Below are 142,491 nucleotides of genomic sequence, written 5' to 3' on the forward strand. Positions count from 1 at the left end.
GTAACTTGAGCTCCAGGTGATCTTGTGAAGGTCTACACTTAACTTTACAGGCTCAGGAATGTGCCATGACAACTCGAACGGATACAGAGCGGTATCCTCCTGCAGACATCCTGTTTGTGGTTTATGGCCCTTGAAGATATCTAGACAATCCTGCTGAGCAGTCCAGATAATCCTGTTCAGCAAGTTGTGGTTCCCTGCCAAAAATCTAACCCAATGGTTTCAAATGTGGTTTCACGCCCAAAGTCTAGACCAATAGTTTCAAAAAAATCACCTTGCCCCATATCCCTTCAACCCAATCCCGAGTTGCCAATTCCTGGCTTGTGGTTTTTCCCTATAAAAACTCTCTACACCCGGGCTCATGGCCATTGCCACATTTCCCTCCATCTGCTGTGTGGTGGCCCAGATTGAACCTGAATAAAAGGACCCTTATGTGCTTGCATTGGAAACCGGCCCCTTGGTGGTCTCTGGGGGTTTCGTGAAATGGGTACAACAATCTCATGGCCTCTTCTGGCCTCCACGGGGCACTGCACACACATGGTGCACATACATGCATGCAGACACTCACACATACACATCAAATAAAAATTCAAGGGATGTGGTGGTGAGAGGGATTTGTTCGATTGGTTTCTGTGTATGGTCCAGGCAACTCAGTCCCTGGCTGACTCACACTAGAGAGGCTAAGAAGCTAGTAGTTGCTCAGTCCATGAGCCTGGGTATCTCAGATGTCCTAATCTCACCCTTGAGGATTCTGGGAGAGCTTCTGGTCTTCGCCCTGTGCCAAAAGCCTAAGGAAGCGTATTCTAACATCAGCAAAGGACTGTAGCAGTAACAGCAGTAGAGTAGATGAACTTGCCAGCAAGAGTGAAGACAAGCAGGCTAAAAGCCAAGCCTTTTCCTCCCATAACATTTTATCTAGACTGCCACCAGAAAGTTCCACCACATTTAGGGTGGGGTTTTCCACTTTAAATAATCTGACCAAGAAAGACCCTCATGAGAGTGTTGATTCTACTCAGGTTGACAACCAAGATTAGCCCTCACACTCTCAAAGCCAACATGGTTAGCTATATTGAGAACTCCCAATCTGTCAGTGTGGGATACCCTTCACCACTCCAGAATTCTGTGATGAAGGATGCCATCAACTGTAGTTCTTTACCCTTACACTAGAATCAGGGTCCCAAATGTATTTTCTTCAAAGTGTACTTAGCCTTGCTGGGCAGTGGTAGCATATGCCTTTAATCCCAGCAGTTTGGAGGTAGAGGCAGGCAGATCTCTGTGAGTTTGAGGCCAGCCTGATCTACATAGACAGCCAGGGCTACATAGAGAGACCTTGTCTCAAAAAAAAAAAAAAAATCTGTGGTATGATGTTATTAGCAACAGAAAGCAGGCAGAGTAATAAAAGATACAATATTTAACTGTTGTGGGATATTTGTACACTGTGTGAAGATGTGTTGCTGTCATTGATGTAATAAAAAGCCGAACAGCCAATGCCTAGGCAGGAGGTATAGGCGGGATTTCTGGGCAGGGAGGGATGCAGTGGATGTGGGGAGAAAGGAAATAGGAGATAAATCTAGGTGCCAGGAGGCATGGAAGAAGCAGGATGGGTGGTACATGACAGGGCATAGATGAAAAGAAACGGGTTAATTTAAGTTATAAGAGCTAGTTAAAAACAAGCCTAAGTTAAGCCGGGCGGTGGTGGTGCACGCCTTTAATCTCAGCACTCAGGAGGCAGAGGCAGGTGGATCTCTGTGAGTTCGAGGCCAGCCTGGTCTACAGAGTGAGTTCCAGGAAAGGCGCAAAACTACACAGAGAAACCCTGTCTCGAAAAACCAAAACCAAACAAACAAAAAAAAAAACAAGCCTAAGTTAAGGTCAACCTTTCATGATTAATAATGGGTCTCGGTGTCATTATTGGGAGCTGGATGGCAGGACAGAAAAGGACTCACTCTTGTTACAAACTGTGCCCATGACAGTCTGAAATAAAAGATACTTTTTCCAGCCCCTCTTGGAACTAGGGGTGACTATGGGAATTCATTCTGATCAATGGGTGGAGAATTGATGGTTGGCATGCTGTGGGTAATCAGCTGGTCCTTTCCTGTGGACTGGACTTTTGACTGGGTCTAGAGCAAGCCACTTGATATGGTTTAGATAGATGCCTGGAACCAGAGAACCTAAAAGATCTCAAGATCCTGATAGTCAGAGAATGGCTACTCACTCCAACCTGGGCTGAACATCCAGCCTTGTTTTCCATAAAAGCCACAGTTACATCATTTTGGGGGTGGAATTTTCTTTACTGACAGCTAAATATCCTAAGTCTATGTGGGAACCTGGGTGACCTCTGGATGGAGTAAGAACAAGGGACTCGAGAGTCAGAGGCAGCGCTTGCCAGAAGAGAGTCCTCCCCTCTCCCCTCTCCCATCTCATCTCTCTGTCTCTCTATCTCTGTCTCTCTCTGTCTCTGTGTGTCTCTCTCTCTCTGTGTCTCTATCTATCTATCTATCTATCTATCTATCTATCTATCTATCTGTCATCTATCTATCTATCTATCTATCTATCTATCTATCTATCTAATCTCTGAATGGAGCCTGCAGGCTCCTCCTCTTGGCTATCTCAGTCCTGGATGTGGAGTCCCGCTTGACTCCAGACTTGGAAAAGTTCTGTGTTCTCCAAGAGGTACAGCTATGCTCACAATCTCCCTTCCCTTCTAGAATGACCCAGACTAGCCCCAGGCAGGTCCAGGGCTGGGTCGAGCCACAGGCAACTGTCCTTATACTAGTTCTTGGGGAGGGGCGACCTCTGGCTGTTTTTGTTTCCTCAAGAGGGTTAGCTGTACCCTGTCTGCCTGCCTGTCCCACTTACTGACTGGAAGAACACGCAGTGAGGTGATCTCCCCCTGCCTGTACTGTGTGCAAGGGCAAAGGTGGAGAAAAGACAGACAGGAGTCTCCACAAAGCAGAAGACAGAGTGACCTGCGCACGGAATGCAGTCAGGACGCCCATGACCACACCTACACAGTAGGGAATGACAGTAGGCAGGCCCAGAGGCTGCAACGGCTGGGCAGGGAACATTGGGAAAGTTCTAGAAAGACAGACCTTCAGCCTCAACCTCTCCACCCTGCAATTTCTAAAGTTTCCAGGTAGAAGGGAACCTGAGGACCACCTTGGATCTCCTGTCCCAATCCCTACAACCTTGACTGTCAGACCTGCCCAGAAGGCTGGGCTTGGGATAAGGAGGGGACTGGGGAAATAGGTAGCCCCGCTAGGTGGATCTTTCTTCCCTAGGCACTAGCAGCCTATGGGATACACTTTCCAGGACAAGTGTGGTAAACACTGTGACCTTGTACCAGTGCTACACCTTCCTCGGCCTCAGTTTTCTTTCGGAACCACTGACTTGGGGGGCGTGGCTTTCCATAGTTGAGGGGGAGCCTGGAGGAGATCGGGGTGCGGGGGTGGGAGGCGGGCCCCACTGGTCGCAGCGAGCTGGCCAGGCGCACACACCGCGGGGCGCTCAGAGCTGGTGGCTCCGCTCCTGCGGTTCCTAAACCCGAGTGGCGCCTGCGGGGAGCGCAGCGTCGGGCACCTCTTGGCCCGGGACATTGGCGGCCCGTCTGGACCCCGGCCCCCAGAGACCCGGGCGGAAGACGGCGAGGACCCCGCCCGGTCCCTCCCGCGGGCAGGCGGGGCGGCCCCACATCGGACTCCTCCCCCGCAGCCCGGCAGGGATCCGTCGCCGCGCGCGGTTCCGCAGGTGGCAGCTATGGCCCAGTCCTGAGCGCCCCGCCATGGCCGGCGCCCCCAGCCTGCTGCGCCTGGCGCTCCTGCTGCTCGGGGCGGTGGGCAAGGCCGGCCCCCGCCCCCAGGTGAGCTCCGGGGACCCGGGCGACAAGCGGGAGGGGGATGCTGCGGTGTTCTGCGGGCGCTGGAGCTAGCGGAGGGGGCCCTTGGACTTGAGCGAAACTCCAGGACCCCAGCCAAGGGGAAGAAGTGCAAGGTTTTGGGGGAGAAGAGGACTGAAGAGTTGGGAGGTCCAGGTGGGGAATGGACACCAGGTGACTACCCTCGTCTTGACGAGATGCCTCACTTCTCGGCCACAGCTTCTCTGCCAGGGCACCAGCTGCCCCGCGGTTGCTTGCTCTGACTTCTGTGACGCATCTTTGTCCTTCTCTCCCACTTTTCCAACTCCTTTTTCCAAAATCCTTAGGCCCTCCTCTTTCCCCTGTACCCAGGACCCCTGTGGTGCCTCCCCCCTACACTCAGGTCCTCCGTTCTCTTGTGTGTGGGGTACCCAGGGATCTCGAGAGGGCTGAAAGGGCCTGGCTGTGGAAACCTAGCTCCTTCTCCCCTCCCTCCCCCCATTATCGGCCCCTCATTACAGTCTTTGACTCATAGCCCCAGGGACCCTGCCAGTGGCAGCTTGTTGTCCTTCCTGATGACCTCCCAGGTGGCACTGGATTGCCACCCCCACCCCAGCCTCTGCAGTAAGCATGCAGCAGGTTCTCTGCTCCTTCTGAATTAGCCAGGCCCTCCCAAAAGCTCGGACACCCATTCCAGTCCCCCTTTGAGGAATAACCCACCAGAAAGCATTATGGGGACACACAGGCACATCCTACCTCCTTGGTGTCGTCAAAGAATAGGTTGCAGTTGGACTCTTGTGGACTCTTCTCCTACTCTGTCTGTCCTGCCTGTGTGTCCTGCCCCAGGTTCCTGCCCCAGGCATGATGGTCAGCTGCCTTGTGGAGAGGGTGGTTGTCCAAATGTGCCAGGACCCCCCTGAGCAGAAGAGGTCCAGGCCTGGGCAGTGTCCTGTATAAGGGAAGACTTTGCCCATCATCTCCTGTGTCCACTCCCAGATCTAAAGGACTGAAACCTTTGGGGGAGTGGGCCTGCATAGGGTTGAACTTGGTCTGAAATAGGAGAGGGGCAGACTTCACCCCTGGCTGAGAATCCAGTTGTGGACAGAGGTGCCTCCCAAGGAAGGGACCAGCACTGTTTCAGCTCCCAAATTCTTTTCCAGATGAATCCTCTCCCTTTCCCTGTTCTCCAGGGCCAGCTGATCCCAAGAGACACCTCCCCCAGTCCCTGGCACCTTCCTCAGTGTTCCCCCATGGGCCATGGCTTTCCTGGTGACATTGGGATCTTTCCAGAGCCAGGACTGCAGATCCACTGCTGAGTTCCCTCTTGTGAGCCTGGAAGGTGGGGGTGTGAGCTTCCTGCTCCAAGGCTGCTGCCGGCCAAGTTTGGAGATCAGGTTGGGAATGAAGGATAGAGAAATCCAAAGCTTAGGGCCTCCCTGTCTTCTTCTCCAAGCCCAGAAGTATTAGCCTCCTTGAACCTCTTCACATCATCTTACTCTTTGGCCCTGGTCCATAACAGCACCTGGGTGGCAGAAATGCAGGCAGTGAAGAGACACCCGAGTTTTGGATGGGATGCCCTTGCTATGGGGGTACTGGCATCCCCATCTGCTGCAGAGAGCCGTGTGACAGGCAGCTTTGAGGTTAGATCGCAATAATTACGACACGACCTCATGAACACACAGAAGACTCGAAACTAAATTTTGTGGTTTGCTTTCTGTCTGTGAGGTTAGCAAAATTAGAATGTCTCCCTTCATGTCACTCACGGCGAGGTGAGTGCTGAGAAACGGGGTTCCCTAGGTGATGTGGTCCAGCAGCTTAGGAACAGGGTGTAAAGGAGCGTAGGCCCCAGCTCTTGGCTCACACCTTCCTCCTGGGGGCCACGAAGGCTGAGGGAGCGGGTCTGGCGAGGCTAGAAGTTACTTCTTTACAAGATGAGGAATCGCTGAACTGACCTCTGCAAAATGTGAACTAGGCTACTCCATCATGGTTTCTGGGAAGGACCATTCCTCTTTCCTGTTCATTTCTACCATGGACCCTCCATGGGGGAGCTGGGCTGCTGGGAAGATAGGCAGACCTTTGACACTTGAAGTTCCAGATGGAAATGGGTTCTGATGTCAGCTCTGATCTTAGCCTTCAGCACGACCCTTGATGATCCCGAACCCTAGTTTTCTTAGCAGTAAAACGGGGATTACAGGATCTGTCATGGGGGGATGAAGGGACACTGAGGGGAATAAAGCATTCGTTGGTTCCTCAAATGACAGCTTGAGACCTCTGGGAGAACTGTCCTTTGGAACCTGGTGTATCCCCAGGCTGCAGAATTGAGCCTGGAGCAGGACTGTTGGAAGCCCCCGGCCTCCGCACTCCAGCAAAGGGCAGTGCAGGCTAAGGCTCCGGCTTGTCCTGGGTGGACTTTGTCCCTGGCTGGGCTTCCTTCCAGACGTGGACCCAGCATAGGGCTGGCCAGGAGCAGCCAAGAAACCACATCCTGTCCTCCAGTGTCTGGTGCTGAGGAAAAACAGGTCCTTCACTTATTGCACCCATCCTTAGGCAAATCTCTCTCTCTCTCTCTCTCTCTCTCTCTCTCTCTCTCTCTCTCTCTCTCTCTCTCTCTCTCTCTTACAAAGAGATACATATGAGGTAGAGATAGAGTGGGAGATAGGTGTGCAAGGTACACAAGAGTTCCTATTTCTCAGTGTGTTTGTGTGACAATCTGGATGGGAATCACTGTGTTCACATATCCAACAGTGTGTGTGTGTGTGTGTGTGTGTGTGTGTGTGTGTGTGTTGGTATTCTGCCTATTATACTGTGCTTTGGGGAAGGTATGGGGTTGACAGCCTGATGGGATCTTCTGATATGTGTCCATGTAGGGGAGAGGTACTGTGCTTGGGACAGTGTTTAATGTGTGTGATTGTGTGGGTCAAGTGTGTGTGTGTGTGTGTGTGTGTGTGTGTGTGTGCTGGTCAGTGTTTCAGCATGTGCCTGTGTGCCTGGCAGTCTGTGTGTGATGGGGCGGGGACGAGAGACTCAATGTCAGGGTCTCAGTGCTGGGAACATCCCTGAGGGTGTGAGGGGTATTGCGCGTGACCGTGTATCTGTGAGAAGGTACCTGAGTCTGAGAGAAGGTGCCTGCAGCTTTCTTTGCCCTGTCCATCTGGTCAGTTACCTCAGGAAGGACCTTAAGAAAGCAAAACATGGATGCAAAAATATAGGACTCCGCAATGGGAAGCATGATCCAGGCTCTGAGCGGGGACCAGAAGAAAAGCGCAATGTTCCAGGAGGAAATGGCAGAGACTCTGCGGGGTTGAACCTAGTTGGGGTGAGGAGGGTGCTCTGTAAATTGTCTTTGGAGCCCTTCTGAGGGACCTCGCCTCCCTCCTTCCTCCCTCCTCAGTGGTCAAGTGAGACTGAGCACTCTTTTCTCCCACCCCTCAACCCAAATGGTTCCCAGAAAAGGAAAAGTCCTGGTGCACACGCCCCTGCTGAGCCTGCGGAGGATGCCCTGTGCCAGGGTGCAGGCTGTGGACAGAGCAGACAGCGGGCACCATCTGCAGGCCGTGAGCGCCTCCGTGTTCCACTCTGCATCTCCTGCTACTGCTCCTGGGGACATCCCCTCCTTACTGTCCCCTCCACCTGGGCATTGATCCTCCTTTTTTTCAAGCACACCGGAAGTGCTGGTCCTTGGAAATACTAGCCTATCCTGGTCCCTGAGACTCCCGATCTGTTGTCCTAACCAGCGTTGCTGCCCTGGGACAGCCATGTTAATTTCACTCTTCTGGGAGTTTATTGAAATTAGAAGGAAGACCCGCCCAGATTCAGGAAGCCAGGCTTGGGGTTCCAGCCTGTCTTCTAAACAGTGGGATCCCCAGAACCAGCCTCTTCCACGTGCCAGGGGCCATTGGAAGCAGAAGCTCAGTTGTCATGGTCCTTGACGCGTGGACTCTTGTGGCTCCTTTTCGTGAAAGCCAGCTGAAGCTAGCCGTTGAAATGCGCACCGGATCATGGACCTAATTTGCGGGAGACCTGCAGGATCAGTGCAGATCTGACCCCTAAACTAGGACTGCTCACTGTTCCCTTTGTCACCTGGATGCCAGGACCTCTGGCACCCAGTGGCCCCAGCTTCCACGAGGCTTATCCCAGATCCTATCTCTCCCACCTTTCTCTTTGGCCAGGAATTGCCCTGGACATCTCTGTGGACATCCACGTGTACATGTATGTGTTTTCATGTGGGGAGGTCCATGAGTTGTGGCCATGCACACATTCATGCTTATGTACGTGTGTGTACGTGTGTGTGTACGTGTGTGTGTGTGTGTGTGTGTGTGTGTGTGTGTAGGACAGAGGTCACACCTGAGTGGCGTTCCTCAAGAGCCATATGCTTTTTTTGTTTATTTTGTTTTGCTTCTGGGGTGGTGGTCTCTGTTTCTGGGACCTGGGGCTTGATTATCGTGCTAAGCAGTGTCCCTCAGGGCCCTTTCCTGCCCCCCCCTTCCCAGCTCTAGGATTAAAAGGATGTGCCACTGTACTGAACTTGGGTTCTGGGTGTGAAATTTAAGCTTTCATGGGCTTGCAGGATGCACTCTGTAGACGGGGCCACCTCCCCAGTCTGCTCACCTCGGCTCCTTTGTCCCTACTGTGCCTTCCTGTTGAAATGCCTATCTTCCTTGCTAGGCCAGCCTCCATTTCCCCTTCCTGTACCTCTCAGCCCCTAGATGACCCCTCAGGTCAGCGCTGAGATCTGCCCTGACCACTCCCTGAGGTCTTACACCCCATGCCTTCTACATCATTTGTCCTGCGAAGCATCTGGCCCCAGCCACAGACAGCCCCAAGACTCTCAGGACAGTGTCTGCCCACCGTCTCCTCTACTTGGCACCATCTAAAATTGACACTCTATGGCTTCAGGGGGCAGAGGGAAAGACAAGGCCGAATCCTAACAGAGCCCCAGTCTGATGGAGACAAAGTCCTGTTCTAACAGAGCCCCCAGTCTGAGGAAGACCAGGGCCCGTCCTTACAGAGCCCCAGTCTGAGGGAGACCAGGGCCCGTCCTTACAGAACCCCAGTCTGAAGTTAATTTCATGTCTTCACTGCTCTTAGTCACTGTCCAAGTCAAAGCCTCTTCGAAGCTCCCATGGTGGCTAGCCATCAAGGTCCCATCTCCAGCCTCCGACCCCTCCTCTCCATTGGGAGACACTGGTTTCTTGGGCCCCCTCTGTACTCCCTGGCTAGACACACCTGCCGCCCCAGTTCCCAGCAACGACCTTGCTTTCTGCCACTTCTCCTCCTAAGAGCAGACATTGTGAGGATTCCCCCCCTTGTCGCTGTCTGCCCTCACGGGCACCACTGCCTTCAGGGCAATGAGAATAGAGGAGGAGGAGGAGGAGGAGGAGGAGGAGGAGGAGGGAACTAGGAAAGGCAGTGGGGTGTGTGGCATCAGTCTGCCACGATTTAGTCCGATGAATCTGCCACCCCTCAGCAGTGGCTCCAATCACAACACCACCTTCGCCGTAGGCAATTGATTTCCCTTTTTATTCTTTTGCTTTTTTTATTCTCCAAGCAAATACTGCTGACCTTTGCTCTCAGAAGAACTTGTCCTTCAGGGCAGCCTCACCAGCACACTTACCCCAGAGATGTTGGTGGCATTCAGAGCAAGCTTGACACCCCCCCTCCCCCAGCTTCTGGAACTTTCCATGTCACCAGGAACAAGCACATGTCACTGTGTGTTGTTCTGTGGTGATGTCACATGAACTGGGACTCTGCGCAATCCAGGGCAGGCTCACCCAGAAATCAGATCTGTTGTGTGTGTGGGTGAGGTGGAGGTGTACTGGGACTTCGGGGTCGGGCATCTGAAAATCAGCCGCTTTATTTCAGCACCTGTGTGCATCTTGTGAACTTCTGGGCTGCAGAGGTGGCTCATTGGGTGTTTGCTGGCAATCCTGATGATATGAGTTCGATCCTCAGGACCCCATGTGGTTGGACGGAGAGAACCAACTCCCACAGGCTGCCCTCTGACCTCCACATGCCTGAGGCACACTGTGGCAACACATGTTCTCTCTTGTGTGCAACCATGCACATACATACACTCACATGCAAATTTAATTATCTCGACTTTAATGCACGGGACTTCCTGTTCATTTTGAGATCTATCACTTCTAAATGGGTAATATTTATAATCTGTAAGGATGTCTGTGAAAAAAGTTAGAAGGCACCACAGCTCAAGGCTGGCTAAAGGGAGCACTCAGCAATATGAAGAGGGACGTGCTCAGTAGAATGGGTCTGTTAAAGCCACATTAAACTCAAACACCAGTGCTGTTAAACTTACTTAGGCTCCTGTCCCTTTGTCACAGGTAAGAGGCCACCTGCCAGTGCAGGCACAGCTTCAGTGTTCTGGAACTTTTCTGTCTTCACCCTGCCCTTAGCACCCCTTATCCTCCTGAGGCTTAGCAACCAGCCTGCTAGCAGATCTGCCTTGTATTGGAAGAGACCCTGGGGCGCGGGAGGGTCTGTGGACCTCGCAGGGCCGCGGTTGAGTCCGGCAGGGGGAGTGGATGATAATTCTGGCTCTTTCTAAGACCTCACCGTGGCCACATCCTGCATCCCCGGGGGTCCTGCATCCTCTGGTGCTGCAGGTTAGCCACTGAGCTAGGCATGACTCTGTGTGCCAGCCTTAGCTCCGCTTCCTGAGATACTGTGTGCCTCGGATGGAGTCTTCTCTTGATTCTCCTAGAATGGCTGGAAGCAAGACAACTCCTGCGTGACTGATATGGGGCGGGGGTGGGGGGTGGGGTGGGAGGAGGAGCCCCAGGCTGTGATGCAGTCCTGTCCCTCAGGAAGTCTCCTTGCTGAGGGTAGATGAAGGGCAGATGGGACCATGAATGAGTCACATAGTCTCCCAGCTGCACTCCCTCCCTGAGCATCAATCCTTTAGACACTTGCTGGGTACTTTCCACACGTCAGCCTTGCACAGCCCCCTGGGCGGGATAACCACACAAACAGGTCCTGCCTGGGTCCCCAGAGTGGCAGTCACTGGCTCTCCTCCCCTCTCAGAAGTTCCTGGTGGGCTTTGGTTCCCGCCCCCCGAGATTGAGGAACCAACGGGATGGGAGGAGGCGGGTGGGAATGGAAGGGGCTGATGGAGCCATGGGGCCTCCGTTTCTGCTCTCCCTCTTAGGGCGCCACGGTGTCCCTCTCAGAGACAGTGCAGAAATGGCGAGAATATCGACGCCAGTGCCAGCGGTTCCTCGCGGAAGCACCACCTCTGGCCGCAGGTGAGTCCGGATGCGCCCTCACGCCTGTGCCCCACACAGCTCCAGGGAGGCTGTGAGGATCCAAGTCCATCGTCGTTGGTGTGTGGCTTGTCTCTCTGGAACGCTGTCTGCCTGGGCCTCTATCCCGGTGACTGACCACACTGCGTCTTCAATGACATGTCTTCTTGCTCCCTTCCCACCCGATTTCCTGCAGGCAGCTTTGTGGGTGCTACTTTGTCCCTGTCTTTACCTCTAGAGCAGGCCCCCACTTTCCATTCTGTGTTCTCCTCAGCCCTTCCTTAACTGTGTATAGATTGAAGGCCCAGTGTACACATTTATACAAACCTATCTTTTATTTCTTTCAGACAAGATCTCATGTAGGCCAGGCTAGCGTCCTACTCACTATGTACCATGAAGGATTTTTAACTTCTGATCCCCCTGCCTCTACCCTCTAAAACATTAGCATTCCATGCCTGTGTACCACCACACCTGACTTGTGCGAACCCAGGGCCTTAGGCATGCTAGACAACTGAACCAACAGGAGTAAATCTTTATAGAGTGTTTTAAAGGTCACGGCGTTGGAACCAGCTGGGCTTGGGTTCAAATCCTGTCTCTGATCATCACAGTGACCTGGGGAGGGTTTCTTCAGCCTCAGGAGCCAGCATTTCCCTCTTATCTCTGAAGAACAGCTCAAAAATGGCTAATAGGAGATGCCCATTGAGCCCTTCCTCCATTCCTTCTTCCACATAGCACGCTGTAACAACGCTCTGTGGGCCAGGGGATGCCTGCATTCCACAGAGGAGGACGTAGAGTTGTTAAGGAACTTGCTTAAGGTTCTGCCCTGATGAGTAACAGGGTCCTTCCTTGGTCCCTGCCCCACGGGGAGAGTGCTCAGCATCCAGTGATCCCCGTGGGGAGAGTGCATCCAGTGATCCCCATGGGGAGAGTGTTCAGCATCCAGTGATCCCCATGGGGAAAGTGCTCAGCATCCAGTGATCCCCATGGAGAGAGTGCTCAGCATCCAGTGATCCCCATGAGGAGAGTGCTCAGCATCCAGTGATCCCCATGAGGAGAGTGCTCAGCATCCAGTGGTCCAGTGATCCCCATGGGGAGAGTGCTCAGCAACCAGCGATCACTCAGCAGAGGCTGGGGAGTGCAGCTTCCGGGAGCTGGGGAAGAGATAGGAAGGAGGAATGAATGGCAGCCTGGGACTCAAGGACTGCTCCCCTGCCTCTGCAGGCCTCTTCTGCAACCGAACCTTTGATGACTACGCCTGCTGGCCAGATGGGCCCCCAGGTTCCTTCGTGAATGTCAGCTGCCCCTGGTACCTGCCCTGGGCCAGCAGTGGTGAGTGTCCCTTTCCATGTTCCAAGGACTCTGGGGCAGGATGGGACATGGGCTCCCTTCTTCTGGGGCCCAGTACAGGCGGCCCAGAACGTCCTCAGGCCCCCTGGAGGGTGAACCACCCTTTGATGGTGGTTAGATAGTCAGCAGTGGCAGGTGTCGGAACTGCCTGAGGTGTCCTAAATCTGATGCTTGTGCAGGCCGGGGTGGGACATCACTTAAGACAGAAATGAGACCCTCTGACCTAGTGGTCAGCGGAGCTAAGAGGGAGGAACCAATCATGGGGGACAGAAAGGAGATACCTAGGGAGTGTCATTGCGTTGTGTGTGTGTGTGTGTGTGCGCGTGCGCTCGTGTCCTAGAGTTGACACCTCAGCTCTTCCTGACTCTTTGAACGTTTCACAGGAAGTAGTACTCAAGGGCATGGTGGGCTGGCCCCTCAGACCTTGTCCAGCCCACCTCTGCCTGCAGGGGAGACTCAACACTGGGGAAAGTATGACCTGGTGGGAGATTCGCTTCCCGCAGAGCCATGTGGAGGTCCAGGGTGCCCATGACTGCAATGGTAATTTACAGGCCTATTGCTCCATCCCAGTTCCCATGCTGAGGCTCTGTGGGAGCTAATGGGGACCAGCATTCTTGCTGCAAGGAGTCCCAGTGTGTACAAGCAGGGAAAAGACGTGTGTGTGTGTGTGTGTGTGTGTGTGTGTGTGTGTGTGTGTGTGTGTTCATATGTGCAGAGGTGCATGTTTATGTACAGGAGTGGGTCCACCAGGACTGTCCTCCATGTAGAGACTAGAGGTCAACGTTGGGTTGTCCTCACAGACTGTCCGCCTCGTTAGCAAGCCCTGGGGATCTGCTGCCTCAGTGTCCCCAGCATTGAGAAGACAGGCTATCATGCCCTACTTCTTCTTACATGGATGCTGTGGGACTACAGTGAGGTCCTCATGTTGTACGGCCGGCATTTTACAGACTGAGCCATTCGCCCAGCCCAGCAGAGATATTTCATAAGCTAATGATGGCAGTACTTATTGAACATCTAACTGAGTCCAATTCTGTCCTAAGTGCTGCCTGAGGGATGCGCTTGCCTCGATGAGGAAACTGGGGTGCTGAGGGATTTTTAGTCTCTTGTTCCAAATGAGGGGGTGACTGGTGGAATCCTGAGAACCTAGTACTTTTCTTGGCCATTATCCTCAGGAGAAACCAGCCTGTGAGCAAGCATAGGAATTGAGGTCAGGCTTGAGGTCTTCTTGGAGGAGGTGGCCTGGCAGGCCGGACATGAACTTCTCTTTAGCATGAAGTATGGTCTGAGGGGGCTCAGGCAGGTCTTCTAGAGAGGCCCCACCCATCTCTCCTTGTGCTTCTCAAGACAAACCAGGATCTGAAGAAGGCAGGCTCCAAGTGGATCTGTGGCCCTCCACTCGGGATTCCTCAGCACATGTCGCCTGTTGACAGGCAAGACGCTCATTCAATCCTGCCCATAACTCTCCGAGGCAATTACTCCCATCTTGCCTCCCGCTGATGAGAGAGCCGAAGCACACAGAGATATGACCTGACTTTTCCAAGACACACAGCTAGCTTGCCTTGGCAGACCTGGGCGTCAGTCCAGGAGGTGGGGTTAGTCTCTGCATTTCATTGTGTCATTGTTGAGCCAGGCTTCCTGGGAGCCGGGCAGTGTGTGCCTGCACGTGTGTGCGGCCCTGGGCCTGGAGACAGGTGAGTGGTCCGAATGACCTCCATTGGCTGGGTACACATTAGTCAGGGCAACGAGATCCTGCCCTTGCCCTCTGAGCCAGGCCATCCTGTGGCCCTGCCTGTTGAGGATCCCAGGGGCTGTGTGTCAGGAGCGGTTCCTAGACCTCTCTGTGCGCTGGTTTCTGTGCTCACTCGGGAGCTGGGGTGGAGCCAAGTGATGTGGACGGGAAAGGATTGGAGACCCTTTGGGAGGGAAAACAAGTCTCCGTTCATTTTTCCCACCTGCCCTGCGTGCCCGGGCAACTTCCTGCATGGCGCACAGGTTCCCTGCCTCAGAGATTTGGGACCTCTGCCTGGGCATCCTGGCTGAGTCCCTGGACCCGAGGGAACCAGGCGCGGGACGGAGCCTATCACTCAGCACTAAGCGCCCCCAGCTCTGCCTGCGCTCGCGGCTCCATCCATCACCTTTAATTTTATTTGAGCAGGAAATAGGTCCTGGTGGTGCCCGTTTATGAGCGAACACGGTTTTATTGCTTTCTCCATGAAGATAACGGCCTCTGCACAGGCCCCCTGCCAGCAACCTCCCCTCCCTTCTCACCAGGCTAATTTACTCCCCCTCCTGGTTTTTTTTTTTTGGACACCCAGATCACCAGCTCTGCCTCCCCCCTCTCCTGAGCTGAGGACCCACAGAGACACCCACTGGACTCACACAGTGCAATCACCATACTAGAGGGGTTCCCTAGCCCCACCCAGGGCTGTGGGGGGGGATGAGGAAGGGGCCACCTCTGGAGCATTCTTAGCCTGCCTCAGGGAGCAGCTGGTGGAGATGCCTCACAGCGTGAGCTGGGGACAGGGAGATGACAGGCAGGCCTTGTCTCTGGCGGGTTCTCTGGAAAACATGCCCAGTGGAGAATAGGAAGGGAGTGTGATCGACACCCCCAAAGGCCAGAGAAGGAAGGAGTAGGCTTGGGGCTAGAGGTCCCCATGATGCCTGGAGTTAGGGTAAAGAGGCCACCAGCCGGGTGCCCACAGAGAGACAAAGCAGGGCAGGGTTGTGAGAGAGAGATGCCCAGATTATTTCTCTCTTATCCCGATATCTTCTGTTGGTGTCTTCCTGTTGACCAGTAAGAATTGTGTGGTGCAACCCTGAAGGAGTCTGCCTTCTGGGGTTCAGAGCAAGGCAGAGGAGTGGGTGGCCTCAGAGAGAGCTAAATTCAAACCAGCCAATGAGCATAGCTGAGCTAAGTCCCCTGTCTGGAGCCAGAGTCATGTCTGGGTGACATCTGCAGGGGAGCCGCGTGGAGCCAGAGGGTCAACCTCATGGCCCAAGCAGAGCCACGTGGGGGGAGTCGGAGATGTCTGTGTCCTGGGGGTGACATCATGACAGGTGACATTGGGACCCGGCTGGGAGAACAGGCATAGGCAGACAGGCGGAGGGCCGATGCTCAGGAGGCACCTTGGACACAGGGCCAAGACCCCAGGCCTCCGAGGTGCGCAGTGTCCCAAGGTAACCATTCTAGGCCTTGCATTCTGACCCTTGTCATCGTGGACTCGGGGCTCCAGAGGGTGTAGAAGGGGCAGAGGGAGAGAGTAGGAAGAGGACCATGATGGGAAGAGTCTGGTCCACACAGGACAGGAAGGCAGAGTCTTCGAAGGTCTGTGAGGCCTTCCAGCCTGTTGGCTGTCTCTGGGCCTTTTAAAGGCAGTCCCATTCACTCTCAACCAAGGACTCATGCCTTACACATCATCCCAGCCTCATTAGCCCCTCCTCTCCAGTTCCTACCTGTTTGTTAGCTTAGTTCTAATTATATGAGGGTCATAAAATGCTTTTAAAATCGCCTATCACTCACAATTCTTAGAAACTCTTGACAGGCTGCCTCCCCGGAGTAATGTTGAACCTGGGAGCTTTTAGAGCAAGCCAGGGTTACCAAGGGGAGACTGAGGCCCAAGTTGGGCCTCATAAAGCTGGGGGAGGTAGCAAGGCCTCTGTGTGACTGTGTGTCAGTCGAAGGCCTACCATGCACCAGGCTGTTCCTGCACATCCTCCTAGGAACGGTTCCCATTTTACAGATGAGGAAGCTGAGAGCCAGGGAAGTAATGCTCCCGAAGTGCCACCACTGATTAAGAGTGGAACCAGGATTGCACTCGATTCGGGACTCGGAACCTGGCCTCATCCTGAATCCCGATGCTCCAAGCTTCTCGGCCCCGGCCTTTGACCCTGCCCCCATCCTGTCACATTTGGGAGGGGTGCCAGCCTCGCTGACCCTCAGCATCTCCATCTGCGAAATGGGCCCCCCCCCAGCCCTTGCCAGCCACCTCTGTTGCCAGGGTGCAGGAGCTAATAGATTCATGAGCGGCTCTCGACAGCTTTGAGTGCCCGCCGTCCACGTGGAAGGGTGGCGGTTAGCTTGATTACAGACGCCGTGGCAGCTTCCGGGAGGCGAAGTGTTTAATTGGGGGTTTTATTTCCAGCACCAGGGGCTGACTTAATGAAATATGCCTGGGCCTCCTGGCATGTGGCCGCCTGGTTGTCTCCTCGTATTGACTACACCAAGCCAAGCCCGTGGCTGTGATTGGCCAGCTTCTCACGGGCCAGATAAAGGCTGGGCTGATAAGCAGGGCTTTGCCCAGACCACCCACCTCCAGCCAAGAAGGGCTTTTGGGGACCATGGGCTTAGCCAGTATCCAGCCGTGGCTTTTAATATTTGATGTTAACGAGGGCTAACTGACAGATGAACTTGCAGGCTGCGCTCCTCTGAGACACAGTGATCTCTTGACTCTAAGCCAAGGAGACACACATCCATGCACACACTACCTTCCCACCCCCAAGCTGGCCCTGAGCAGAGAGCCCAGAGCTTTGTAGGCTGTCTGGGGGCCGCAATGGCATGTGTGGAAACCCAAACCCAGGGAAGGACAGGAGAAAACGGCACCTGGCCACAGTGGACTCTTGGCACAACTCTGGCTGCTAAGTTTTGGCCCCTGGAGCTGGGAGTTAGAATCCTCTCTGTGCTTCTTCCTATTGGCCTGGTCTTGAGCAGACCACTTGGCTTCACAGAGGCTCAGTGTTTTCATCTGTAAAATGGTTAACCTGGTGAGGTGGCTATGATGTTCTAAGGTGCAAGCATACAGTAGTGTATTCAAAGCCCGATTCTGTGAGTAAGTAGCCTTGAGAGACAACATACGGGGTGCATGTAGGGAGGAAGCCTACAACAGTACAGTGCCTACTGTGTACACGGTACATGTAGGGTTCAGCACCTGAAGTGTGCACAGTGCATGTAGAGTTCAGAGCCTTGTGTGTGCACAGTGAATGCAGGGCACAGTACCTACTGTGTGCGCAGTGCATGCAGGGCATAGTGTCCACTCTCTGCTGGGGTTGTGCCAGCTGTGGGCAGAATCTAGCGCTGTGTTTCCTCCCTTCTCCTAGCTCCCAAGGTTCCTTCTCCCCACTTCCTCCCGTCCAGACTGCAGAGCAAGCGCTGTACCAATGTCATTCCCACAAAGTTGGCCCAGGTCCCTGTCACCATTCTTGGGGTGTATCTACAGCCAAAGACAGATTTGTTATCTACCAGAAGCCTGGACTCCCATTAAAGAATTTTTAAGCATCCATGCAGCAGATGAGAGAAGCATTTGGGGACCTGAGGATGGCCCTTCAAGATGCTAAAATGAGACCATGCACCTGTTCTCCCCTGCCTTTATATGTGCCCAACCGTTGGTAAGGCCTTAGAGATGCTTCCGGGGCTCAGCCCACTCACTGCTCACACTGGACGAGCCACCATCAGATTCTTGGGGTTTTGTTGAAGTCTCTGACAACGCAGGTTTCAGGCTGAGGAGACAGTTTAGTTGGTAAAGCGCTTGCCGCGCAAGCAAGAGGAGCTGAATTTAGATCACCAGCACCATGTAAAAAGCTGGCTGGGGTGTGGTGTGCCTGCCCAGGGGAGGGCCTGGCTGGCCCGCTAGTCCACCCAAGTCAGTGATCTCCAGGTCCAGTGAAAGCGCCTGTCCAAACCGCAAGCTGGTTGTGGGGGAGACACCTGGCATCCACCATCAATTTCTGGCCTCCATGTACAGGAGTGCTTGTGTGTTTGTGCACGCACACACAAACGTTCTCCCCCCCTCCCCACTTGCATGTGCACATGCATGCACTTGTGCAGACTCCTCTAACAGTAGAGATACTGCAAAGCTGTTTTACTTGGATAACGTCGCTCTCCTGAAGAGGGACCTGCCTCGGGGGCTGTTCCTGAAGGGGAAAGAGAAAGAAGGGGAGGAAGTGTGAGGACGGCCCACACTGGGTGCTGAGTGGCAGGGCTGGTGTTAAGAGTAAGGCCTGATTGACAGGTGCGTGACTGTGCTGGAAGAGGCTGTCACAGGACCAACAGTAAGTCTCCCCGCCACAGAACAATGGTCTCAGAAGCTGGGAGATTGGATTTCCGTACTGAAAGGCTGTCCCTGGGGTGGGCGTCCCTTGGGTATGGTCTCCCACGGGATGCAGCTGCCAGTCTGCCGTGTACATACATTAATTAGCCTCCTCCAATTGACAATCTCTCCACCTCAACACTGACCAGCCAGAGCCACCAAGGGCTCCTGGTGACTTCTGAACCCCCCCCCCCCCCCCCCCCCCCCCCCCCCCCCCCCCCCCCGCTCCTTTCCACACTGGCTGCCGCCCATAGCCGGTCCTTCAAGTCTTTTGGTCTTTAAACCACTTTCTTACATTTATTTGCTCATTCAGGGGAGGCACATGCCGAGGCACTCATGTGGAGATCAGAGCTTGTAGGAGCTGCTTCTTTCCTCCGATCATGTGATCGTGTGAGGCCCGGGCACAGAACTCAGGGCAGCCGTCATCTCTACCGGCGGGCGGCTGATCCATCTCGCTGATTCAAGTTGTCGAGTCTTACAGAATTTAAATCGTCTGCAGTCAGCCTTGACCTCGCTGCCCTCCTCACTCTCCTGTGCTAACCCCACCTCCTTCAACCTGTTTGTCCCCCCACCCCAACCCCTACCCTGTTCCTTGGCCCTGGTGGAAGATTTAAGTTCTCCTACAGGGAGGCAACAAGTGAGGCATTTCCTAGATAAATAGAGCGCTCTGCTGGCCTTACATGGAGTCTTGGGCTGGAAATCCACTCCTCTCCCTCATCTCCCTAGACGGGTCCACAGGTCCGCAGGAGAGCATGATGGGAACTGCCCCAGCCCCCCGGTGGTCGTCGAGTGGATGTGAAGACCACGTGTGGTTGCCCACTCCCAGCTCTGCTGAGACTGTGTCGGGTCCCCACTGATTTCCCTGTTCACTGCCCTCTTCTGGGAGCTCACGAGGGCAGGGACCGAGTTGTTGCTTTCTCTCAGAGGAGCAGGTCTCAGAGGAGTTTCCTTCTTGAACCTAGGACTAGGGTTGGTTGAAGGAGCAAGCTTTGTCTCCTGATTTGAAGGGAAATTTTCCAAGAGCAACAGTTATGACGGCGCCACAACACTTTGTGTTCCTTTTAGAGGCCTTTGAGAGGAAGTCTGAATCTCGTAAGACTGGGGCTCCCTGAGGACAGGTCATGTCTCTTCAGCCTGGGGTTCCCTGAGGACAGGCCATGTCTCCTTAGACTGGGGCTCCCTGAGGGACAGGTTGCTTTAGTTTTGTTCTTAGAAGTTCAGTACCAGATAGCTTAAGTTGTAGGGCTGTCTATCTCCCAAAGAATGCAGGAGGGGGAAGGACTCTCACTCCGGAATATCAGAAATCATAGAGGGTGACTGTGATTGGCAGGGTCCCCTCTGCTCAGCACCAGACCTTGTCAACAGTGCGATTTGAGGCTGGGGGATAAGACGGATCCAAACTAGATTTGTCTTGTCTAAAAGCTATGGATTCACCCAACTGTGTCCCTGGGTGGCTAGGAGGGACAGATGAAGGTGACTGGGTGATCCTTGCTGTGCGATCTCTTGTCATGTATCTGGACCATCATGGTGTGTGTGTGTGTGTGTGTGTGTGTGTGTGTGTGTGTGTGTGAACACAGAGGACATGCCTTTTACTAACTCAGAAGAGTCCGCTCTGATGGAGCGGGGTCCCCCAGGAGAGGAAAAGAAAAGGACAACATTGGGTGGGCTGCTCATTTCTAGCTGACCTCAGCTGCCATGTCTCCCTCCTCTAGTGCTCCAGGGCCATGTGTACCGGTTCTGCACGGCTGAGGGCCTCTGGCTGCAGAAGGACAACTCCAGCCTGCCCTGGAGGGACCTGTCCGAGTGTGAAGAGTCCAAGCGAGGGGAGAGAGTGAGCTGTCGGCTTCTGAGCCTGGGAAGGGGCCACGGGGTGTCTGCTTCATGGGAGCAGAGACTCTGGGCTGTGGGTGGGGCTGGCTGTTGTCACATCTGTCCCCGTGCTTCGGGTGACTCTGCACATCTGCCGTCTGGCCAAAGGTGATGTGTGCTCACCTTGGAGCCAGGTTGTAAACATTCCTGGACCACTTCCATAGGTCACGCTCTTCCTTGATCCTGGAATCCCAGGTGGGGCCCCAGGTCACCTCAGTCCCTGGACTCTGGAATGAAGGTAGGGGAGGAGGAGGCTTACAGGCTGTGCATACATCCTTGTGTCCCTCTATGCACGCAGAACTCCCCCGAGGAACAGCTCCTGTCTCTGTACATTATCTACACCGTGGGCTACGCACTTTCCTTCTCTGCCCTGGTCATCGCCTCAGCCATCCTTGTTGGCTTCAGGTAAGGGGAGCTCAAGACAGAGCAGGGAGGACTGTCTTGTGCCCATTTCCATAGTAGAGGAATCCCAAGCCAAAGCAGTCGGGGTCCTGCTTTCTGGAACTTTCTGGAAAACATGAGGTTGAAAACAGGTTGCAGCAGTGTGTGTTCAGTCTAATCTCCACCGTGTAACTGCACATGTGCACTCCAAAAAATTACATGAGTGTGCGCACACACACACACACGAATTGTAACAGTGGATGATAAGATGATGGGAAATTCCAAGAAGTCACATCCAGCATGCAGATGATAATCAATAGTTCAGCATGATTTCAGGAAAGTCTCAGTGGCCAGAGATCCTACTGGCTTGGAGATGTCTTGGAACGCCACTGGAAAGTTCTTTCTTGGGTCTAACCTAGCTGAGGGGCGGGGGGGCTGAGAAGCAGCTTCCTTAATATCTCTGGGGTAAGTGAGGGAAACTGAGTTTAAGGTCAGAGGAATTGTGGGTGTTAGAAACCTCGGGATCTTGACTATCAAGAATAGGAGAGGTGGGGCTGCAGAGATGGCTCTGCATTTAAGAACATATCCCACTCTTACAGAGGACCCTGGTTCAATTCCCAGTACCCATGCTGGGCAGCTCACAACCACCTGTAATTCCAGCTCTAGGGGATATGGTGCCCTCTTCTGGACCCTGTGGGACCTGCACTCATGTGTTCATTACCTCCCCACACACGTAGCATACACATATTTAAAAGAATAAACATAAATATTTAATAAAAACGAGGGATGCTTTTTTTCTCCTCTGGTCTCTAAAGCATCTGGGACAACACTGGACATACAGTCAGTGTTCAATAAATGCATTCATTGGATGAGGATTGTGTTAGCTACTTTTATGTGCCAGAGAGATACATGCAAGGACAGTTTCAGAGCGGAAGGCTTGGTTTTGACTTATGATTTTTGGTCTTTGGTCTTGGCTATTTGACCCCCATAGGATTGGGGAGAAAATCATGGCCATGAGAGTATGTGCCAGAGGGAGCTGTTCATCTCCTGATAGACAGGAGGCAGAGAGAGGAAGGGACTGAAGAGTGAGTATATTCTTCAAAGGCACACCCCTCATGACTTACTTCTTCCACTTAGGCTCCTAAGCTCCACCCCATAAAGCATTTAAGTGTCTTGGTGACACTTAAATAGTGTCACCATCCCAATCTACACATCCCAGTGAGATTTATATTCAAATCATATCAAATACTCTTATTGTGAACTAGTCCAGAGATTCAGACTATGTATAGTGAAAATGCATATAGAAATACACTCTTAGAACTAAGGCATTGTGAGTTGGGGAGAGAGCTCCACAGTTAAAGTACTTGCCACATAAATGTGAGGAGCAGAGTTCAGATCCTGAGAAAGTCACATAAACCAGGTGGGCTTGGTGGCCTACCTATAATTCCAGCCTTGGAAGGTTAAAACAGGATCGCCAGAACAAGCTTGCTAGCCAGGCTAGCCATCTCAGTGATCTCTGGGTTTGATTGAGAGCCCTTGCCTTGATGAAAAAGTTGAAAGAGCAATGGCGAAAGATTTCCAACATCATCCTCAGGCCTCCCTATGTGCACACACGTGCACATACAATCATGCACACACCTACAGGAAAAATGAAAAAAAAAAAAACCAAATTATTACAAGTCAGATTACGGGTAAATACCCATAATCCCAGCACTTAGATCAAGGCAGGAGGATTACCACAAGCTCAAGGCTGGTCTGGGTTACATAACAAGTTCCAGGCTAACCTGAGCTACAACACAAAGCAAAGCACATCCACAGGTCCCCACGTCCGCCCCTGAAGCTCTAATCCTTTTTTGTAAGGACCTGATTCCCCCTCCATCTCATTGCCTTGCACTCCTTTGCTGGGTGTCTATAAGAACACACAGCGTGGTTCGCTGATATTTTAAACAGCATTGTGACCATGTCCTGCTGCAGTTCCGAGGGCATGGGAGTCCAACACTGTGTTTTCATCAGGTTCATTCTGACACAGGCAGTCCTGTTTCATTAATTTGAGCTGTCCCTGTATTCCTGTGTCCACACGGGTCGTGGATCTTTGAAGCGTTTTGTTGATTTTTCCTTTCCGCATTACAAACCTTACAACCATGTTTTTTTTTTTTTTTTCCTGTGGTTTTTGCCTGTGTGTTTCCTGGGGCATATCCCCAGTTGCCACCAATAACCACCTGCCTGGTTTTTACTGTTTTGTCAGCTGGTGTTAGGTGGCTTGCCAGGCGCCTGGCTGCTGCCAGTCTGTGCTCTGGCCATCAGTGAAGAAGGTTCCCCTCGCTTCAGACCCTACCCACATTTAATATTTTCAGAATTAAGTGAAGCCGATCTATAAAGCGTGCAAAAGAACTTGTTATGATTTTAATTTGCTTATCTTTGGCCCCCAGAGAGATTTTTATTTCATATTTTAGTCTATGTATTGCTTGCTCATTGCTTTTTTTTAAATTTTTTTATTCTTAGTTTATTTGGCTTTCATGGCTTCTTTTAGGCATTTGTTACTATCTGGATAGTAACCCAAGATACACTTAATCTATGCCAATTTTTTTTTAACTCTATGGTGCCTTTTATACACAGGAGCTCTGCATTTAAATGAAATGAAATTGGCCAACTACCAATTTTTATTGATAAGTAAAAATGTGTCAATAGGAACTACTAATTAACAAAAGTTATTTTTATCAATTGATAGGCATTTATTAATTTTTTTCCTGAAGACTAGATTTCTTTTGGCTCTCCCTTGAGCAATCTTTTCTTATCTGATGGCTGCAAAGCCTCTCAGCTCTGTTCCTGTCCAGAAGCTGCAGGGTCCACTGGGATTAAGTGTGTGTCAGGTGAGGACCTGGGATTTTATCTCCCCCCCACCATGTGACCCTTGCCCTGTGCCTTTGCTGACAGTCTTGGTTTGCACAAGGGCCCCTGGATTCGTAGGTTTATTTCTGTTGTTTACATCCTGTTCTGTCAGCCTGTTTATCTATCCTATTCCCAAACCACAGCACTTTGTCTCCTAAAGATTTGTTAGAAACTTAAGGTCTCAGGCCAGTAAGTTAAGGCCAACCCTGATGACCTGAGTTTAATCCCTGGATCCACACAGCGTGAGAAAAGAACTGATTCCTCCAAATTCATTCCCAGACCTCTGGCCGCCACACAAGTGTCCTGGCATGTGTGGACCCAAACATACATGTATGCCATATATACATAAAATTAATTAATTAACACAATAACATTTTTTTAAGGGAGGAATAAAGATAAATCCCATCTCTCAGGCTGTGGAGATGGCTCAGTGAGTTAAACATCTGATACTCTTGAGTGTGAGAACCTGAGTTTGCATCCCCAGAACCCACAGAAAGCCAGATACTGTTGGTGGCATGTTTGTGGCCTGGCGCTCCTGCGGTGGCATGGAAGGCAGAGGTAAGAGTGCCCTAGGAAGTTCCTGGACCAGCCAGCCTGGTGTGAGGAGTATGAACCAGAGACTGTTAAGGTAGACGGTGAGGTTGTCATCCGACCTCTGCCCGCCCGTGTACTCCCACTCACACCCACGAACATGCACACATATGTGCAGGTATCACATACATAGACCCAGAGAAATCCTAGCTGTGTTACAGCAAAGATGCCTATGTTGTGATTTCTTTTGGGTATTGATTGTTTTGAGACAGGGTCTCATGTAATCTGGGCGGGCTTTGAACTTGCTTTGTGGCTGAGGCTGGCTTTGAACTCCTAATTCCCTTGCTTCCACCTTCCAAGTGGTGGGATTATAGGTGTGCAAATCATGCCCCTCTGGGGGCTTGCCTTGTTAAAACCGGGCCTTGCTTTGTAGCCTAGACTTGCCTCAAATTCCTGATCCTCCTGCTTCAGCCTATCATGTGCTGGGATTACAGGAAAGGGTTGATGGTTCTGTAATGACCACCCACACTACCCTTGATCTTTAGCTATTCTTTGTAAACTTTTTAAGTACCATGAAAAAAAGTTGACATTTTACCACAGCTGCTTTGAATTCGTTATTTGACATGGGACAGTGACAGTGGCATTTCTGTTGATAAGTACGGTGTGACTATGTATTTCCCACTAATTTAAGACTTCTCTGATAATCTTAAGCCAATTTTACTATGTTGCCCATAAGGATCTTACCCATCCTCTTGTTAGAGATATTTCCAGGAAATCAAATAGAACCTTCCGAATGGATCTTCAGTTTCTTTTTACTGCATGTTGCTAGGATGTGTCAGGGAAGCCATCCGCAATCTCGCCCAGCTCTTTAGTTGCTATAGTTCACCCGTACATTGTTTGGGGTTTCTCTGAAAAGACTCATCTATAAGCCATAACCAGTTCTGGTTCACCCCTTCCGTGACCCTGCTGAAGTGCTGGGGTCTGTAGAGTAGTCATTAGAGGTGATGGGAGCACACGTCGTCACCTGGCTGCTGGTTTTAACGGAAATAGTTGCCAGGTTCCTCTGTGAAGAATGAAGTTGCCTTTTGCTTAGAGATAGCCTTTGAGCAGATGAAGTGCCCTCAGACTTCCAGTTTGCCACACAGCGGTGTGTGTGTGTGTGTGTGTGTGTGTGTGTGTGTGTATGTGTGTGTTTGCTCACATGCTCGCATGCGCATGCTCTGCACATGGCTTGCATACCAAGCATATGGAAGCCAGAGAAGAACATCGGATGTCCCTCTCTGTTACTCTTACGTTATTTGCTTGAGAACGGGGACTCTTACTGAACCTGGAGCTAGGGGGGCAGCCAGCAAACCCCAGTCATCTTCTGGTCTCTCCGCCCCACTCCCCATCCCCCACCCCAGCACCGAGGTTACAGGTGTGCACACTTGGTTTTCCAGGTGAGCACTGGGGGTCCGAACTGAGTCCCTCATGCTTGCACGGCATATGCTCTTACCCGCTGAGCCATCTCCTTGGCCCTGCTACACATTTTTACCGGACAGTATGCTGACAAGGTACCCAAACCCTTAATTCCTACCGTACGCCTAGACACACACTGTCCCAGAGAACAGTCCAGGAGTGTCTTGTCCCGAAGAATCAAAGCCCCCCACTGGGAAGACTGATCCGGCACAGACCTTGCTTTGGTTCCCTGTAACTGTATGAGGGAAGGCTCCGCGGCAAGGACAGACGATGGGCAGGAAACAGGCAGCGACTGCCTGGCCGAGGGCCTCTTAGGCAGTGCGCGCTTCGGGGGGTTTTCAAAGGTTGTGAGGAAGAAAGACACTCTCGGAGGAAGGAAGACGTGAACATAGTCCCAGAGAGAGAGACACGCGCCTGACGTGTGTGGGGGCTGGCCGGGAGCCAGCATTGGCCATCGTGCCACGGAAGGGCCCCGCTTTCTCCCTCAGACACTTGCACTGCACCCGGAACTACATCCACCTGAACCTGTTTGCGTCCTTCATCCTCCGAGCCCTGTCCGTCTTCATCAAGGATGCCGCCCTCAAGTGGATGTACAGCACCGCCGCCCAGCAGCACCAGTGGGACGGACTCCTCTCGTATCAGGTGCATGGCGTGGCCCGGGGAGCCCGGGGAGGCGGGGAGCCAGGGGAGGGAAGGGCATGGGTGAAGGGGTCCGCTGCGTAAGTCTGGCATGGGTAAAAGCAAAAGTATCCCAGACGTGGCCTCAGAGAGTCCCTGTATGATGGGAGAGGCAGTCTACCATGTGGGAAACCCCTAGTCTGATGGGTGAGATAAGACACCCTAGGGAGCCCCTGGGGAGTCCCTAGTCTGATGGAGGAGGCTGTCCACCGTGGGAAACCCCTAGTCTGATGGGAGAGGTAAGACACCCTCGGGAGCCCCCGGTGTGATGAGAGAGGCAGTCTAACCTGGGGAGTCCGTAGTCTACTGTGAGAGAGGCCTAGTTTGATGAGAGAGGCAGTCCAACACAGAGAGCCCCCGGTCTGATGGAAGAGGAAGTCCACCATGGGAAGCCCCTAGTCTGATGGAGGAGACAGTTCACCCTGGGCAAGTGAGCCCAGGGTAAGAGACTCGGCCAAAGGGAGTTCAGTGGGACACAGAAAGAACTCTGGGTGCAGACCAGAGTTTGCATCCCAGCTCTGCCATGCACTAGCTGTATATAAATTCAGACACGTCGTATAACTTCTCCAGGACTCCGTTCTCTTCCCAGCATGGGGACAATAGCAGGGGCTTTTTTTCTCAGGTGTGGGAGGGTTCCAATGAACTAAAGCAGAGACAGTTCCCAGGAGTGGCCCTGGCCGTATGAAAACGCTTTCATCCTGTGTTAAGCATGGTAGGCCAGTGGCCAGGCCAGGCCAGTGAGGAGCGGCAGGTGCAGGCAGGGCCACTGTCCCGACGGGACCCTTCTTTGTCCCCAGGACTCTCTAAGCTGCCGACTGGTGTTCCTGCTCATGCAGTACTGCGTGGCGGCCAACTACTACTGGCTGCTGGTGGAGGGTGTGTACCTGTACACGCTGCTGGCCTTCTCAGTGTTCTCGGAGCAGCGCATCTTCAAGCTGTACCTGAGCATAGGCTGGGGTAAGGCCTACTGTCCTTTCCCTCCCCACCTCCATGGGAACCTGCAGCAAGGGGTGGCAGACCCTACCCTGTCTTTAAAAAAAAAAAAACAAAACAAATCTCCTTTCTTAATAGATGCTTCTGTTCTCATATGACCACACATCCCCCTACCCTGACCCTTAACCTTGCCACCACACCATAGAGGATACTGTCCTCAAAATACTAAGGTCCTGTGGGAAGAGCATTTCATACCAGTGAAGGTCACCAGGGGTCCTGTGGGAGGTACATCCTGGGCCTGACGGTAGGTGGGCCGGGGGTAGGATACTGTTGTAATGATAGAGGGGAGGATTCAGAGGAGAGCCAAGTTGGGAGAGGTGAGCATTGAGGAAAAGGGGTAGACTGCGGATGTGCCTGGAACCCAGCTAGAAATGTTCTAGCCAAAAAAAGTCTTCTGAGAACCATTGTGCTTTTTTTTTTTGCTGGAACATTTCTGGTTGTGTTTCTACCTCTCGCCGCATGAGAGTCACGTGGAGGGTAAGGAGGACTGCAGGTCAGTTGGGGTGGAGGTGGGGGGCTGGAGCCCTTTTTGATCTCCCCTTGGAGTTCCAGGGTTTTCTTCCTCGTGCCATGCCTTTAGTCCCGAGAGCTATTCTGGCCCTTCCCAGCCTTGGCTTCCGGAGACATCTCAGCTCAGTCAGAGCAGACTGCGTGCTCTCCCGTCCTCATCCTGCCCTTCCAAGATGCTGTTTGGTGCTGGGAGCATCCTCCTCCTCCTCGCACGGTTGCTTTCCAGCTCACTTTCCAGGAAGCTGCCTCAGGTTTCCAGCCCCTTAGGACCCTGGCCTCTGGCTCTCTCAGCCCCTCGGCACTCTCCTTGCACCCTGCTTATTTCTTCGGGTGCTCCTCGGCCACCTCAGGGATGAGGTGCTCCTCAGGAATGAGGAGCTCTAGTCGGGGCTTAGTGTAACCAAAGTATTAAGGTCCCTAAGACCCAGAGAGCAACAGGGCCTTAAAGACGAAGCATACCCTGAGTCACAAGAGGCAACTCACTTCCTGACTCTGGCCCTTGTTGTCCACTTGCCAAACACAGACCTTGGCTTCTGCTTTTCTCTTCAGTCCTCTGTTGGTTCTGCTGAGCAGGCTTAGGTCTCTGTACAGATAAAAGTGGCCCTAGCTTCAGCATGCAGAGATTCCCGACAGTCCCTTTTCTTCCTCCTCTTCCTCCTCCTCCTCCAAGACCCAGCCCACCCTACTAGATCTTTCCTTCCTTCCTAGGCCTCTTTATCCTGCCAGACAACCCCATCAGGTGGGACATCTGGAGAGTCTGATGCTCCCTAGGGGTGGGTGCAGGGACAGGCCATTGAGGAGAACTCAGGGAAGGGCTTCCTGTGTGGGGGACGGATAGCGTCTGTCCATTCTGGGAAATAACATCAGTGCTGTTTGTATCTGTCACCATAGCAACCCGAGGGCAGGACCAATCAAAGTCATGTGTTCAGGAAAGCAGGGAGTTGGTAAGGGTCAGTGGAGACATACGGTACTGTGAAGGTCTTTAAGTAGGATATGGGGGAAGGAAGGGTACCAGGTCTTTCTTGCTTATCCTAGCTCGGGGCTCAGGACCCTCAGGGACATCTTCCCCAACAAGGACATCTTTTTTGAGGAACTGGGGTGGGGAGAGGCAGGGTCAGAGAAAAAACAGGAGTCACAGAGACCTGCATGCTTTATGGCCATGTCAGGAGGCCTCGCCTGAGTCAGGATAGGCAGACAACTTCTAGCTTCCTGTGCAGCTGAAGTAAAAGTAAGACTGATGGAGTTGTGGAAAGCTCCTAAGAGGTACATCCATGAGCAGCTGGGCATCCCCAGAAGGGAGATAAGTGTTGATGGGAAGACATGACTTCCTAAGACCTGTTCTGTGCCTTTGGTTACCTTTTCTCCCCCGGCTTGTCTTGGAGAACTGTAGCCTTCAAGGGGAATGTCACCTTGGTGGGTGACAGATGTTAATGCATGGATGAAGCTCATCAGAGCTGGCTGGTGGCACGAGCAAGCTCATTCATTCTGGAGTGAGGTCTCAGAGAGAACAGCAACTGATGGAGGATTCACCACCTGAAGTTTCTGTGCATGTAGGGCCTAAGAAATTGCATGGTCTTGTCCAGAGAGCTTCCCTTCTCTCGTGGATATATTTATTCCATTCCTACAGGGCATATTCTATGGGGCAGGGTCTATGCCGTGTCCTAGGCCCCTCCTAGGCCACCCTGTTATTTGGTCAGTCCAAACAAATGCTTGTTTATAAAGCATCGTGGATGTTGGATGGCTGGTCTGTGCAGAAATAAAGAGAGCGGGGAGAGAGAGCGAGCTCGATGAAAAGTGCTTACTGAATAATCATGAGGACTGGAGTTTGGATCCCCAGAACCCATATAAAAGAGTTGTGGCACCTGCTTGTAAGTCCAGTACCAGGGAGACAGAAACCGATGGATGCCCAGGACTTACTGACTAATCAGTTTAACCTAGTTGGTAAACCCCAGGTTCCAGCAAGAGACCCTGACTCAAACAACAAGGTAGACAGATCCTTAGCAATGACATCTGAGGTTGTCCTCTGGCTCTTATGTTCATGGGTATATACACACTTTTGCACACACACCTTTGAGCATATATAGGGATGGACAGACAGACAGACAGACACACACACACACAAGGAATGTAATAAAACTTTTAAACAATAGTAATAGTAACATTAGTAAATGGACCAATAGGGAGACCTGATGGATGCTGGCCAGCTGTGCACTGTTAGATCCCCTCCTCTCCCATCCCCTCTCTGAATTATGGGTCAATACGGTGATCCAGACGCACAAGTTGCTCAGCAGCTGTGATTGTGTGGACACCAATGAGTTGAGGACACTGATGGTGGTGACTGGAAAGGTTCTGACTTGGTTCTGCCTTGGAAATGTACACCTGGGAGAGATGTCCCAAAGCCACCCTCCACCACGTGCACGAAACCTGTGTCCATATACCTTAATGTGCACACTGTGACCTACCTCAGACATCCACGCGACCAACTTGAGAAAGGCCTAGGTAGAGGCAGGTAATGAGATATTGATGCAGAAAGCCTCTGAGGATGGCTGGAGTGGGTGTAGGCTTACAGCCCCAGAATCTGCTTCTACATGTGTTCTTTCCTCCTGTCCATCTCCTCAGCTGCTGAGAGAGGCTGACCAGCCCACCTGCTCAGCAAGACTGAGCTCTGGGGAGTCTACCCTGTACACCTTAGGAACCAGCCAGACTCTTCACTACTTAGAGCCACAAACTACAACCTCACAGTTCCTGTGCTCAAAAGTCTTGAGTTCAACATGGCTGTGCATCCCTGACTCAGAATATCTAGCTGGATCTGCTAGTCAGAGTTACTGCCATCTAGGGCTTGGCTGGGGAATCGATCTCCAAGCTCACTCATGGAGTTGTGGGTAGGAGCCCTCCATGCCTTGCTGTAGGGAGCTCTCTGCACACTGTTAGGGAACACTCTTGGTGTGACAACTCCCCTCCCTCTACTTCCCCAAGTAAATGGAGACAGGGAGAGGGAGAGGAGAAGGGGGAGAGGGAGAGAGAGAAAGAAAGAGAGAGCAAGAGCACAAAAGTCTATAATCCTAGTACTCAGGAAGTGGATGGAGGAAGATCAGGAGTACAAGGTCATCTTTGACTTTATAGCAAAAAAAGCAAGTTTGAGGCCAGTCTGGACTACTTGAGACCCTGTCTCAACAACAACAACAACAACAAGTATGAATACCTAGAGGTAGTGATTACTGGGAACCATCTAAGTGGCTACCTCCAAGCTATATTCGTCAACTTTGCATTGCTATAATAAAATAAATATTGTTATCATAAAGAGAAAAGGGCTATTTATATGATCACCATTCTGCAGATTCAAGTCAAAGATTAGGCAGACTCCTTGCTTTGAGCCTCTTGTGGGGGTGCCACATTGCAGTGGTGGGGTACATATGAGTGAGCAAATAGTCCACCTCATGCCAAGAAGGAAAAATGAGAGACTGGACAGTCTGGGTGTCCCAAAATCTCCTCTGGGAAGGACCGCCCACAGACCCTATCTTCTGAAGGCTCCACCATCTAGTGTCACATGAACACATGTCTAAACCCTAGCGCTCACTGAGGAGTCTTGCTGCTGCAGTTAGTAATTGTGTAGGCCTCAATATAAATGGGACAGGCCTTGTCTCTTTTCTAGTCCTCAAACAGGTACATGGGGAAGGAACCAAACACCTGAAGGGGCTTCTGGGACCTAAGGTGTGGACTGAGATGGGTATCTGGGCTGAAAAGAGGGAGGATGGAGCATCAGAGAGTCTTCCTGGTCCCCTCCTCACCCAGCATGTCCTCCCCACCACGTTGTACTGATCTTGTGCCACTTGAGTGTCTGTCCTGGGAGCTCACAGCCAAGATTCTAGAGACAAATCCCGGCAGGGCACCTGGCACCCAGGAGGGGCTGGACCATGATGAACTCTGTGAGGAAGAATGTGGGACATGAGTGTGGAACCCTTCACCTCCATTCTCACAAGCACTGCTTTAGGGCCAGGAAGGTAGAGGGGCCGGAGATGTGAGGGGTCCAGGGTGTGAGCGGACCTGGGCACTGTGGCAGCAGCCCTGTCCTGCCAGCTTCTCTCCTCTTTGTCTTTCCTTCTCCCCACTAGGTGTTCCTCTGCTGTTTGTTATCCCCTGGGGCATTGTCAAATACCTCTATGAGGATGAGGGGTGAGTGTCTTGCTGCAGGAGTGTGGTGGGCTGGGGTCTCATCCTTATAGTCTGTGGGATTCTTGAACTCTGGAGCACAAGTTTTCTACTTGTTTGGGAGGATTCATAAGGCCAGCAGGAGTTTAGCATACGAATTCCGTCTCTAATCTCTACTCCCTGCACCTGCCCTGGGATGGTATGATGATCAATATTGCTGGCCTTTGCAGTGCACAATGCCTTCCTGATGGCTTTTATGAACATCTGAGTGAAGAGCCTGTTGTTTTGTGTATGATGCTGGGTGTGCGTATGACTGTTTGCAGAGGTCTGTGACAATGTGGGAGAGGTATGGGTCTCTCTGTGGGTGACCATGTATTGAGGACTCTGGGGTGGGGTATGTGATGCACTTACAGGATTCTACATGGATCTGTGGCTGAGTGTAGCACTTTGCTTGGCTTTGGGCACTTGTGCCTTTGTCCTGCACTAACCACTGAAGCCTCTGAGTGTCCAGTTGGATGCCTTGTGTGCCTCTCTCTTCCTCCCCAGCTGCTGGACCAGGAACTCCAACATGAACTACTGGCTCATCATTCGACTGCCCATTCTCTTTGCTATTGGGGTGAGTGACAGAGCTGGGAATTGAAATGGAAGCTGGTGGATCTGGCCTGGGACCAGGCTAACGACTGGGGGAAGGTGAATGGTCCTAGCCTCCTGCCCATGTGCTCTGTAGGTCAACTTTCTCATCTTCATCCGGGTCATCTGCATTGTGGTCTCCAAACTGAAGGCGAATCTCATGTGCAAAACTGACATCAAATGCAGGTACCTTAACCAAGAAGGCTGCAGGGGTGCCCTTGGCCTTCCCCTTCACCAGAGAGAGAATCTGGGGCACTCTGTTGGGAGCCCTGTGTATCCCTCTTTTCCTATCAGGTCTGCAACCCCGAAGCTTTTCAATCTATTTTAGACAGCCTCTGAGCTTCTAGAGTCTTGGCTTCTGCCCCCATCTCTCACACACACACCAAGGCAGCTCGTCCAGGGTATTTTCAGTGAAGAGTGTCCATGGTGGGCACAGAGAGAAAAGAGCGGTCTGCGTACAAGTAGCTGAATGACACAAGCCGTCTCACCCTCTCTCTCCAGACTTGCCAAGTCCACTCTGACGCTCATCCCCCTCCTGGGGACACATGAGGTCATCTTTGCCTTTGTGATGGACGAACATGCCCGGGGGACCCTCCGCTTCATCAAACTGTTCACAGAGCTCTCCTTCACTTCCTTCCAGGTGACTCACAGTTGGGGGGCACATGTCTGGGATGTCCCAAAGTGAGGGAGGGGCGGGCACCAGCTTGCGTCATGCAGATGGGGGAAGATGAATAAGATGAGACCCGAGAGAACAATCTGAGCCCCAGGTCACACGGTGGGAGCAGAGCCAGAGCGAGTATCCCCAGGTATTCGGACATAGAAGTCAGTCTTCTTTGTAAGTCCACAGGACAAGAAGCCTTCTCAGATGTGGACCTGGGCATCTGGGCATCTAGAGAGAGGCACCACCATCCACTACATCCTGCCAGGCAATTTTATACACACAATGTATTCAGTTCTCCCACGACCTACAGTTGCAAGATCGCCCCTACTTGACATACCTGGAAACTGAGGCCCAGAGATGTTAAAACAAGGTTCACAGGGGGTTGTGTGACCTTTTCCTAGGAAGACACGAACAGATAACTATTTTCTCCGCATAGAATACTGATGGTTGACCAAGGAAATGATGCCTCTGAAGTCCAGGTGGTGAGCCAATGAACTTGGGCTTGGATACAGGGCCATGGGTGACTCAAAGGCAGCTGCATCGTTGAAAGGTCCATCCCAGCATGGATGATGACTTACAGAAGTGGCATCCCGGAGGTCCCTGCATGATTTGCAGGCAGCTCCAAGGGGGAGGAGTTTCCTTGCCTTAGTTAGGGTTTCTATTGCTGTGAAGAGACACCATGACCATGGCAACTCTTGCAAAGGAAAACATTTCATTGTGGTCGCTCACTTATAGTTCAGAGGTTTAGTCTATTATGGTCATGGCAGGAAGCAAGGCAGTGTTCAGGAAAACGTGCTAGACATGTCCTTCTCTAGACAAGCTCTCAGAAGGAGCTGAGGGTTCTTACATCTTGACTCACAGGCAACAGGAAGTGATCTGAGTCACTGGGTGTGGCTTGAGCATATAGGAGACCTCAAAGCCCGCCTCCGCAGTGGCACACTTCCTCCAACAAGGCCACACCTACTCCAACAAAGCCTCCTAATAGTGCCACTCCCTTTGGGGGCCATTTTCTTTCAAACAACCACACTCCTCTTTCCCCCAAAACTGCCGACTGCTCATATAAACCCCATGGAGGAGTCTGTAACTTTCTGAACTTCCTGGGTCATACAAGCCCCATGCGTTTCCTAGGTCTTAGGAGCCTCTTTCTTCCTTCCAGGAAGGAATATCTCGATTCACAAGAACTAGCCACACAACACGGGACGGGGGTAGGAGGGTGGGGATGTGTCATATGGGTTCAAAGTGAGGAATCGGTCCTCCTCACTAGCATGAGATGGTGCAGCATGAGTGAAAAATGTAAGAAACTGGGCCTGGAGAGATGGCTCAGCAGTTAGGAGCACTTGCTGCTCTGGAAGCTTGGTTCCCAGCATCCATGTGCTATCGTATACAATTACCTATTACTCCAGTTCCAAGAGGCTCAGATGTCCTCTTCTGGCCTCCAAGGGCTCCTGCACACACATGGTGCATGTAAACACACACACACACACACACACTCTCTCTCTCTCTAACACACACACACACACACACACACACACACACACACACACACAAATTTATTTTGGAAAATTAAAAAAAAATTAACCCTTGTCTATTCCCAAGCCAGTCTGGGCTGCTTGATTTGAGGAGAGGAATCCCAGAGGCTAGTCACCCGGGTGCCTCCTCCTGAGTCCCTTCCTGCTAACACGCCTCTTGTTTCCAGGGCCTGATGGTGGCCATCTTGTACTGCTTTGTCAACAATGAGGTAAGGTCTGCAGAGGGATGGTAGGGACCCTGCTGGGGCTGCTGCCATTGGCTGGTGTGGGGCTATGCAGGGCGGTTCTCTTCAGTCTTTCTATACTCCCAGTCCCCTCACTGTGGATGAAGACTGAGGTGGCATCTTCTTGCCTTTATATTCTCTTCTGTGCTCCCCTCAACACACCACACACACACACACACACACACACACACACACACACACTCCTAATGAAATAAGCTTAGGGAAGACCCAGCCTCGTGCTAAAGGGTTAATGTTGACTATTTCAAGCCGGGGGTGTTCAACCTTGTGACCTTGCCGTATGTCACTGTCATCCACAAATGATCCGGGCCACATTTGTCGTTATCCTCATATTCATGCAGCCCTTAGGCTACAGGTTGGGCACACCTGATTTACTGCAGAGCGACCCAACACACATGTGCCCTGGCCACTCTTGTGGCCTCTGCCCACAAGAGCCGTTCTCCAGATCCAGGGTTGCCATGGCAATGCCAGGTACTTGTGACCTGAGAAGATGGCTTGAACATTGGTCTCATGTGGCTGTCAAGGCCTGCACCAGCTGCTGGTCGGTGAGGAGTGGGGCCGGGGGGGGGGGGGGCGGTGATGGATTTGCTGTGGCTTATGTCTGAGGGCCAAAGTAAAGTCGCTCAGGAGCCGTGAGTGCTCAGCCTCTTCTACACGGCTAAGCTGTGTGGCCTCCGGCTAGCGACCTTGTGACCTTTCCCTCTTTTACCCAGGGGTCAGTGGAGGTAAGAAAGATTTACCAAACCCTGAGCCTGACTCGGTTCTTAGTCGGGGGTTCCTGGGATGTGATGCTGGGCGTTAGTGCTCAGAGGGCAGGGAAGGGTAAACATCCGATGGCGCAGATGCCAGGACCGGCCATTTATTTATTTATTTATTTATTTATTTATTTATTTACTTTTTAATTATTCATCCATCGGGGTGCAGGCAGTGTGTATGTGCCACAGAGCGCAGGTGCAAGTCAGAGAACAACTTGGGGCAGGTTGATTCTCTCCCTCCTCCGTGTAGGTTCCGGTGAGCCAACTCAGGCCATCCGGCTTGGTGGCAAATGCCCACTGGGCCGTCTCACCAGCTCCAGGGTCATTCTCTGTTTCATTTCTCTGACTCATCAGTGGGAGGACCTCACCTCAGAGCATGGCTGCCTAGAGGAGGAAGACGTGGTCATGCCTCTCAAGTGCTCTGTGCTAAGTGGGGAGGAGACACAGCCAGAGACCGGCTGGGCTTCTAGAGCTGTGGCAGGCAGGAAGCCAGTGGTTAGATGAGGGTGCCGGAGTCGGACTAGACCTGGGTTCTAATCCTGGCTGAGCCCTGGGGAGATATTTATGAGTTCTGCTCCTTTGCTCGCCCCGCTTTTCCTGAGGAGTGATGGCTGCTTCCCAGGGCTAATGAGGAAGGAAATCAAAATGGCGTTTCTTTTTGGGTGTGTGGATACATGTGTGTGCACATGCGTGTAGAGGCCAGGGATCTTGCCAAGTGTCTTCCTCAGACATTTACTCCTCACCTTGTTTTTCAGACAATGCCTTTTGCTGAATCTGGAGTTCATAATTAGTTAAAGCCCCAGGGATCCACCTGCATATATATATATATATATATATATATATATATATATATATATATATATATATATATATATCCAGTGCTGGGTTTATAGATCTGAGCCAACATGCTCAACTTGTCTTTAAGATTTATTTTTGTTTTATGTGTATGAATGTTTTACCTGAATATATGTCTGTGTGCCCATGGAGGCCAGAAGAAGGCATTGGATCCCCTGGAAATGGAGTTAGAGATGGTCATGAGCCACATATGGTTGCTGGGAATTAAACTCAGGTCCTGTGGAAGAGTAGCCAGTGCTTTTAACTGCCGGAACATCTCTCCAGCTCCCCCTGACCAGCTTTTTATGTGTATTCCGGGGATCCGAACTCAGCTCCTCGGGTTTCTGACACAGGCAATGCCCTGACAGGACCACCCCCTGCCGCCCATAGATAATGGTTCTTGGGGACAGTTGTGATGCCTGGGGCCACCATGGAGGCTCAGAAAAAGTGCCTAGGGAGACAAGATCAAGAGATACCATGTGCCGTAAGTCCTGCTGGTTTGGTGTGCCTCAGTTTACCAGTTTTCCCCCTCTCTTCCCAGTGGAAGACTGAGAGATTTGCTTTCCTGCGGATGTGCAGACAGGGACCCTTGGGGTTCAGTGTCTCCACCCTGGCTATCAGCACTACACAAACCCAGCCATGCAAGGCAGCCATAGGTAGTGTCTGCTCCGCCTCCCTCCCTCACCGTCTAGGCCTGGGCTCCACGACACTGTCTGGGACACCAAGACGCCCTGGCAGGCAGGCTCTGGGTGATCGTCGTCACTCTACCCAGCACAGAAGTTCTTTTAAGGGATGGCATGTGGCCACACGGGGTGTCTGGCTGGGCTTAGCAAGATGGATGGCATGGAAAGAGTAGAGGAGGGGTGTTTGCTTAGGGGCAGGTGGGGGCAGTGGCGGGGAACCTCTTGTACACAGCTGCTGGCCGCTGGCCCTCCTGATGGCTACGGTCTGAAAGGAACACAGTCCCTAGACACTCGCGGATGGAAAGGCTGGGGGCAAGGGTAGAAAGAGCAGACAGTGAGAATAAGTCCCTGAAGTGTGATCTAGCCCTCAGGACATGCTGGGCAGCTTGTAAGGGCTCTCTCTCTCTCTCTGGAACCCGGTCACAGAGCCTCAATGGAGCCACAGTGTTACCACAGGCCCTGGAGGGATTCAGAGCCCTTCCACATTCTGGGTAACTTTCTGCCCCAGCAATCTGGTCCTCCAGCGTCTGTCCTTCGGAGAGGTCAGCACGCTGGGGAATCTGGTTGGCTGAGCTCCCCTGGCAGATTGCCCAGCCAAGCTCCCTTCAGCTTCTCGGGACGGGCCAGTCAAAGCCAGGCACAGAAGTCCTGGACCTTGGCTAGTCCTCCTTGCCTCCTTCACCCCTTCCCTGCCCTGAAAGGTTCAGGGACTGAGTGAAAACCTCAAGGGGGAATCTGGACTTGACAGTTCATGCTTGCGATTCGGGGGTGCGGGGGGTGGGTGGGTGGGGCTGAGATAGGAGGGTGAAGAGTTCGAATCCAGCCTGTGCTATATAGTGAGATGAATGGTGTCCGAAAACAAAAACAACAACAACCACCACCTCTGACCCAAACGAAACAAAGCTCCTAAGGGCGTTCAGACTGCCACACGGGTGTCACCGGGGTTAGGGGCGGACGTGCCTCCTCCTCCTCTCCACTGTCTAAGCCACACTGTGAGAGCACTTTATAAAGTGAGGCTCCATCTTCTCCCGATTCTCTCTCCCTCCCTGCGTCTCTCCCTCGCTCTCACTCTCTTCTGTTAAACAATAGTGTGATGGATTGTAGAAGGTACTTAGCTGAATCACCGAGTCTAGAGATGGAAAAGGGACAATTAGGTCGTCAAGCCCATCTCTCTCCCGAGGAGAGGCAGAGAATAGGAGACAACAATAAACAATTTTATTGGGATATTAATTTAGGCGCCTGAAGACCTTGACTTGTGTCTCTTAATATAATCCAGCGGATTTTTTCCCTTCCCTGCTAATGTAATAACAGGGCCATTTTGTGGGCAGTTGCTTTGCCTGATGGCTCTCGCTTCCCTCTCTCTCTTTTTTTTTTCTTTCTTTCGTTCCCACGGAAGGTCCAGATGGAGTTTCGGAAGAGCTGGGAGCGCTGGAGGCTGGAGCACTGGAACATCCAGAGGGACAGCAGCATGAAGCCCCTCAAGTGTCCTACCAGCAGCATAAGCAGCGGGGCCACCGTGGGCAGCAGCGTGTACGCAGCTACCTGCCAGGCTTCCTGCAGCTGAGCCCCAGCGCTGCCCCCCCCCCTCCCTGTGGTCCTTGCCGCTGGCTAGGTGGCCATCCCAGGTGGGACTGACCCTCCCAGGGACAGGGACGGGGAAGGACATAGGCACACCCACACCCTTAGCTTTCCTTCTCCAAACCTATCAGACGGGCAAGTGGACAGTGCCTCCCGGGACCGTAGACACATGTCCTCCAAGGAGAACAGCCTGCTAATTTAATCACCGTGGCAGGAAGAGAGGAAGAAATGATTGCTGCTAAAATGAGGAGGACTCCTTCCTGTTAGAGCCACAGGGCCCTTGGGGTTCCCTCGGAACAGAACAGCAAATCAACCCCGGACTCCTACTCAAGGGCAACTGTTGATTAGTGGGATTGGGGCTTGTGCGAGGGGGCAGTTCCGCGAGAGACCCGCCATTCTGACCTCAGCCAGCGCAGAGCTTGGCAAGGTGAACGGCTGTGCTCTGTGCCTGCCTGGGCTTGCTACCTGCGTCATCCTCCTCATGAAAGAAGAGAGGCCTTCTCTGTGCGTCTGGGCTGCTGGCACTCCCTCGTCTGCCCGTTCATCTCACCAAACTGTCTTTCCTTGTGGGGAGGGGGCGGTTGTTGGAGCTACGACCCGCGGCTCTTTCTGGAAGTGGCTGCGTGTGGTGCTGGGGATAAGTACCAAGGGGATGCTCAGAGGTCTCCGTTGCTGGTGCCCACTTCTCACTCAGCCTTTTAAGTCACTCGGCTCTCTCTCAGCTTCTGCTGTGCCTAGGGTACTAGGTCAAGTCCTACCGTGAGGAGCCCAGGCCTGGTGTAAAGAAGCTCAAATGCCCTCTAAGGCTCATCTGGAGACACTTCAGGAATGTCCCCCTAGGGGCACTGATGACGCTAATCTAGAGGAGCAAGGGATCCATGGCCTCCATACCTCCACCTTGTCTGTGACCAGGTTCCATGTCTTGCATGGGAATTGGGGGTACCTCCTCTGATGCTCCTGATGCTACCATGGTGGTGGGCTCCCCTGCCTTTGAAATCCTCCCACTTTGAACACACACACACACACACACACACACACACACACACACACACTTCATCCTTTTTCCTTTATTGCAGTGGCTGTTATGTCTATACAAACATATATATCTGATTTCTCCCACCCAATGGAAGAACTAAATTGTGGCTGTTGTTACGTTTGAGGGGAGTGGGGGAAGTGATTGATTTTATCCCCCCAGACTCCTTCCACACATGATGAGTAGAGATAGGGCAGGATGGGGACAATCCATCACTCCTACCCCGAGCCACAGGGCAGGATGGGGGATGATCTATCACTCCTACCCCCAGCCACAGGACAGGATGGGAGACTATCTATCACTCCTGCCCTCAGCCACCATGAGAAAGCCATCAAGGGACAGCTCTGCAGAGACCCAAATCCAAGGACAGCCTCCCTGGGAAAGTAGACAATGAGTTCACAGAGGCCAAGGAAGGTTCCAGGGCTGGAAAGAATCCTAGTAGTCCAGGCCTTCTTTGAAGTTGGGGTGGAGGTGGCTTCAGATGGATTCTCTCATGAGGCTGATCTCTCCTTCATCCTGTGGAAAGTGGGGGACCCTCCCCAATGCTTTCACTAGACACATTCTCCTGTGCCCCTCGGAGAGGCATGGGACATGTAAGGGAGATAATAATGGGCCATAAAACACACCAAGCAGAAAATTTCTTCTCCTTCTGTTTCACCCGAGTGTTGTGTCTGTGTTAACAGGGAAGTGGAAACTCAGGCTAGAGAAAGGAGCCATGTCACCCAGCTGCCCCCTTAACCAAGACAAAGGAGTCCGGTGGGGGAAGTAGGCCCAGGGTCCTCTGCTCCCTGAGAACCAGGGCAGGCTTCTCATTGGGCACCTTCCTTGTTTCTCCTGTGGGAACAGTGGAAAGATAAGCATGGGATAAACTGGGACCTTTTAAGACTCATTCATTACACACAAGCGAAAGGAAAAGACAGATTTAATCTGCCTGGAATAAATTTTCCAGGGGAGAGATGAGGAACAAGCCTAGGTAACTCACTAGGAGCTTTTATGTGGAATTCCTTCCCCTCTGGAACTCTGGATTCCCGGCTTCTCCACACCCCATATCCCAAGATTTTAATGCAGGTTTTTCTTCCCAGATTCCTGAACTGAAGAAAGGTTCGCCCTTCTCCAAGTCCCCGTACTATTAATGTTTGTTTGAATGGCACACCACCCCCTCTGGGCTCTTTCCAAACTTGCCTAAGCTAAATATAGCTCCCCTAGGTCTGGGAATTATCTGATGCTATGTACTCTGAAATTCCACTAGCTGTTTACATGCCTCATGACAAAAGTCTAAGCCTAGCGTTGCTGAGAACTCTCTGGCTGCCCCTGCTCCTGTCCTGGGGCTGCTCCTGCCAGCCTATAGGGCACATAAGCCGTGGCTTTGTGGGAATTACCCAGCCGGTGGGCTCACGTTGTTGTCAATGACTGCTGACTTCAGCACTCTGGCCAGCTCCTGGGAACATGGCAGGCACTGAAATCTCAATGACTCTTCTAGACCACTCACTCCAGTCTCCGCACAGCTAAATCACGGAACGTTACAAACCACTTACATTGCCTTCTCTTTCAAACGACTTTCTGGAAGGCAGGCGTGATTGCAATCGGCCCAGCGCTCAAGACAACATTAATGGGGTTCTGGGACACTCTGTGTGCAGGAAAGATCCTGACAATTCCTCCTGACGTGGATCTACAGAAGGGAGGAGGGAGGCTTGCAGGAAGGTTTGCCGGGGTCACAGTACTAGCTGGCCGGTGCGGCTGGTCCTCTGTCAGGCCAGGTGAGAGCATCAATGGTCATTCAAGATGTGCCAAGTGCAAGTCCTCATGTGACCTGGAATTTATATTGAAGAAATGGAACAGCAAAGGTGGACGCATCACACGGCAAAGGTGTCACCCCTGGCAAAAGGAATTGCTTTGGTATCTCATTCTCATCTTAAAATTAAGGGACGAGGGGGTGGAGAGATGGTTCAGTGGTTAAGAATGTGAACTGCTCTTGGAAAGGACCAGAGTTTGGTCCCCAGCACCCACATCAGAAGGCTCACAGTCCCCTGTAACTTCAGCTCCAGGCTATCCGACACCCTCTTTTGGCCTCCACTGGAACCCACACCCATGTGGCATACAACCAACTCCCACAAATCCACATCCACATATACACAAATAGTAAAAGATGAAATCCGCAAAAACGAAGAGATGGAACACATCTGAGCACCGGGGTGCTGCAGGACTGACAGTCTTTGAGAGAGCAGCCATGGCCTTCCCCATGGCTTGTCTTAAACGTTTTTCAGATTCACGAAGCTCTTGTTTTGAAATGCGCTGATGGGCACACAAGGCGACTGAATGAAACCGAATGGTGACCTGAACTTCATCTTTGCCTCTCTAGTGCCCCCTGAATTATGGAGAGCTCTAACAAACTGGACCACTAGGTGGTCCAGAGCTCCAAAGGACAGATAGAGTCAGTTTTCATTCATGCCTGAGCTGGCTGTGTTTCAGCAATTCAAGGGAAGGAACACTATGTGTGCCGGTGTGTGTCCTATGCATTCCAGCCCAAGGGGAGGAGATGCGGGAGCCAGATTCAGCCCTCCTCCACCGTGAAGGTCACAGGGCTGCACAACCCGGGGGTGGGGCTGGTTGGGAATCTGGCAGATGCAGCCCCTCCATGCACAGACAGGGCTCCCATTATCACTAATGCCTGCGACGTGCTCAGGGAAGGCGGAATATGTTTCAAAGCTTTATTTTCCATCTGCTGAATTGATTCTAATCTACAGGGCTGACTCTCCTTTTGGCTCTCCTAGGAGGCAAACTTTTTTTTTTAATCCTCAAATAATAAAACACGGGGATTGATTTTGCTAAGACAGCTATGCAAATGGCGTGTTAAATATTCAACAGAAAGCAAATTAGCATCAACTCTAACATGGTGAGGTGGGTCCCCCCCCTGGATCTTTTTCTGTAGCTCAAGTGAGTTTCCTTGAGAAAAGGGGTCCAGGTGAGAAACCTCTCCCAACATGGCCATGTCCCCAGGCTGTAGTCTGCAGCCTGAGCCTCTCTCTGGCTTTGGGGAAAATCATGTCAAGAATCAGGACCAGTGAGAGATGGCTTAGCAGGTAAAAGCCCTTGCCTCCAAGCCAGATGACCCGAGTTTGATCCTGGGTCCCACATGGTGGAGAGAACTGACTCCCAAAGTTGTCTTCTGGCCTCCACATGCATGAGTTGGCATGCACGCCCCCCCCCACACTTACACATACGCACATAATAAATAAATTGTGATAAAAATCTAAAAGAATGGTAACAGGCACATTGCTTTGGAAAATATTTTCTTAAATAAAGAGGATGTGGGTAAGCAGTGTGATTCTGAGAGCTTTCTTGAGTGCTATGATGTATCTAGAGTATAATTATTTCTGCTCTGCTGATGGGATGATTGGCAGGAAACAGATAGGGTTAATTGTAAATTTGAACAGTAAATAAGACACCTGGTTAGAAACCACAAAAATACTTCAACTTTTGTTGTTAAGGACCTCACTATATATTGCAGGCCAGCCTAGAACTTCCTTGTCTGAAGGTTAAAAAAAAAACTATTTAAAAAAAAACCAACAACAACACTATTTTAAAAGTAAAATTGAAAGGACTTCAAAGATATATTGGATGTTGTGGCAGTTGGAATAAAAATGATCCCCGTAAGTCCCTTGGGAGTGGCACTATTAGGAAGTATGGGCTTGTTGGAGTAGGTGTGGCTTTGTTGTAGGAAGTGCATCACTAGGGGGTGGGTTTTGAGATCTCAGAAGCTCAAACCAGGACTGCTGCCTGCTGACCAAGATGTAGAACTCTCAGCTCCTTCTCCAGCACCACGTCTGCCTGCATGCGGCCATGCTTCCCACCATGACGATAATGGACTAAACCTCTGAAACTGTAAGCCACCCCAATTAAATGTTTTTTTTTTTTTTAATAAGAGTTGCTGCAGTCATGGTGTCTCTTCAGAGCAATAGAACCCTAACAAGACAGATGTAGTATGGGAGACTCACTCCCACTTTTACCCCAGGGTAAAGAGGGAGAAGTGAGAAATATTTAGATTGAAGGATAGAGCAGGGAGAGACAGATAGAAACACAGGATAGCTCGAGAGGGCCTGGATTCTTTTTTTTTTTTTGGGGGGGGGGTTTTCGAGACAGGGTTTCTCTGCGTAGCTTTGTGCCTTTCCTGGGACTCACTTGGTAGTCCAGGCTGGCCTCGAACTCACAGAGATCCGCCTGGCTCTGCCTCCCGAGTGCTGGGATTAAAGGCGTGCACCACCACCGCCCGGCGGGCCTGGATTCTTATCCACTGCCCCCTTCTGTCTCTTCTAAAGGGCTTTTTAAAGGAATGCCAAGGGTCAGGGCAAAAGACTTCTCCTTGCTAGATCAAAGCGTACCGCACATCCAAGTGCAGACCCTTCCAAACACCTGGTAATCGTGCACGTGGTCAAGCAATCCTCTAATGCAGCTCTGCTGGGTAAAGCAAGCTCAGATCTCACTAGGAAACCTTTGTGGGCCTCCACAATGTACATAGGACAAAATACATAAATAGAAAAAGGAAAGAATGGACTGATGAACTGGCTCAGCAGTTAAGACCAGACTGGAGTTTGGGTCCCAGCACGTGCGTGGTGGCTCATAACCATCCATAACTTGAGTTCCAGGAGATCCAACAGGCATGCATGTGGTGCATACACAGACATCCAGTTGAAACATTGATAAAGTAAAATAAAGCTACAGAAAAGAAAAAAGACACAAAATCAAAACAGAAAACCAGGGGTGATGGCTGGCATCTGCAATCAGGCACTTGGGAGGCTAAAGGAAGAGGATTATCCAGTGTGGACTAAAGTGAAACCTGGCCTCAACAAAACAAATAAAACCCACAGAGTAAAGGAGATACTGAAGTTTCTTTGACTCCTGATGGCATGGCAATGCCATTCTCTTGAGACAGGAAAACAGTCCAAGAGGTTTTCAGGGAATCCGCTGGCCACACTGGCCAGGGGAGAAGGTAAGCTATCTCCACTCTCCTCTTCTCCAAATCCAATCCCCCAGTCTCATTCCCAGCTCTGAAACAGACTACCTGCTGTGGCCTCCTCTTCCTCTATGCCCCCATTCCCAGGAGACTATGCAGATCCTGGTGTACCCCCTGCTCTCCTTCCTCCTGTGACCCTCTCAGCTCCCTCCTTTTAGTCCATCTCCATTCCTAAATGTTAGTTCCCAATACTTAGAAATAAATTCTACCTGGAAACCACAATGGCCACACCTGGCAAGATCTCAGGAGCATTCCCTACCAGGCAACCCACAGCCACCACACTCACCAAAGAACCAGAGAGGGCAACGGACATCAATGAATGGAACCCACCCAACAAAGACAAGACCAGATATCAGCGCCTAGAATTGCAATCATTCCACACTCAGATGCCTAGATGCCAGTGTAAAAACAGAATCAGTAATAGCCAGGGCAATATGTCTCCACTAGAGCCCAGCAACCCTACCACAGCAGGCCCTGAGAAATGCAAGGTAGCTGAAGCACAAGGCAAGGATTTCAAAATAGACTTTATGAGCAGGAGCCTCAGAGGCAAGCATCAGCAACATAATACAAGAGGCAGAAGAGAGAATCTCAGGCATTGCCAACACGGTAGAAGAAATAGATACCTTCGTCAAAGAAAATATTAAATCTAAAAAAAAAAAAATCCAGACACAAAACATCCAGGAAATCTGGGACATTATGAAATGACCAAATCTATGAATAATAGGAAGAGAGGAAGGAGAAGAAACCCAGGTCAAAGGCACAGAAAATATGTTCAACAAAATCATAGAAGAAAATGTCCCTCATCTAAAGAAGGAGGTGTCTATCAAGGTACAAATAGCACACAGAACACCAAATAGACTGGACCACAAAAAGAAATTCCCCGCAGCAATAATGACCAAAACACTAAATGTACAGAACAAAGAACAAATATTAAACGGGGAAAAGACCAAACAACATAGAAAGGCAGACCTATTAGAAGAGCAGTCGACTTTTCAATGGAGACTCTAAAAGCCAGAAGGGCCTGGACAGATGCTCTATAAACTCTGAAGAGAACACAGATGCCAGCCCAGATTACTATACTCAGCAAAACTTACAATAGATGGAGAAAGAAAAGCATTACATGATAAAACCAAATTCAGGCAGTATCTGTCTACAAATCCAGCCCTACAAATGTGCTAGAAGCAAAGCTTCAACCTCAAGATTTCAACCACACCCAAGAAGCCATTTTATATATATAATATTGGGCCAGTAAATCATAAAGGGGGAACATGCATATTACAACAAAATAATAGGAATCAATACACATTGGTAATTCTCAACATCAGTTGTCTCAATTCTCCATTAAAAAGACACAGACTTGCAGAATGGATGTGAAAACAGAATGTATTCTTCTGCTGCACCCAAGAAACACACCTTAACGTCAAGGATAGATATCATGTCAGGCTAAAAAGAAGGAAAAATGTATTCCAAGAAAATTAACCTAAGAAACAAGCTGGCATAGCAATTTTAATATCTGACATAGAGACTTCAAATCTAATTCAAATGGGTAGAGAAGGATACTACATACTCATCAAAGGAAAAATCCACAAAGAGGATATTGCAATTCTTAACATACACTAGATGCAAGGACACCCAAGTTCATAAAAGCAACATTACTGCAGCTTAAGTCACACATTGGCCCTCATACAGCGGTAGTGGGTGTCTTCAATACTCCACTCTCACCAACAGACAGGCCATCCAGACAAAAACTAAACAGAGAAATGATGGAGTTAACTGATGTCATAAAACAGATATTTACACAACATTTCACTCAACTGCAAAAGAATATATCTTCTTCTCTGCACCTCATGGAACTTTCTCTAAAATTGACCACATACTTGGACATAAAGCAAGTCTCAACAGATAGAAGAAAATTGAAATAACACCTTGTGTTGCAGAATATATGATATATATGATGAAAAATGTGTTACATTTGTTTATGCTGCATTTGTTTAATGATATAAAGATGTGTTGGTTGCTTTGCTTGCTTAAGGTACCTGATTGGTCTAATAAAGAGCTGAACGGCCAATAGCTAGGCAGTAGAGGGATAGGTGGGGCTGACAGGCAGAGAGAATAACTAGGAGGAGGAATCTAGGCTCAAGAGGAGAGAACAGGGAGAAAGAGAGGAAGACCCCCAGGGCCAGGTGGCCAGGCAGCCACAGCCAGCCAGATATACAGAATACAGAATGAAAGGTAAAAAGCCCCGAGGCAAAACATAGGGGAAGAGCAACAGGCTAAATTAAGTTATAAGAGCTAGTGGGACACACATAAGATAAGGCTGAGCATTCCTAACTAATAAGAAGTCTCTGCGTCATGATTTGGGGGGGCTGGCAGGCCAAGAAAACCTGCTATAACCCTGCATCCTATCTGGACCACCATGGGTTAAAGGTGGATATCAACAACAGAGACAAGAGAACTTCCAAATGCATGGAAACTGAACAACGGGCAATGGAATGAAAAATGGATCAAGACAGAAATTAAGAAAGAAACGAAAAACTTCCTAATATTGAATGAAAATGAAAATACAACACACCCAAACTGATGGGACAGTTCAAAGAGGCAAGTTCATAGTACTAAGTGCACTCAGAAATGCTCACTGTTGCCTCATTTGTGTGACTCATATGGGATTATGACCCACAGTTACGAAGCTGGGCCCGGCAGCGCCAGAGCCAAGCTCGGTCATGGGCAGTTCAGAGAGATGGCGTGAGGTCTGTTGTTCAATCAATACATCTGGGCTACATAGAAATTAAGAGAGTACCTGCTTCCCCAGCTCCTCCTTGATCTTCTGGCTATGGGATCCTTCAGCTGGCCCAATGGAAGATAAGAATCTGTAATCCCGGCCACTCCAGAGGTGGTCAAGGCTCACTTGGGCTAGAGAGTGAAATTCATGGCCAGTCTTGACAGCTTGGTAAGACTTCTTACAAAAAGGTAAAAAGAGGGATGGTGGTATACTGTAGCTGGTAAGTGTTTGAAGTGCTTGCCTAGCACACAGGGGGTTCTGGGTTCAAACCCTGCGATCAGGACAAAAAGTAAATAAAAAACCTAGCCCCCTTCACCTCTACGCCATGCACCGTCCTCCCACCCTGCCTCCCTTCTGAGAAAGTCTACACCATTTTAAATGTTTGCAGTAACAGTATGAGCATGATTTGCAGCAGAAACATCTGTCCTGCTACCATCCCTTCCCTTTTTCTTTACTAGTTATCCCTTTGTGTTGGTTATTCATTGGTTTTCAGCCATCAGATTTCTGCTGAAGTTTCTGAATGTCCAGTCAAAACTTTATTGCTGTTGTTTCAATATTTATTTTATTTTTAATTATGTAGATAGCTGTGTGTCTGTGTGGTAGGGTGTGTGCATGTGACTGTCCGTGACAGAGGCCAGAAACGAACATGGGATCTCTTGGAGCTGGAGTTACAGACAGTTGGGAGCCACCTGAGGCAGGTGCTGGGAACTGAACCCAGGTCCTCTGGAAGAGCAGCGTTTACTCTCAATTGCTGAGCCATATCTCCTGCCCTCCAGATAGAATTCATCTTCGTGCTGATTTCAGCCTTGCTCTCTACGCTGAGGCCACCAGCCTAGCTTGTAGCAGGTTAATGGCTGGGAAATCTCCTCACTGTCACACCAAGGCTACCCTTCCCTTTCCCCTCACTTTTGCAATTCTCTTTTCCTTGTCTTTTAGTTTCCTGTGGGGCTTCAAAAATATAAAGAAAGGCATATGTATATAATTAAGCTTATCAGCCTATGTTCTTAGCAAGTCCATGAGGAGCAAGTTACTCTCAATAGTGACGGTGGAAATACAAAGTGGCACAGCCTCGCTCAGGAGAAATCAGATGGTATCAGTATCCAGTTGACAAATACGCTTAGTCTTTGGCCACTTTTAATACTCTGAGCTGAGGGCCAAGGCTGTAGCCCAGTGATGGCTCCCTGTCTACGCGTCCAGCCTGCATGAGGCCCTGGGTTCTGTTCCCAGTACGAAAGAAAAAGAGAGAGTATATACAAATATACAAGACAGAAACACAAACAACCCCGGTACAAAACTATTCACCAGCGCGCCGTGTGTACGAGCAAGAGAGTAAATGAATTAACTCCATGAACGACGCCACAGCTGCTCACTGTGCGGATTAACAGAAATGAAGCTGCTCTCAGAAACACTGCTCTGGAGAGAGAGGCCCAGAGGGATGGCTCCGCAGTTGAGAGTAGACATTGCTCTTGCCGATGACCCGAGTTCAGTTCCGAGCACCCTCATCTGCCCCAGGGGAGCCCACACATTCTTCTAGACTCTGCAGGCACCTGCACTCACACTGGCACATACCCCACACACAGACATGCACAACTAAAAATAAAATAAACCTTAAAACAAACAAAAAAAAAATCACTGATACATCATTGTCTGCCAGGAGCATTACCCAGTGGCAATACCAAGTTATGGACTAACGAGTATGTTGTGTTCCTGAAAATGCTACCTAACTTGATCAGGGTAGTGGCTGCTTAGGGTGTATAAATGTGAACGTGTAAAACTGAACTGTGCATTTGAGATCAGTGTGCTTTATAGATAAGTTGCATCTCTGTGAATTTTTCCTCTCCTTAGATAGAAGGCGGTAAAGGAGTGAGGAGGGCGGGGCGGGGGGGGGAACCCGAGGAAATGCAGGCAGTAGGCATGTGGCCTTTGAAAGGAAAGGACTAGCTAGCTGGAATTTATGAAGTGACAAGGAAGAGTTTTTCTCTCTTCCCTCGCTCCCTCCATCCCTTCCTTCCCTATGGTAATTGGAAGACTTAAGCATGCCTAAATGCCAACGGCTGATGAGAAGATCAGTTAAAAAGTAAGATTGGGCCGGGCGGTGGTGGCGCACGCCTTTAATCTCAGCACTCGGAAGGCAGAGGCAGGCAGATCTCTGTGAGTTTGAGGCCAGCCTGGTCTACAGAGCGAGTTCCAGGAAAGGTGCAAAGCTACACAGAGAAACCCTGTCTCAAAAAACCAACCAACCAAACAAACAAACAAGCCAAAAAACAAAAACAAACAAAAAAGTAAGATTGGGCTAGATATATGTGATGGTACACATCTGGAATCCCAGTCTTTGGGAGACTACGGCAGAATAATCATCAATTTAAAACAAACCTGGGCTAGTTCCGGGCCAGCCTGGGCTACACAATGAGATTCTGGCTCCGAAACAAAACAAACAAAGAGAGTGAGATGATCACGCAAGAGAGCAGAGATACGATCATGAAGGAGTTCCCAGGGAAACAGGGTGGGGGGTGTGAGAGTCCAGGTCTGAACAGAGCCGTCCCTAGGTGAGGAGAGGCATCTCCACTGTCCCAGGAACAGAAGTGGAGGGTGGGGACAGACCCAGGAGACCACAGGACTGGGAACATCAGACACAAGTGTCCCCTAGAAATGGGCGAGGACAGTATGGCACCAGGTAGGAGCAGAATTCAGACAGAAACAGTCTTTCAGGAAGTAGGATGGACACCAGAATACATAGGCTAGTGAGATACTGAGTACTTACTTTGAAGGTCATGTGACTTTCTCCAACAGGGTTCCATGGAAGCAGAAAGATGGCTCCATGCACATATGAGTTTTGCCCAGTGGGCACCAGACAAGGTCATTGACTGGGGTGTCACTAAAGCAATGTGCAGCGGCTTCAGGTGACTAGATAGGGCAGTAAGGACAGCAGAAGGCTGGTTGGCTCCAGGTAAACAGAAGATGTGAAGAATTGAGGTGCTGGAAGCTTCTGGGAGGCGGGAGGATGAGGCCAGGAAGGGGGTGCTCGGACTGCGGGCACAGGACATTTCCAGAGGGCTGAGGAGAAATGAGGGTCCCTGCCATGTCACAGGTTCATGGAATAATAATGTCTTATGTGTAAATACATGTGTATGTATATGTTATATTTATATATGTGTGCAAGTGTATGGTTGTGTGTGTTTATGTATGTGTACATGTGTGTAATGTTTATATGTACATGTGTATATTTATGTGTATGTTTATGTTTGTGTACATGTGTGTGTTTATGTATATATGTGCATGTATATATATTCATGTGTGTCTATGTATGTACATAAATGAGTATATTTATGTGTGTGCATGTGTATATTTGTATGAGGCATGGAGGTCTTTGTGCTCATGGAGAAGCACTAAGGGAACATGTCATGTTAAACACACAGGGTTGCTCCTTCAAAGGAAGGGATGCATAACCTGTTACCAATCCAGGCTGGGAGCAGATGGGATTAATATCTTGGTGACCTTTGCACTGTCTGTGTGGGGGAGACCTCACTGGACAGACCCTCCCTAAACCCTTATGGTAAGCTTTCCTTAGTCACTCTATAGAGCCCATCTTCATGGAACATGTCCCATGTACTTCACAAAGAGTTTTGATGCTATCACATCCAATCTTTATTTAGCTTACTTTGTACCTTGAGGAGATGTATGTGTGCCTTATTGCACACACGGGACTGAGTTAATTATCACCAGGGAAGTTTTCACCAAATTTCAAATTCACCATCATCTTCTCCACTTAAAACCTCCCAAACAATGTACCTTCAATTACTTACGAAAATTTGGGAGTCATGTCACTTGGGAATGTCTTAAACATCTGCCACTATTAAGGACTTGGCTCCGCCCTTTAAGCTGCTTTCTGGAGATTCCTGGTTAAACTATAAGAATCATAACACCTGCTGCTACTAAAGCTGTGGCTCATAGAATTAATCCCTTACTCCCTTATCAATTATTTATCTTTCTTTCCTCCTCATCACCAACTGGAATTGTATACCAACAAGGTATTGACATTATAGATTTTAATTAATGTCCTAATTCTCGGCAATGATCTGTAACTCCTATGTACAAGAAATTATAGAGTTGATAAGGATGGGAAGGACACTTCTTAACTTACTGGGGAAGATGCGACAGGGATCAGTGTGCCATTAAATTAAATGCAGGTTAGTTGTGTGTTCCACATGGATAATACTTGGCAGGTAGCATTAGCATGTCACTCTGGATGGATGGATAATCATTACCCTACAGATCCCCTTTCAAGGTTTTATAAAGATACCCCATGGATATTACCAAAATCACACCTAATAATTCTGGATAGAGATTGCTTTTAATTCTTTTACAGGTGGATCTTCAAAAGGACAAGGAGCTTAACATCTTATATACAAATTCCACATCCTCCACAAAGAAGATCATATCCGTCCTTGGTTGTACAGCTCAGCAGTCTGAACTCGCTGTAATCAATCAGCTTTTATTGGATGTTTCTCAACCATTGAATATTTTAACTGACTCTGCATATTGTGATCAAATTGTTTCTCTTTTAGAAACTGCAAGACTTAAACCTAAGCTCACTACTTATTTCACGATTTTTCTCTTCCTTCAGATGTCTATATTACAATGACATCCTTTCTTCAAAACTCATATCCCTGCCGATTCTAATTTGCCAGGTCCCTTAACATCTGCTAATGCTCAAGCCTATGTGCCTTGCCCTTAATACTTCCTTTTCAGGCTGCTTAAAAAAAATAAAAAATAAAAAATAAAAATCAGATGAACGCTTCACCTTCTTGTTCTTCTTTACACCACTGCCCTCTACTGGCAGAATTAATCCTCGCAGGTTACCATTTGGCATTAGATTTTTAACACCTCAGAATTTGGACGTTTAAAGTATGTTCATGTAATGGTTAATACTTTTTCTAATATGATCGTTGCTTCTGCTCACAAGGGTGAAACAACCTCAGCTTCCATTAATCATTTATTATACACCTTCTCCTTTCCAGGATTCCCACTACAACTGAAAACCAATAATGGTCCTGCTTATAGTAGTAAACACTTCAAGGAATTTTGCAGTTTATGGGATATTAATAATATTACTGGAACCCCTTAAAACACACAGGATCAAACTATTGTGGAATGACACTGCAAAACACTTAAATGACAACTTTAAATATACATATACAATATTTAATAATGTATACAGCATGCATTATTTTATATATACTATACACATACAGTATTTATTATTGATATATACAGCATTTAATAGTATACATATGGTATACAATATATCTATTAGGAGTATATACATTTAGCCATGCTAACTTTGCTTTTTTTCACTGTGAAGGATAATGCTTCTTCTGCTTCCCCAAAACATTTTACCCTAAAGGAGACACAGCATAAAGTATACATTAAATGGAAAGGTCTAGAAACTAATTGGTGGGAAGGGCCCGTGGTGATATTTTGTTGTATTCTAATAAAGCTTGCCTGAAGATCAGAGGACAGAGCTAGCCACAGATTTAGCTACAGAGGTCAGGCAGTGGTGGCACACACCTTTAATCCTAGCACTTTGGAGACAAAGGTAGAGATCCATCTGGATCTCTGTGAGTTCAAGGGCCACCTTAGACTACACAAGATCAATCCAGTCTAAAAGAAACAGAGCCAGGCAGTGGTGTGGCACACACCTTTAATCCCAGCACTCGAGATCTCATGCCTTTGCTACCAGTATTTGGGAAGCACACTCGCCATTAATCCCAGCACTGGGAAGGTTGAGATAGAAGTGAAATGGCTGGGCGGAGAAAGGCGTATAAGGTGTGAGGAGCCAACCCTTTCTGCTGAGGACTCAGAAGCATTCAGTCTGAGAATTCGTGGAGACGGGATCAGCTGAGGAGCTGGCGAGGTGAGAAGTGGCTGTGGCTTGTTCCTTTGTCTCTCTGATCTTTCAGCATTTACTCCAATATCTGGCTCCGGGTTTTTATTATAAGGCCATTTAGGATTCGGGCAACAAGGGCCAGATGTTCTTCTAACACCGGGGTGAAGATATACTTATGTCTTTCCAGAAAATGAATTAAGAAGTCTGAGACCACTCCTGATCTAATGAATCCAACCAGGACAGCATGCCAGAGACCACAAATGAAGCACCTGAAGATAGATAATAAACCCGTCCATCCAAAGGAGACATCCCACGAGAAAGAAGACGCTGGTGACTTGGGGAGACAACAAGGACACAATACTACTGGCCCCCAAATGCTGCTGCCATGTTTACTGACTATATTACATGTCAGTTCTTAGCTTCCCAATGCAGAATCCAAATTCCTTTTGTCTGAGGTGGTAAACGGCACGCCTGTAATAGAAGACTCTGTGATGTTGCTGTGGTATGTTAAAGATTGTTTTTATGCTTTTTATTGCCAGTCCCAGGAATGGTTACTGAACTACAAGAGGGGTCTCAAAGATGGCCTGCATGGTTAGTAAAACTACTAATATTACAGCAAAAGCATTAGCAGAAATCAACCAAGAGATGGGTGATTTGAGAACCACAGTTTACAGAACAGAGTGGCTGCAGATGGTTTGTTACCCAACCATAATCTTGGTTGTCAACAGTTTCCTGGCCTGCGTTGCCTTAACGGGTCAGATTTTTCTCATATGATCCATGGTCAAATGAATGATTTGCATAGAGAGGTAAAGAGAATCTCTTAAGTGACCTTTGACTGTCAGAGGTCATGGTTACCATGGCTTTCCCCTTTCCTTGGCCCTTTGTTAGCTACTCTTAGAATTATGTTCTGCTTGCCTGTATTAGTTAGACTAGCCATGCAGGCAATGCGTTCAACATTGGCTCTATTACAGCCACAATGTTCTCTTTAAAAAAGAAAAGTGGGGGAAATGTGGGAGGCACAGAGGTTCTTGTGTTCACAGATAAGCCCTAAGGGAACCTGGAATGTTCAACACACAAGGTGGTGCCTTTAAAGGAAGGGATGAAAAAACTGTTATCCACCCAGAAGTCTGGAAGCACATGGGATTAATAACCAGGTGAACTCTGAACTCTCTGTGTGGCCAAGACCGCACAGGATCCTCCCCCAGACGCTTATCATAACCTTGTTTTTTTCTCAGTCTATAGAGCCCGTCCTTATGGAATGTTAGTGCATGTACTTTACAAAGAGTTTCAGTGTGGTCATGTCCGATCTTTATCTAGCTTGCTTTGTTCTTTATTGTAGGCTTTATTGTGGACACGGGATCGATTGTCCCCAGGAAAGTTTTCACCAAATTGCGCTGTGCTTCAACATGCCTAAAATAAACCACTCAGGGTCAGACTCCTGAAGTTTGAACCCACACCAGCTACTTAGTCATGTTGAACCAAACTACCTTCTTCCCTTCCGTGGATCGTCACTCTGCTGGCCATCGTGGTCACAGACACCCTGGATATATTTATGTGTGTGTGTACCTGTATGTATTTGAGTGTACAAGTATATATTTATGTATGTATATGTGCGTGTTTATTTGTATGTACATTTGTATATTTAGATGTATACATGTGTATAGTTATGTGTGTGTGCATGTGTATATGTGTATATTTGTGCGTGTGTGTGTGTGTGTGTGTGTGTGTGTGTGTGTGTCCCACTGATAGGTTCTCATGTAGCCCAGGCTAGCCTCAAATTCCCTATTGTATCACAGAATGACAAGAACCTCTGTCCCTCTCTCTTTTACTTTCTAAATCTTGGGGTAACAGACATGCCCTGCCAACCTGTATGCAGTCCTGGGGATTGGGGATTGAACCCAGGTGCTTGTGCATCCTAGGCGAGCGCTCTACCAGCTGAGCCACATCCCCAGACCAGCTGGAAACTTTAAAAGTCCATTTCCCACAGAACATGATGACCAATGAATACAAACACCATTGCCAGTATTTCTACCAACCCTCAGGACAGTTCTCTCTGCTTCCATTCCTGGATGCGTTTGTGTCCATGCACACTCGCAGCGGCAGCTTTGTGCAGGGGAATTGTGGGAGGTCTTGTTCTGGTCTCTCACAGCTGAGTTTTGCTCGCTGGTGCTAAAATGTCTTCAGGGGAACACTTCACCTGCTGCGTGACATGGCACACGGATGCTCTGGGCCGCTCACCTCCAGCTGTTCACTTCATAATTTCCCGTTTTCGAATCCTGCGGGGGCACAGCATGTCTCTCGGAGCACAGCATCTCCAGTCCCCGGTGAGGGAGGGACTGCGTGGAGCTGACGAACGTGGCCGTGGCCTCTGAGCTCTATTGTTGAGTGGTATGAAGGCTCCTCTCGAGAGCTGATGTGACACTTTGATGTGGGCCTGTCTTCTTCTGCCAGCTGGGAGCAGCAGGGTAACGGAATACTTGGTGTCGGATGTGCGGAGTCAGATTTGGGTCTGAAATGCGTTTTCTGCGTACAAACAAGATGAGGCCCAGCGATGCGGCCGGGGCTGTTAGCCGCTCACCTTTCCGAGAAGATGCCATCTGCTCCGAACAAGAATAGGCTCTGACATGCAGGTGCCCCCAGGGAAACAGCCATGGCAGTGGCTGGCGTTAATGAGCAGGCCTAAGGGACTGCTCCCGGCGAGTGCTCCTCTGAAGTCGCTGCCACTAACAGCAGCGCAGGAGACACACAAGGGCCCTTTCTCTGGGCCGGGGCAGCTCAGGATCATCTGAGCCTGGGATTGGGACTCGGGTCACTGCCGCAGAGGTCCCAGACCCTGTCTGCACCACCGCTGTCACCACAGGATGATGTCCAGGACCCTGAAGCTCGCCCTGCTGGCTTTGGCCTGTACTGTGGACCTGAGCCAGGCCAGTGGCTTCACAGGTGAGGGATGGAGGGTTGACCCTGGAGAGGGGGCTTCTAGGAGTGGGTCTCAAGAGGGAAGTGCCTGCTGGGACCCTGGTGGGCACAAGCAAATTCTCTGAGAGAGGCATCCTGTCCTGGCTTGCCACACTGTCCGTACCAATAGCAACAGGCTACTACAGAGCACTGGATATGCTTTCAGAAAGAGGGCTTCCCCAGCGGGAGTATGTCTCCGATGCTCAGGGTCCGTGGGGTGGAGACACGGATTTTGAGACGGGGTTTGGGCCTGAAGCAGCACATTTCTGGATGTGGACAATGAGCTCCTAGGCACCCAGCATGAAGGTCTTGTTTACAGATCAGGGGAGGGCGGCAGGGTGGGGCATGTTGTCAGGTACAGAATTACAGAGTGAGCGGTGTAGCGAGGGTGCCGGCCCAAAGCGTTAGGAAGTACGCGGTTCACAAAGTTGTTAAAAGCGCCTTGTGGAGTTGAGATGCAGCTCGGGGTACCCAGCATGCGCGAGCCCTGGCTTCTATCCCCCAGAACCACCAAAACCAAACCAACGTAGCCAATCCCCGTATTCCTGAAACCCCAGACCTCAAGGAATTGTGATCGCAAACCTTGTGAGTCTTTTTTTTTTTCCCCTCTTAAAATCTGTCCGACTTGGTTGGGAATTCAGAGACTGATTCTGTTTCTAAAGCCTCTCCATTTTTGTTCCAGGTCCATGTTGTTTTCTATCTAGAGGAGGGTTTCACTTTAATTGGGATTGTGTTTCGTGCTGTGTGTATGAACCACAAAGTTTAGTCACAGAAAGAGTAGAGCATTGGGAAGTTCGTGGAGATCTCATACGGGAGCTGTGTTCCTCTCGCTGTTCCTGTGAGGTCATGGGACAGAACACAGCCTTCCTGGGGGCTGCCTGCTCACTCACTCTTCACCAGGAGAGCCATGGAGCCCGTACTGGCTCATCACTGTGTGCAAGGCATTAATTAACCTTACTGATTAACCCTGCAACTACTGGACATAGAGATTATTTTACGAACGACAGGGCTAGGACCCTGAGAAGTATAACATAATTCGCTCCATCATCCCTGGCATGCCTGTGTGGTCAGCAGGCCCCTGAGGAAGGGGATTAAGTATCACTTGCCTTCACCAAGGTATACTCTGGGGAGTCACGGAGGACCTTGTGACCTGGTGGGCATTGATGAAGTAAATGAGGGTTGAGGGAGTTGAGCTGGGAACCTCTCACGCCAGAGCAGTGGTTTTCAAATGGGGGTCATGACCCCTTCGGGGCGAATGACCTTCTCCAGAGCTCGCTTTAGACCATTGGAAAACCCAGATATTTACATTGCCATTCATAACAGCAGCAACCATTACAGTTATGAAGTCGTAACAAAAATAATTTTATGGTTGCAGGGGGTGGGGGGTGGGGGGTTCACCACAGCATGAGGAACTGTGTTAAAGGGCCCCAGCACGAGGAAGGTTGAGATGTGCTGCTCTATGGCAATGAGGTTCTCCACCTCCTGCTGAGACACCTCTGGAAAGGGATTTTTGCACAGTGGATTCTTTAAGGGGGCTTCTACCATGGCTCTACCTGTCCCCAGGGTTGGAGATGGCACAGTGGCCTCAGTAGAAGATAAAAAAGCAAAAATAAATAAATAAACATTTCCCAGACTTCCCTGAAGACAGAATGGGGTATGAAGGAAGATCACTGGCCCCATAAGGATCGGGAGGAGCTGGCTCCCTAGAGACCGTAACCTTCACTAACATGGCTGACATCTCAGCTGGGTTTAGTTGGAAGAATGTCTGTCAACTCTAGTAGACTCTTGCAGGACACCCCAGGCTTTGTCTTGCTCAGCACAGCCCCTCTGCCACCCTCTGCCACACCTCATCTGTGTCACCTCTGAGATCTTGACCTCCAGCCACACTCATGTCCTAAGAGCCTCCGTTTCTCTCCAGAATATTCTGCGACCACTTTTGGTGGAGAGGAGAAATAGGCTTTCCAAGGGCCTGGCTGACCTCACGGGGGGGGGGGGGGGAGACTGGGCTATTGCTGCCCCCACCCTCAGAGGTGGCTTCGGGGCGTGGGAAGGGCTTACTCTGGGGCAAAGGTGGGACTCTGTGCTGTGTCTGCCTGGGAGGAGACTGCTGCGCTCCCCTCTCCCTGCGCCCGCACCCGCCAGGGTCAGCAGTGCTGGGTCATGCCATCCACATCTGTGGGCTGCTGTTAGTTCTAGAGAGGGGGTCTGCAGAGGTCTAGCGGGTGAAAATGGCCGCCACCCTTCTGCCTCCAAGCCTCCCCAGACACTAATCCTCGTGCTGGGGGAGACTCTGTGACGCTGGGCTCTGTCTGTAGGCCGCGCAGTTTGGGAAAGCTTGGGGGCGCTGAAGTTGAGCGTTTGAAGATGCTGGTCTGTCAGGTGGTCTAGCAGCCGAGGGCCGCTGAGAAGGGGCGCCTATGGGTCCTGCATGAGAGTTTCAGGACTCTGAGGCAAAGGAGCCTAAGTAGCAGGTGGCTTCTCCCACAGTTCTGAGGATTGGTATCTAATGTCAAGTGCTGACCCGGCTCCCTCTGGGGCCATGGAGGCTGAGTCCATTCCAAGACTGTGGTTTGGATGTGTTTAGAAATCTTTGGCACCACTTAGCTTGTAGAAGAATCATCCTGAACTTTTCCTCTTTTTCATCTCTCTCTCTCTCTCTCTCTCTCTCTCTCTCTCTCTCTCTCTCTCTCCCTCCTTCTTTCCCTCCCTCCCCTCTCTCTCTGTCTCCTCCTTCCCTCTCCGTGTGTGTGTGTGTGTGTGTGTGTGTGTGTGTGTGTGTGTGTGGTGTGTGTGTGTGTGTGTGTGTGTGTGTGTGTGGTGTGTGTGTGTGTGTGTGTGTGTGTGTGTTAAAAAAGCAGGAGTCCTACCACGGCTCACATGACAAGCCCACTCTGAGTCCCTGGGCTCCGGGATCCTAGGGTATTTCCGAAGGACACACTTTGAACCCTAGTGTTTCTTGACATAAAGTGAGAGAGGTTTCATGGGGTGCAGCCAGTCATGAAGAAGTGAGGGGCTGGAAAATGTCATGGGGGTGCACATCTGAGAAGCCACACATCTCATTCCCAACGCCAGGCTCGGACTGAGGAGCTGAGCTGAGCTGGGCTGGACCATTAGCAAGGGCAGCTGTGTCCTCCTCCAGCGACGATGGTGGTGACAGAGAGGCTGAAGTGCCTGCCATGTGTACACACACACACACACACACACACACACACACGTCCACGTACATAGATACATGCTTTAAATGTTTGGGTATTCATCTTCATTCCATTCCAAAAAAGCTGCTGTTGCCAGCCCTGGCCCAGAGTACACGTTTGTTGGGTGACTCATACCTGTCTGTGGACCATTAGCCAAACTCAGGTTCACAGAGACTGATAGACGGGGGTGGGGGGTGGGGTGGTCTCTGCAGCAAGTGAGACCAAAGCGGAGTGGCAATGGGGACACGGTCTCCAGGTCCGACTCCAGCTCTGCGTTCTTGATTGGGCTGTCATTTGAATCTAATATTATACCCGAATCCAGCCCTGGTGGCTCCTGGCTTTAAACAGGAGGGTTCTTAGCATGCAGGTTGATGTCCACGGCTTTGCGTGCGTGCAAACAGAGGGATGTTTGGGGGATTTGAAATGGCAAAGGCCGTGGCTAGGATTGGTGGGCTGGTTCTAAGGCCCCGTCCAACCGTAGAGAGCTCTGTCCACTTGCTGTTGCTGAGGGCGGCCTCACGGTGATCTAACCCAGTGCTCCCCTCCCCTCAAGCCTCCCACCCACAACCCGCGTGGCTTGCTAATGCATCTTTGATGGTCTCCTTTGTAGAAAATGGCCTCTCACTGCTGAGCTACCAGCTGTGCAGCTACCCGGTGACTCAACGTGTCCAGAGGCTGCAGGAGGTGCAGACCTCCCACACAGCCTTCGTGCACTGTGGAGGATGGATCCCATGGAAGAAATGCCCCAAGACTGTGTACCGGACCCAGTATCTGGCGGTGGAGGTCCCCGAGTCCAGGAATGTGACCAGCTGCTGTGAGGGCTTTGAGCAACTTGGCTTCTACTGCGTTCTGTGTGAGTCCAGGGGGATGGAGCAGGCGGGGGGGGGGGGGGAGGCAAGCTGCTTTTCCCTGGAGGGAAGAGTTGCTGGGACTGTGTGTGCAGGCCTGAGAGGTTTCCCTGAAATACTGGATCTTTCTAGAACATTGCTGTTCAGTCTTGATTGTACCTCAGGAGCTTCTAGAATACAGACCTATCCCCCTACCCTCACCCCCCGGTTTCTGATTCCATAGCTCATGTAAAATAGAGGAGTCATCAGCCTTTTAACATGTGCTAGAGAGAGGCCACAGCTGGAGAGCCTCTGTGGCCCTCAGACCTGACTGTACAACGAGGGCGTCTGGACACTGGGCACCATGCAGCAGCCTCAGCGCTGGCGGCCGAACTGAGCTGAGCCTCGGATGAGCATCTGCAGCTTTTATAACTTGAGTGGCTCTAACGCAGTGGCATTTGAGACCCAGTGTCCCAACCTCTCCAACAGTGGAGCCTGCCCTCTCCTTCCAAGGCTGCTGCGAAACTCCTGTCTCAGCTGAAACCCTAATCTGAACCCCACTAGAGAGAGAGAGATGGAGGGGCTGGGCCTCCTGTCTCACTGCCCAGAGGCCCCCTTGTCCTCCACTTCTTGGTGCAGGTTTGTGGGATGAGCAGGCTGGTTACCCAGGTGATCTATATGACTGTTCACGTCACAGCTAGAGCTAGGCATGGCTTGGGGTACAGGGCCCAGCTCCTAACTTGGAGGGGGTGCACTGAGTACCTCTTCTAGCAAAGGGGTGTGGGTGTGGAGGTGGTACTTGCTTGTTCTGAGTCAGTATCAGGTTGGAATGGGCTTCTGTGCAGTCAGAAGGTCCTGTCTCTCACTCAAAATAGACAGGATGTTTGCGTGTGTGGGGTGTGTGTGTGTGTGTGTGTGTGTGTGTGTGTGTGTGTGTTGTAGGAGGTGGGTGTGGGGGGTAGAAGGTGGGGGGTGGGGGGGTGTCCAGTGTCATGGAGTGTCAACTGAGGCCACCCTGAGATGTGAGAGCTCCTGCTCCAGTGTGCAAGAAGTGTAAATTTGGGTACTCCAAAGGGAATCTCACATGACCTATCTCTATGGCCCAGGGCTGGGTCACTAGCAGATTAAGGCTATGTATGGACCCTCCCAACCAGGGGGACCTCCCCCCCACACTCCTCCATGGATCAGGGTTTGCATGCAGGCTGCAGAGTGCAAACTTGTGGAAGGCCATCTTGGCTCAATTTGCTGAACCCTCCTAACTGTGCTCACCCTTCAATATGCCTCCAATGTGACGTCATGAGGATGGAATGGCCGACACTTCCCACTGCCCTATTCCAAAGGTCAGGCAAGGTGCTGGTGTGGGTGTAGTAGACCTGCTGATCAAGGGGTTAAAGGATGACCCATCTCCAGTGGGAACCGGTCAGGGCCAGCAGCCGTTCCATGTTCCCACTGTCTCCCTGCAGGGACCCTGAGAGGCCATCCAGCAGGCAGCCATGACACCTGCTCCTTCCTACATTCCCTCTTCCCACTCCCAGGCTTGCCAGCACCAACCACACAGCTCTCGATGCTACTCCAGCTCCTAGGTTGGGTAGTGGCTTCCGCTGGGTGCCATCGTGGACCTGCAAAGGCCTTAGACCCCTGACACTGTGTTTCAGAGAGTGGAGGCCCTGGCAGGGTCTGGCCATGGAAGGCTGGCTCTGGCTCGATCCGCCTCATTCACCAGTGCCAGCCACATTGTCTCCTAGCTGTGGGCTAGTCTCGGGGTTATGAAGGGTCACCCAGCTGAAGGTCAGGGGAGGGGCAGTCAGGAGAGGCTGATCCTCAGCTTCTCCCTCCTCACCGCTGTGCTAGCCAGGGCAGCCCCCACCACCCCTCACCTGCTACATTGACAGAGAAAGTGATGCTGAGGTCCCTCCCTACCGTTCCCCTGTGCCTCTCATCCTCTGCCCCCTACCAAACGGTTCCTGGGGGCGGGGATATCTGTTGTGGAACTTGAGCCCCACTTTAGGATATTACTACCTTTAATTGGGGGAGATCATGGGCAGGTTGACCCCCAGTTAGAACCCTAGTTAGGGTCCCCAGGGTAGGAAGAGAGGCCCACTCTGGCGAAGCCCTTGCTCTGGGAGACAGCGGAGGCAGAGGACGCTGTGGCGGGGACAGGGCAAGTAGGATGGTGGTTATGGGGTGGCTGGGGGTGAAGGAGAGTGGTCCTGGAGTGCCTAACAGTGTGTGGTCCCTTAGATCTTAGACAGCCTGGACAAACAGGGTGATGGGTGGCTGGCTAGAGAGCAGCCTGAATAAAATGGAAGAAGGGAGGCATCAACACTGACTATGGTCTCCTAACAGAGGTCACAGTGGACAGGGCCCCCCCCCCAGGTCCGCTGGCAGGGACACAGTGTGGGAGACACCAGTGGCCTGGCAGGCAGTGCAACTGGGGTCAGATTGGGGCTCGGCTCTGGCCGGTGAGAGCCGGTCACATTGTAACTGGGGCGGCTGTGTCCCGTCACCATGAAAACAGGAAGACGGGAATAGGACTTTTACATTGTGCTGTATTTAGAGAGCCAGCGGTCTGGGGAGGAGGGTGGGGACAGCCCTGAGAGCCAATCATCCTGAGCAGCCTTGTCCCCTGGCCAGGTGGTCGGCCTGGTCCCTGAGATGCAGGTGTCCGTGCCTCCCTCCTTACCGGCCCTGGCGTTCCTCCTTCATTCTGTGGACATTTGGGCTCAGACACTGTTTTCTTATTTAAGTGACTTCAGAGGGTGGGGACAGCTCGGTGGCAGCAGAATGGGAGCCTAGCACGTGCAAGGCCCAGGGTTCAGTCCTCAACAACAGGAAAAAGAGACATATGTGTGTTGGGAGGGCGGGTCAGAGGACAACTTACAGAAGTCCCTTCTCTCCTTCCACTATGTGGGCCCTAGGGATCAAACGCAGGCTGGTTTTGTGCATCAAATGCCTTAACCCACTGAGCCATCTGGCCAGCTCACCAGGCAATTCTTTGTAACACGGAGTCGAGTTAGCGTCTGCCGGGATCAACCTTGTATGTCTCCAAGGACATCTAGATTAGGGACGAGGTAGGGGTTAACTCAGAACAAACGAGCCATTAACATCATGATGTGCTAGGTTATTAATAGCATGCAAAGTCTTTCTACAACATCCAATTTAAAAAAAAAGTGCTCAGTCTCCCCTCCTGTCCCCCATCAAGGACATTTTCCTGTTCACCCGGTACAGCCTGCTAGAGGGGAGTCTGAAATTTGAGGCTAGTAGTCCCAGTGAGGATAGCAGGGGAGGCATTTCAGGACACAGAGGACATCCGTGATCATGGGGACAGAGGCTCCTCTGTCACTCTCAGAAGCATAAAGGGTTCTCTCCCCTCTTAGAGACCTCCATTCAGGAGAAACCAGGTTTTTGTGGCTTGGTTGCAGGAAAGGATTCCAGGATGAGCCAGTATCACAGCGTCAGCAATAGGTTATGGATCATCTTGTCCCTAAGAGGGCGCGGTTTATTTTATTCTTTGAGACGTCTGTAGGAAAAGACGTGTTATCTGGTTGGGCAGTTTGTGCTTCATCAGTGGGGCCTGAGGTCTCTTGTCTATCAGCAGAAAAGACAAAATCGACCCTGCAAGGAAGGTCTTCTCCCTTCCCAGTCACCATAACTTCTGTCTTTTTATCTTTTCTATTCCGACACTGGGTTCTCCTTGGGGAGGTCCCTGCTGGTGTCAAGGCTTGGTGTAAGATATACCCCATGGCCACCGTAGTGTGCCCCTGTCTTTGAGAGCTGAGACCTAAGGGTCTCCAGCTGTGCATTCAGGGGCATCCCCTTGGTGGCTTGACGGTGCCTGCGGGACCACATGGACGCCACAGGTGTGGGCAGACAGCTTTCCCCATGCTGCTGATTTGAGGTGTATTTCCTAACTGCTTATTCACAGTCACCACGGGCTTATGGTTTTAGCCCAGTAAGTTGTTAGTCTCAACAGCCATGGCCCAGGTGTGTGTACAACAAGGCTGGATCAGAGCTGGGTCCACAGGTGTCCAGGAGGACAGAAACAGGACCAAAGACACACTCACCTTCACCCAAGTATGGGCAGCATTGACCTCTCCGCTGGTGCCTGACCCTCGGCATCTCACCCCCAGCCAGCTGTGTGACCCCAGACATTGCCCTTCTTCCTCCCTCCACCCAGTAAGCAGCCATCCCAAACAGGGATGGGCACACCGGCTGTGACTTCCAGTGTCACCACCTCTTTCCAACTCCAAGAATCTCGTACTTGGAATACAATGCTAAGCCATATGTTCATTTATTAAAATTTTAAAAATGCAGTTATAAATGTGAACTCACCAGGCACACAGTTTAGAAGCAAAGGAAAAAATGGAGGGCAGTCACTGCAAAGCCTGTCACCCAAAGGTCACCTCTGGTGACACATCCTACTACTCATACTCTAGGGTCAACATTGCACAAGAGGCCGGTCACCGTGCTGGAACTTTCTGTTGCATTTTTCATTATTTAGCCATTCCCCCGAATGCTTTCCATGTCAATAATATTACTCTAGCCTGGATTTGGTGTTCTCAGGGCATTACCACATGTGGATGTGTAAGTGCCTATCAAGCAGTCTTGCCACTCAGCATTCATTGTTTCTGATTATTAGTTATCAACAATGCTGCTTGTGATGGATGTTACACAGAACCATTACTCCAAGTCAGAGTTGGATCCAGCCTCAGCACGTTCCAGGGGGCAGAGCTCTGTGTAGCAGCTCTGGTTCTGCAGGGCCCCTCTCCACCTGCCAACAATGTGGCACACTCACACTCCTTGTATAAACCCAGGACCTGCTGGACCCGGACACCCCCAACCTCCCACCTCCATGCAGATGCCCAGGGGTCCCTGGTGCTGACCCGTCTGGGGAGCAGAGGGAGGAGGTCCAAGAAGGACTATGCCCACCAGCCAGGGATTCCTTAGCCCTGGGCAGCCTTGGAGGCTGTGGTCCCAGTAGGAATCCCTGGGGCCGCCTGGCTGAACTGAGACTCATTGGGTTGCCAGGCACTGCTGAGCAGTGCTACTTTGTTGTTTGCCTTGAGTTGAGAAAGGAGAGATTTTTGACTTTCTACCAAGTTGACTGGCTATTCCTTTAGGACTAGTTACCAGCCCCAAAGCGGGAAGGGGAATTCCCAGCGGCAGTAAGATTGAGATGAAAACTTGGGTTCCAGAACTTAGCTGTTGTTAGGCAACTGTTGTTAGAGCCTGCCTTTTTCTTTGTGTGTGTGTGTGTGTGCGTGTGTGTGTGTGTGTGTGTGTGTGTGTGTGTGTGTGTGTGTGTGTAGCCAGAGAACAACCTTAGTTGTCATCCTTGGGTACCATCCATCTTTTGTTGAGCCAGGGTCTCTCACTGCCTGGAGCTCTCTCCAATCCAGCTGTGCTGACTAGCCAGTGAGCCCTAGGGATCCAGCTGTCTGTGACTCCCCAGATGACAAGTGTGCCCCTGGGTTCTGGGACTTGGGTGGGGAGTGTGTTCCCCATCTCTCCAGCCTGGAGCCAGTTTTTATGGGGTCGCCTATATTTTCTCCTTTATTTCAGGAAATCTTTTTAGTTTAGAATTGTCTTAGATTTACAGAAAATGTGCCTAGATCCTGCAGATTGGTTTCCTCCGCTGTCAGCCTCTGACCTCACTAGGACATGCTTTACAGTCCAGGAGCCTGGAGCATGGCTGATATCAAACCTCGTGCTATATTTGGACTTTATCTGCCTTCTGTTGCCTTTCTGTTGTCTCGGGACACCTTATCCCCCACATCCTCCTGTCTGCTTGTTCTGAGGCCCTTGTTGTTCACAATGTCAGATGAGCAAATGTCCAGCTCTTCCCATGCAGACTGCACAGGCATCCCTCATTCCTTCCTTGGCCTCCAGCTCCTCAGAACGTGACCCAGCTCAATCCCTTCTCTGGGACCTGGACACTTTGTATAGCCACCTAGATGCCGAGGACGTGAAGAACAAATCCATAGCTTGGAAATGACAGCATTACTAATCATGACCTTTAGCCAACATGCATCTAACATCAAGACTCAAGGCTCCGGATTCCTGAGCAGGGCCTGTGCCACCTTGTGTGCTGTTTGCTCTGGCTAAGCAGCTGTCCTTGGGACTTGTTCCCAACAGAAGTGAGGCCACAGTTCTCTTCATTAGCTACAGAAAGTTCCATAGACCCTGGGAGACCCAAGAGGATTATCTCTGAGACTGTAGTGTCTCCAGGCTGCCTTTCTACACCTCCAGGGCCCTGCTAATCTCATGGGGTGTTGTCTTAGTTACTTTCTATTGCTGGGACCAGACACTTATAAAAGAAAGCATTTATTTGGGGCTTACTGTTTCAAGTGGTTAACATCTATGACCATCATGACTATCACGATGGGGAGAATGGAAGTAGGCAGGCAAGCAGGCATAGCACTGGAGCGGTAGCTAAGAACTTACATCTTGATCCACCAACATGAGATAGAGAGAGTCTAAATGGGAATGATGTGGACTTTTGAAGTCTCAAAAGTGATATACCCAGCAATACATCTTCTTCAATAAGGCCACACCTCCAAATCCTTCCCAAACAGTTTCACCAACTGGGGCCCAAGTATTCAAATATCTGAACCTATGGGGACCATTCTCCCTCAAACCACCACAGGTATCTTCAGATTGGTTAGCATTGTCTAGGATTCCTGACCGTTGAGGCGTCTGGAATGGCACCACTGAACACTCTGTGGAGCACTGGTAAATATGTCAACCTTTAAATGTATCTGAGTAGGAACATAATAGGTTTGAATGAAACCCATGGTGGCATGTGCCTATCACTAGATGCTGGCCACATATGCTGCCAAGTCCCCAGCCTCCCCTGGCACTGGCATTCTCCTGGAGAGTGAGGCTTTTGTTCATCCAAGCCAGCTGCCCTTCTTGGCTGCCCTGGGAAGTCTGCTCTGCTGTGCATAAGTGTCTCTGGGTTCTGCCTCTGGCCAGATGTTTCACTGTCCCCCAGCAGAGCATGTCCCCAGGGTTCCAGTTCCGCCTCGTGTGCTTTCTATGCTTGGAGGAGTGCACACTCCCTGGAATCCTGGCCAGTTCCTCTGTGGATCCTATGGACTCTCAAGCAGTGTCAGCTTTTCTAAGAGATCTAAAAGCAATTTTCCCCCCGAAACCCCACTGTGGCTTTCCACAGGTTCTGGTCCCTAGGACTTGGGGCCCTGCACATAGTTCCAGCTGTCTGGCTTCTTCTTGTTCTTGTTCTTGTTCTTGTTCTTGTTCTTGTTCTTGTTCTTGTTCTTGTTCTTGTTCTTGTTCTTCTTGTTCTTGTTCTTGTTCTTGTTCTTGTTCTTCTTGTTCTTGTTCTTGTTCTTCTTGTTCTTGTTCTTGTTCTTCTTGTTCTTCTTGTTCTTCTTCTTCTTCTCCTTCTCTTCTTCTTCTTCTTCTTCCTCTTCCTTTTTTTTTTTTTTTTTTTTTTTTTTTTTTTTTTTTTGGTTTTTTGAGACAGGGTTTCTCTGTGTAGCTTTGCGCCTTTCCTGGAACTCACTTGGTAGCCCAGGCTGGCCTCGAACTCACAGAGATCTGCCTGGCTCTGCCTCCCGAGTGCTGGGATTAAAGGCGTGTGCCGCAGCCGCCCGGCCTGTCTGGCTTCTTGACCTGTTGTCCTCAGTGCATTCCTGGTTGAGCCCACTTCTGCCTGAAGCTGCGTGAATGCTTCATTCACACAGAATGCATGTCATGTGAGTGTCCCTTCCGCTGTACAGAGCTGCAGCCTGGCCAGCCGACTTCAGTTGACCTCTTGTGCTGGTGCCATGTAGTGCCGCAACCTCTCCACACTGGTGTCTGGTAGGAGGTCAGATGGCATGCAAGGCTGGACTGGACCTTTCCAAGACGGCTGTCCCCACGGTGTCCCATCCCTTCCCGCACCATGCTCCCAGGAAGGAGCTAGAAGGGTACCCAGAGTAGCCTTCCAGTCCTTGCGAGGCTCCTCCTTCTGTCAACACCCCCGTTCTTCTGCCAGCACATCTGTGGCAGCTGTGACCTCCTTTGGCACTCGGCAATTTGGCCAGCTGGTTTCACATCCCATGGATTGTTACAGCAGGACTCTCAATGGGGCTCCCTCCCTTCCCGGGCTACTCCCCAGCTGTCAGAAGCCACTACAAGGAGAGTTACTCTGCCACTTGTCCCCAGGGGACAGGACAGCAAAGGGAAAGGGGCAAATGCTGAGGCCATGGCATTGACTCCAGCTGGGAAGCCAGTTTCTGAGACTCCGGAAGCCCCAATATCCAGAGTAGCCTGAGGAGCACAAGAGCGGGGAGAATGGAACTGGTGGTCAAAGTGTCTGGAGGCTTGGAGGCACCAACAGTGTCACCATAAACCCAAGCCTCCAGGCCGGTACCACAGGACAGGACTCCGTGGCGTCCCTTCCGTCTCCACTCCACCCATGGTGGCCCACCAGCTCCCCGTGGTCCTTGGCCAGCAGGCCTTACCTCAGAGCTGAGCACTGCAGGGCTGCTAGGAGCTTTCCTTGCTCCTGGTGCGATCCTTTCCAAAGGGTGACTTTCTCTGAGCCCACCCGGTCCCACCCCACAGCAAGAGGCTCTGGCCCCACTTGCCTTCTGAGGGTTTGCTAGCGGGTTTCCTTTGGAATTCCTGTTGGCAAAGCACTCTGCCAGTTGAGCCGGCTTTTAATGCTGATGTGGTTCACTTGTCTCATTCCACCAGCCCTGAACCGATCCAGGGAGTTTGCGTCAAGACCTGGGGTCTGCCCAACAGCAGAGCCAGAGTCCCCCAGCCCACCATGCAGCTTGGACACAGACTGCTCTGGACTTCAGAAGTGCTGCTCCTGGTCAGGGGCCCGCCGCTGTGCGACCCCTGCACCCAGAGGTAGGGCTACATTGAGGAGGGTCTCAGGAAGAAGATGCAGGGGTCTTAGTAGTCACAGTTCTCCGGGGCGTCTGAAGCTGGGAGTGGGGTGGGGGGTGGGGTGTCTGCTGTCCCCATGGCTGGTCCCTAGGGCCTCCGTGGTGGGCAGAGCCATGGTCCTTTGTCAGGCAGGGCAAGGTTTGGCAACTGCAAGCAGGCTTGTTGGAGTGGTGTCCCCTGAAGAAACGCAGGCCTGGTTGTTCTGCACACACCTCACAGCCCAGAGCAGCTGCTGGTGGTCTGGCATGTGTGCCCACTCTTCAGGAAAGTTCTCTCTGCCCAGGGGCTGTACTGTGGGCAAAGCTGGATCAAGGCTCATACCTAAAGAAATACAGAAACCGAATCTATACATGCACATATACCACATATACCATATTTCCTTATTAGCATATAGTCATAAAGTTAGCATATATAATATCAAGGATTACTATATTATAATTCTTCTATATGTCAATTATACTCCTGAACTACATACAGCTAGCCCTCCATATCCAAGGGTTCTGTATCCACATTATTTAACACATTTGAAAAATGTTTTGTTGCCAAAGTGTCCTATACAAGTAGACCTGAGGTAGGCACATTGGTACTGGATCTATAAGGACATTAAAAAAAAAATCACCATTCCCTAAACAATCCATATACAAGGGCTGATAAGCGTTTACAGCGCATGCAGCACTATAAGCCATCTAAAGATGATTACAGTGTCTGGGAGGGAGTTTGCTTACACGAAAACACATATCCATTTTAGGTATTTTAAAAAATTTATTCATTTAATTTTTTATGTTTATGAGTAGTTTGCCTGCATGTATGGTACCCACAAAAGCCAGAAGAGGGCATTGGATCCCCTGGTATCGGAGTTACAGATGGTTGTGAGCAGCCATGTGGGTGCTGGAAATCAAACCCAGGTCCTCTGGAAGAGCAGCCAGAGCTCTTAACCACTTAGCCATTTCTCTAACCAGACTTGTTCGGTTGCATAGGGGACTTGAACATCTGTAGACACTGGTGGTGACCCCTGGAAGTCTTGGAACTCATGTTCACCATTGCTGAGGGTAACTGAATAGACGATATATGAGCGTTACATGCACTACATGTGACAGCAGATGTCTAGTATGTAGTCATATATGACACTCTAATGTCAGGTGCTTACACTATTCACCTAGACAGCAGAGAATATCTAATATAAACAATGTTACATAGAATGTTACATATCATGCTATTTGCTATCAGTATAAGGAAACAATGGTGGACTGGACAATACATTACATATATATAATATATTACATTGTATCAAAGGCTGCAGGCAGAACTGGGTCCCAAGGATCTCTCTCCCAGGAAGGGTCTTTGACTCTTCACAGGTGGGAGCCAGTGGTCTTTGCAGCAACAGGAAAGAGGAGTGAGGGCAGGCACCCCCAAGTCCCTGCAGGCATTTTGTGCAGAAAGGTAGTCTCCTGCCTCCCAGGGCTGCTGGCCACCCATGGCCTCTTGTGGCCCTGCCCTGTCCCGGGGATTGTAACTCACTGGCATCTGGCCTCCAGGTGCAGAGAGGACCCTGGTGAGCTGGTACAATGTGACTGTGCTGGTGAAGATGGACTTTGAGGACCTGCAGAGGGAGGACCCTGGCTTCCGGAACCATACGCGCCTGCTCTACTCTTTGGTGAGTGCGGCCATTATAAAAGTCACGGTTCTACCTGGGTAGATAGGATGGGGTGACATCCCACAGTGTCCTGAGTGACTGACACTGAACCAAACTTCAGTTCTTAACTAGAGTAAATCAGCCTCACCAGTAACCCCAACCCACGGGGCATGTAGACAGGAAGATCAGGAGTTCAAGGACATCCACCAACACCAGCCTCGTAGCAAGTTTAAGGTCAGCCTAGACTGCCTGAGGCCCTGTCTCACAACAACAACAACAACAAACCAGAGAGGCACACAGTGCGGTGGTGGATCAGGGTGTGATTTCCTGAGTTCCACCATGTGTATCTGAAGGCACACCTGGTATGTGGGATGGGGAAGCCGCCTTCTTCTTGAGATGGTCAGTTGAGGAGATGAAAAGGTGGTCCTTGTCATTTATGGCCTTGGCCCCTCAGCCCCCAAACCCTGACGTCCTCGTTCTCACTTTGTGGAATCCTGGGCTGTCCTGTTTAGGCCAGGAGCCTTCCCCAGTGTGACAACTAACCAGTACCTACTGTCCCCAGGGGTCAAAGCCACCCTGCTAGAGACCCCTGCATTGCAGCCATACCTACAGACCTGTCACAGCTATTTCCTGTCGGGGTATCTCTCTATGACACACTGTCCCAGACTTGGGGATACTAGGACGGTAGGGCATTCTGTCCCCCTGCTGGGCCCTAAAACATCTTCCTGCTCTTACAGCCGACTGTAGACAGGAGCCTGTGCCCAGGAGGGCCCGGGGGGAGGGGCTTGCCAGTCTGCTGCTGCCTCACCCCAGTGTGATGAGCCCAGCAAAGGGTGACAGTTTCCATTCTGCACCTCTAGGCCCCACTCATAAAGTCCCATGGGTGCGAAAATGAGAGAGATCCCTCCTTAGTCACTACACCTACCAGCCAGGCAGCCTGAGACAGGTGGGACATGCTTACCTTGCCCTCGCCACTGGGAGGTGACACTGCCCCAGGAGTCTTCCGCAGCCTCGCCTCTGCCCAGAAGCTCCTCCCTGATGCCCACCGCGGGAGGGATCCTTGTTTGTTCTTGGTTCATTAAGGGGCTGCCCAACTGGCCACTAGGAACACAGCTCTGCAGCCAGGCCACCAGGGTACAAACCCCAGCCTGGCGCCTGCTGTGTGACCTTGGAGAAATGACTTCACCTCTCTGTGCCGCAGATAGCCGTCCATTACATGCAGATAATCATAATTCTGTGTGAGATGGCAGCTGGCATCGAAACAGTACCTGTGACCGGATGCCTGGCTGAGCAACTCAAGGAAGGAAGGTCTCTTTGGGTTCACAGTTTGAGGGTGCAATCCATGGCGTAGTGCCATGCACATTCAGGGTAGGTCTTCCACCTCAGCTAGCCTAACTAAGAAACTTGCTCACAGACACACTCCCAGACTTGACTCTTGGGTGACTAGATCCTATCAGGTTCACAGAATTAACAATCACAGCCTGTCAGGCGTTTGTTTGCGGCACTCCCGGACACGCTGGGTCCTGAGACAGTGTCACTTGGATCCATTATTTCTCTAGCCCTGCAGTTGCCTGCCTCCCTCCCGAGGGAGCCAGCTTGCCCAGGCAGGCTCCAGGCAGCAGCAGGTGCTGGCTCCTGGCCTCCCGACTAAAGGGTTCCTGTGGGGGTGGGTGGGTCTTGGCTTGCCTCCTGAGTGAGTTGCACTGGGTCTCCTGGGAAGGGCTCCGGGTCTCGGCTCCCACAGAGGCAGGTCTGTTTACAAACCTGCTTTGGAGACACCGGTCAGAGTGTGCGGTGCCAACTTGCCTGGTTTCCCTGGGGTTGAGATGCTGAGATACAGGCTGGATGGCAAGAATCCTACGAGATAAGCAAAAGAACGGTCAGTCTTAAAAACATAATCAGACACGACAAGAGGAGGTCCCCGCTTCTAGTGGCCACTCCTTAACTCCAGATTCCCCTGCCTCTGTCATTAAGTGTGGGAGGCCAGGTTCCTACAGGGGAGGGGACTCAGGTCCTGAGGCTACAGCTTTGCAGGCAACCTGGGGCTGCCCTGGCAAAGAGTCACCACCAGTAGCTGGCTTCAAAGAAAGGATTCTCTATGGATTCTCCATGAGCTGGGAAGTCTGTATCAGGGTATCAGCAGCGTGTTCTTTCTGGAGGCCAAGAGCCCCCAAAGGCCCAAAGCCCTTCCTCTTGGCTTGTGTGGCCATCTGTCCCCTAGGCCTCTTCACACTGTCCTTTGTCTGAGTGTGTCCATCTGTGTGTCCACATTTCTCCTTCTGATTGACCACCATGGGGGCTCACTCTGTTGCTCAGGCTCCTGGGTTCTAGTGAGCTTGTTGCCCCCGCCTCTCATGCGGCTAATGTACAGGCACATGCCACTGCACCCGGCTCAGATTTCCTCCTTTCGATAGAGGCAACATCAAGATCCACCCTCAGTTTAGCCAGTCACACCCATGTCCAGCCGAGGCCACGTCTGGGGCTGGAGGTCAGGGCTTCACACCTGAGTTTGGGTGGGGCTGGATCTGCCAGCAGCAGTGGGGGGGCAGGAGCCGAGACCACTCTGGTTTTCTGTGAAGGTCACAGAGGTGAAAGACATTGCAGTAACCCTCCTCTTCCTGCCCCCCCCCACTCTTCTTCATCTCCTTTTAACAATCTCATGTAGCCCAGGCTAGCCTTAAACTCATTAGGTAGCCAAGGATGACCTTGAACTTGATTGTCCTGGCTCCACCTTCTGTGTGCTAGAATTACAGGTGAATGCCACTACGCCCAGTTTATGTGGTGCTGGTTGGGGGTCACACCTGGGTTTCCTGCATGGTAGGCAAACGCTCTGCCTGAGTCACCACCCAGCCCCATAACCATTCTTTACTGTTTGGTAGGCAGGTGCATGCAACCTGTTTCAGTTTCTCGTATCTCTGTCTCCTTCCCCTACACAGGGTGCCCTTCTGCTATTGATCCTCTGGTTCTACTTCCCAGGTCACCAGCGCCTTGCAGCCTCTGAGCCCAGCTGTACACTACCTGGACTCAGCTGGTGGCAGGGACACAATCACCACGGTGTCGTGGCTGCTGCTGGGCCTTCCACGGCTCTTGGCGGTGGGCAACGTCTCGGCCATGCTGGATGACATGGTGACTCGAGTCTACGAAGTGATCAGCATCCAGGTGCAAGGTGGGCCTGCCCTGGGGGGACACTGCCAAGCTGACTCTGCCACCTGGTCCCAAGCGCACCGTTAAAGCAGGCTGAGCTCAGATGTGGGAGATCACTGGTTCAGGTGTACTGTTCTGCAGAGCATGGGGTTGGTTTGGCTCATCGTCTGCTCACTCTGGCCCAGACCAGGTTTAAACCCAAGTTCCCATGTGCAGATTTGGGGGATTTATTTTGCCCCATCAGCACCTGCCCCCAGCATACGTGTGCACACATACACACACACACACACACACACACACACACACACACACACACACACACACAGAGTCTCCTCCACTCCCTTCCCTCCTCCCTAGCAAGCCCATCACCTGCCCATGGTACACTACACTGTAAACCACAGATAACACATGGAAAACTCAAACCCTAGATATGGCCTTATTTCAGAAAGAAATTAAAATACCTATGGCTTAAAAAAGAAAACTATGTCAGGGATTGGCAAAGGTTTTTGAAAACATTTGATGGTCTGTCTCAGCTCCTTAGGCCTGTTTCTGGCACGTAGCAGTCGCTGGTATATGAGCAAAGGGCTGGGGACTGATAGCCTCCTCCTGGTGAGGCTGGGGGCAGGTGCACCTAGGCGCCTGGGTAACCTTGTCTCTGGTGTCAATCATGTTGGGGGTGGAGCCCATGACCAAAGCACTCATCTTGTCCTTCTGAAAATGTCCTTCAGTCACTGGTCACAGGCCCATTCCTGGAGACCAGGGAGCATCCTTCGCTAGAACCTGCTACAGATGTGGACTTTCACTGCGTGGTTTGGGAAGGTTCTCATTGACAAGGTTTGGTTCTAGATTGGAGACTGCCATAACATGTGATCATGGTACAATTGGTTATCTCTGTAAATCACGTGCATAGAAAGTAGGAAATGCATGAAGATGAATAACTAATAACCACACACTTATTTTCCCCCAGGAGAAGAGGTTGGTACTTTGTGAGTGACCATAAGCTTTCCTGCTTGTGCTTAAGCACACTTAGCTATGGGATGGCCCAGCTTTGCCCTGTTCATCATGGAAGAGTGGCTTTATGTGAGGCAGGTGTTCTGGGGCCGTGGGTGGGAAGATGACGGATCGAAGAGTGGGGGCCAGGCCAACTGGAAATGTTGGTGATGTTTCAGATTCCCTTTAGCTCAGGAAACTTCTGATTCCCTTGGTTTACTCTTGGGCTTGTTGTGCCATGACTACTGGGACTCAGGTTAGCCCCAGAGTCATGTGCTCAGGCCGTCCGTAACCGCTGCCTGGGATCAGCAAGCTGCCAGTGAGCAAGCATGCTTTGACCTTGCCTGAATCTGCGGGAGGCTGCATCAGAGCATCATGGAGAAGGAGGAAGGAGCTGCGATGTTATCTCACCTGCCTCCCCTTTCCACAGATGTGAATGAGTGTTTGCACAGTGAGCTCCACGCCTGCTCTGAAGGAGAACAGTGTCTGAACACGGAGGGCTCCTACCAATGCGTCGCTACTCAGCAGCTGAACCCCGCAGACGAAGGTAATGCTGGAGTCCTCAGATGGCGTGAGAATAGCAAAGAGGCCATGTCTAGGGTAGATGACCTACAGACCTCAGCTACTCCTGCTGGCTTCCTGTGAGGGTGTGAGGTCTAGGCTCCAAAGCCTGGAGCAGAGGAATGTCACAGGAGGCTGGAAGGCTGAAGAGAATGTGAGGAGTCGTGGGCAGATAAGGCATACTTTATTCATTGGTGCTCAGGTCACTGGGCAGGAAGACAAGAGCAGACACTTAGGCACATGCTGGCACGTATAAGCCACATACAAGCGGAAGCAGGCCCAAACAGGCCAGTGCACAGGCCTACAGGTAGACACTCGCAGGCAGGCTGGCGAAGACACAAAGGCTCTGACCTTAAGGCTATATTTATGTAGAATCATACAAAAGCAGAATTCTTCCAGGAATAGTTACATTCCACCACCGTTTACTTTTGTATGTCTGTATCAGTCATTTTGTGATGACCCGTGCCCCCTGCCCTAGATGTCCAGCATTAGGCGCCTGGGCCCGGAGATTCATCAGCGCCATGTTGTCTAAACGTAAACTGGCTGGTACAGCCTCCTGTGCCCTCTGCTCCCAGGTGTAGAATGGCTGCTGGGTCCCTGCAGTCACGCCTACTCCCCTGACAGGTCACTTTTGCATTCATTCTTTGGTATGGCACCTGTCTGGCTAACGTGTGGCTTGCATTGGAAACGCCATGACCAGATCAGAACTCTGCTCTCAGATGCCCCCTGGAGAGTGGCCGTGGGTGGCACATGCATAGGACAGTTGCTAATTTCCTGTAGTGCTGAAGAGAGAAAGAGGCTCAAGGGATATTTATACCCAGCCCAAAGGGACGGGCTGAGTTTATCTCCGGCTTTGTATGGGTGACGTAAAGATAAAGCTGGAGGTGGAGGCTGGGAGGCTATGGGAGGCTTCGAAAACACACACACACACACACACACACACACACACACACACACACACACACACACACAGTGTATGTAATCAACAACAGCACCCCCACTCCCACTCTGGCTTGGCCAACCTGCCTCTCCTCCCACCTCCCATAATCATGGAACCTTCATCATCTTACTTCATCATAGTCACACTAGAGTGTATCTCTAAGACATAAGAGATGCTAATATCCAAATTAACACACCCTGTTGTTGTCCCTTTGTAGCCAAGGTAACTTCTTAATACTCAGTATCCAGTCTCCGAAATGTGATGTTCTCTTCATTATCATCTTTAAAGTCTGAGCTTACATTTCAGCTGTGTTCACCGCTCATCTCTGGCAACTCTGGGCCTATTTACTTTAACTTACATTGTTTTCCCTCTTACTCTGCTTCTGTCCCTTGTCATTGTGGGTATTCTGACCTCTCCATCCAGAATCTCAGATGCATCCTGGTGCAGGGTAGGGACAAATTAGAAACCTAGACAGAGACTCCATGCCATCCTATGGGCTAGATTTTGTGACTATCTCCCTGGAAAGTCCATGGGCACTCAGCTTTGGAGTAGGGATCCCCCTCTCATTGGCCCCAGACCCCATTAGTGCCTGGTTGGGCTAAGAGCACTTCAGAGAATGGTCCCAGTGTATATACACATAGGTAAGAGTGGACCTCACAGCCAGGGTGAAGGCAGCTCTGACTGCCCCTTACACAGGGTTCCCCTGCTGCCCCTTACACAATGGAGGCTCTGTGTCACTTCCTAAAGATATTCAGGCTGGATTCTGGGTACACCCAGCCCCTAATCTTTCTAGGTGGGATGTGCAGCGTTATCTCTTGGTCTCCTTTGGCCCCTGATGGCCACCTCTTCTCCTGGTGTTTTCTTCCCAGGTCTTTCAAATCCAGATAAGAAATTTTTATCTCAGGTACATCCTGGTGTTGGGCAGGGAAAGATTATAGACCTAGATCGAGACCCCATATCACCTTTTCCCTGCTCAGTGGAAGAAACCCATGGAGTTTTGCATGCACATGCTCTGCTAAAACTGCCTCGTGTCCCTTCTTCTCCTGAAGGTCATGTCACCCAACTCTAGTGACAGACAGGTAGTGAAGCATGGCCCAGGGCTCACGAGTTATGGATTCTTGAGGAAATGCCAGAGATAGCAAGGCCACATTGTACATCTCTGCATTATAAGGACCTTGAAGGTTCTGGTGTTGAAAATGAAGACAGATAATTACCACATCCATTCTGCCTACAAAGCACCCCTCTCCCTGGGGAGCACATGACCTTGAGAGTCCGCAGAATTGTATGACTACTTCACACACCATTATTCCAAGGAGCTTGGTGTGTGTCCCTGTGTGCCAGAGATGCCCTCATCTGTGGACTCCAGGCTAAGAATCCTGTCCCTGCAGTGGGAAGGCAGGCTATGACAGAGACACATTGACTCTGGCCAAAGGCTTTATAAGATGCTCGGTTCTCTCTGCAGTTAGTTATGCTGCCCGCTAAATTGGGTTACACTTTTAGACACAATAAGCCTCTAGGAGCCTTTCAGATCAAGGGCTGAGAATAGATGGGGGACATGACCAGGGAAGGCTGCCCCTCCTTAGTCACACTTCTCGGAGGGTGGAACAGGCAGGCGTGTGTGTGTGTGTGTGTGTGTGTGTGTGTGTGTGTGTGTGTGTGTTCAGACTGGAGAGTCAAAGCCAATTTTGTCTGCATATTGCTACGAGGACCATGTGTATTTTAAATTTAGAAGCTAATACAAATGAGCAATCTGTTGGACCAGCTCAGCCACACAAGTTGCTGGAAAATACAGCATGAATTTCAGATGCATTCCTTGTGAAATTAGTTACCCAACTGATGGTCCGTGGGGCAGCTGGATTCTCTCCCACAGCAGCCAAAAGAAATCTTGCATGATTCGCCCTTACTATTCCAGGAGTGCGTCCTGCTTTGAGGAAGGCCTGAGTCTTCCCATACTAACTTCAGGCTCAACTGACACCTGCCAGCTTTTTAATCTCTCACCCAGATCTGTGGTCTGGTGGAACTGGGGTGCCAGCTGAAGAGGTGAGCATCGTTGGCATGGAGTAAAGGGTCCTGTTCTCCGAGGCAATGCTTGTGGCTTCATTTCAAGTCTGATTTCAATACTCAGAGTCTTTGACTGAGTCTGTCAACAATGCTTCCCACTCCGCAAGGCTTGGGGCTCAAGCTGTTGGAGTCAGGATAAAAGGGGCAAGTCTGACAGAGAGATCTCATGAAGACTGGTGTCCCATTCTTCCTCCCCATCAGAGGGGGTGGGGCAGGGCTTCCTGGATAGAACGAGAGCCCAGGCCCACAGCCCTGGTGACAGTGATGAACATCTCCAAAGGGACCACCAAGTTTTGGGGTTCTATCCTCAGCCACAGGAAGAGGAGAGCCACAGAACAAGATCTTTGGCCTGGATTTCAGAAGATCAGGGTTTCTGTAGGACTTTGCCGTGTGAACAGTGATCTGCCACCTGAGATAAGACTCCAACAATAGACCAGAGAAATACTTCTAGCCGAGCCGAGCATGGGTTTATCTACAGGAGCGTGGATGGCTCCCAAACAGCCACATCAGTGACAAGCGCCATTCCAGCATGGATGATGCCTCCCCCGCACCTGCTTAGATGTGATCTGTTTTCTTAGCCTACTGCTCTCTGGCACCTGTTGAGACCACAGGCAGCTGGGAGCAGGACTGGAGGAGGACATGGCTGGAATCTCAGGGTCTAACGACCTTCCCTGTCCCTTCCTCCCATGAAGGCGAGTCATCAGGCCAGATCTTCGGAGTCTCTTTCGGGGGTTCACAGGTGCTCTCACGGTGGGGTTGTTGTCTCCTAAGTTGGAGGACAGAGGTCCCCACACCCTTAGATCATGGGAAGCATCAAGAGTCCAGTGTCGTTTCCTAGGGCCATGTTAAGCCACAGAGTGACCACAGTGGGTCATCCTGGTTGGTGGAGGATGAAACCAAGTCCCTGGGGGTAGAGAGGGTGAGTTGGAAGAAATAGTTTTCACATTAAAGCACCCCAGGGTGGTCCTACAGAGGCAGCTTGGCCTTAGAATGCTCCAGCTGTCCATTTACTGCACACAGCTCCCTCACGAGCTTCTCCACCCAGTGTGGGAAGGCTGCCTGGCAAGCTCATTGAAGTAACCCGAGGATGTATAACCACCCCGTAGCTGCTGTAACAAAGCACCACAGACAACATGGCTTAAATCACGGAAATGTGTCCTTTCACAGTCCAGGAGGCCACAGGAGGCCACAAGCTCAAAACAGGCATCACTGGGCCCAGTGAAGGGAAGGTTGGGCTGAGGGTCCTCTGGAGCTCTGGGGGACAACTTGCTCCTTGCCTGTTCTGCCTCTGATGGTGGCCAGCCCTCCCCAGCTTGTAGCTGCTTCTCTGGCCCTTGGAGTCAATGAATTTGGTCCTTTCTCCACTCCGTCCTCACGTGACCTCCTGTTCTTATGGTAACTCAGCTGTCCCTCTGACCTTCTCTTATGAAGACACCTGTGGTTGCATTTAGGACCACCCTGGACTTAATCACACCTGCAAAGGTTCCTTTTCTGTGTAAGAGCTCCGGGGCTCTGGACCTGGCGTCTCTCAAGGTCCTCATGCATTCTCCTCCTGGTGGTTGGATAGTTTAGGAGCAGAGCACGTGACCCCTGTTGTTGGTTATTAGACAGTTTTATTTGGCTTTGACCTTCCTAGGCCTTGGCTTTTGTCTCCCCTAAAGTGGGGCCATTGAAGGACGTCTTATCTGGGATTGAGGTGAGGATTCAGTAGGCTCACAGGACTGGGAAAACATCCTAGCAGTCATGGACGGCTTGGATGGGAGGTGGCATGTATGCCATGGAGGCCCCTTATGAGCTTATAGCATGGAGTGTCAATGCAGCCCTGTCCCCATGATTGCCACAATGCAGGCGGTGATCTGGACACTTCCCTGTGCCTGCCAGGCACAGAGGTGGCTGTGAATTCTTCGTTTCCTGAGTGTCTGTGGCAATGTTGGGTTAATAAATCCCAAGCTGTGGGAAACTGCCATTGCTGTGGGTCAAGGGTGGTTGAATGTGGACAACTGTGATTCCCTCAAGGAAACATATCAGAGAAGGAGGCACACGACCATCTCCACGTACCGCTGCCCTCAGGGGGTGTGCTTCTGGATCAGAAAGGACTTTCTTCCTGCCAATGTTGTTGGAGCAATTTGCACAGATGCCTGGAGGGTCTCATAGCAGTCAGAGTGCAGAGTTCGCAGCCCTTACCCCTGCGATCAAAGAACCGCCGGACCTCAGAGAGTGAGGCGCCATGTGCGCTGCCAACGGGCCACCCCTCAGCTGCTTCCTGACCTATTCTTCGCCTTCCTTTCAAGGTGTCTTGTTTTATGTAAATCCCACCCAATCAGAGACATGGTTAACCGAACACCCTTGTAAACAGCGGCCTGACAGGCAGGCCGTCTCCTGGAGTGGTAGCAGGGGAATCAGAGAGGCTGTGTGCTGCTTGCTGGCTTCTGGACAGCCCCCAGCCCCCACTTCGCTGTTGACTAGTGTGCTGCCATGATGCTGTCTTCCGTGGATGTGGACTCGGCAATGTTTGTCCTTGATAGTCTCTACTATAGGAACAGCACAGCCAAGGCTTTCAGCATAGTTTCTGAGAGGTGAGTGTAGCCGTCCCTCCGTCCCTCTCTCCTTCCTTCCCTCTCTCCTTCCATCTTTCAAGAGCATCTGCTCCCAAGCACCGGCCAGTGAGCTGTGCAGGGACTAGAAGGGCAGAGTGGAACTTTCCACTTCAGGGTCCCAGAGACTGGAGCTGGGGGTGAGAACCATAGTTAGACCTGGGCTGCAGCTGCCCCTTGGCTGGTACACACTCTGCATTCTCTGCCACTGAGGAAGACACCATTGTCTTAGGTTTCTGTTACCATGATAAATGTCATGACCAAAAGCAACTTGGGGAGGAAAGGGTTTATTTTAACTTACAGCTCATCGTCCATAAATGAAGGGAAATTGGGACAGGAATTGAAGCAGAGTCCATGGAAAAACACTGATTTTAGCTTGCTTCCCATGGCTTGCTCAGGCTGCTTTGCCCCCAGCCAGCACCCAGGACCACTTTGCCCAGGGGTGGCACCGCCCACAGTGACCTGGGCCCTCCCACATCAATCATCAATCAAGAGAATACCCATAGAGTCGCCCACAGGACAGTCTGAGGGAGGCGTTTTCTCAGCTAAGGTCCCTCTTCCCAGATGGCTCCAGCTTGGGACAAGCCGACAAAACCCAACCCAGACAACCATCATGTGAGCAGCTGGACACACATCTGTTCCTGTAGCTGAGACATCAAAGCACACCCACTTCTGCATCCTAGACATGTCCCAAGGAAACAGACAGACTTGAGAGGTCGTCACTGGTCTGTCCATGGAGGCATGGGGCTTCGGCTTCTGGTAACTTAAGCCAGCCATCTTGAGGGGCTCTGAGAGAGCTCTTCATGAGGAACTCCCCACACAGTGAACTAGCATGACCAAAGGTGGTTAATGCTGGTCGGAAGGAGCAGGCAGAGGGCCGTGTTGGAGAATTGTGACTGTGTACCACACTTGGCTGTGGGAATCCTGGCAGTCAAGGAAGAGAGGGGAATGGACTGACTGCTCTTCTGATCTTTTCTGAAGGAAACAGTCATGTGCGTTGGAAAGACATAATTTTCATACCATTAAGAAGTAAATATCCTTTAAACACTTTTTTATATGCATGTGTGCAAATGTGTGTATGTTTATGTGGGTGCATATGCACTTGTGTACACAGGACAGCCTCAGGGGTCATTCTGAGATGCTATTCACCTGTCCCTCTCCCCCCACTTTGGACACGGTGTCTCTCACTGAACCCAGTGCTCTTTCAAGCAGGCTGGACTCATGATCCATGGGGATCTGCCTGACCCTGCCTCCCTCGATGCTGGGATCATGAGCTATGGAGGAAACTCAGCCTGACTCCCAGACCAATGACTGAGGGTCAGTAGGATGACATTCTTGTGCACATGCAGTTAGCATGGCCATAGCTTGGGAATGCATGTTGAGGCTGTATTCACAGGCACAGCCTGGCTACAGCACAGCACAATGGCCTTCACTAGAGACATCTTTCTGTCATGTGTCACAGTCCCCATGTTAGACTGTTCTAACTCCTGTGTGTGGGTGCATGTGGAGGCCAGGCACTGACATCACCTGACTTCCTTCCTTGTTACTCACTTTAGTGTCTATACACATGTGTGGTGTGTGCACATATGTGCTTGTTTATATGTGTGTGCATGTGCACACACATGTGTGTTCATGTTCACACACATGTGTGTTCATGTTCACACATGGAGGCCCAAGCTCGACTTTATGAGTCTCCCTTAATTGCTCTCCATTTTATCCTTTGAGGCAGGGTCTCTCACTTGGGCCAGAGCTTGTCAATGTGATTAGTTTAGACTCACTAGGCAGCTTGCTAGTGATCCCCTCTCCCCCAGTGCTGGAATTGCAGGCAGCTTCCATGACTACTGGACACTTACATGAGTTCTGGGGATCTGGTCCTCACTCTCACTTTCCAGGCAATCACTTTATCTATGGAGCCATCTTCCTAGGCCTCCACCCTAGTTCTTTAACTGAGTAAGGTAGTTAATTATTGTAAGACGACCGAGCGTTGTTCTGCACATCGGTCTCCTTGCCAGGTAAGCAGGTGGGACTGGAGCCGGGATGCTTCCCACCTGAGGCCCCGGTGTGTTTCTCCCTAGACTGCCCTCCAATCCAAGACTTGGTGGCGCTTGATGTCACGAGCAGCAGTTTTCACGTGTCCTGGAGTCTGAATTCCACTCAGAACCACACTTTCCATGTCCAAGTGTACAAAGGCAGAGAAACACTCAGAAGCACCCAGACGAGGAGCCGGACTCTGGCTGTGCCTGGGTTGGAGGCTGGAGTACTGTACAGAGTGAGGACCAGCTACCAGGGGTGCGGGGCCAATGTCTCGGCCACACTGCTTGTCAAGACAGGTAAGGACACTTGCAGAAAGCCATGTTTCCTTGAGTGGGCGCTTCTGTCCCAGAGTTCTAGGGACTCAGCATGTCACAAGAGCCTTCCTGCATGCAGGGGGTGGGATGTAACTGCCCCCGCTGTGTGTGGCTCACACTGGACTGAATGCCGTGTGGTGCTCACATGGGTCCCTTGCTTGTTGACTCACAGGCCCTGTGGAAACCTGCTAGTCTGATGTACATGGATGTTGTCAGAGAGTGTGTCCACAGATGGTGTGCCATAGGCATTCAGTCACATAAACCCCTTCAGGATGATCTAAATAGTTTTCCACCATCAGGGCTGGGCAGCCCAGTGGTATCTAGATGAAATGGGAACACATCCTATTTCCTGTGGCCCATAGCATCCACCCTACCAGTGCCAGTAAGGACAGATTCTCCCAAATCTACAGGACACATGCATATGCTTGGACCTCTGGCATCGGGTGGCAGCTAAGGTGGCCATCCAGTCCTTACAGGTGGCCCACGCGGCCCTGCCTGGACATGGTAATATACAGACCTCACCAGACTAGGCAAGGTAATAAGATGGCTCCCTTAGTTCTGAGGCTGTGGTGTGACAAGGAGGGGGCTCTGAGACCCTGAAGCCCTGGAATCTCTGTTCTGCCCCTCCCCTAGCACAGATGGTAGCTGCAGGCTGGGGTGGGGGTGGGGGCTCATTGTTTCTACAGAGTCTGCTGCAGCCCTTCTAACAGCGACTTAGGCTTGTCACAGGAGCATGTTCCGAACAGAGAGTGTGGATTTGGTTCCAGGTGTCCCCTGGGAGGAATGTCTCCCCGGGGATCAGAACCTCCCGCAGCCTTGACAACACTCCAGTGGCTGTGACATGCACATGTGGACTGTTGGGTTGACCCTGGCCTGTGGGCCCAGGCTCTCCATCCCTGGTGGAGCCAGGTTGGAGTTAGTCTGTGGCTTGCTGTCAGTAGTCAGGGAGCATGATGGCATGATGGGCTGTAGCGGAGCCCACCCCGATGCCTGGGCACGATGAGTTTACTCTCATAAAAGAGACATAGGTTCCCAGTCTCCACATTGAGGCTTTCTTCAGCCTCTAGAGGAGAGGTGACCTCATGGCAGCGGACCAATCAGTTTGCCAGGTACAAAGAGGTGGGATTTTCAGTGCTGAAACCCAGAAGGTTCTAGCAAACTGGGACCAGCAGTCACTCTAATGTAGGGGGCCTGGGTAGTGATTGAACATGAGGACTTGGCCAGGCCAGGTACTCAGTGCATTTCCCTACCTCAGGAAAGGTCAGCTGGAGGGGCCTTGGGACCCTCTATGTACAACCTGAAACCCAGTTCCTACAAGTATGGACCCTGTGTGGTGACTCAGGGTCCCTGTCCCAGCTGACAGAGTGCATCTGATATTGACCAAGTCTTTCACTCCAGTGTGGATGTCAGCATCACCGTGTCTTATACCATTTTCTCCAGTTTGACCATCCCGGCCTAAAACTGATGTCTCGATTTCCTTTGTGTACCAATTCATTAAGAGGCTTTTAGCAACACACAGACAGAAAAGCCTGTGACTGTTTCTGTGTGCATGGTGCTGGCGATTGGCCTGGGCTGTGTGCGTGCCAGGCAAGTATTCTACTGCATAGGTATACCTTAGCCCCTGCGTGTGACGCCCCCTCTCAGGGTTTGGGCTGATTTGTGTCACTTCTGTCTTAGATGCCCGGGTTTTCCAAGTCACCATACGGATCATGGACCGTAACCTGACAGAGCAGATTCTCAACTGCAGCAGCGAGGAATTCAGGAACTTTTCTCAACAGTTGTTTCTTGAGGTAGCAGGAGGGCAGACCATTGGCCTGCCCTCAAATCCTCAGAATAAGGATGCACTTTATGTATGCACAAGCACGTGCGTGCGCGCACACACACATGCACACGCATGCACACACTTACACATACACATCAACAACCTGGTTCCTCCCTGTGGCTGAACCAAGTCATATGTCTTGTAACAGCCCGAGGAGGGTCACATCCACCGACCACAGCCCCTCATGGGATAACAATCCTTCTTCAAATAAGTACCTTGATCGCACGGCTGGACTTGCTGTGTAAGGCTCTGCCTTGGGGTGCTGTTAGCCTGTGTGGCTTCATAGTAGATTCCTGAGCGCAGGCTCTGCTACCGATCTTAGCCTCGTTGGCCCCCGTGGCTGGCAGGAGACCTTGACACTAAGCCTGGGAGCCGGGCCAGTATCTGCTGTCTAACATAGGTTCTGGGCTGGGGGGAGAGCTGACTTCTGTAGCTGTCCAGGGTTTTACCTTTTTTGGAAAAATCACAGACTAGCTTGATAGAGTATTACAGATGCTGGCAGAAGACACGAGGTTCCTGGGTCAGGGACAGAGTGCCTGTCACGGCACAGCGGGGGTCCTGAGAGCCATATAAGGCTGGCTCCCCATCCCGCCCCTTCCCCAAGGATGATGCCCATGAAAAGCCTGTGTGTCCACGAAGGGGGCGTGCCTAAGCAGAGCAAACCCTGCCTTAGGGAGCCGAGATCTTTCAGACCCTAAATTGTGTTCCAGAAGGGGAGGTTATGTTCATTCGCTCTTGGATGGTAGAAAGGACTGTCTTTTGTTCTGGAGAGAGCCACCATCCTGAGGTCCCCGGGTTCCTCTGCATACCAACCTTCCTGGAAAGAGTCCCGGACAAAGGGACCTGGGGTCTTCTATTTGCAAGATGGCCAGACTGCTGGGGAGAGGGGTGCTCTTGATATCTGCCCCTAGGGATGCCCGCTATTTTTAGGTTTATTTTTGAAAGACAAGGTCTCATTCTGTATCCTAAGCTGGCTTAGAACTCAGTGCATATCTCAGGCGGCCCTTGAATTAGAGGTGGTCCTCCTGTCTCGTGCCCAGGAGCAGCTCTTGAAGGCATACAGAGAGCTAGTTTTTTGTTTTGGGGCCTCCCCCAAAAGCTAATCCCAGTGCTCACGGGATGATTGGCAGGAAGGTGGGGGAGAGACATAGCCCCAAGGAATCATGGGAACTGTTCATTGGTAGCCCCTCCTTGTTAGTCAGTCAGTCCATCAATCAAGTCCTGCATTTCACCCACATACACACGTCCCCCTCACACTTACTTCCAGGGCAGTTGGGTGGCCTGTCCACGTGTACCCGGGGCCTGGGTTGTAGTGGGTGCTGTGTGTTTCCCTTAGCTGTTCCAGGGAGAGCTGGGTGGGCCCCGTGGCTGGGAAGGCGCGTCTGCTAACCGTCTGTACTCCTGTGTGTCTCCCGGGTAGGTGGAAAAGTCCTTGCCCCCAGCCATTTTTGACATGTACAGACGAGGGAAGCTGAGGCTGCAGATCGTGTCCCTGCAGCCAGGGAGCCTGGTGGTGACACTTTTAGTCACCCTGCAAGATCCTGAGTTTCCCGTGGGGGTCTCCACGCTAAGGCCCTTACTCCAGCGGCTGGCTGTCAGCACCGTGTTCCGGGTTGACCAGCAGGGGACGCTAGTGCAAGGTAGGATTTCAGTCAACTGCTCACGTGTGGGGTCTGCTCCATTAGCCCTGGTGTTAATTCATTTTGCCTTGATGCAGGGCAAGCCAAAGAGAGCGAATTTTCACACGGCGTGTTGAACAGACTTGGGAGGCCCACCAGTGGCCAACGGTTGTCTGTAGGAAGGGCAGGAAGACTCCCATCCGCTGCCCTCTTGTTTCCTGACCGGGCTGACCCCTTTCTCACGGACTCTGCCTCCTCTCCCCACAGACTGGGACGAGTGCGCACACAGCTCTGAGCACGACTGCCACCCAGCCGCCCGCTGCATCAACCTGGAGGGCTCCTACACATGCCAGTGCCTCACAGCCAGGGACGCCAACCCCTCCCGGGCTGGCCGGGTCTGCAAGGGTGAGCATTCCCAGTGTGCTCTGAGGCCTGCGGTGGGAGCACGGCCAGCACGGCCAGGCATAGTGCTAAGGGCCACAGCAATGTTTCTGGTTTTGTTTTTGTTTTTGTTTTGTTTTATTCAGAAGGAATTAATGTGATGGTAAACATACCTAAGAGCAAATGCGGGGTGACTCTTTTGTCCACAGCAGTTGTAAAATATAATTGGAGTAGATTTTTTTTTTTTTTTAAATAAATGGGTAAAAGAGCCCACGTAAGCAGAGTACCCCAGCTCCAAGGAAGTCATGAAATGTCCTCCGGAGTAGGGAGTCCTCTCTTGATGGCTTCAAGATGGATAGATTTGTAAAAACCAGGTGTGCTAGAAAAGGGCCCCCTGGGGGGGTCCTGAGTCCTAGCCCTACCACATCTCTACCGCTCAAGTCTTTTAGCAGGAGGTGGGGGGTGGGGGCTGAGCTAAGAAGCAGGAGGCAGTTACTTGCAGATCTCTGATGCTGTGTCTGATTAGTGATGTCTGCCCTAACACACATCAGCTACTCTGTCTGATTAGTCATGTCTGCATTGGGAGCATGCTGGAGCAGAGGTGTTCCTCCTCCTCCTGTGCCTCTTCTATCATCTCTGTCTGTCTGTCTGTCTGTCTCTCTCTCTCCCTCTCTAGTGTGTGTGCATGTGTGTGTGGGCGAAGACATTCACACCTGTAAGTGCATGTGCTTGTGGAGGTTGAATGTCAACCCTGAATGTCATTCCTCAGGAACAATACACCTTGTGTACCAAGGTGCATAAAGGTGTGTGCACCACTACAGGGTCTGTCACAGGGATCTGAAACTCACAGATAAGGTAGACTGGCTGGTTACTGAGCCTCAGATATCCTCCTGCCTCTGCTTCCCCAGAGCTGGAATCCCAAGTGCACACTACTATGACTGGCCTTTTTTTAAAATTTTATTTCATTTTTTTAGGGTTACTTTTAGTTATGCGTCTGCATGCTGGTCTCTGTGGGTGGGTGTACATTAGTGCAGTTGCCTGCAGAAGCCAAAAGAGGGCGCCAGATTCCCTAGAGGTGGAGATACAGGGCATTGGGAGATGCCTATTGAATCTGGGACCTAAACTTGTGTCTCCTGGAAGAGGAGGAGCAAGTGTTCTTCACTGCTAAGTCATCTTTCCAGGCTCACCAAGGCGGGGGCGGTGGGGGGAGGGGACACGACAGATCTTTTGCAATGCAATGTCTTTCTCCAGGGAAAGCTCTGGTGGCCTTGCTGGCTCTTTCTGGAATCTGACAGTGGATGCATTTTTGCAGGTGACATGGTGACCCCCACAGGAGGTGGACTGTCTGTAACAACAAAGGTCACGGCCCCAACTGTCAGCGTGGGAACAACAGGCTTTGGCCCAGAGACCCTTACCTTGTCACCAAGTCCCAGGCACCCAAGGAGCACCCCAACAAGAAGTCAAGCTTGGACCCCAGGGCCTCCATCTGGGAGAGAAGGTAGCAGCACAGCCAAGCAGGAGAGGACTAGCACAGGGCAAGGTGTGGAGACGCTCAGCACGGCCCCAAGCCTGGGAACAAGCCATGGAGGTCCCAGCAACGTGACAAGCTCCTTTCCCAGCACTCCAGGGCCAACCCATGGGTCCCCTCAGAAGACCACAAACATCCCACTGCATTCCACTGGAGAGCCACGGGAAAACTTCACCACAGGCCCACCCTCGGTGACTGCTTCACCTACAAGCTATGTGGTGTGGCACCCCAGTCCCATTGGGGAGACACCCCCTCCGACCTCCACAAGGCTGCAGAATGAAGACTCTCGACCTTCCTCCTTCCCTGGCCTGCCATCGGCCTCAACCCCTGTGGCTCCAGAGCCCCCTGCCTGTGGTGAGTCATCAGGGGGACAGGGAACCCAGCAGAAACCCCGGCCTGTGTGAGTCCCGATGTCAGGGTTGCCAGAAACGTGGAGTGTCCTTTCTCACCTCGAATGTATGTGGACCCAGGTAGGGCACAGTGGGGTCCTCTGAAGCAGGTGTCTGGTCTAGTTAGAAAGAGAAAGGCTCCCTTTCCATCCCTTGCCTTCTCCCCTTTACCTCCTAAGAGCGCTTGGCTTTCAGTAACTGGGACAGAAGTTGGTCAGGGGAGGGAGGAGACTTAGGGACTATGTGTCCCATTTGCACTGGACAATCCCTTGAAGGTTGGATACCCCAACAGTCCCATAATCCCTCAGCACTGCACCCTCAGCCCTCACTGGCGTTACACCATCTCAGCTTCCTGAACCCCAACGTTCCTGCTGACCCTGTTGAACCCTCGGTTCTTCCTTGACCGAGCCACCCTGGACCTCCAGCGGTCCTGCACTCTGGAAGTCTGTCCTTCCAGCCTTCTATGCCCAAATGTGTGCACGTCAGCTGTCTACCCCTCACAGCTTTACTGCAACCCCCCCCCCATCCCAGCTAATCCATGTCATACACAAAGCTTGTCATCAAGTCCTGGGGGCATATCCAGGAAGGAGTGACCTTTCCAACCAGCAGATGGACTGGGGCTCATAGAGGCCTAGCTGACAGCCCCCCCCCTTTTGTCAGCTCGCAGAGCTGCTTCCACGGTGGGCTTTGCCCAGACCGAGCCACTGTCAAGGCTGAACTCCTCCATGGTTTCCTCTGTGCCTACTCACATGTGCCAGGATTGTCCCACAGGAGTCCGGGACTATCCAAGGGACTCTCGAGCCGGCAATGCCAGGGGCTGGCCCTGGGACACCAGCGTAGGGTTAGGGTGGACCTTCTTGTGGAGAACCACCCAGAACCTGCAGAGGAGGCGTGGTCTGTAGGCCCCCAACCATCCTCCGGAACCAACTAGCCCAGGAACCAGTTTCTGTTGTCTAAGACACGTGGCTTCTGCTGAGAAGCCAAGCTAAGGGCCCGACAAGGTCCTGCACACAGGGACACCGTCTCTGTGAGGGGTCATGACAATCTGTGTCACTGGCTGGTGTCACCTCCCCTCCAGTGTTAAGTATTGGACTTTGGGGAGCTCTTTTCCTGTTTCTCGATGTATTCGGATCGATCCTCACGTCAGTATGTATGTCCCACTTCCCAGTTCCTGGACCCATTGGAAAGATCACCGTCTCCAACGTGACCAGTACCAGCTTCTCCCTGCAGTGGTCAGTGGACATCAGCTTCTCGCCTACCTTCTACCTCACTTTGGTCTCTCCTCGGGGACCCGCCGTCACTATGGAGACCCGGGACAACAATGTGACATTGTCGGGTCTGGAGCCCGGAGCATTGCACCTGGTAGAGATCGTGGCCAAGGTGTGTGGGAAAGAAGGTTCCAGAACACAACTGAGAGTGCGGACAGGTAAGGATCTCTGGGAACATGGGTCACCAATTAAACATAAGGGGACAAACAGACACACACGAAAGGTTGAGCCAAGGAAGGCCTGCCTGAGGCCTGCTGGGCATCCATTCCCTTCTCAGCATGGAAGCACCTGGCTCAGCTTGTGAGGGGATGGTGGCAGAATTGAATAATGACACAGGGACCCCATTACATGAGAGACAGTCCTCCCCACAGTTACATGGCCAGATAAAATCCTTTTTTTTTCTCCTCCTTACTTCTGACTTCAGTTTTCCCAGCACGTGACTTCTTATGTGTGTGATGATACTGTAGGGAACTTTTGCATCACAGAGAGCCCCCCACACACTGGGGGCTGTGTCTTCCAGGTCGGGGGTACATTTCTTGGGTGATGCCTAAGATGACCTATTGGGGTGCAATAAGAACAGCTCATGGCCAACAGGAGAAGAAGGAATTTGGTGGTGTGGGGATGGCCTAGCAGGGAAATCCCTGAGTCTGAGCCAAGCTGGGAGACCCCTGAAGGTTTCCCTCACTCTGGAAGGAAGGGGTTGTACATGGATGTGTGGCTCTGTATCTCAAGATGAGTCCTATGTCTGCTCTTCCCTATGCTCCTGTCCTGCCTCTGTGCCTCCTACATCAGGTTGCATGTGCCACTGACCATGGTTCTGGCCTTTGGGTACAATGACAGTGATGTCCCCCAAAGACATGAGGTTTGAGGCTCATCAGGAATGCGTAGTGGGATGACTTTATGATTTGTCTTAGGACTGAGTGAGAGTCCCTCGGGAGGTGGGCTTGAGGTCATCAGGGAGAGAATGCTGTTGCTCTCATCTGATGCTCCAGGCCCCTTACATGAAGCAGGTATGGCCCAGGTGTTCAGGAAGGGCCTGTGTTAGAAGCCCGGATGTCACTGGGGACTGTCCAGGCTATGCTCATGTTCCATATGTTCCTGGAAGCCTTAGAGGGCAAAGACTCACAGAGAACAGGCGGGGTCAAAGTGGGACTGTCCTTAGACCATAGAGAGGTGTGTGTACAGGGTGGGAAACGAGCTGCCTGAACAAGGCCCGCAGTGAGGCACGGGCTCTGAGCAGATACCCCTTGGCTCTGACTGTCTCTTGGGGCCCGTTCCCTCTCAAACTGTCCCGGTTTGCCAGCTAGCTGTCTGGCTTTCAGTGAAGCCTCAAGGGAGGCCCACTGCATGCTACTTCACATCCTTGGGAGCCTGGTGGGCCACGTCCGTGGGCAGCAGTCCCTAGTCCTTCTTTGGAGCCAGGTCAGCCTGGATACTCATGCAGTTAACAGGGACACCGAAAGGACAGCCTGTGACCTAATGCATGCTACATCCTGCAGTAGCCCGGAAACTTGCGGGTGAAGTCCGGATAGCAAACATCCGGTACTCAGAATCCCTCCGAAATGCCAGCAGCAGAGAGCACCGAGACTTCGTACAGTTATTCTTCAGGACGGTGAGTGGGGACGGTCAGTCCTACTTCCCTTCCTGGGGAAAAAAAGGAAGGAGGTGGGATGGGGGGGCGGGGTGGGAATGCTAGGTGCTTCCAACTAGGAATAAGATTCCTGGGTTTTGTGGACTCCCTGTTTCCGGAGGAAGCTGAGCCCAACTCCAGCAGGTTTGAGCGTCCTGAACTGTGTGGTAGAGGCCCTACCTGGAGGCGGAAGTCATCCCTTCCCCATGCACCTTGCTTCAGGCTCCCCGTGGAGCAGAAGGCTCCATCTGTATTTATCAAAGTGTTTAAGCGGGGCTTTGGTGGTACAGGCCTATAACCCTGGCAACTCAGGAAGCTGAGGCAGTGGTGTGTGTGTGTGTGTGTGTGTGTGTGTGTGTGTGTGTGTTGTGTGTTGTAAGTTCAAGGCCTGTATGGGCTACAGAGAGAGCTCAAGGCCAGCCTGCAATATGTGTGCACTGAACACATGCATGCACACATACACACAACCACACACATACACATACACACACACACACACACAACCACACACATACACACACACACAAATGAATATTTAAAATTGGAGCTCCATTTCAAATACCATGAAAAAATTTAAGTGTAAAAACCAGTGATTTATACTGTTTGTGAAAAATCTGCAGCTACCACCACCATCTAATTCCAGAATGTTTAGTTACCTCAGTGTGGAAACCCTGTACCCATTCTCCCCCTGCCCCTCCCCCAGCCCCTGGGCCGCTACTCTGCTTCCTTGGACCTGTCAACTGGATGCACGTGAACATGGACAAGATTAAGTAGCATGTTGTTTCTGTCACTTAGTTAATGTGCTCCAGGTTCCTCCGACATCGCCATGTGCGTCTGCACCCCATTTCTTTGATGGGTGGATTCTGCTCCATCATCCCTTCCCTTTATCCATCCACTCAGTGTTGGAGAGCCATGGTCCTTCTGCTCTCTGCCCAGAACAAAGCTGCTCTGATCACGTGCGTTTCTCCCCTGCCTTCCCTCCAGCTCTCTTTGGGACAGTAAATTGTTATGGCGTAGTAGTATGGGTAGCGATCTCAGCATGTTTTGGTGCTATGGTAATAATTATTATTACTCAGACAGAGTCTCATGTATCCCAGGTTGACCTCAAACTCTCTATGTAGCCAAGGGTAACCGTGAACTCCTGGTCCTCCTGCTTCTACCTCCTGAGTGCTGGGATACGGGTGTGCACCACCAGGCCTGGTTTATGTGGTATTGAGGATGGAACCCAGGGCTTCGTGTATGCTAGGCAACACTCTACCTGCTGAGCTGCAGACCCAGCCCTAGTTTACACTACTTTAGAGGATGCACTATATTACTATAGAAAATGCACTTACCATAATCTCGCGATCTTGTTTACCTGGTGGAAATGTCAACCTCCTTCTAGCTTTTCCATAGTCAGGGAGTTGGAGTTTTAAGGGCGTGTTGGACAGTGCCACCTAGTGTTGGTTGTGATAACACGCGGGTATGTCCAGAGCCAATGGGCACGACTCTCCAATAGAGTGGACCATGCAGGCTCAGGAACTGCTCCAGTCTAGCCCCACGGGATCTGAAGCCCTGCCTTCCATATTCGTGAATTCCCAACTCTTCCAGTGCCTGGACCCAAGAGTCCCTAGTGGTGTGACTTATGTGGTGCATCACCCATCTTTAGCAAATGGTGGTTTTAGGTAACATCAGGCAACAGATCTTGAGCCCCTTCCTCACTCTGGTGGTCAGCTACAGCAGCTCCACCCCAAGTTTCTAGATCAGTCTTTCTTTTTAAAGCCATTTCCTCCTTGGCCCATTTTTGGACATAGTTGCTTTATTTGTCTCTTGTCCCGGGATAGAAAATAATTGTGTAGCCATACACACAGGCAGGATACCAAGACCAGCTTTGGAGGTGGTAGGCTAATGGTTCATCATTTCCTAGTAGGTTCTGGGGCTTTGCCTGGAGACCACTTTGAAATGGCGACATTACCCCAATGCTGCGGCAGATCTGGGGTGGGGTGGGGGTGAGAAGCAGGAGTCTCTAAGATAAGCACAGCAGCTGTCTGGCTGAGCCCCCCAAAGGCAGCTGGGGTGGGGTTGGTGGTACTCAGCCTGTGATGGGGGGGATAATGGATCTCTCTGCCTTGGGTGACATAGAGGAGGGGAAGTGGGGTCAGGAGCTCATGCCTTGGGGTACCAGCCCCCATGGGTTTCTCTGACAGTCCGTGGAGATGCCCTTTCCAGGAGTAATTTGAATCACGTAGACCACTGAGGCTCATTATAAGAGCATGTGTCTTGAACTCTGTTGGGCTGGATTAGAATGATGCAGCCCGTGACGTGTGACTCTGCTCTTAAGGTTAGAGGACCAGAGAAAGCCCTTCAGAGGTGGGACCTGTGTGTCCTGTTAGGGCTGCTGGAGCAGCTCATCCAGAAGGGGTCTGTGAAGAGGTGGGGAGGAGGAAGAGAGGGGAAATGTTCAGAAGCATTAGCGCCAAAGGAACATTCTAGAAAAACAAACGGAGTAGGTGGTCTTGCTCTCCACTCACTCAACCCCCGCTGCCCCCACCCCTGAGCTAAGAGCAACCTTTAGTTGCCATCGTGAGCTTTCCTGTTGCAGGCCTGTGCAGGTAGGGTTCTGCTAGCATCTCCCCCTACTCAACCCAAAGACAGCTCTCTGCAGCTGTCTACTGCATGTGGGGGGAGAGCGCGCCTCCGGACATCATCAACACCTGCAGGCGTTTGGCCTGGGCTTCAAGGGTCCAAGAACTGGCCTGGGGCCTGGACCTTCTCGCCACAAGCCTCTCCTGCTGCCAGGCAGAGTACCAGGACAAACGGCCTGTGGCCTCAGCGGGCAGCTCTTCTCACGCAGCCTGTTTCTCGAAGGTGCGGGACTCCTTGCCGGCCACGCTGCGTCAGCACATGGACACGGGCGAGATCCGCGTGGACATCATCAACATCACCAATGGCAGCGTCGTGGTGGAGTTTAATTTGCTAATAACGGCAGACCTGGATGTCAGGGAGGTGTCTGCCACCTTCCTCACAGCCCTACAGAATACATCGGTGCTGGAGGTGGTCAAAGGGAAAACCTTTCTACAAGGTATGCAGGGGCTGGGCTCGACCCTGGTCTGCCGCAGTTCTGGAAACGAGGGCAGCACCAAGTGAGCTGTGAAGATGTGTTCCGGGCCTTCTTGTGGGGCTTCCTAGGAGCTGTCTGAAGCATGAAGTGAATGGGGGCTTCCTTATCATTCTCTCTCTCTCTCTCTCTCTCTCATTTTTTTTTTTTTTTTGAGACAGAGTTTCTCTGTGTAGCTTTGAAGCCTATCCTGGAACTCACTCTGTAGTCCAGGCTGGCCTCAAACTCACGGGGATCTGCCTGGCTCTGCCTCCCGAGTGCTGTCCGGCTTCCTTGTCATTCTTATGGCTGCCATGGTTATTGTTAAAAATGGAAGGGTTGGCCGGGCGGTGGTGGTGCACGCCTTTAATCCCAGCACTTGGGAGGCAGAGCCAGGCAGATCTCTGTGAGTTCAAGGCCAGCCTGGTCTACAGAGCGAGTTCCAGGAAAGACACAAAGCTACACAGAGAAACCCTGTCTCGAAAAACGGGGAAAAAAAAAAAAAAAAGGAAGCGTTGAACCTTCAAAAGTCTGAGATACCCCTCCCCTGTCTCCTATGCTTTGATGGGCTGAGAACAAATGGGTCCTTCTGAGGAGCCCGACTGTCCAGGAAGTTTCCATGGAGATCTTAGCAAAAGTACCAGGGAAGAAGGCAGGGATGGGAAAGGCAATTTAGACTCTTCCCTCCTCCGAGTTGAAGATAAATGACACATGGCTCATAGATCATTAGTTTATTTTGTTTAGTCGGGGTCTCACTGTGTAGCCTTGGTTGGCCTGGAACTCACTGTGTAGACCAGGCTGGCCTCACATTCACAGAGATCCCCCTGCCTCTGACTCCAAAGTGCTGGGGTTAAAAGTGTGGGCCGCCATGCCTGGCTGGCCCTAGATGGTTTTATGCTTTGTTTTGTTTTTAATGAAGACTTTAAAAACTGAATGTCTTTTTTTTTTTTAATTTGAAGAGCAAGAAGTATTCCCTAAGCAAAGTCAGGTTTTCAGAGGAAAGGACTGTGATACTTGAATTGCCTAAAAAGATCAACCCTCCTGTCAAGCAGAACACAGTCACTCTTGTAGAAATGACAAAAGAAAACTTCTAACAGAGCCAGGCGGTGGTGGCGCACGCCTTTAATCCCAGAACTCGGGAGGCAGAGGCAGGTGGATCTCTGTGAGTTCGAGGCCAGCCTGGTCTCCAAAGCGAGTTCCAGGAAAGATGCAAAGCTACACAGAGAAACCCTGTCTCGAAAAACTAAAAAAAAAGCCGAGCTGTGGTGGCGCACGCCTTTAATCCCAGCACTCAGGAGGCAGAGCCAGGCGGATCTCTGTGAGTTCGAGGCCAGCCTGGGCTACCAAGTGAGCTCCAGGAAAGGCGCAAAGCTACGCAGAGAAACCCTGTCTCGAAAAACCAAAAAAAAAAAAAAAAAAAAAAAAAAATTAAAAAAAAGAAAGAAAACTAACAAACTAGTGAAGAATTAGCAGCCTGAATACAGAGCAAGTTTACACAGGACTGATCGATACCAAGCCTGATAGGTCCTTGTGCACAGGATGATAAAGGACAAAACCCCAAAGAAGTGTAAGTCATTGACACACAATCACCAAGGACATGGCTCCCTTTGTCCATGAAATTGCAAAAGGTAAAAGGTACTACAAATAAAAACTAAGTTAGAAATGAAGCAACTGCCAGATTCTCAGCATGGGCCCTCACAAGGCACGGTGAGCAGCTGCTTTGGAGTCTGCAGAGCGGGCTGGTGGGGTAGCATTTTCTCTCCCTTTTTGGAAACCAAGGCAGTGATGAGTGTCAGCAGTCCACAGCATCTCTTCCTCATTGGCTTGGCATTGATTCTGGGACTTTGTCCTGGGTGCTGGGACCACTCAGTTCAGACCATAGTTAATGCAAAGACAGCCGTCATCAGAGCGCCTTCAAAGGCCAAGTCATTGGAAATAACCAATAGTAAGAAGCAGGCCGAGTTCCGTCCACACCGTGGGCTGTTGTCACCTATGAATGGGGTTTGCTGAGACGGAAGATTCTGAAAAGTCATATGCTGAGTTACAACAGGGTGTCATGTGTGAGTGTGCATACGTGCTTGTGTTATGCGCCGAGCAAGTACAAGTGTGTATGTAAGTGCGTGGGACGTGTGTATGTGGGACGTGTGTGTGTGTGTGTGTGTGTGTGTGTGTGTGTGTGTGTGTGTGTGTGTGTGTGCATACTAGGTAGGTGTGCTACCTTGGAGCCACAGCTTGGAGTCTGCTTTGGAAAGACCAGAAGGAAGCCTGTGACTCTGCAGCCCGCGCTCTGTGCTCTTTGCTCTGCATTTTGGTTCATACCCCCGTTCTGCAGGGCTGGCAGACCGAATGGGCAGAAAGACGAAAGGGGTGGGGCAGGGTGGGGGTACCTGCTGGGTTTAGTGCTTTGCTACTTGGGTCTCCAGTTCTGTGCATCTCCTGACTGCAGTGGTGGATGGGAGGGGCTGAAGCTCTGCAGGAACCCCTTCCTGTCTCACAGGGTTGTATTCGTCCAGATTAGCCCTGGCTCCCATTCCCACCCTGAGGGGTCTCCTGGACTGTCCTGAGCTTGGGGCCTGCTCTCTGGATGTCTCCGCCCACCTCCTGGGGTGCCCTGCCCTGGAAGGACTGTGCAGGCAGCTGGTGGCACTGTCCACCCCAGAACCACTTGCAAGCTGGCCATGACTCCTGTCCATGCTTTTCAGATTACAATGAGTGTGAAATGAGAGAGGATGACTGTGAGCCTGGGACGTGCAGAAACACCTTCGGGTCTTTCACGTGTAGCTGTGATGGGGGAGGACCTGACTCACGTGTGGAATATTCTGGAAGATCCTGTGATGGTAAGTCTTACAGCCTTTTCTGGCATGTTTCTTTTTTAAGGAAACTCATTCCTAAGTAAAGGGGGCTTTTGTCCAAATGAAGTCAGCACATTGTTTATGACCTGGGCAAGTTTTCTTTGTCTCTCTCTGTCTCTCTGTCTCTCTCTGTCTCTCTGTCTCTCTCTGTCTCTCTGTCTCTCTCTGTCTCTGTGTGTGTGTGTATGTGCACATGCGCATGTGCATGGAAGGTATATGTGTATGTCTGGCTCTCCCTCTTCTTTCATATATGTCCAGTGGAGGGAGACAGCCACTTGTGTGAGTGAAGAGTGTCTGGGGCAGAGGCCCTACTCTGTGTGGGAGAAATAGAATTCAGAGGAGGTCAAGTTATGTTGGAGTTGGTCATCAGGGCCAACGAAGTCAACACTTAGCAGTGTGGGCCCAATCATGCAATAGAGACTGGCTAAAACGTGGGAGCCTGCAGAAGTGGGTGGCAGAGGGAAGCATCTGGCCGGGGATGTGGGTGACATTTACGTGGACGATCTTTGCAGAGATCCCTGGACATTGCAAAGGTGTGAGCTTTGGGGCAAGAAGGAAGGCAAGGCAGGAGCAAGGGGTACGGGCTCCTGAGAGACAATTTAGGATTCTATTTGGAGATAAACCTCAGAGCCTTGGGGATAGGTTACTTATCCATTCATGCTTAGCACATCCATGGTACTTGAGGACCAATGGAAGCCTAGTAGCCTGGACACTGTGGCTGGAGCAGGCAGCTCCTGGGTAGGGCTGCTTTAGAGCACAGCGTGGGGACTCAGAGGTCTGCCCTGTCCCTCCGGCCCCTAACAGACTCACCCTGAGCCTTTGTTTCCTTGGAAACTGCAGGGGACTCTTCTAGCAACATAGTCCGGACCCCAGGCCCAGAGTGGCCCCCTACCCCAGCAGGAACTAGAGATGCCCCTGTGCCAGGTTCCAGCTCCGTGGCCCAGGGCCAGCCCCCGCGGCTGAACCTGACAGACGCAGTTGGCGTATCCTGTGAGATTGAGATGGTGGTCATCGCCATCCAGAAGCGCTTTCTGCAGCAGGAGGCCATACCCGAGGCCTCGCTGTACCTGGGAGAGCCCTCCTGCAACGTGAGCAAGAGCAACAGCACACACGTGTTCCTGGTGGCTGGCTGGGGCGAGTGCGGGACCCTCGTAAAGAGCGTAAGTGCATGTGGCTGTGAGCCACCTGGAGGGACCTCAGTGTGGGGAGGGTTTGCACCTGGTAGGGCAGGCAGGCGGGCCAGCAGGGTCTTCACTCCTGGGCCTCTGACTTCTAAGTGAGAGAACCCAAAAGAGGAAGTCAGCCAGGCCCACACTGTCACAGTCGGTACACTGGAATCCTGAAGGAGATGCAAGCCTCACATTGCAGAATTCTTCTGGTGCAAAGGGCCTGGGGTTGGCTGGAGTCAGGATTTAAAGAGTGCTCTGCACCCAGGCAAGATGGGAGGGGAAGGTAGGAAAAAGGAGAAATCCAAGAAGTCATGTGGGAACATGTGTGTGCATGAATGTGCATGTTTATGCATATGTGAATACACCTGTGTACACATGTATGTTCCCTTTCCTCATACATATGTATGAGTATACATATGTGTTAGTCATATTTCTGTCACGGTGAGCTAAGTCAGCTTACGGGAGGGGAAGGTTTGCTTTGGCTGACACTCAGAGCTTTCAGCCCACGTTTGGGTTGGTCGGCTCCATTGCTCTGGGCGGGACAGCATGACAGAGCAGAGCTGTATACCTCATGGTGGCCGGAAATGGGGGAGAGAGGGAGAGAAGAGAGCAAGATAGGAGGAGGGAAAGAGATGAGGGGGAGAGGGGAGGAGGAGGGTGATGGGAGAAGAGAGAGAAAGAAGAGGAAGGGAGGGAGAGAGGGGGAGTGCACCAGCATGAGCTGAGATCCAAGTGTTCCCTCCAGGGCCCCCCAGTGCCCTAACTTACTCCATCTGGGCTCTGTAGCTGGAGAATTTCTCTCCAGCTCCCGCCAAGTCCTGCCAGTCCTGGAGCCCACTTATAAAATAAACACACAGACTCTTACATTATTTAAACTGCTTGGCCATTGGCTCGGGCCTATCATTGTCTAGCTCTTACTCTTATATTCAGCCCATTTCTTTTAATCTATACTTTGCCACATGGCTTGTGGCTTACTGGTACCTTACATCTTCCTTGTCCTGGCGGCAGCTGTAGGCAGTGTGTCCCTCTGCCTTCCTATTCCCTCAATTCTCTTCTCTGTTAGTCCCGCCTATACTTCCTGTCTGCCTACTGGCCAATCAGTGTTTATTTATACAGAGCAATATCCACAGCAGGGCTCCACTTTCTAAAGCATCCCAGTTGCCCACAGATGAGCAGCCACCATCAGGGGCCCAACCCCCCCCCCCCTGCAGCTCCTCACAAACTGCTGTGTCCGAAGAGCATCCACTAGGACACCAACAGTGAGACCAGTAGCCATACCACGTGCTCTCAAGTGTCCTCTGCATGCCAGGCTGTTCCCAGTGTGTCAGCACCTCTTCGCAGGGACAGGACGCAGGGGCCTGCAGACTGAGGGTTAGCGTTGCCTCTGTTTTCAGTCCGGCTGGGTTGGGGGAATGCTGAGAGACGCCACGCCATTAATTAGACTTGGTATGATGTGATAAGTAAGATACAGCTTGAGTCAAAGACACAGCTGCGCACATACGATGGCACATACATGGTCGGTAGGCTGGCCTTTTTGGTGAGTAGGATGGGTTCTTGAGGTAGGAACCCATGCCTGACATGAAAAATCTCTGGGTGACATCAGGGGACACTTGTCGGGATCTTCACTCGGGATAACCTTCCAGTACCTGGAATATAGCTGCAGTTGGGGCTGGGGCACACTGAGGCTCAGGAGATCACTTACACCCCATCTGTTTATGCACAGAACATGACCAGCACAGTGGTGACCACCACACTGAAGAACGACCTGTCCCCGGAGGGCGTCATCCACCACCTGCAGATCCTCAGTCCCATTCACTGCGCCTTCCGAAATGACCTTCTGACTTCCTCAGGCTACACCCCGCAGTGGGGGTGAGTGGGAGGCTGCCTCACCTCCATACAGCTTGGGTCCTTCTAACACCTTTGCTTGAAGGCTCTCTAGGGTGTCCATCCTTCGAGGGCTTTCTTGAGTCTGCCCACACAAGTGGACGGGACTTGTGCTAACTGCCGGCTTCCCCCATTTCTGCCCCAGTCCTTCATAGGATTAACTAGAGAGGGCCAAATACCTTCCCTTTGGCTCATCAGCTAGGAGGAAGAGCCTCTAGGGAGCAGCCTCCAGCTCCTCAGACCACAGCCTCCACCATGGCCACCCTCTCTTCAGGGCAACCGCCCACACAGAGAGGAGTCAGGCTTTTTGCTTGCAGCCAGCTCTGCGTGCATCACCTCTCTTTACCTGGGCTCCTCCTTGGCTTCTGAGCCTCCCCAGAATCCCTTTTTGTGGGGGAGGAACTAGAAGAAAAGACTGCATAAAGCAAGCTTCACCTAGCCTCCCACCCCAACAGGGTCTACACCATCTTCGAAGACCTCCACGGCACCGGAAGCTTCATCACTGAAATGCAGCTGTTCATCGGGGATTCTCCCATACCTCAGAATTATAGCGTGTCCGCCAGTGATGAGATCAAAATCGAAGTGGGGCTCCACAGGCAGAAGAGCAGCCTTAAGGTGGTGCTGACCGAGTGCTGGGCCACGCCGTCCAGCAACGCCAGGGACCCCATCACCTTCGGCTTCATCAACAACAGGTAGAGAGAGGCCACATCGCCTCTCCCAGCCCTGTTGCCTACTTGGAATTTCCAGGCAAATGCTGATGTGGTCTGGGTTTGGGGCGAGATGAGCTCCTGAGACTTCCATGGAGGTTGTGGGATACCCGTGAGGGGCAGATCTTCACAAGAATCATGCCTGGGGAGCAGCTGACTTAAGGAGCCACATTTCCCTCCCTCAGCTGCCCTGTTCCCAACACCTACACCAGTGTGATCCAGAACGGCAACTCCAGCAAGGCCCAGTTCAAGCTGAGAATCTTCTCCTTCGTCAACAATTCCATCGTCTACCTGCACTGCAAGCTGCGAGTGTGCATGGAGAACTCCAGGAACACGTGCAGGATAGTAAGCGTGGCTCCTTCTCTGCTTCCGGGGGGCAGGAGTGGGGGGTGCACTTTCCTGCTTGGTAGAGGTGTTGCTTACCCATGAGGACATGGGGACAGTGCTCAGAAGCATGCAGCTTGGCGGGAGAGTGCAGGACAGGGAGTAGCACACGTGGGGTGTGTTGATTCAGGCTAAACATGTTCTTCCTGAGGGTTTGTTGTTAATTGTTTGGTTAGAACTGAGTTTCATTGTGACATTTTCATATGTATATATAGTTATACTTTGTTCTTATTTACTCCCATCTCACCTTCCTCCTGCCATGGTCCAGCTTTCTGCTTGCATCACACATACACACATACTACACATACACCACACACACACACACACACACACACATATATACACACACACATACATGCATTCATATACACATACACACATACCACACACACACACATATACCACACACACATATATACATATACCTATATACACACAGACATGCACACATACACATACCACACACACACATATATATACACATACATGCATACATATACACATACATACATACCACATATACACACATACACCCCACACACATATATACATATACCTATATACACACAAACATGCGCATATACACATACCATACAACACACTCAGACATACCACACACACATACATATACATACACACATACATAGACATACAACACACACATACACACATTTTTACATATACACACCTACATACATATTTACATACACCACACACTCACATATGTACATACACAACAGATATGCACACACACATACACCACATTCACCATTACCCTCTCTTGTCCCCTTCTTCTTCCCTTCAGGCCTCTTGGGGCTACACCTGAGTTTTCTGGTTTGCTTTCTATTGCTGTGATACAATCCATGACCTACAGCCACTTGGTGAAGAAAAGATTTATTTTAGCTTATAGGTTAAAGCCTATCATCAAGAGAAGCCAAGTCAAGAGCTTGAAACAAGAAGGATGGCGAAGCCAGGCTGTGGTGGCGCACGCCTTTAATCCCAGCATTCGGGAGGCAGAGGCAGGGATCTCTGTGAGTTCGAGGCCAGCCTGGTCTACAGAGCAAGATGCAGGACAGGCTCCAAAGCTACACAGAAAAACCCTGCCTCAGGGAAACAAAAAAGAAGGATGGTGGATGCTCCTTACCGGCCAGCTCCCCCTGGCTGGCTCAGACCTAGGAACTGCACCGCCCACAGTGGGCCGGGTCTTCCTACATCCAATCGCAATGAAGAAACTGTCCCACGGATGTGCCCCCAGGCCAATCCAATCAAGGCAAGCTTCAGCTGAGGGTCTCTCTCCCTGGTGTTGACAACAAAACTAACCAGTCATGTTACCCACCCCACCCCCGATCAGCTGTGCGCATTCCCCTTTTCCTGAGGTGTAAAACATCACATTAATGCCGCATTAGCCCTGTGAATAGAACATCACCAGCCGTCAACATCTCCAGCAGCTGCTTCTTTCCTGTGCTCAGCCCTGACACAGAGCTTATCAGTAATTGGCATTGTCGTTTACCCAGACTATGTGTGTTCCTCCTTTGGGAGACATGCTGGATACTGTACCCCTCTCTGAGGGTGACAGAGACGCTGGAATTTTTCCAAGTGACAAGCCTTTGGCCGTTAGCAGGGTGTGGATAAGAGACACAGTGAGTCATTCCACTTTCTCACATAGTAGGTCTTCCTGCGGGCATAGTTGACTCCCCATGACACACCCTGAGGGGCATCCTCCAATATACACCTGGAGTCATAGAGTTCGCAGAAGCAGGGCTAGCAGTTCTAGCAACGTTCTCTCTGCAGGGGCTGCTGCTTCTCAGGTCTTTGCAGCCTGATCCCCACCTCCACCCCCACCCCGAGTTCCTTTATCATGGGCTTTCCATTAGTTCCCAAGGCTGTAAGACAAGGTATGACTGAGCCATTAAAATGTGAGACAGGTGTTGACAGGCTGGGTTCCGAGTGGCGCGGAAGACTCTGCCGTGGCCTTGCCCGACTAAGAAGAGTGGCCTCGCCATTTCCTGACTTAGAGAAGTTCTTTCCCTCAAGTCCGTCTGTGTGTCCACATCCCTCTTCATTTCAGACCTCACCTCCAGGGTTAGAGTTCATCTCAACCCGATCATTTTTCCAAACAAGGTCAACTGGCTAGTTTTGCGTAAACTTGACACCAGCTAGTAATTTGAGAGGAGGGAGCTTCAGTTGAGAAAATGCCTTTCTGGAATCAGGTTATGGACAAGCTGGTAGGGCCCAGCCTATTGTGGGAGGTGCCATCCCCGGGCTGATGGTCCTGGGTTCTATAAGAAAACAGGCTGAGCAAGCCATGGGGAGCAAGCCAGTAAGCAGCACCCCTCCGTGGCTTCTGCATCAGCTCCTGCCTCCAGGTTCCTGCCCTGTGTGAGTTCCTGCTTTGGCCTCCCTCAGTGGATTGTGACTCTGGACATGTAAGCCAAACACACTCTTTCCTCCCCAAGTTGCTTTTGGTCATGGCATTTCATCACAGCAATAGAAACCCTTACTAAGACAATCGGAGTTAGAAGGCGGGGGTCGGGATGCCAGCATTTTTTTGGAAGACCATGGTGGATATTGGGTATATAGGGAGCAAATTGCACCATACCATTGAGTCACACAGTGATTTTGAAAGGCAAAAGTATCCGGGGGAGTGAAGGTCTGGTTGAAACTTTGGAGGATACAAAAGGTTGTGTCGGGGTTGAGTGTTTGAGGCATGGTCCTAGGGAGGGATGTTCCCTCCATCTTCCCCTATGCATACCCCAGCGTACCCCACTCCATGCCTCTTCTGCTTTGGGCGGTGCTTTGGTTTGTTTTTGTCAACTTGACAAAGACTAGAGTTACTTAGAAGAGGAAAATGCCTCCATCAGACTGCTTGTATGCAACTCTGTAGGGCTTTTGCTTGATTAGTGATTGATGTGGGAGGGCCCAGCCCACCGGGGCCAGTGGTCTGGATTGTATAAGAAAGCAGGCCAGCAAGCCGTGGGAGCAAGCCAATAGGGAGCTTTCCTTCATGGCCTCTCTTCAGCTCCTGCCTTCTTCTTGATTTCTTTCAGTAGACTGTGACTCGTGTATGTAAAGCAAATAAATCCTCCACAAGCTGCTTTTGCCTGTGGCATTTCGTCACAGCAATAGAAACCCTAACTAAGGCAGGTCATGTCCCACCAGAGTTCACTGCTAGGGCTACCCTGCTCCCACACCCCCGTCTAGATTTACCCATCCAATTGCTCAATAACGCTGTTCTAGAGGTCAGGGTCAGAAGAGGAATATTCTAGACAACGAGTTTATGCCCAGTAAGCACCACAGGACAACTGTGAAGTTTCTCTTGTCAAAAACAGAGCTGCAATGACTTCCGGTTGCTGAGAAGCAGTGAAGACGAGCACCAGATGTCCTGGGGGCCCCTCCGTCGGTCTGCAGGTGAGTCCTCTGGGTTTCAAAGGCAAAGAAACGATCCCATCTGTAAAGCGCCAGTGTGAAAAGCGCCTGTTTGAAATATGGGGCTTTAGAGATTTTTCTAAAGGACTCACAACAGTGGCTAAAATCTTCCTCAAGAGTCTTGTGTGCTTTCGTGGGTTAAGATTGTCACATATTGGATAGGATTTGTTCCTCTTGGCCACCCTGAGCAGTGGAATCTAATTCTGTGGTCACGCTGTGGGGAAGAGTCCCAGCTTCCAGGGGTCCAGAGCACTGAGTTTATGGGCTCCTATGACCTGAGTTCTAGAAAGCCAAGAAGGTCTTTGACCCTGAGTAAATGTCAAGTGGATACAAAGAAGAACCCACGCTGTGAATAGACAGCCACAGTGTGTGTGTGTGTGTGTGTGTGTGTGTGTGTGTGTATATACGTGTGTCTGTGTGTGTGTGTGAGACACAGAGAGAGAGAGGGCATGTGTATACATGTGTGCACACATGTATAATTACACAACCACATGAAAAAGCTGTTTAATTCAGAAGATAAACAAAAAGCACACTTCATTCCCTCCTGAGTATAAATGCCTACCAGGTGATTATATTCATGTATTTTCAGAATCAACTTTCCAAACATGTTTCTCCCCCCCCCCATATGATCTAATTATTTGAAAAAATAGAGAATCTGCATGCTTTGGGTACTAAGACAGAAGTTTCTAGATGTCTCCACTTCTGTCTCTTCTCTATAGTAAGAATTTTCAGGTTTACTGGAGTAAAAACCATAGCTCCCAACCTCCTTGGCAGCTGAGTGTGGCTGAGGAGGTAAGCTCTGGCCAGTGAGAGGGGGAAGAAAGCCCTGACAACTCAAGGGAACACTCCTCAAGGGCCACCCAGTGCCATCCCTGGCCACTTTCCTCTTCCTTGTCTCCTTCGCCATCTCATCTTTGTGCCAGATTGAGATCCAAGCTTTTCCTGTTGCTCAGCCTAGTCCTGGCTGCTTTTCTTTTTGTTAGTTTTCCCTCCTAACCTGGATGGTCTTGTGCCTCTCTGTATTTCCCTGCATAACAGCTCCTGGGATTCAGGCTCAGGGTGGGAGCTGAGATGCAGGCTCAGGGTAGAAGCTGGGTTCCAGGTAAGAGGACAAGGGAATCAGCAGGCAGGTGCCGGCTGGAGTTTCTCAACTGTTGCTTTTCATCCAAGCATTGTGAGAATAAAGCCTTAGGCACAGTTGCCAAGGCACACCCCTAGTTCACTAACTCAGATGGTTCTAGACCCAGGTGGGGGTCATAAATGATTGATGATCTGTGTTCTGAGACCTAGGTGCAGGGGGGTCCTCAGGTAACTGCTTGTATAGTTTCTAGAGCTGCATGCATTTTCTCCACTCATTATCCTCTTAGATTGCTGTAGATAACTGGTCAACCTGGGGCTCCAAGAGGAAAGAGCATAAGTATATCACATGTTCTCATTAATAGAAATGGAACCTCTCCATTCATTCATAGATGTTGGGGAAATGTCAATAGAGTGTGAGAGGTACTGGACTTGGAGTTAGTAGACCAGAGTTTGATCAGAGCTGATGCATGAGCTGTGTGGTATTTGCAATATTATTGACTCTGTCCATCACCATCTATCCATCCGTGCACCCTCTGTTCATCATCTATCTTCCATTGATCCATCCAGCCTTCATCCATTTATCATTCATCTATGTATCCATCTATATGCCTTCCATGAATGCATTTTATCTTCACTAATCCATCTATCCACGCATTCATCTATCCATCTACCCATTAATTATCTATTCATCAGTATATCTACTGCCTGTTCACCATACATGTATACAGATAGATAGATAGACAGACAGACAGACATCCCTCTCTTCCTCCATCCACTATGTGTCAGGAATGCTGGTTTTCCTTTGTAAGGCTGTAGCTACAGCAAATTTCCATGCCTAGACCCCAGGGTTGTATTGGGTGTGAAATACAGGTCCTTTGACAGTCCCTAATTGGTGAGGTTCCCTAAATTTAAAATTGGGCTGATGATAATACTTTTGGAATGTTGGGCACACCACCTCTCATTCCTCATTCTCCCCTTGTGAAATGGTGATATTATTTCCTACTTCAGACAGAGTATGGCCTACGGTCACTTCTGGGTAAAAGTTGGTTGTTGCCATTTATACCAAGCAGAGATCTACACTAGGCCAGTACAGAGAGCTTTGCACAAGGGTGTGACTGATCTGTCACCAAAGCTCAATGGTCCTCCTGCTCACCACACTTTCTTGTTGTCTTGTTTTTATTTCCACAATGTTCTCAAACAAATGGGCATCAAAATCACTCTCAACACATGGCACCTGCAATTGGTATGGGCTGCTCTGTTGTAGGGGTGGTGTTAGCTGAAGTGCTGTGGGAACCTGCGGGGACAGGTCAGCAGACATGTTTCTTCAGGCTCTGGCCTCTATCCCCACTGTTACTATCACTTCCCCTGCAGGGAAGCATGAAATTCGCCTTACGATCTGGGAGATTGTATGCGTTCACATGGCTGGAGCTGAACGGTGGTGAACTGGGCCTCAGAGGCAGAGCCAGACTGCTCATAACCCTCTTTTTTTTGTCTTTGTCGAAGGGTCAGGGCCACGTCTGTGGAAAGGGCTCCTCCAACACCAATACCACCACTCCAGCCCACATGCGCATAAGTAGCCTGAGCTGTGGTGACAGAACACCGTGGGCTGGGTGACTTAGAACCACAGAGTTGTAGTCTCTCACAGTTCCAAGAGACGGAAGTCTGAGATGGGGGTGTGGGCAGGACCTGCTCCTCTGAGACCTGCAGCCACGCATCCTGCCAGCCTCTTCCAGGTCCCGCGGGCTGTGGCCCATTTTGGGGTTCTCCAGATTGCTATATGTAGCCCAGCTACATCCCACTGCAGCCATCTTGTAAGAACACTAGTCCCACTGTGTGAGGGGCCCAACCCCTCCAGTGTGGCCTCATCACTAGTACCCCTACAGTGGCCCTGTTTCCATGAGTCCTGCAGCTCTTGGATTTGGGATTGGGTGTGTCTTTTCCTGGGACAAACTTGCACACATATTTTCACGTGTTGATGATGATAGGGAAACTCAGTCTTCCTTCATCCTGAATACGTGCTGCCTGTTTTTAACCCTGTTTGGGAATCTCCTGTGGCTACCGCCTCACTAGTCAACTATTCAACCTGCTTATTTTGTGTTGCTGAGCAAAGATGTGGGTAGTGTGAGATGACTGGGGGATGTGCGAATGTCCAGGATGGTTACTGAGGCTGCTGCGTACTTCTAGAGTATATGAGCTGGGATTCTAAGTACCAGGAGGCCTTGCTTCTGTTGTGTGTGGGTCATATGTGTGCTAGGAGGCCTTGCTTCTGCTGTGTGTGGGTCATATGTGTACTGGGAGAACTTGCTTCTGCTGTGTGTGGGTCATATGTGTGCTGGGAGGCCTTGCTTCTGCTGTGTGTGGGTCATATGTGTGCTAGGAGGCCTTGTTTCTGCTGTGTGTGGGTCATATGTGTACTGGGAGAACTTGCTTCTGCTGTGTGTGGGTCATATGTGTGCTGGGAGGCCTTGCTTCTGCTGTGTGTGGGTCATATGTGTGCTGGGAGAACTTGTTTCTGCTGTGTGTGGGTCATGTGTGTGCTGGGAGGCCTTGCTTCTGCTGTGTGTGGGTCATATGTGTGCTGGGAGGCCTTGCTTCTGCTGTGTGTGGGACCATGTGTGTGTTGAGAGGGATTTATTTCTATTTGAGAACTACACATGTGCCGGGTGGGAGAGCCAGTGTGGGTTTGTCACGTGTGTGCCGGGGACTTGCTGGCTGTCTTCACTTTCCACTCCGTGGTCACATCTTCTATGTGCTCAGTGTCTCCTCACTTAAACTGCTTCCTGGAGAGACAGGGTCTGAGGGCAAGACCCACACAAGTCACACTGTGATATTCGGAGTCTCACACGGACAGACAGAGGCCCCGTCCCAGGGAACACTGTGTGTCCAATTGTACAAGCATTTCTGGAGCTTGCTCTCCATTTCAGACTTATTGTGAACCCAGGCAGGGAACAGCCTGGCCTGCAGGCCCCACTCTGAGCTGCTGAGTTAGTGACATGATGCAGGACCAGACGGGACAGACAGGATCAGGACAGGGGCTCCATGCTCTCAAGGGCTGACAGTCTGGACTGTCACACAGTGTCTGTTTCTTAGTGCCAACAGCGCCAGTCTCCTGCCTCTGCTTCAGCATCCTCAATGCAGGTACCCCCATTGTGCTGGGAAGAACCCCTTCCTGGAAGGAAGAGCCCTTGGGGGCTGGATTCTGGTGCCAGCTCTTCTGTGTTCCTGGGAAGGTGCCTGACCAGGCGTGAGGACCCATGCTCTTGGGGAAGTTTCACAGTTGTGGTTACTGGGGAGTACCCCCACCTCAAACAAGGTTGTCTGGTTGAAAGCTTTTGTCTAGGTGGCCAAGAGGGAAACCCAGGACCACTGTGGGGGCAACTGTGCTCCCTTTGGTCTACATCCTAGAAGACAGCATCGTGTTCACTGTGGTGCCCTACAAGTCCCACGGGGATGGGAAATGGGATTTGAGTCATGCAGACTACTCAGGCTCTTCCTAACCAGACTTTTCAGGATACTGGAGGTAGAGGGGATGGGGGATGAGCATGGCTGAGGTCCATCCCTGATCTCTGCTGTAGATGCTCTTGACAATGTGTCACACTAATGCTCAAAGCACTTACGGGCCCTGGCCACTGGAGTGCAGGCCAGGGGCTGGTTGGTGATTCCAATCTTTTTCCTACAATGTGAGGGGTGTGTGTGTGTGTGTGTGTGTGTGTGTGTGTGACTCCAGAAGGGACATTGGTGTCCTGTTCCTTTGCTCTCCACCTTCGTCTTTTGAGGCAAGGTGGCTCCCTTATCCTAGAGCTGTGAGCGCAGCCACCCCCAGGCATCCTCCTGCCTCCATGCCCACAGCACTGGGATTTACTGAGTCTGTAGCCTTTGTGTGGGTTCTGGGAATTCAAATTGAGGTCCTCATGCCTGCACAGCAAGGACTCTTACCCCGAGCCATCTCTCCCAACCCTGACAGTATGGACATTTAAAGATGGAGAACATGTTCCACCTAGCATTAGGCAGCCCTCTGGAAGAGAATCGGGTGCTGTGTGGCCCAGCGATCAGCCTCTTCATCTCTGTGGTGTGAATGAACATCCACACCCCAAAGCAAGTCTGGACCCTTTAACAGCCTCCTCCCTTTCCCACAGCTGCCTCTTCCCTAGGACCCGGAACTATCAGTCTTCTCTCTGTCTCCGGTTTGCCTGTTCTAGAGAGTTCTTGTGAATGGGTCTCACTACCCATGATCCTTTGTGAGCCCTTACACACTGTCTCCTTGGCGGCATGTGGCACCAGAGCTCTGTTCCTTTTTGTGGCTTGATAATATTCCATTGTATAAACTGCACATAGTGGGGCTCATACCCATCGTCCTACCACATAGAAGGCTGAGGCAGGAGGATTGCTGAGACTAAGGCTTCGTAGTGAATTCCAGGCCAGCTCATGCTACAGTGTGAGACTGCATCTCAAAAACCAACTAAATAGGAAAAAAAAATCAAACAAAAAACTCCATTGTGTGGCTTGATCACAACTGGCCCATTCATTCACATGTTGACAGACAAACATTGGGGGCGTGTCCACATTACACCTATTATAAGCAGCACGGCCATGAACATGCTGTACGAGCACTCATTAGAGAATTTTTTTTCTCCATTTTTTGGAGGCTCCGCTCCTGGACTTTTGGCTGCTGCTCTGGCCTTGGGTGGGTCCCACTGTCTGATGTAGGTGGTACACAGGCCCAGCTGTGTCTCCCCATGAGGAGCTGGCTGGTTCTCCAGCAGTGAGGGGGCCTACCTGCAGGCAGAAGCTTCTCTTTGCACACTTGCGGGCTGAGCTGCTCTCACGGGGTGAGGACCCCTCCCCCCCCCGCCGGCCTCCCTTGCTGACCCACAGGTACACGCAGTGTTTTGCTGTGAGGGGCCTCAGATTAAATTTGGAGTGCGCTGCTCAGAAGCAGTGTCTGAGCACCCCAGATCCAGCCCCTCCCGCCAATCTAAGCACAGCCTTTGCCTCCCACCAGTTTTACAGTTGCTGGGCCAGGCGCCAGGCACAGACACGTGCTTCCCCTGACTTGGGCACCTCTCTTACCCCGCGCCTATCTCCAGCCGCAGGTGAACCTGAAGGTACAAAGCCAGGCCTGGGGACTGGTTACATCATCATCATTGCGGTGGCTGCGGTTACAGTGGTGGCTGGGGCGGCAGCCCTTCTGATCGTGCGTTACCAGAGAATGAAGGGGCAATACAGCCTCAGAATCCAGACCGATGACTTCAGCTACCAAGTGTTCTCTCAGTAGGAGTCCCAGCTGATCGGGAGATGGGTAAGAGCCAGCGTGTCCGAGGCGACACCCTGCCTCTGTCGCCTGTGGAGATGACAGAGTGGCCCCTTGGCAAGGGGTGGAACTCTGTGATCCCTAACTGACAAACTTCTCCCTCCCAAAAGCGACTGAGAGCAGTCAGAGAGGGAGCAGGGACCATTTGCAGATCAGCCAAGAGTTCTGCCATTTACACCGTGGTCTCGGGGAAGCCAGAGGTAGTGCAGGGATCCTGGTACCCACCCTACATCTTGGCCGGGGATGGTTCCCAGCCTCATCCACCAAGGCCTTGTGTTCACTGGGACAGTCCTTCATGTCCTGGGAGTGCAATGCATCCACTGGATCACCACAGTGCTCTGGCCAGCATTAAACTCACAGCCCTTCTGGCAGTGAGGACGTTCAGCCTGTCAGTCACACTGGTATTTTTTTTGGGGGGGGGGCGGGGGGAGTATAGTTTGCTCCCACAGAGAGCAGTATCTTTACGTAGTCCACACACATCCCGCTATAGCTTCAAACCACCTCTCCATCAGCTAAGAGAGCTCAGACGGTGCAAATGCTATTCAGTCACCACACTGTTGTTTGGTGATGTTTGGAGCAGACAACTTAATTTTTGTCTTAATTTATTTGTTTGAGCGGTGTGTAGGAGAGGTCAGAGGACAACTTACAGTTTGGTTTTCTCCTTCCACCCTGTGGGTCCCAGGGATTGATCTCAGCCTTCAGGCTTTGGGTGCCAAGTTCCTTTCCCCACTGAACCATCTCACTGGACCCAGAGACACATTTTTAAAAGAATGCCGCTCCACGGTTGGTGGATCTACGGCTGTGGAGCCTGATGATGCAGGGCTCCTTTCCTACCTGGAGACTGACCCTGTGACCTCCTTCCCCACACAGGGCACTGTAAGTGATTCATTCACCAAGCACGGGCAGGATTCCACTCTGGGCAGTACTGTGGCACTCTGGGCGCTCTGTGGCCCTTGGAGATGAGACCCCAAGACGACAGCAACCTCTGTCTGCCCCCAAGAGGCTGGAGCTGCGGAACAACACCCACCAGGCCCGAGACAGGTCTGCTGAATATGTGGGCAGAGTGCTGGAGCGGCCTTCGCCCTCAAACCCAACATGGCTCCTCCACCACCCAAGCTACCGGCACAGCCTTCCCAGCTTCGACACTCAGGCTGCCTTTGTGACTCTCGCTCACCGACAATTACATAACACATCACATCTTCGCAGACACTGGACAGTGCCTGTGATGTTCTTTCATGAACGGATCTACCTGCTACATTCTCCGCTGTGTCACGGTCCGCACGCAAACACTCTAACTCTGCTCTGCTTATCAGCATGTGGCTTTCACTTACTCGGTGACTCAAGACGTCCTAGATGAATACGGGAAGCTTTCTACTGAGTGATAGACACGTGATGTGTATGCTCTACTCTTCCACGGCACATCCATGGCCATTTTTCATGTAATCCCAGAAAGGGGAAGGGGCAGTTTACCCACTACACCACAATAAGGCAGGGGAGGGGTGGGGGAAGGTATGTGCGATTCTAACAGGTCCTCTACTTTGATGATTTGAAAGACCAGAATGGTTAGCTAGCTCACACCTAAGGCAATCGTGAGATTAGAATTACAACGGGGTCTTAGCTTTTCATTGGTATGCTTAATTCTGTTGTGTGTGTGATTGTCACACAGAATATTTAGGGGAATGGGTCTTTTGATTTAATGCATATTCTTGGAGTAAGAATGACGAACGGGAATCTGTGTTTCAAGCAATAAATTTCTCCTGCACTGAAGTCTGGCTGGCTGTGTTGCCTCCCTCTGTGTGGTGCAGTTCACGTGACAGTTTCCCTTAGTACCTCCAAGGGCCAGTTGGTTCCGTGCCGGACGCTCCAGGGAGGTGCTGGGGCTCCCCAGGTCTCATCCATCAGTTCCGACTTCATCTCATCACTTTTCACTGACTGTTCTTGAGAAAAAATACGTAAGATCAGAAACCCTGGTTACTGAGCCCAGGAGCAGGCAGCTCCTTGGAGTTTGAAGTTCTCTCACATTTCACGGTTTTCCTGCAGTTAGTAGGTCGTGTGCTGTTGTCTGTGCTCCTGTAGCAGGGAAAGCTCGGCCTCCTCCTCACTCTCACTCTTTGGTCTTTTCTTGGGTGAATGCTTCCTGAACAGTCACAGTGCACCAGACCCTGAGCTCAGGGATTCAGAGAAGACGGTAAGAGGACAGAAGTGCCCAGTCTTCATGCAGTACACAGTTGTGTTGAGGAGGGAGATACTTAGATCAATAGAAAATGGAACCGAGGCACATGTGATATATATTTCCCTGATCTGGTCCACCCACCCACCCATCCAACTACCCATTCATCTATCCATCCATCTACTCACCCATCCACCAATCCATCTTTTCATCCACTTTTTCACACATCCACCCATATCCTCAACCACCACACCCTAAGCCATCTATCCCATCCATCTACAGTGGCAATTAATGAGGCAATTCCATGTAGTTTATCTGGTAATTAAAAGAGGTTTATTTCAGGGTAACTTACAATCAATAAAGGGTCAGTTACAGGATCCGGGAGAGGTGAGGTTCAGTCCAGCATGACTCTCTGGAGAACTCTGACTTGGTCTGCAATCCAGTATCCAGGGTCATGAGGAGCCGAGAGAGCTGGCACTGACGCATCTCGGGTCTTAAAAGGTTTCGTCTTGGCCATGCTCCAGGGGCAGGTCATAGGCATGTGTGGCAGTTACCTGCCGCCTCACTAGGGGCAGTGCTTCAAGGTCAAAGCTGGAACAGCTACTCGCTACATCCATCAGTTCCATCCATCCATCCATCCATCCTTTCATCCCACCTACTTACCTTCTAACCTATCCATCAATCCATTGATTCATCTACTCAACCACTTATCAATCAATTCATTGATCTAGCTACCTATTGATCCATCTGCACACTCACAAATCTATCCATCTACCCATCTACCCATGCCCTCCTCACTTTTCATCCCATCCACCCACTCCCTCCTCTCTTTCCCACCCCACTACTCATCTATTGATCCACTTATCCACGCATCCCTCCCTCCCTCCCTCCCTCCCTCCCTCCTTATAACCTAGGAATTTTTGTTGCATCTATGTTCTTATGTGGATGTCAGGAAGACAAGAAGTATGGGACAGAATCCTTGCTGTTCATATTCACAGCCCATTTGAAGAAACTCCCCATGAACAGTGCATTCAATCAAGCCAGGGAATCCTGGGAGGGGGAGGGGCTCATGTGTGCTCACATTTCTTATAGATGCTCCCTTCAAACACATTCTTTTTGGGTGTCCCAGTTAAAGGGATTCAAGCCAAACAGCATTGAAATAGAATGTCCCTGTCACAGATGTCACTCCCAGCTGAGAGGTCAAACTTCAAGGCTCTGGAGACCCTAGTGCACAGGCAAGCAGTCCGGTCTCTTGTTGGTGGAGGGAGATGGCAGGCATTTTCTCACTCAGCACTCCCCAGGGCCCCCATGGGTGAGGCTCTCACTTTAGAGCTGAGGACACGGGCATCAGTTAGTCAAGTTCTATAGAGTGTGTTGAGGACACAGAATAGGAATCAACCCTATCTGCTGTCAAAACCATTGGAACTAACTGATCCGTTGTCAAGCCTGCCTCCCTCTCTGCCTCCTGGGGTACAGGGGAGGAAGACCTTGTGGGTTTCTGGATATACCTGAGATGTCTAGATGGTGGTGGGGCTCCCCAAAGTGGTCATCCTTTACCTGCTGTGGTTCTGTGTGGGCCCATGGGAAGTTCTCACCTTGGCCCTGATCTTCCCAACACAGGGTCTCATGATACACAGTAAAGATCTGGTGGAGGTCAAGGTCTAATGGAAGGGGTCTGTTTGTGGTAGAGGGCGTGAGGGAAGAAGGGCTGTTGGAGGAGAAAGTCTGATGGAGGTGGAGGGCCTGATGGAGACGAGATGATCTCAAGGAGAACTTCAGAGCTCTGCCTCAGTGCCCGGCCCAAGCTGCAGCTCTCCATCCTCACCACTAGATGGAGCCCTGAGCCAAGTCTGCACCCAGGGCCGGGCAAACCCTTGTGTTTCTGCTGCAAACACAGCTCTGGCTTCTCGTTTGTTTGTTTGCCTCCTGCCCTTAGGCAAAGATCAACTTGAAGTTTTTCCACAGGTCTGTGTCTGTTGGCACGGGGCCTTAGTGGTGACGCTAGTCTTTGAGAGTAGGACCCTTCAGTTCTCTTCAGCCCGCCGAGTTACAGGAAGTGGGGCATGGAACGTGTGGGGAGGGAACACTGCCATCCACTTTCCTAGAGAAAACAGTCCCCTTCTTTCCTCCCTTTCCATTTCTAGGAAGAAAAGACGGTTGGGCACGACGGATTCCTCGATCTTTGTGTCAGGTACATCGTGGGGCCTCCAATCCAGCCCTGGCCACAATGGCTCTTGGTTGCCATGCTCTTGGTCTGCCATGTGAAGTCATGGCTGCTCAGTGCAGTGGCGGGACCAGTAAGACCCCCACATACAGAGCAGATGAGCAGAGTGGGCTTGGATAGCTACCCTGGGACCTCCCATTCTCCCTGGACCCTCTCCCTTCCAGGAGCTTAGAGGAAAGAAAGGTGGATACTACCGGTTATGAATCAGGCCGGAGCAGATAAGTGGACTCTCCCACCCAGTGCAAACTAAGATGTCTCTGGGCAAACTGTTAGAGCCTACGCCTGCTGGGCCTTCTACCTCCGGGACTTTCAGGTGCTGCCCTGGGAACCTTGGACAAGCACATGGGCAGCCAGGGCAGGAGCCAGTGCTGGAGCTGTGACTGAGGATGTCACCACAGCAGCTGGCAGCGTAACCTCTGGCTCACAATGTTCCCATGCTGAGGTCTGGAGCTGCCTCTGGGGAGGAAGTGGCCACTTCCCTTTCTCGGGGTACCCATAAACTAGTTAACCTTGCAGGGCCTGGCTGGCTTCTCCCCGGGGAGGCCTCATTTCTGTATCTTTTCCCTTCCTGTCTATTGAACTACTGCATCGATCCCCATCCCCAGCAGCCCATGGCGTTTCTTGGCGCTGAATCCAATTTCTAATGGCATCCAGCTTCCCTAAGGAGCTGGGCTGCTGTTGCGGAAGTCAGATCCAGGGAATGGCTCACGCTTCTCTTCCTCCACAGTGGGCACTGTTACTAATTGAGTTTCACAAGGGCAACCGTGGGCTCCCCTCTGTGCCGGTCCACTGGACCTGCTCCATCCCTTCTCTCTGTCGCAGATGTTCACTTATCGGAATGGTGTCTGTGAAACCAACCCACGTGGGTCCTCCGTGGAGCAACAGCCAGGGTACTTTGAGCTGTCACCGAGATTTCAGTTCCTCTCTGGAAGGTTCCCAGGCAGGTGTGGGCCTGGAACAGAGATGAACAATGCCCTCCAAGCCTGCAGGTCTTCTCTGCCAGGTGCTTTCTCACCTCACACCTGTAGCCAAATCAAGTCTTGCTGGTGCCCAGTGTAGGAGATGGGGCTTGGAAAGGAAGGGGTTGCAGGATCAAAGTCGCCATCCCAGCTCTACCTGGCCTTTGGTTCCCTGGTTTCCTGGCTCTGGCCACCTGCCTAGTGTTGACCATTATCCATCAAGTACAATTTTTTTTCTCCCAGGAAGCTGCTGAGCACACATACACACACACATACACACATACACACACACACACACACACACACACACACACACACACACACACCCCACACAAAAATAACCAACTTCCTCTGAAAAGAATATATAATATAGACTCCGTCAAGATTAGTTTTCAAAGGTAATTCCTTAAGCAAATTCAACTTAGGAATCTTATTTATTTATTTAGCATACATCTGGGAATTTTCAAATCATGTTTGAAGGGGCCCCTGATTCATGTTTGACCAACTCCCAGCCGGGTAAACCTCGCCATCAATCCTGCTAATTAAATTTCCCTCAGACATTTTAAACAGAGTTTACAAATTTAATTTATTCCATTTGTTTTGTGAAGCGCCTCAGCTGCCCCACTCAGGTACAGAAGGGCTGCGGAAACCTAAGGAGTCTGTTGTTTTCCTGCTGGTTTTGTTGGTGTGTATGTGGGATCCAGGGCTGGAACGTAAGGGCCCTGTGAATGCTAGGCAAGGGCCTGAGCCCATGATGTCTCTGTACACAGGCGGCTCCCAGGTCCTAGTAAACATCCTGGTTCTGTTTGAGTTCCCTTTGCTCTTCCTGGTACCGTTTGACTCAGCACAACTAAAGCCACAAGAAGGAGTTCAGTGTAAGCTAGGATCAAGCACGTGGGGCAGGCAGGGGCCAGAGGCCATGGGAGGGGAGCCCTGTGATGCCTGGCTCTTGCAGACATCACAGACACATTAAACACAGGAGTCCACTGTGCGGCTTGTCCCTAGGCTCCACGGCAGATGTCTCTCAAGTTCAGAGAGCACCTCTACCTCCGTGGCCATGACCCGAGCAAAGGCTAGTTTCCCTTCTGAAGTACCAGTGGTTTTTCAGGGTACTCCATGTCCTCCCAACAAGCCTGCCGTGAGCTGTCCCAGTCTGGAGTCTGCACATCCCATAGATAAGGCAGACTCCCAAGGCCCTGTCCAGGTTCCTGCATACCAGTCCACCCTTCCTTCTCATCAGCCTGGCGTCTGCTTGACACAGCCCACCTCTCGGCTTACCCAGCTCCTTTCTGAATTCTCCCCAAGCTCCTCCCAAAAGAGGGCCATGACTCCCATAGGGAACATCTCCGTTCTCTGCCGGCTTGGCAGCTCCTGCACGGAACTAGGTTTCTGGTACCAGTGGTCCGCAATCGCTCCCTCCCCTCTGGGCCTGGCTTTTTACCTAGGTCCTGGAGATGAGACTCAGGTCCTCGAGCTCTTCACTGACCTGGCCATCTCTCAGCCCTACAGGCAGGATTTTCCATGTCACTATCTACTGTTCTTTCACCACGTGCCAGGCAGCGCCACATTACACGTGATGTACATTTAAGCTATCACTCACCCCGAAGGAACCCCGACTCTCTGTGACACTGGGCAGAGAGGAAGACACTGGCCTGGCTGTCCATGACTGGCGGTGGGCCTGGTCTCTGTATATGATAATACTGGGGGGCAGGGGGTGTCCCCCAGTAAAGGCTACTCAAGCCTTAGAATCCAGGGTTGTCACTGGGGGTCAGTCATCCGTCCTTGGCTTCTCAGATCCCAGGCCGCAATGATCAAAAATATAGAGCCTGACCCAGAGCTCAGACATGCAGAACCAGGTGAGCCCATAATCCTACCTGCTAGTGGCGTCACCTGGGCCCAGGTGGACAAATTAATGCTCATCACATGGCGATGTGACCACAGTAATTAGAGTCAAAGCCCGGGCCCTGGCAGCCACAATAAATTAAGTTTCGCCGTTTGTCCTCAATATACCAGTTAAAGAGACAGATAATAATGAGAAGCTGAAAGCTGAGGAGTGTCCAGTGGGGCCAAATTGGGAAGAAATAAGTGCCCAAGTCTGTCTTTGGGGAACTCACACGAGGTTCAGGTTTAAATAAAGGGTAGGCGGTATGCATAGCTAAGCAGTCTGGTTCAAGGTGTAGTCCCACCACCATGGACCCATCATTGTCTGGCCTCTAGTCTTTCCGACAAGTTGTGGGAACTGTGTGAAACCTCTTCCTGGGAGACGAGACTCTGGGGGAAATTTTAGTTTTTGGAGATCCAGTGTCTCAAACGGTCTGACAGTATTGTGTGTGTGTGTGTCTCCCTGCCGTGGTTCCTCTTTCTCCAGAACGGCCACAGTGAGACACTCTAGGAGCTTACGCCTCATATCCCAGGGTTCCTGAGGATGAGTTCTGTGAAGTGTGTAGGGTCTGAGTGGCCCCACCCCGTGTCCCCTTTGCCACACCAAGAACATGTGGTCAGCAAGGACAGGGAGCCGAGGCTCTCCATCCCAGCGCTCAGGGATGTGGCTGCGTGTGCCGACCTCCCAGCTCCCAGCTCCGGTTTCCCTTCTGGGTGAGAACATTGTCCCGACCCAGACTGGGCAGAGCTGAACAAAGAGATGTTAGCTCGGGGTCTCTCAGTGGTGCAGAGACTGTAAGTGGCCGTGAGAGGAGACAGAGGTGTGTGATAGGAGATCATATTCTGCACTGCGATTCTCTAGAAGCATTCATAAATATTCTCTTTAGAACAGCAGAAATTGCCATCAGACCAGCTAAAGCAAGCACATTGGTAACCATGGTAACTAAACACTGGGCCAAAAGCCTCAGGTGGACAAGAGGGAGGTCCATATGCTACCTGGGAGATGGAGCTGTGGTAAATGGACCAGACTGAAAACCTTTACAGTCTTGGGGGCTGGAATCTCTGGTCCTCATAGAATGGCATCTGTCCCCCCATTACACAAGATCTGAAGCCCTAGCGATGACTGTAAATTGTAGCCACTGGTACCCAGACTTGACTTCAGGTAGAGCTTTTGACTAGCATGGACTGGGTAGGAGTCCAAGCTTCCTTCTCCAAGTCTGCCCAAGCCCTGCTTGGATGTCTGCATTTTCAGGTTGGTGTCAAGGTTGAGGTGAATGAATGCAGAGCCCAGTGAATCCAGGTCTTCCCTCTGGATCTTGCAATATGAGAAACAAAAACCGAAAAGGGCCGTAAAAGCCAATACAGTCCAGGAGGGAAAAGGATACGTTCCTGTCTAGAGCATTCGGTGGGAAACTAGTCCAGCACACAGACCCACATGATCAGAACCAACACCTACAGCTGTCCTTACAGTTACTAATCGGCTGTGTCCAGAATCCTTGTCCACGCCAGCTTCAGCAGAACAGGTTTGAGGAGACACTCAGAAAAGCAGGCTGGGTTGCAGGCCGTGGCCTTATCCAGGTGGGAAGCTGGGTCTGAGCCTTCCCAGCCCTGTGATGGGAGATTCTGCCCAGAGCCTTAAGCGGGACAGCGAACCTGCCATGCCCAGATATCCCCAGGGAGCATGGTGGCGAGCGACCGGAGCCTTCGCATCATCTCTGTGATCCTATGGGCTGGAGTTGGTACAGCCCAAGCATCTCTAACCCAAACACCTGGACCTGAAATCCATGTTTCCCCACTGTGTGTGTGTGTGTGTGTGTGTGTGTGTGTGTGTGTGTGTGTGTGTGTGTGTTGACGTCACACACCATGTAGAAAGTTTCATACCTGACTTCATGCAGTGACTGACCTGCCGTGAAACATAGGTGCATTAAAAAACAATGCATAACTTCCTTTTGGGGTGTGTGGGTAAGGCATGGCACACACATGAACTTCACGTTTAGACTTGGGTCTTGACCCTGAGATGAATTATTATTATCATTATGTAAGCATTCCCAAGCCTTGTGGATAAGGGACCCTCAACCTGCTACCCCAGAAAGGATGTTTTATGGAAAATTAGCACTCACAGCCTTATTCTTGTGGGACATTTTTAATTTCAATCAATCGAGCCCAGAAAGTTTCATGGCAGGGCATTGGGAGACCAGTATCCAGGGGATCCAAGCCAAGCAGGGACCAGCCTGCTGGTTCTCCTGGTAGTGAGATAGCCCCCAGATGAGCACTAGGGACCAGAGTGGGGGCTGGGCACGAGAGAAACTACCCAGGAAAGTCCCAGGGGATGGCTCCTCTCCACTCTCTGGAAGGCATCAGTAAAGGACCACAGAGTCTACAAGCAGGGGCACAGCTTTTCCTGGGCCAGCCGGTAGGAGGAGCCCCTCCCAGTCTTCATGGGTGGAATGCTGCTCTGACTCTGGGAATGTTGGCAAAAGGCCACCAGGCCTGCTTATTTGTGGAGTGGACAGGACATGCATCATGATGCAAGGCTGCTCTTAAGAAGACTCTGTGTCTTCTTAAGTGCACATGCACTTGACCCCAGCCCTTCACAGCTTTGTGTGTGTGTGTGTGTGTGTTTATAGGTGGGGTAGGGAGGAGTTTCTGGTTTGATAAACCAGAATTATCCTGAGCAAGGACCCATGTCCATAAAGTAATGAGGAAACTGTAAGGCAATTACCTCTCTCCCATGATGCTCTGAGCAAGACCTTAATCCTATTTGCAGATTTCAAACCCCAAAGTGGATCCTTGCTGCCTCAGGGAGTGGACTGTAAGGCCTACAAAGGACAAGAGCTGGATGCTGCTCTCTGGCTCCTAGGGACTCAGCTCTAGAGGGCACTGTGGGCAGAGCCTAGCTCTGAGAGGAAGGTTATGCCAGGAAGGTCAAGATGTGAAAGTCAAGATGGAGTCACTGGTGTCAACCTTAAACAAAGAGGCCACAAGGGCTTTTCTGTGGGGTCACCTGACAGTAACTAGTACAGAAAAGGACCAGGACCCCGAGTCCCAGCAGAGGCCACCACAGCCTCACACAAGGACATTTGCCAGCAGAGGCCAGCTGAAGCTTGACCACGCCCATAGTTCTCTGTGGAACTCGAGTTCCTGTGGAAATCATTGTATGCATCCTACAGGCTCTCTGGTTGTTGTTGTTTTACCAGAGTGTAAAGGCAGCCATCAATGGGAAATAAAGAACAAAACTCATATTCCCATCCTCAAGGACTTTGGTACAGAATAGGAAGCACTAGGCACATGAAGCCAGCCCATGGGCCCAGATCTGCCAGGGAGCATCAGGAAATGGGCCGTGGGATACAGGAAGGGAAGGTATTTCCGGGGGCAGCCAGGGAGTTCTACATTCTGGTGTCAGAGCTTTCCATGACTGGTCATCAGGGATGGATGTATCTGGGGGTCTGGCCAGGTCCTGCTCTGTTTGTCAGACCTTCTTTCATCCACACCGACCCAGACACTGGGGACCCCTGAGCCTACACACCTGTGATATCCCACAGGTGCCAGTACTGGGTGGTTTGGTGTGCCAACTTCACACAAGCTACGGTCCTCAGAGGGAGGAGCCTCAGCTGAGGAAATGCCTCTTGAGATCCAACTATAAGACATTTTCTTACTTAGTGATCGATGGGGGGGGGCGGGCAGTCCATGGTGGGTGGTTCTATCCCTAGGCTGGTGGCCCTGGGTTCTATGAGAAAGCAGGCTGGACAAGCCATGAGGAGCAAACCAGTCAGCAGCACCCCTCCATGGCCTCTGCATCAGCTCCTGCCTCCAGGATCCTGCCCTGCTTGAATTCCTGTCCTGCCTTCCTTCAGTGATGAACAGCAATGCTGAAGTATAAGCCAAATAAACCCTTTCCTTCCCAACTTGCTTTTTGGTCATGGTGTTTTATCACAGCAATAGAAACCCTAACTAAGACAGTACCCTTTGCATTTTGGGTAATAATGACTTAAGGTTTCTCTCACAAGCTGCTTATCGTGAGGCCCCCGGAGCACAGTGATGACAGAACACAGAAGGGGTACCCTCCTCTCTGCAGCCGACTTCTAAGCCCTTGGCAAGGCTGCAGGGGGGCCGATAGTGGGTCTCACCGTAACTCTGGGTGACAGCAAACTGCATGAGGTCCGTGAGTACACACAAACCCTGTCCTGAAACTTTGGATGACCCCCTAAATATAACCCAGGTGTCCCCTTTCCAAATGGTAACTCCAGGCAAACCTCCCTCTTTCCCAGGGCCCCAGCCTCCTGCCGAGGAGTCTCCTGACCCAGTTCCACTCAGAGGCAGCCCCCAGCCTCTTCCTCTTGGAGACCCTGAACTCATTCCTCACATCCACCAGATCTGCCTTAGGGCAGGATGAAAAGGAAGCCCGAGACAGCCTATGGCAATATCTCCCCACAACCAACTTTTCCCCAAGTCTGTCCTGCCGGCCTCAGGCTTAATCTACGGTTTTTCTGGACATTGAGGTTCATACCTTTGACCCAGAGAGGACTGTGGGTCACTGCCCTGGCAGGAACTGGAAGGGGAAGGAGGAAGTCTGTCCAGATGGGGTGTGTGGGAGTGCCGGTGGTGTGTACTGGCCCTGCTTTTTAGCCTCCTTTGCCCTCACAGCTGTTTTGTGAAGACAAGCTGCCCCTTACCTGTGTCCAGCCTCTGGTCCCTGGCGACAGCTGTGGCTTCTGGGCTACCCATGCCCGCTCTCTGGTGCAGATCCTGGGGAGGCTGCAGGCAGGCATGGAAGGCAGTGAGCGTGGTGCCCATCTGCACCCGCTGGTGAGTTCCAAGTACCCGAAGTCCCAACACAGTGGAGGACAGGGGTCCCCGTGACCACTCTGTGAAGAGGCCACACCCTAAGATGGCTCTCAGCTCATTGCTGGAGGACAAAGGCGAATGCAGAAACACCAGCCCCGCTGGCCGGCACAGGGCCATGAGCTGCTGCCCCTGGGAACAATGCACAGTGTCAGGTTCTGGGGACACTCCTCTGCTGATGCTACATTGGGAAGAGGCCCTTGGCCTCCCAGACGCTGGCATCGAGGACTCAGCTCCATGTACCCTGTGGGTCATCATCAGCCCCATGACAGCCCTTCCCCTTCCCCTCCCATTTAATCCTTCCAACCGTCTAACGAGGTCACTCTGCTGTCCCTATTCTCAAGGCCCAGATAGGTCAGAGTAACAGGGCTGGCCCAAGCCCTCTGTTTAACCCAGAGCCCTGTCACGTCATGGCTGAGAGCCTAGAATCACATGGAATGGAGGGAGCCAGGATGCTACAGCCAAATTCAGGGGAGGGGTTTGAGGAAACACACAATTGTCTTCGCCTTCCCAAGATGAGCTTGCTGGGCCATGGTCAAGGGGATAGAGTGCTGCAGTCCCTGGAGCGATGCTGGGACCCACATTCTGGTCCTCTGGAAGTGCAGCAAGTACCCTTGACCTCTCAGCCATCTCTCTAGCCACGCCCCCCACTCTACTTATTACTAAACAACATGTGTAATTTATAAATAAGAGATACTTCTATCATAAATTTGTGTTGCCAATTAAACTACACAGAATCATTGCAAGAATGTGTGTGTGTATGTGTGTGTGTGTGTGTGTGTGTGTGTGAGAGAGAGAGAGAGAGAGAGAGAGAGAGAGAGAGAGAGAGAGAGACTCTTGCATTTCCAATTCAACTATGGTTTGACAATTGCTCACAATACTGTAGAGCCCCAAAGCAGAAATGGCGTAGTGGGGAGGATTGCCCGTAAATAGCGCAGGTGGCGTGGTTCACACTGGCTATTACTTTGTTCTTGAGTATGAAGGAATGTCTTAGTAATTTCTCTATGCTTGTCTATCAGTCACTGAGGCAGGAATACTTAAATTTCCAACTCTGATTGTTTTCAAACTTTGTACCAGTATCATTTGGATGTGAAATGTCCCTCACCATCTTCGGTGGTGAATGTTTTGTCCTCCAGATGGTGGCGCTGTTTTAGGACAGTCTATAATCCTTAGGAGTTAGGACCTAGTTGGGGGAAATAAGTCACTGGTCCTCAGTCCTTTCTTCACTCTTTCTGTTTCCTACACAACATGTACTGAGACGCCCTCCTCCTCCACGCTCAATCCACTGTGACATCCTGTCTTACCATTTGAGAAGAACAACAGAACCAGGACTGTGGCCGGAGCCTCCGAGATCATGAGCTAAAATAAATATCTCCCATTCGGTTGTTCCTACCAGATATTTGGTCCTAACAGCAATAAAACTAGCATAGAAGATCGGTACCAGGAGTGGGGTCCGGCTAGCTGACAAGCATCTTTCTCACCGTCCAGATGTAAGACATCTGGGTTCTTTTTGGTAGACCTAGATCTGTAACTTCTTTGTTAATCACTTGTCTTGCTTCCATGGGGGCAGGAAGGCTGATGGAAATAAGGAAGGAAGGGTTCATTTTTGGCTCTGAGTTTGAAGGTATGATCCATCATGGTAGGAGAGGTCATAATGACAGAGGTTTTGAGGCGGCTGGTCACCAGCTAAGGATATAGGTTTCAGCATAGGAGTCTGTCATAAACACTTTCAATCTAAATGACTACGGGTACGACAGGACACTTCAATACCTGTCCCCATTGTGTGCTTGAACCAGGTCACACAACTGCACCCCTCAAACACTGAGAGCTCCGCCTCTAGCCCTGACTTGTTGGCACCTCCTTATACATCTGCCAGCCTTTCCTTGATGCGTTCTGGGGGTGGAGAGAGCAGACAGAGTCTCACACTACATACATACGGCCAGCCTTGAGCCATCTCTATGGACCAGGCTGGCCTGGAACTCACAGAGATCCACCTGCCTCTGCCTTCTGGGTGCTGAGACTAAAGGTGTATGTCACACGCCCAGCTCCCTCGTGCAGTTTTGAAGCTCTGTTTTGGGGTATCGGGGACTGACTTGGCATTGTGATGACTTCGCCCCTGCCATCCTGCAGTGTCTTCTGCCTGCCATGGCCTCTGAGTAAACTGGACCCAGTCCATTTGGGCCCTCCTTTTTTTTTCTGTCCTTTTAATGCTCCGCTTTTGAAATGTAGCCCTCGGACACCAAAGGTCCTTTTGGGGGTGATTGGGCTGAAATCTCTATCTCATGGTTGATTTTCCTTATCTTATAGTTTATCTCCCCCCTTTATTTTGGTCAATTGAGTTGCGAGTAATTCTTTCATTGAGGTAAACTCGAGGGAGCTCACTATAAACAAAAGTCTTGCTCTCTGCTCTGGGATCTCGAGTGGTTCTGTTCCGTGCTTTGGTTGTTTCCCTGCTGGTTTCCAATGTTGTGCCCTGTGGCATCGGTAGCTTGTGGCCAGCCACCTGCAGGTGCCCTTCCGCCTCCTCACCTGGGCAGGTAAGAGCCTTCCAGCCTCACCTGTTGCTCCATGGTCTTCGCCCTTCTTTTATATAGTTGTTTGTGTTCTTTTGCCTTTTACACGTTAGGAGTCGCACAACACACGGGCGCCAGTTTTTTAAGCAGGTCTTTTGAAATCGCAGCTGAATTGACCACTCTTTGTGAGTGTTTCTGTCATGGTCGCCCTGCACCGGGATGCCATGATGAATAAACGGCTTCTTCTCTGGCTTCTGGAGCGCACTATTTGTACTTTGATTGTGACATTGTTTTAACGCTGTTTTTTATTAGTTTGTCATTCTTCTGCATTGGACAATAAGGTCCTTGAGAGACAAAGCAGTATCTGTTCATCCTGGAGCTCAGCACAATGCCTGGTGTTGGGCAGGAGTTCAGCAAATGTTGGGCCATCGCTCATTTCCTGACTGCCAAATGACTTACGGGGCGGCGGAATGATGAGACCACAGAAACACAAACACTAAACATGGGTTTGGACATGTCCCAGCAGACAGACCAGAAAACGACACTTAGGTACATCTACTCCCCTGTCTCCACCTTCACCATCAACCTCCCATGGGAGATGCAGCAGGAGGGCCAGCAGGGGCCATCGTAGTTGGCTCCAGTAGCCTAACTATAAAATGTCCCCCAACCACAATGAGGCCACTGGCAGTCCTGACTTTGGCCTCCTTCCAGACACTTCAGTGTGTAATGAGTCCAGAGCCCTTGGGTGTGTTTGCATTAGAATGAATGTGACTGTAGGTGGGGTTCAGGGAAGGGGACTGGGTCACATCTGGCCCATGTTCTAGCTGCCCTGGAAAGTGACTCAGGGCCTCATGCTTGCTCCTGATCTCATTGGGAAACTGAGGCAGCTTAGTGTCTTTATCCAACACAGAGAATTTTCTGGAATCCAACTAGCATATTGCCTGTTTAGCCATGTGGTTAGGATTCATGCTTTAAGACACGCCTGGGTGCTTGGCTGAGCTTTGCTGGTGGCCATGTGAAGTGGCTGGGTGGCTCTGGGCTGGACAAGGCCGGGGCTGCTTACAACAGGCAACAATGTTCTCAGCTCCCCCGAAACACGAGGATGTGGAAATATTTCTCTTCTAGCATTTTGAATCCAGAACAATTCCAGCATTATGGCTTCTGCCATGCTTGGCTGACCTTTCTGTAATTTTCTAAGCCTTGAAATGTTGAAACGGCTAGGAAAAATGTTCACAATGTGCTTTATTGGAAGTTTCTACATAAATAAATTAAAAACCAGAAATAATATTTTCCCCTTGTGGAGAGTTCTAACCTATTACAGAAGAGAACTCGTTTCAAAGTGGGCTCTTTAGGCATGCACACAGTCTTGTTTAAAGGGCCAGGGGATGCACTTTCAAGTGCAGAATTCAATGATTTTCACTCCCCTGCCCCCGTTTATTTACTAAGCATGTGAGTTAGGATGAGATGGGGTCTATCTCCCACTGCTGTGGTGGAAGACCCATGTAGCTCTATGCCCCCAAAGAGAAGATAGCATGCATAGCATCGCCACAGATTTGTTCTAGATCTTTCTTCCTCCCCATACACACTAGTTCAGCTATCGATTGTAGCTAGAGTTTTCCTGCCTTGCCCACAGTCAGGACAAATCTTTGTCTCCCGCCAGTCCCACAGCCGCTCAGACCCAACCTAGTAAACACAGAGACTTATATTGCTTTAAACTGTATGGCCGTGGCAGGCTTCTTACTAACTGTTCTTATAGCTTAAATTAGTCCATTTCTACAAATCTATACCCTGCCACGTGGCTTGTGGCTTACCGGCACCTTATATCTTTCTTGTCCTGGCAGTTGCAGCAGGCTGTCTCCTTCTGCCTTCCTGTTCTTTTATTTCTCCTCTGTTAGTCCCGCCTATACTTCCTGCCTAGCCACAGCCAATCAGGTTTTATTCATTGACCAATCAGAGCAACTTGACATACAGACCATCCCCCAGCACAGCCAAGTGCAGACCATCTCAGACATCTGCACTCAGGCCCGTGGTCCTAATCATCCTCTATGTGGACCTGCTGGGTAAAGCCACGAGGAACCCGAGAACGGGCTCCCACAGGACATACAGAACATCCCACAGCAATCTATTCTCCACACTCAGCATCATAGAGTCTTTGTTTAAATACAGGGATGCTGCCATGAGAGCGATGTAGTAGCCCATCCTGGCTCCCACAGGTCTGGCTCCCATAGATGCAGCCTCATTGAGTGACATCCCTCTGAGACCCCGTTGACCAATGGCTTTAGTGGGGAGGAGAGAAGATGGTCTTGGGAGGTGGCCAGACCCTCTGGGCTCTGATTAGGACATGGACAGCAACAGTGAAGGTGACTGGCTGTGTTGGCGGCTAGAACTTCCCAGTGTTCAGTGTTTAGTAGCTCTGAACCTGAAGGAGGGTTGGATCCGATGAAAGGGCCGGTCTAGGCCCATCTGGGCCACGTAACTGTGGAGAGCTGTGGCGGCAGGGAGAGGGAGCCTCTGATTTAGAGGCCGTGGGCAACCAGGTGTCTGAGAGACATTCAAAGGAAATTCACTGGACTTGTTCCTTGTGAAATATCCATGGCTCCTCAGAACAGGCAACACGGATGTTCCAGAACATTGTAGATTGCCACCTAAGACTCCTCCAGGCCGCTACCTAGGAAGCTGTGTGAAATCTTTATATAAAGAAGCAACCTGCCCCTCCTCCCCCGAACTGGAGCTTTCTAGAAGCCTTCAGCTTGACTTAATTCAAAAACGACTCCGAGAAAGTGAGGCAGGTATTGTCGGAGAACTTTTATTAGCTCTTCCAGAATGATCAGGTACCATTTACCAAATTACTACTCTGGGGGTATCTAATAACATCCCAGCACCTGAGGAAACAGATTTCATTTCCTAACACCCTGGGAAGTGTGTGGGGGTGGGGGGTGGGGGTGGAGTACAAGAGTGAATGCGTGCTTGAGAGAATTACACATAAACACAATCGTCTATCTGGGCCTCTCACATGTGGATCACTTGGACTCTTCTTGAGTGACCTGAATCAGCAGCTGGTTCTCTATCTGTCAGGGGAGTTATTAGCTATGACACTGTTCAAATGCTTCCTAAACCCCGCCGTAGCTCCTTTTAGAAGGACTCTGAACTGCGGCTTCTTCATATAGGCTTCCCAGGACAGGTAGGGTCTTGGTTCACACCAAGGGGACTCTGAGGCCCCTTGCTAAGGAGCACTGCGATGTCTTTATCTCTCCTCGCTGTTCCTGTCTTCCTGTCTCTCAAAAGTATTCTCAAGCCAGGCTGGAGAGGACGCTGGCAGAGGATGCAGACCGCCTTTCCCATTGCTACCCCGCCCCTCAGAAACTTAGAAGGGCCCTGATTGGCTCAACCCAGGTCACATGAGCATAACTAGACCACTTGTGTGGCTGGTAGCAGGAATGCTCTTGTTGAGCTGGTGTAGACCAATGGACTAGCAAGAAGTCAGGCCTGCGGCGTTGATGCAGGAGAAGACCTCCATGACAAATGATTGGTTCTAATCAGTGAAGCAGGAAAGAGTGCTAGGTGGGCAGACCGTGCGACAGTCACTCTCTGTCTTTTTTTTCATCTTTTAAACTGCCCAATGCTGATGAGTCCGCGGGTAGCTCGTGTTTTACCACTGGATCCTTTCTAGGGCCAGGCGAGGTCTCAGCGTGGAAGCTGCAGCTGGATGCCCCTAGCTAGCTGTGGCCGTGATGGATCTCGAAGGTTTTGCTGCCTGCCTTGCTGTGGGTGATGTCCAGTCTGACGCTGTGTCTTCACGCTGAGCCCATCTGTCCCTGGCAGTACCCTTCAGATTTGATTTCAAGAATCGGAGAGAGTTGCCGAAGCCATCTCTCATTGCCTCTGAGGCCACGGCTTCAGTTCTGGGGACCATGTCACTGAACTGGGGAGCCGAGAAAAGCAGCTTGGCAATCGGAAAAGGTTTCAGGATGTGCTCAATGACCACAAACCAATTTAATCAAGTGAATGATGAGTCTGAGGCGTTTCTGGCGGGACCCGCCCATGCGGCAGCACATGACTTCAATGCAGCCATGGTCCTGAAGACGTGTGTGTGCTGGTGTCTACACTGTGCAGTGCCAACCGCATTGTCTGAAACACTTGGCTCAGACAGACCTCAGACAAGTGTACACTGTGGGTTGGGGTGTTTTTTACTGCAGGCACCACGTTTTCTGCTCTTTCGGAAACATCCTGTTTTAATTAAGGAAAACAGTCTTGTGTTTCCCTACAGGCATTCCTCAGTAGGTAAGAATCAAATCAGTAAGCCTGCGAATTGGGTTGTGTGGTTTAGAATAGGTGGTTTTTAACACCGCTGTTTGAGTTGCTGACTGGGCTTTTATTTTAAAAGTTATGATGACAATTCGTCTTCATTGACAAAAGGATGGGATTCAGAATCACCACGGAAACTCACTTTTGAGTGTGTCCGTGAGTGTGCTTCCAGAAAGGTTTAACTGAGCAGGGAACAGTTTCCCTGAATATGGGCGGCACCATCCCATGGCCTGGAGAAGGAAAAGGAGGAAGTGAGTTGAACACCAGCGTTCATGGCTCTCTGCTTCTTCACTGTGGATGCAACATGGCCGGCAGTGTCCTTCACACAACATGGCCGCCCCTTCCTCCATGCTGTCCGTGTCAGTGAGGACTGTATCTTCAAACTGTGATCTGAAGTCGACCCCTTCCTTCCTTAGCTGACCTTTGTCACAGCAATAGGCAAAGGAACTAATACAGAAAATTGAACCAAGGAGTAGGGCCGTTGTGTTGGTGAAACTAACTAAGTGATTCTTAGGCCTTCGGAAGAGTTTGGAGCTGTGGGCCAGAGAACTGATATAACCAGTGGGTGCCTCTGACCGAGGACTGAGTTTCCACAGGTCTGGGCTCCCCACAGTGCCTGCCTCAGTGTACGTCATCCTTTGTAGCAGGTACACAGTGCCTACACCAAGTTCAACATTTGCAAATGTGAAGAGTCCTCCCTTGTCTGCTTCCTGGTGCTCCCCATCACCTCACAGTCCATCAGCTCCCACTGTCTTGTGTCCTTAAAGCCCTCAGCCCCTCAATCTTTGAGGCCTGGGTGATGTGGCAGCAGGACACATTCAGGTGATTCCTTGTGTTTTCTTAGAACCTCTAAGTGGTTTATACACTTGATGATTCAAGATCCAAGCACACAATATCCAACACTACTGTATATTCACATATCCTGGCAGAGTTCAGAATCACTAAGCCTTCCCCAGAAGGGATGGTGATGTCCTACTCAGAGACTAAGGAAGGTCATATGTGTCTGGGAAAACACCATCATCCAGGTCTAACCAGGAACTTGCAGGGAAGTCAGCCCGAGGCCAGGCACCTTTCTTCATCTGGCTGGTTAAAATAACACTCCCCCACACCATGCTTTTTCTAACCCAAAGCCCTGCTTCTCAGGAGCACAATCCACGTTTGCAGGACCAGTGAGGAATTCCCAGAGCAGTCCCTGACAGATGGAAAGATCTGATTGTCTTCTTAGAAACGTGGGTTTCCTCCAGCAAAAGTCCTGAATTCTTTTTAGAAAACAGGCCATTTGTAAGTGGTGAAAGTGTTCTTGGAAACATGCTTGCACGGGTGAGATGAATGCTTCATGCTAACATCCAGCTGAAAATACACCCACCAGGTTTTTCTGTGCTTGCAATGGTGATATCCCTTGTAACAAAACACTCAAACGGCTGACATCTGATGGCTAGATTTTCTATTTTAACTAAATATGTTGCAAGTTTCTTTTTTTTTTTTCAAATTGTGAGAAAATCATTAGAGTGAACAAATCTGGAGTTGTTGAAATGTCTCAGAGCTGTTGGAGAGGCATCCTGTCACACAGTCGGCCCCTGATTTTGAGAGGTAGGGTGGCTTCATGGTTAGAGCAGAACCCTGGGTGCAGCTGTGGTCTGCCACATCTGACCTTGTGCCCTTGACTTCTATATGCCATGTCAATGTGACTTAGGAGCCACCTCCCCTTGATCTTTAATAGGACCAGCTGACAGGGGGGTCACAACCACCGCGGAGGGGCCCTGCACAGTGTTTACTCTGCTTTCAGAACCACTGAGCCTGGCAAAAGTGCTGTTCCTCTGTGTGCTTGGGGTCCATGCTCAGTGTGGACATGTGTGAGCAGGGGTGCTGGGACCGAGATCTTTCGTGTTCCCCAAAAGCCAATGCGTTCAAGGCATGGTCACAACTTGGTGTGACCATATTCCAAGATTGTAGAACCCAGTGAGCAATCTTAGGTCATGGGGATGTGTCCTTGAAGGGGATGTGCATTCTCTGCAGGGTGCTGAGGAGGCAAAGGGTTCCTCATGTGCACCTACCACCCTTCGTTGCCTCCCCACAGACCAAGCAACAAGGACTGAACTCTCTGAAACCACAAGGCAAAATAAATGTTTTTTTTTTTTTTGGTCTTTTAAAATGGATTGCCTCAGCTCTTTTGTCCCAAGTACAGAAAGCTGACTAATACAGTATGAATGAGTGGGAGGTGACAGGCTGTTTTAGTTCTCAGCTCAGGACTGACTGGCGACTCTGAGCATCTTGTGTGTTTATTGGATGTCTGGGTTCTTCCATATGTGAGTTTCCTGTTCACATCCTGTGTGCAACTTTAAACACAAGGCTGAAGGGTTTCCTATTGAGTTGTAGCATTTCTTTGTGGAGTCTGGACACTGAGCCTTTGCGGTTGAGCAGCTCAGGGAGTCTGGCTTTAAGCTGACTTAGACTCCATCCTAGTCTTATGCCAGCATCTTGCAGTAATTGTAAGACTTGGAAATAATTAGGCTGTGTGCAAGGTGGTCTACTTCTTGGAGATTTGATAAAACCTGTCTGAGGCCCCGGTGAGACTGTGAAATTTTGGCCACCAGTGTGGACTAGGCAAGCATTTTCTTAGCTGAGTTACATTCAGCCATCAGCTCGTACCTTTTCAGTGGGTTTTAATTTTCAGTGTTATTAAATCCACTTTTTATTCTTACTAGTCCTAATGTTCATTCTCTCTCTCTCTCTCTCTCTCTCTCTCTCTCTCTCTCTCTCTCTCTCTCTCTCTCCTTTATTCCTCTTCTAGATCATGCTGGTTAGAGATCTGTCTATTCGAACAGCTTGTATAGCAAACCCACTTTGAGTCTGTTCTTCAGTTAATTATTTCCAAGGGGGATGCACACCATTGACAAAGTTGTGTGTTCCTGCCAGCCGTGTATCAGGAAGACCAACCAGGCCTCTCCTTTCATACCTACTATTGGTTCCTGACCTAACAGCATTTAGCAGAGCATTTCAGCCACACAAGCACTCTTTTGGAGAGTTGGCATTGTTGATTTCACTTATCCACATGGAGGTCTGAGGATGTGCTCTGGGTAATGGTGATTTAAAATGTTTTCAGTTAGCGTTCCAGAGGCCCATGGGATCCTGGTTTCAGAAGCCCTGGCCTAGCAGTTCCTCAGCAGCTTTCTCATAGACCTCACTAGCAGGGCCATCTGACCCTGCCCTGTTCAAGCAGAATGAGGTTCCATCCCACCTCCCACCTCACTGTCAACCTTTGCTCCCAGCCCTGGGCCCTGTGGCTAAGGGCTCTTCCCTTCTGTGTTGCTCATGGGTGCTGGAGTCCCCAGCTTGCCTTTGGCTGTGGTTTGCTCACTCCTGGTTTTATCTTGGTCCTGGACCTGCCTGGAAACCCCAGTCTCCCTGTAACTGAAGAGATGGGAGGAAATGAATGTTAGCCCAAGGTCACACGTGGGTTAGTGAGGGACAAGGACCAGACCGCAGGCCTGCTGCCCAGCTCATTAACAATGTTATTACTGTCACATGATTCATAGGCATCCAGAAGCATAGCTCAAGCAGGCATGGAAAACTTTATATAAATCATGATGTAAATGCTCAGCAAATGAGCTACCCAAGGCCAGTGTTTTATTAGAATAAAATAATGTGTGTTGTAATGTATGGTGAGTATGTGATTTAAGTCATATGTGGTGAGTACATCTTATGTATTGTATATGAAGTGGGGGTGGTGGTGTCCCTAGATTAACATGCCAGAGGACCAATGGAAAATACAGCCTCATAGTTTTAAAAAACTAGAATGGGTAGAAGTAGGGGAAGTGTTATGTTTAAAGCCATGAGTGGTATCAGTGCCCAGGAGTAAAGAGCCCTCGGGTGGATCCTAGAAGGCTCCATGTGCAATGATGCTCAGTGTGCTGTGGGTGTGGGGGCAGCAATGGAAGCCCATGGCGAACCTGGTGGATTCAGGTCCAGCGGCTTGGAGCTGGCTTCCATGAGCCAACTAGGACAATGTGTAGACACCTTCATCCCGCCAAACCCTAAAGGTGAAAGTCAATGCCCAAGCCTCACTACTCCCTCACCATTCTTTCCCTCAGTTTTTTTTTTTTTCAAGACAGGGTTTCTGTCTGTAGTTTTGGTGCCTGTCCTGGATCTCACTCTGTAGACCAGGCTGGCCTCGAACTCACAGAGATCCGCCTGGCTCTGCCTCCTGAGTGCTGGGATTAAAGGCATGCGCCACCACCTCCTGGCTTCATTCTTTCCCATTTGCAGTGAGTTTCTTCTTGGGCTGCTCATGTCAGAGGTGCCGGGATAGAGGAGAGCTTGGTGGGGCTTGTTGTGCACCGCTGTCCTGATACTGGATGGTGTTGGAGGCTTTCAGCTGGTCATGGTAGCATCCTCTATACCATGGAAACTGACAAACTACAGGTGAGGGTTTTCTTAACCCAGTAGCATGTTCATGAGCACTGATGAACACCCTGTGGCCCCAGTGTGGCAGACTGTTGGTCTTCTGGACTAATGGAGGCTTTTGTGAAGATGTCTCTTCATCTTCCTATAAGGATGTCATTCACTTTTTTTAAATAGAATTTAAAGGGTTTTTTAGATTATTTTATTTTAATGTGTATGAGTACATTACTTGCTTGTCTATATGTATACCACATACATTCCTGATGCCTGAGGAGGTCAGAAGAGGGCATTGGATCCTCTGAAACTGAAGTTATAGGGTAGTTATGGGTGCTGAGGACCAAACAGGTTCTCTGAAAGAGCAACAAGTGCTTTTAACCTCTGACCCCTCTCTCTAGCCCCAAGGGTGCCACTCTTGATGTGTGTGTGGGGTCACTCATGGCTCAACCACCTCCAGAAAGCCCCACCCAAATGCTGCTACGTTGGGATTAAGGCTCCAACAGATGGAACTGGGGAGATACAACTGTCTGTGTATCCCACCTGGCTTTGCAGTCTCAATCACAGCAATGCAGCCTTAGTTGTGTTTACATTGTTGTGTTTGCATTTCTGTGGCCTCATTATCTGAAAGAACAATGTAAAGGGAGAAACTTTTCATTTTGGCTCATGGTTTTAGAGGCTTCAGTTCATGGCTGCTTAGCACCATGAACCTGGGCAGAGCATTGTGATGATGACTAGAGTTAGTGGTGGGACTTTCTATATCTGATGATGAACAGGAACCGGCAGGGATGGTTAAGATACTTCCAAAGATCTGCCCTCCAAAGATCTACTACTTCCTTCCTAAAGTTTCCAGAAACTCCCAAATAGCACCATCAGCTAAGGACCAAGCCCTGAACATATGAACCTGTGGGAGACATTTCATATTCAAACCATGATAAGGGCTTAGCTGTCCCCCTGTAGCGGAGGGCTTAGCTGTCCCCCTGTAGCGGAGGGCTTAACTCTATCACTGTAGAGGAATGCTTAGCTGTCCCAATGTAGTAGAATGCTTAGCATTTCAGTAGCTTAGTTAAACTATGGACCAGCAATACGATCACTCAAAAACTAGCTGTGGTAGTTAATTGCCAATTTGGTGAGATCAAGAATCACCTAAGAGATAAGGCTCTTGAGGGAGTTTCTAGATTGGGTTGATTTGAAGTAGGAAGACCACCTTAACATGGGAGATACCAGTCCATGTGTGTCCTGGGCTGAATGAAAAGGAAAAAGTGAGCCAAGCACCAGCATTCATCTCTCTCTCTCTCTCTCTCTCTCTCTCTCTCTCTCTCTCTCTCTCTCTCTCAATCCTTCCTGATTGAGAATGCAACTGATCAGCTGCCTCCAGCTCCTGCCGCCATGACTGCCCTACGATGGTGGACGGTATCTTCAAACTGGGAGTTAAAATAAACCCTGCCTCCACTAAGGTCCTTTTGCCAACATTTTGTGGCATGCAATGAGAAAAGTAGCTAAGACAGAGATAAACCAAAAACTATTTCAAATGTGAGGGAAAAGTTGATGCCAGAGAGAAATTGCCAATTTCTTAGAGAACAATTAAAATTAAGGAGAGGCCATGGTCAATAGAGAACAAACAGGGTGGCATCGACCATTCACTGAGCCAGAGGGGGAAAAAAGAAAGTGCTAGGATTGCATGGGGAAAAGAGAAGGGCAGCAAACTTCATGTCAATGCACGAAGTAAAGACCGGATGAACTACGGCACCGCCAGGCTGATGGGAGATTGGGTGCCTAGTAAAAAGATGTGAAAGCATGCAGTATATGGCGGGTGTGCTCATGTCAGCAAAGGTAGCATGGCCACTGTGGCCCCACGTGGACACAAGGGACAGAACCTACCTCAAACGGGTGTCCGTGTCTGCCCCTCTTCTGTTCTAATGACAGAAGAGAAAACCATAGATGTGTGTTGTTAAATCTGTTTCTCTGGTGGCTTGAGCAAGAGACTTTCAGTCTCCACAGCTCGGAGGCCACACCTTTAATGTTCTTGTCCTCATGGGCTTTGTCACTGTTTGCGACATGGACAGCAGTGTCCCTCCTGTTTGCCACTTCCTCCATGGCTCTCCTTTGCACCTCGGTGAGGGGCCGGGGGCAGTCAAGCCGACCCTTCACTCTTTGATTTGGGAAACTCCTCAGCTAACTGCTCCCCTGCTCACAAGTCCCACCGTGGGACAGAAACCAATCAGCCGAGACCTACGCCACTTGTTGGCACAGATGCCCTCCTCTGCATTGCCCAGGGACATGTCCCTCCTGGGACTTCAAAAAAGGACCTTGCTCTATGATGGCTGGGGTGCCCTTTAAAAAGGGGCTGCTATCCCTCAAAGTTGAGATCTTGTTTGTCCCCACAGTTCTCACTGCAAAGTTCCCTAGGCAGCCCCTTTACGGCTGCCCCAACTGCGTTAGTATGAACCCCAGAACTCTCACAGCTTCCACGGGGCAGTTCTGGAGTTACACCCATGTTTCTAGGTGTTTGGGGCAGCACGGCCCTGGTCCTCCACACTAGCTTTGCTTTAGGTTCGCTTGGGCTGATGCAACAAAGCCCTGGAGACTGAGTGGCTTCTAGACAATAGGCATTTGTGTCCTACGCTTCAATGGTCTGGAAGGGCAAGGTGAGGTGGTCCAGCAGGGCCAGGTTCTGGTGAGATCGATCACTTCCAGACCCATTCATCTGACTCTTTGCTGTGTCCTCATAACGTGGAGAATAGTGAATGACCAATATTTCTGTCCATTCAGAGTCTATACAGGTGCCCATCCTGTCCTGGAGGTCCACTGCAGCTCAATTGCCACCAAAGGCCCTCATCCAAATGCGAACACATTGAGAATTAGGACCCCAACGTCAAGATTGGGGGAGACACATTGTCTACCACAGATACACACTCTCTTAGCTTTCTAGCCGGTTGCTGTGGGGAAACGTTAACAGAAGCAGCCCAAGGAAGAAAAGGTTTATGTTAACTCACAGTTCAAGGCACTGTCAGGAAGGGCAGGAGACAGCAGGAGCCTGAAGCAACTGGTCACATGGCATCCACAGTCAGGAGAGTGGTGAATGCCTGCTCACTTCCCCCCCCCCCATTCCCACAGTCCAGGATCCCAGCCAGGGAATGGTGCCACCCGCAGCTGGCAGGCTTTCCTACCTCAATGAAAGCAATCAAGATAATCAGACATGCCCAGAGCCCTATGTCCCGGCTGATGCTAGACCGGTCAAGGAGACAATTGACACTAACCACTACACACCCCAAACTGATTTGCCATATGTATGTACTGGGGAAATTAAGAGATAGGAGAGAAGAGAGACGAGTTCTGGCGGCCTGTGTCCAGCAGCATGCTGGACTCAACACTAACTGGGTCTATTTCAAAACCGCTAACTCCGATTAACCTTGCCACCAGGAAAGGATAAGCGTTTATGATGAAGGATATGCTAATTACCTCACTTGACTCTTGGCTTTTGGTTTTGTTGTTTGCTGCTGGCGATCAGTCCCAGCCAGGGCTTATCATGTGAAGTATGGCTCGGGCACTGAGCTACGGCCACAGACCTCTGATTTGGTCTAGATACGAATTTTACATGCATCAAAACTGCATCTTTGGACTCATAAATATTTACAATTATTACACGTCCTGACAAACATTTTATTAAAAGGAAAACTAAGGCTCTAGGTCCCGTTTTCCTTCATCTTTAGTTTCCTCCATCACGCAGGTGACAGGTAGCTCACGGCTAAGGAAGTTTCCTCTTTTGTGCTCTGAACAACTCGACCTTTGGCATTGGGTGACTGAGCAGATGTTAGCCACCCAGGGTTGGAAGCTGCTTTATTGGGGCAGGAGCAGTTTCGGGGGGGCCTGGGGCCTGAGAAGAGGTGGGTCAGGCCCCTGGAGGAGTCACATAGCATAAAAGGTAGAGCAAGGATGAAGAGGGCCCTGTAGGGGCTATGGCTGCTGGAGCCCCAGCCCCAGAGGAGGGAAGAGCCCCTCAGGTGGGCCACAGACAGAGCCTACTTACACGTGTACCTGTGTCTTCAGGACGAACTTGAAGTAGCTTGAGTCTAGACCACTGAAAAGAACGCCTCGGCATGTCTGCACATTTATAGTTAAGAGAGAGGAGGCTAAGGCCCAGGATCCGGCTGCCTCCTCACCCCTGCTCCGACCAGCTATGTGCTCCTCAGTGTCCCAGCTGCGGGGCGGGACTGATGGAGTGGACATGTGGCTCGGCGTTACTGCTGCGGGTGTAACCTCCCAAGAGGCACTTCTCCCCATCTCAGGACAGGTGGAGACTCTAACCACCCTCTACTGTTCAGTCAGCAAAGGGCCACCTACTGTGGGGTGAGGAGACCCCTGACGGGAGGTGGCAATCCGTTTAGTGGTCTTCCGAGGTGGAGACAGTTAACAAGCATCCTTTGCTCGGGAGAGTGAACTGGCAAAGCCAGGGTCCAGGTCCCGATTATAAACAAGCCAGTCTCAGTGCTGACCTGAAGCCCTGTGTTCATACTCTCCTAACCTCCTAAGGCCAGTGAAGGGAACGGATGGCCCCTGGCAGGGCACACACTCCTTCCCCTGCCTACCCCCCTCCACCCCTGCTTTACACTCAGTGGCTGCTCACTGTGAATGCTGCCAGGGCCTGCTTTGGATTTGGGGGGGGGGTTAGGAAGAGCCCCAGAAGGGCTACCAGGAGCCTCAGTGACAAGGCCAGATGAGAAACAGTGTGCTCAGCTTCAGATCACATGACCTCCATCGTGCCAGCCAGCATCTGGAGGTTGAAGGGGGCTCTCCACTGATGCTGACTAAGCCTGAGACTTTCCCCTGCACAGCCCGGGCTGTGGCTGCCGCTGAGGACTTAAAGGAGGAGGTCAGACAAGGCCAGCAGGAAGGGCTTGGGCCAGACAGTCTCCTCTTCCATCTCCCTTCTCTCTATGCACCCGTCCACCTGTCCCTCCTTCCTTCAGAAACATGCCCCGCATGGCATTTCCTCACATGCGTTGAGCTCAGTGAACTGGCTTAAAGGTTCTTTTTAAATGTAAAAGCATGAAAGTTGGTTTCAGTGGCACGCCGGGCATCTGCAAAGTCTGGAGCCCCTAGTCTAGCTGAGTTCTGAATTCTGCACATGCAGGTCTTCAGAGAGCCGGTTGCAGGCTTGTGGATGCTTCTGGACTGCATCCCCTGTCAGTACTGAGCAGAGGAGGCCACGCCACGGGTCCATCCACAGTGAGGCGTCCCGTGTGTTGAAATCCCCGGGACTCACTATCCTTGAGATACTTGAAAGATTCCCCAAGGGCTACGGGGAAGTTCCCCGAAACACTGACACTCAGTGTTTTAGGGGGCAGTGGCAAGTGGGGAGCCCTTTTAAATGGCGTTAGGATCGTGGGCTGGGAATGTGCCTCAGTTCACGCAGTGCTCGCCTTGTGTGAGCTAAGCTTGGCTCTATCGTCAGCACCTCCCATAACTGGGTGTGGTGGTGCTGGCCTGAGTCCCAGCACTCAGGATGCAGGAGCAGGAGAGCCAGGAGTTCAACATTATCTTCAACTACATACAGAGTTTGGGGCTAGCCTCAACCTCTGGTAGAACTGTAACATTTTGGTGACCATGTTTCTAGGATATGTTAATATCTCAGGAGCACAAGGCTGTGAAGGGATAAAATTATGGTGGAAAGTCAGGTGGGATTCACAGTGGCTCTTCTCACCTGTCCTTCCCCATGTCACCTCCCTGGCCCTGGCACTGCCGTCATCCCTGGGATGCTGTCTGGGTGTTGTGCCTCGCTGTACGACAAACACCACCCGGAAGTAAGATGATTGGGCCTCAGCAGGCAGAGTCTTGGGCTGAGGTGGAGACAGAGCCTGGGCCTCACCTCCAGAAGCCTGGATGTGGCGTCTTTTCCCACAGATGCAGCACCGCACGGCTCTCCACACTGACTTCCACAGCTCGGCATCACAGAGAGTCACAGTGCCACACTCTGCGAAGAGAACAAAACAGGGCTTTTATGGGCCGGCCTGGGAACCTAACCCCCACCCGATGGGAAAGTGTGTGCTGCATTCTAAACAAAAACGCCCACGGAAGCACTAGCGAGTCTGTGTCGGGATGGCTGGCGCTCTGGCACAGATGGGAGGCATCGCCCATGGGCCGAGGAGCTGACCGTGCCCGTCGGCGCGAACTGCGGAACACGGAGGGAGACTGGGGCCTGGGTGATGAGAGGTTGAGGGCCACCAAGTTCTCATGACAGCGACTCAGGGCTCTTCCCTCAGTGTTCCAGCACATTCTATTAGGATCCTAAAGTCCAGCTTGAAGTTTCCATGATTCCCAAAGACAGAAACCTTTGGAAGCCGATGCCTTGAAGACAGAGTGAATTTTAGTGATGTGTGAGGGGGACAGAGGAGCCAACAGCCCTTCAGCTCTGCTCTGTGGAGACAGAATGGCCTGCCACACCACGCTAGTGGAGTTGTTTTCCCGTGCATGGCCATCTCTTGGCCTCTGTAGGGGTGGGACCAAGGTACCCTCAGGACACAGACGCCCTGTCCCCTGTATCAAGTGTGTGGCATTTGCACAGAGCCCCCACACACATCCTCTGCAGACTGCAAGTCATCTCTTGGCTCCTTACCACACTGAACATGCAAATGCTGGGTCAAGGTCTTTCTACACATCTTGCTTTGGGAGGAATAAGAAAAATGCATCTCTGTGTGCTCAGTGCCCATTCATCATTTTATCGTTTGTGTCTTTGTGCATGTGTGTGATCGGGGCAGAATGTCTGGCCAGCTCCAGAGCAGAGTGACTGGGGAGCCATGGCCTGACAGCTTGGTCTGTGAGGGACAGATGAAGGAGGCATGTGTGGCCACACTGAACTGCACAGGGGCAGCATGGGGATGATGAGGTGCTGGTCTGCAGCTAGGGGCA

General features: G+C 51.0%; 2 protein-coding genes and 1 long non-coding RNA gene across 3 annotated transcripts; all 3 read left to right on the forward strand.

Annotated features, from left to right (window-relative positions):
* The first annotated feature begins 3,516 nt into the window (after positions 1-3,516).
* Positions 3,517-40,596, forward strand: Glp1r (glucagon like peptide 1 receptor). Its single transcript, XM_028885050.2, has 13 exons — positions 3,517-3,856; positions 11,013-11,109; positions 12,328-12,435; positions 20,249-20,367; positions 20,704-20,810; positions 26,153-26,306; positions 27,140-27,299; positions 31,958-32,018; positions 32,541-32,610; positions 32,722-32,810; positions 33,126-33,264; positions 34,982-35,023; positions 38,725-40,596. The coding sequence occupies exons 1-13, from the start codon at positions 3,779-3,781 to the stop codon at positions 38,890-38,892; spliced, it is 1,392 nt and encodes a 463-aa protein (XP_028740883.1). The 5' UTR covers positions 3,517-3,778; the 3' UTR covers positions 38,893-40,596.
* A 7,057-nt stretch (positions 40,597-47,653) lies between these two features.
* On the forward strand, positions 47,654-52,516 carry LOC119086812. The gene is made up of 2 exons (XR_005090171.1): positions 47,654-47,897; positions 52,096-52,516. It is a non-coding gene; the product is annotated as an uncharacterized LOC119086812 (long non-coding RNA).
* A 3,964-nt stretch (positions 52,517-56,480) lies between these two features.
* On the forward strand, positions 56,481-114,060 carry Umodl1 (uromodulin like 1). Its single transcript, XM_028885074.2, has 22 exons — positions 56,481-56,556; positions 60,376-60,618; positions 69,296-69,457; positions 71,032-71,150; positions 74,106-74,295; positions 75,694-75,810; positions 83,495-83,749; positions 85,445-85,557; positions 87,010-87,229; positions 87,476-87,613; positions 88,902-89,471; positions 90,675-90,932; positions 92,274-92,386; positions 95,252-95,465; positions 98,183-98,317; positions 99,173-99,492; positions 101,225-101,370; positions 101,841-102,077; positions 102,278-102,437; positions 105,806-105,884; positions 112,070-112,281; positions 113,164-114,060. The coding sequence occupies exons 1-21, from the start codon at positions 56,481-56,483 to the stop codon at positions 112,255-112,257; spliced, it is 4,053 nt and encodes a 1,350-aa protein (XP_028740907.2). The 3' UTR covers positions 112,258-112,281; positions 113,164-114,060.
* Positions 114,061-142,491: the final 28,431 nt, after the last annotated feature.

This window comes from Peromyscus leucopus, chromosome 16_21 (genome assembly GCF_004664715.2).
Source record: "Peromyscus leucopus breed LL Stock chromosome 16_21, UCI_PerLeu_2.1, whole genome shotgun sequence".
Classification (NCBI taxonomy): Eukaryota; Metazoa; Chordata; class Mammalia; order Rodentia; family Cricetidae; genus Peromyscus; species Peromyscus leucopus.

Excerpts from the sequence above, each read along its gene's own strand:
- Umodl1 (XM_028885074.2), top strand. The coding sequence starts at position 56,481 with ATGTCCAGGACCCTGAAGCTCGCCCTGCTGGCTTTGGCCTGTACTGTG. Across the intron at positions 75,811-83,494 it reads GCTGAACCCCGCAGACGAAG|ACTGCCCTCCAATCCAAGAC; the intron begins GTAATGCTGGAG and ends GTTTCTCCCTAG. Across the intron at positions 105,885-112,069 it reads GCCCCTCCGTCGGTCTGCAG|CCGCAGGTGAACCTGAAGGT; the intron begins GTGAGTCCTCTG and ends GCCTATCTCCAG.
- Glp1r (XM_028885050.2), top strand. The coding sequence starts at position 3,779 with ATGGCCGGCGCCCCCAGCCTGCTGCGCCTGGCGCTCCTGCTGCTCGGG. Across the intron at positions 32,611-32,721 it reads CCATTCTCTTTGCTATTGGG|GTCAACTTTCTCATCTTCAT; the intron begins GTGAGTGACAGA and ends TGTGCTCTGTAG. Across the intron at positions 33,265-34,981 it reads TCTCCTTCACTTCCTTCCAG|GGCCTGATGGTGGCCATCTT; the intron begins GTGACTCACAGT and ends TCTTGTTTCCAG.